Genomic DNA, 121702 nt, shown 5'->3' with positions numbered 1-121702 from the left:
CTCTTTACTAGCTGGCTTTGCCTTCAAATAGAGGCAAACACCAGGTCCTGCCAGACTTTCTACATCAGGGTCAGCAGACTTTCTCTATAAAAGGCCAGAGAATAAACATCAAGGCTCTTCAGGGCAAATGGACTGCGTCACAACTCCTTGACTTGGCCGTTGGAGTACAAGGCAACTACAGACAATCTAGAAATGAATGGTTATGGCTGTGTTCCAATCAAGTTTACTTGTAGACTCTGAAATTGGAGTTTATGGTAATTTCCACATATCACAAAATCACCTTCTTTTGATTTTTTTCCAGTCATTTAAAAATGTGAAAACCATTCTTTTTTTAAAATTTATTTATTTATGATAGTCACACACAGAGAGAGAGAGAGAGAGAGAGAGAGAGAGAGAGAGGCAGAGACATAGGCAGAGGGAGAAGCAGGCTCCATGCACCGGGATGCCTGATGTGGGACTGCTGCGCCACCCAGGGATCCCTGTGAAAACCATTCTTAACTTGCAGGCCACACTGGTCCCTCAGGCTGTAGGCTGCTCTACCTCCTAGGCCAAGATCACTCATCCCAATAGATTTTTACAAATACAGGGCACTTGTACAACCAACCTGGCCAGTGCTCTTTAATCCTGTCAAAGTCATGACAAGCAAGAGGAGACTGAGAGACCGTCACACACTGGAGGAAACTAGGGAGACACCATAGAGAATTGCAGAATGAGATCCCAGAACGGATTTCCAGAAAGAAGGAGGCTGTTGGGGAAGCCATGTGGTCCAGGTCTGCAGTGTAGGGACCAGCATGACACTGGTCACTATAGAGTGGTTACATGGGGTATACACACCTGGGACGCTGTGAGAGCTGTCCATGGGAACTCTCTGTTCTACCTTTGCAACACTCCTATAAATCTATAATTATCTTGGGGCCTCAGGGTGGCTCAGTCGGTTAAGCATCTGACTCTTGATTTCGGCTCAGGTCATGATCTCAGAGTCGTGAGATGGAACTGTGTGTCGGGCTCTGTGCTCAGCAGGGAGTCTGCTTCAGATTCTCTCTCTCTCCCTCTCTCCTTCCCCCTCCCTCTGCCATGCTTTCTCTTTCTCTCAATAAATAAATTCTCTCAAAATTAAAAAAAAAGGAAATCTGTACCACTTTTCTGACTCAATGACCCCTGAATTGTTTCCAGGATCTGCCCTATTCCTTCCTCTCCATTCTCAAGCAAACACTCCTGAAGCCGGTCAGGGCTGCCTGCTTTTGGGTCCTCTCACTTGGCGTCTCTCCTCTTTAAACATGAGCCTCTGCTGCAGTTACAGGCACTGCAGACAAGAAGGGTCTTTCTGTAAAGATCTGTGTCCTTAAGTCATGGCTACCCTCAGCACTGGTGTTTTCAGGCTGAGCATGCTCTTTAGGGATTTGGCCAGCAGTTCTCTGGCAGGCAGCTGCTTCCAAATTGACTGTAATAAATAGATACAGGGCATTGGGAATCAACAGCACGTTGCCACCCTACTCATATGTCATATAACTACTCTCTGCTGGCCTAGCTTAAAGGAAAACAAAAACAAAAAAAACCAAAAACAAAAAACAAAAACAACCCCAGGTTGCCTCAGTTGGTGGAGCATGCGACTCTTGATCTCAGGGTTTTGAGTTCAACACCCACATTGGTGGTAGAGATTACTTAAAAATAAAATCTAAAAAAAACCAAAAAACAAAAAACCCAGGTTGATGTAATTCTTCAGTGGCAGTGCAATTCAGAGTATAGGGACCGACCAACCTCACAGGACAGTACTAACGGGATCCCCATGTCCTTCAGCTTGTTATCCAGAGTTGCTGGTACATAAGGCAGTCCTCCTGCCTTTCTAGGTCATGGTGGCTATTTATCAATGCTCAGGTGAGAGGCATCAGGCCCAGGAAGATCGCTGGCCACTGCTGCTACTGCTACCATTCTTGATAGTTTGGAATGACCAGTGGTGCAGTGGGGTTGTCCCACATCAAAGATGCCGCCACCTCATGGGACCGTGTCCCTCGTGTTTTCTTGTTTTGTTGGTTGGAAGTCACAAACCACATCAATGTAAACATGGTATTTATTTTTGTATATCTTACTCTTTAAGTGGGGGTGCTTTCTTTGAGAGGGGAACAAGTTTAGTTACAAGGAACTAGCATATGCTTCTTGCCAGCACTTCAAACACTATGGAAGGGTGTGCTACAAGGCACGTGTTCTCGCAGCCCACCAGCCAGCATGCCAGCCTTGGAGCGGGGAGCAGGGAGCAGTATCATGGACCTGGGGTCTAAGACACAGAGAACATACAGGTAGGTGCAGCCTCCAACGTGAGGGAGTTGAGGGGTCGTGGCAAAGCCAGAGCACACTGTCCTATGTAAGGGGCTGGCTGCTGCCTGGCTTCTGCTCTCTGAGTGCCTGATTTCTTCATAGATGGGCTTTGCTCATCCATTTGTCCATTCATGAATTCAGCAAATAGTTACTGTGTGCTAGCACTGCGTAGGCGGTGGTGAACAAGACAGGCATGGCCATTGTCTTTAGGGAGCTCCTGTTAAACAAACACATCAATATGTCATTGCAAATTGTGCTCAGAGTCATAAAGAAAAAGCCCAGACCCTGTGACACAGAATACCACGAGGAGAATGTGCCTTAGTTAAGATGGTAGATGTTGAGAGCCAGTCATGGAAAAAGATAGGGAGAACATTCCAGACAGGACAGTGTGCACCAAAACCAGAAGCATTCAGTGAACCAGAGGTTTGTGTGGTCAGACCATAGAGGGGGATGTCGGCTCAAGACAAGGTCCTCACGGGTCTAGCAGGTTCTTCTGTAGGATTCTTCCTTGTGAGACTGAGAACGTTTTCATGTGAACAGTCAGCAGGAGGAATGGAGGCTAGCTGAGTCTCCAAAGTGGAAGATCTGGCCGCTCTCATTTCTTTATATCCAGAGTCTTGGTGTGAAATAGAGGATCCCAGGAAAGACCATAAAATAAGTCACATGTGTATCCAGCCCCGAAATTGACGTGTTCTTTCATATGACACCAGCCAAAGATGGAAATGCTCACAGTTGGCATCAGCTTCATAAACCTTAGGTCCTGAGTTACGTCCTGTGCTGGCATCTCTTCGTCTTCCTTAGTTTTCCAGAGATTTCAATATATTTTTAAAAGGTAACCACAATTTTCTCAGTGATCTTGTTCCTTCATTATTTATTTATTTATTTATTTATGATAGAGAGAGAGAGAGAGAGAGAGAGAGAGAGGCAGAGACACAGGCAGAGGGAGAAGCAGGCTCCATGCAGGGAGCCCGACGTGGGACTCGATCCCGGATCTCCAGGATCGCGCCCTGGGCCCAAGGCAGGCGCTAAACTGCTGCGCCACCCAGGGTTCCCGATCTTGTTCCTTCATGAACAATCATGTTTAACTATACATCCCTCCTAGTTGCTGGTAATTGCCAGAAGGCAGCCTGCTATGAAGTAAAACTTCAGCAAATGCATGCCACTCACCCCTTCCTTAGTGTTCGGTTGGCCACCTCTACTTTTCAACTTTTTTAGAATAAATGATGCAATGGCAATAACTTGTGGCTTACAGATCATCTTACTAAGTTACCTCAGTGTCAACACATTGTGATAAGCCCTGGATACAATGTGGCACAAAGCATGGTTCTTGCCCTTAAGAAGGTTACATTGTAGTGAGGGAAACACATGTCAGTGATAGTTACACTATCTTGTGATATGAAATAGGGGCATCTAGAGCAGATGGGGTGGGGAGGAGGAGGAGATTAGGATAGGTGAGAGGAAATTATATAAATGAGGTACTCTAAGCCAATATGAGGGGTCCCTAGGGGTAGTGGCAGGAGAGCAACTCAGGGAAAGCAGTGGTTACATTATGGATGGCCTTATCTGCTAAATCAAGGAGGTTAAACTTGAAGTTTAAAGGAGAAGTGGATTACAATTGCTATGAGAAGCATAGGATTGGGTGATGGGCAGGAGGGGATGGCTAGGAAAGGAGACAACAGTAAGGAAACTATTACAGTTTGGGGAGAAATGAAGGATTGTAATAAGCCATTCAGGAAGTATAAATAAATGTAAAGACTAAGGGGTGGCTTAAATATAGTATCAATCAGGATCTTTGGTTTGAAGCAAAAGAAATTTGCTCTGGTTAGCTAAAGTGGAAAAGGACTTTATGTGAAGACTACCTGGTAACTCAAAATAAATGGAAAGATTGGAGAAATGAGTTCTGAAAATGAGCAGGAACCAAAGAAGGCTGGATGCCATGGTCCTGCCACACCGTCAGCTCGGAGAGGTCTTGGGCTCTCCAGTGGTCACTTCTGCTGTAAGTCCTTTTTCCACTGCTCCTCAGCTCCCTCAAATATTGAAGTCAAAATCAAAACCACAGTGAGATGCCACTTCACACCCACTAGGACGGCTAAAGTAAAAAAGAAAAGAACAAGTGTCGGTGAGGATGTGGAAAAGTTGGAACCCTGGTGCACTGCTGATAGGAACATATATGGTGTGGCTGCTGTGGAAAACAGTCTGGCAGTTCCTTAAAATGTTAAACATAGAGTTACCATATGGCCCAGAAATTCTACTACTTAGTATATATAGGCAAGAGAAATGAAAAAAAACACATCTGTACAAAACCCTGCGTGGTAGTGTTCATAGTAACTTGATTCATTAAGAGCCAAAGAGCAGAAACATCCCAGTGTCCACCAACCAGTGACTGGATAACCAAACTGTGATAAATGTGTGCAATGGAATATTGTTCAGCCATAAAAAGGAATGAAGTATTAACACCTGCTACAACATCGGTGAACCTTGAAAATATGCTAAGAAGCCAGACAAAAAGGACACATACCGTATGATTCCATTTATGTAAAATGTCCAGAATAGGCAAATCCATAGAGACAGGAGGTAGATTTGTGGTTGCCTGGGACTGGGGGTATTAGAGGGGGAGTGACTGCTGAAGGGTAGAGGGTTTCTTTTTCAGATGACAAAAATATTCTAAAAATAATTGTGGCGACGGTTCACAACTCCGTAAGCATACTAAAAACCACTTTAAAAGGGTGAATTTTATAGTATGCGAATTATATTTCAGTAAAGCTATTATTTTTAAAAACCAACTGGCTAAATTATCCGCCAGCTGGCTAAGGTTGGGACCCATGTCCAGAACCTAACACCCTGGCAGAAAAGGGAGAAGACCCCACTGCTAGCTTTGGGGGGGGGGGGTGGCCTCATCCCCAAGGGCTCACCCAGAACTGGGAAGGATATTCAGATGCTGGGCAGCATGCAGGAAGGAGGTGGAAGGCATTTGCGCAGCCTTCTTGACTCCATTTTTCTTTTTTTTTTTTTCTTTTTTTTTCTTCCTTCTAGACTCCTGACCGGGAACTCACCAAGCCTGTTTGTGGACAGGTCTCTCTAACTTTGCTCTAAGTCACTGGGTCCTGAGCAGACACCCTGTGTTTAATCTTTCATTGTTAGAAGAGTGTCTGGATTGCACTGACTCACCTTGGACACATCAGTATTTCAAAGCACTTCATGTCCACTATTTCTTTATTTTTATATGACCTGAAGTGGCCCAACTTGTGGGCAAGCCACTGGTTGCATGGACAGCTATGCAAATTGCCAATCAACTAGTATTTGAACTGGTGAGCATCTGAGTTGTAGTTTCAGGCAAGAAAGATGGAGAGGCAGATTGCAGTATCTAGTTTGTCAAAGAAAAATTTTTTTCAAGACATCCCCAGTCTATCGTTTGGGACCCCATTAGGCTCCACCAGTGGTATGCTGGTAAACATTTGCCAATCAGCTCCGGGTGGAGGAGGACCAGGAGGGTCCTGATGTATAGCACTTGCTAATTTCCATAGTGTCAACATTCCCACCATGCTGACTTCCAATCTTATGATGGATGTGGAGTGAGGAATCCTGGAAACCACAAGAGGAGAGTAGGGTTCTGGCCAGAAGCCTGCTAACTGGCTGTGTGACTTCTGAGTTTTAGTGTCCTTCTCTGCAATAGGAGAGGGGTTTCATACCCGGTAGTACTCCCTTTGGCTCTTGTCTCTGAGGAGGGGACTATAGTCCTTTCTCTTTGGTACTCTCCCTTTGCTAATGGCCTTCTCCCCAAACACCAAAGCATCTCTGTTTACGAAAACAACTTGCTGCTGCAAGTTGCTAGGTGAGGACCAAGGCTGCCGAGAAGCTGGAGCAGGGTCTGCACTTCCTTACAATTATGTATCACACTCCAGAGGTGGAAACTTCCTCAACCCCCCAGATAACAGTGGATTAAGGGTTGAATTGAACAGCCCAGGAAAGAGAGGTAGTTGACCTAGCGTGGGTCACAATGATGCAAGGGGTCACCAGCTCCTTTATTCAACAAATACTTTCTGGTCTCTAGCACTTTTACTATGTGCCAAGCACTGTTCTAAGTCCTTGGCAAATACTGTGTTTAGTTCTCATGATAGCTCCACGAGGCATGTGTTATTTCCATTCTATTTTACAGATGAGGCCCAGAGAGGTTAAGACACAAGCCACAACAAAATAACTCACTTCTATAACCCTATGATCTCTCTTTTAACATATCTAAAATAATAACCAACATTCAGAGAGAGCCTGACTTCCATTTTCCGGTAACCAGGGTTCCAGACAACCTCTCAAGCTAAAAGCTACTAAAAATGGTAGAAAAAGTATTTGAAAACATTCTAAAAAGCCACCACATGCTGACAAAATAATAAGGAATAGCAGAAATTGAAGGAAAAAGAGAACCCTGAAAGATAATCCATCAAAGAAGCCATCTTAACCCTGCAGATAATCAGTCTAGAATATTTGAACTCTAGCATGAATGGTTTTTTGAGCTAAGAGGCCAGAAATAAAAGTCCAGGTGGGAGATGAGACTTGCCCCACAATAATTTGAGACCCTATTGGTATGCTGGTAAATGTTTACCAACCAGCTTTGGGTGGGGTTGGGGAAAAGATCCTGACATATAGCTTTGCCAATTTTCATGGTGTTTTCATTTTTTTTTTAAATTTATTTATTTTTGATAGTCACACAGAGAGAGAGAGAGAGAGAGAGAAAGGCAGAGACACAGGCAGAGGGAGAAGCAGGCTCCCTGCACAGGGAGCCCGACGTGGGATTCGATCCCGGGTCTCCAGGATCGTGCCCTAGGCCAAAGGCAGGCGCCAAACCGCTGCGCCACCCAGGGATCCCTTCATGGTGTTTTCAAACCATCAACATGGGGTCACTGTACACAAAGTTGAAAAGTGTAGGTCTGTTAGCCAGCTGCTCACATCACTGATACACCTTCCCCCTCCAACCTGCATAGGATACTAAGCAAACCAGACTAGCTCAATAGGGCAGCCTGTATTTGTATCATCTGGGTGGCCCAGGGACCCAGAAGCCCTGAATCTGGATGTAGGTAGTCCTGGAATAGCAGTGCCCTCAGGAGCCTATCAGAAGCAAACGTAGGGGAGCCTGGGTGGCTCAGTGGTTGAGTGTCTGTCTTTGGCTCAGGTTGTGATCCTGGAGTCCTGGGATCGAGTCTCACATAGGGCTCCCCGCAGGGAGCCTGCTTCTCCCTCTGACTATGTCTTTGCCTCTCTCTCTGTGTCTCTCATGAATAAAATCTAAAAAACAAAAACAAAACAAAACAAAAAAAAAAAAAAAACAAAGGTAAATCTCTGGAGGCAGGTAACTTCGTCCTAAGCCTCAAATTATCACTGTAAATAAATCTTAAAATACAGTGCCTAGCATGGCCAAAGAGAACCAGGCTGATCACAAGGAAATAGGATACCATGAGCAAGAACTAGGAGAAACAGATCCTGAGATACTTGAAATATTAGAATTATCAGACACAGATTGTAAAACAACTGTGCTTTGTTGAAAGGAAGGTTAAAAAATATCTGCAGAGGACAGGGAACTATAGAAAGTGACACTCTAGATTTACAAAGAACATTTGTAGAAAGCCTTATAGTTTAATCAGAGATCAAGAACACAAATACGTCCAGGGGCCATCTGGTAATGTGAGTGAGTAAAGAGACCTGGTGACACACTGGTGACCTGGAAAGCTTCCTCTGAGGGCCACAGGGCACCTCACCCTCAGCTGATTGTTACATGTAGCACTGGGGGACCAGTCTGCAGATTTTCCACTACTTTTGGAGGAGCTGGATATTTGGATTTCTTTTTATTGTGGTAAATACATATAAAATTGACCACTGTAAGATTTTTAGGTGTACAGTTCAGTGACATTAAGTATATTCACAATGGTGTACAGTAATCACCATTATCTAATTCCAGAACTTTTTCATCACTCCAAAAAAAAAACCTCATACCCCTTGGAAGTCCCTCTCTATTCCCACCCCCACCCCCAGCCCCTGGCAACCACCAGTCTGCTTTGTCTCAATGGATTTGCCCAGTCTAGATATCTCATGTAAGTGGAATCATATAATATTTGTCCTTTTGTGACTGGCTTATCTTACTTATTATGCTTTCAAAGTTCATCCATGCTGTGGGATGTATCAGTACTTCATTCCTTCTTAACACCTGAATAGCATTCTATTGTGTGGGTATACACATTTATTCATTCACCAGTTCGGTTTTTTATTTTTTTTCTGAAGATTTTATTTCTTTATTCATGAGAGACACAGAGAGAGGCAGAGACATAGGCAGAGGCAGAGGAAGAAGCAGGCTCCCTGTAGGGAGCCTGATGAGGGACTCTATCCCAGGACCCTGGGATCACACCCTGAGCTGAAGGCAGATGCTCAACCACTGAGCCACCCAGGTGACCCTGGTTTTTGAACTTTTGATATCTTCCTATTTTATTTTTTTTAAGTTTCATTTATTTATATAATTTCTATACCTGATATGGGATTCAAACTCACTACCTGGAGATCAAGAGATGCATGCTTCTCCGACTCAGTGAACCAGGTGCCCCAAAAATCTTTCTATTTTTTTCAGACATATATATTCAGAAGTTCTTTGTGGCCCTAAGCCATCAGAGGGTCAAGAGTAGAGAACAATGTTTTATAGCCTGCTGTGACGCATTTTCCTATATAATGTTCAGAATGATTCACTGAGGTATTATTTTATTTTTCGTATTAGGCATTCTATTTCCCCAGTAGCTTTTCTCCCCAAAACCTAAATCTCGGGATCCCTAGGTGGCGCAGCCGTTTAGCGCCTGCCTTTGGCCCAGGGTGCGATCCTGGAGACCCGGGATCGAGTCCCACGTCCGGCTCCTGGTGCATGGAGCCTGCTTCTCCCTCTGCCTATGTCTCTGCCTGTGTGTGTGTGTGTGTGTGTGTGTGTGTGTGACTATCATAAATAAATAAAAATTAAAAAAAAAAAACCTAAATCTCAGGGGAAACTGCTTGGTTCTGGAATGAGTGGGAGTCTGGGATCCAGCTTATGACTGTGACCTTGAACTTCCCTGGGACTCAGTTTCCCCGGGTAAAATGACTGGTGTTGGACTAGCTTATCTCTAAGAGACACTGGGTTTGCTACTAGGGTCACTCAGTTTCCCTAGCAACCATCTGGGCCCAAAGTAGCTCTGGTCCAGTCGGTGTAGTGGCCGCTGAACACAAAGATGTGGCACCTGGGTTATCCTGATAATTGCAGATTCTTCCCCAGAGCTGTCCTGAGGCACCATGCGGGAAGAAACCACCCCCAAAAGTCCTCCTTGTAGGCCGGCCAGCCCGTTTCACCTGCTAGGGTCATCTGTGCGCTGGCAGCATCTGGTCGGAGGCTGGGACTTTGGTCAGGAGTGGCTTCAAATTTAAATGGTGCTTTTCTGACAGCAACCCCAGAGGGAAAAGAGGAGCCCCAGTTGAAACGCTGATCATCGATGAGCTGTTCCTTCGCGGAAAGCTATTAATAGGCAAGGTCGACCGGCTAGTGGTCGCCCGGGTCCTGGCATCTTCCCTCCGGCTCTAGTTTTCCAAAAGGACGAGGGAAAGGGAAGCGACGTCCCAGCTCGCGTGTCTGCGCAGGGCGGAGGGCCAGCCGAGATCCTGGTTTCCCAACTCTCTCCAAGAGCACCTCGCATCCCGAATCGCCGCCTTCAACTCCGAGAAGTCAGGAGCCCCACAGGAAACTTGCATTATTGCACCCGCTGCCACGCACACCCGGGGCCGCGCACCGGCAGCCGAGGTGGCTCCCAAGGAGTGCGCCCCCCTGCACGGCCGGCCGCCCTCCCGGGGAGCGGGGGGCACCCCGCGGCCCCTTCGGCCTCCGAGTGAGTGTCCGCGCGCCGAGCGGGCGGCGGGGCGCGGGGAGCCGGGGGCCGCCGGCCGCCTCCCCCGGGGGCGCGGGGGTGGCGGGGGTCGCGGGGGTCGCGGGCGCCGGGCCGGGGGCGGGGGCGGCTCGCGGGGCGGGCGGCGGCGGGGCGCCCGGAGGCCGCACTGCTGGCGGCCGCGGCGGCGCTGCTCCCCCTGCTCGGTGCAGCTGGCGCCCGGCGCTTGCGCACTGGGCCCCGGGCGCGCGGCGGCTCCGGCTTTGTGTGTGTGTGTGTGAGTGTGTGTGAGTGTGTGAGAGAGTGTGTGTGTGAGTGTGTGAGTGAGTGAGCGGGCGGGCGGGCGGGCGCGAGTGTGGCCGCCGCGGAGCGCGAGCAGGACCCGGCGGGCGCGCTCCCCCAGCCTCTCTCTCCCCGCCAGAACCATGTCGGGCAGGTCGGTTCGAGCCGAGACCAGGAGCCGCGCCAAAGATGATATCAAGAGGGTCATGGCGGCTATCGAGAAAGTGCGCAAATGGTAAGCGGAGGCGCCTGCCCGCCTCCCGCCCGCCCGCCCGGCGCCGCGGCCGCCCCGACCCCCGGAGCACATACAAAAAGCCGGCGGGCGCCGCGGGCCCGGGACTTGGAGCGGCGGGCGGCGCGCGAGCCGGGTCACCTGCGCGAGGCGGGGGCCGTGGCCGCTGCCCAGGTGCGCTCGCGCCCGTCGCCCACCTGGCGCGGTGGCGGCGGCGGCGGCGGCGGCGGCGGCGGCGGCAGCCTGGAGGCGGCGGGGCGCCCCGGGCCGGGCGGGTGGAGCGGCGGGCCGGCCCCGCCGCGGCGCTCGGCTCCCGGGAGGGGGGCTCGGGGCCGGCCCCAGAAGCCATTTCGTTTTGTGCAAGTCACATGAAAGCGGCTTCCCGCGCGCCGGGGCCGCGATGCCGGCGGCGGAGGGGAGAGCGCGAGCTCCATTGTGCAGGCTCCGAGCGGGCCGCCGCCGTCTCCGTCTCCTCCCCGCGCGCCCCGGGCGGCGCAGCGCCGGCCCCCGCGCCCCTGCCCGCGCGCCGGGCCTCCCTCCCCCTCCCTCCCCCTCCCTCCCCGGCCGGCTGGCTCGCTCGCCGCTCGCTCCCCGCCTCCCAGGCCCGGGCGCCCTCGAGTCTGCGGAGTTTGCAGAGCGCGAGCCGTTTAAATTTAGCGCTTTGGGCTGCCTGGAGCGAGGGCTCTGGGCGAGGAAGAAAGATGGGGGCGAGCGCGAGGAGGAAGCGCCGGGCGGCGGCGGGCCCGGGCCCGGGGCGCCGGGCACCCCCTTCCAGCCGGCCCGGGCCCACCCTTCTGGCCCGAAGCCGCTCCTCGGCCGAGTCTGCCCTTCCCAGAGCCGCGGCTCGTGTGCGTGGTGCCGAGAGAGCCGTTGTTTTTGTTCTCTGCGCGGGGGAGAGAAGGTTCGGCGTCGGCCGCGCGTGTTCCCGGGGCTCACGCCGGGGTCCGTCCGGCGCCGCCTCGTCGCGATTCGCGCGACCGAACGTGTTCGCCTCCGGTCGAGGGTCTGGCCCCGCATCGGCCGCCGCGGGCCAGGCCCCGGGCGCAAGCACGTCGCCGCGCGAGCACATCCCCCCGGGCGGACTTGTTGAAAACTCCCAGCTCCTTGATTTCAACTTTATTATTATTATTTGTTTTTCCCACGGCTTCACCTGGGTCAGGGAGAGGGAGGAGCAGCCTCGACGTCCCGAGTGTCAGCCCTCGCCAGCTCGTCCTGACCTTTGACTTAAAGCCTAAAAAACTGGGCAGGCCCCTGGTGGGGTGTGTTTATGTTCAGGGGTGGCATTTCTTGAGTAAGGCCTTGGTCTCTAAAAACCGCTGGGGGTGAGCCTCCAGCCTCGCCGGATCACAAGTTAGCTGTCCTTTCTGAGTCAAACCCAACAAAAAAGGCAAGAGGAAAATCAATAAAGTCCACGTGCCCCTGGGCCTCCTATGGAAAGGGCTCTCTGCGGATGGCCGGATGCCCGGCCGAGGGCTGGGTTTGGCTCCAATGGGACAAAGAATTTTCAGAACCGTGAGAAGGGGAGGCCTTCCAAAGTTGAGATCGGAGTTTTCGGGGGCTGTGGGAGCTCCCCAGGGCACGCAGGGTGCCCAGTGCCTAACTGGAGCCATTTAAAAATGGCAGTAACAGCTGCAAGGCCAAAACACACACAGGAAAACAAGCCCACAGTCCCCTCTCTGGTGGGATTCCCAGAGGGAAGGCTAGGGTTGTCCCCTGTCTTAGAGCCTGTGCAAAGAAAGAACCAGTGTCTGGGCCTGGGTCCCTTCTGTCAGGGCCCAGGAGGTGAGAAAGGGGCTGGGGGCAAGCTGCCTTTCTCTGTTCAAGGAGGCGTGGTGGAGCTTTCTGCTCCAGGTTCCCAGCAGGACAGAGGCTCTTGCACCCTGACAGCTGCTCCTGTAGGGCCAGTCGGCCAGCTGCTCTGCAGGGAGGGCAGATGGAGCTATGGGGTTTTCTGCCCTGTGGGTGGCAGGACAGGCAGCCTGGAGGCGGGCAGTATTGCCTAGCTCACTTGGCCAGGCCTGTGTTTGGGGGAAGGGGACAAGAACGTGTTGCCCTCCCTCCCTCCCTCCCTGTGTTTTGGGAAACAGGTTATGATAAAGACCTCAGACTTCAGGGTCTAATGGCCAGGCTTCCAGTTCACTTTCTTGCTGTGACCTTGGACAAACTTCTTGAGCCATGGCAGCACCGGGTCTCAGTGCTGCTTTCTCCTTCTTAGAACAGGATCGTATCTCCAAAAGCACTTACTCCTGCAAATAGGAACAGTCACTAATGGTGTCCTTATTGTAAGGTGGATGCTGTAACATTTATGTTTTGCTAATTTTTTTTTCTTTTTTCTTTTTTCCCTGCCCGTTTTAAGCAAAAAATACTTCATTTTATTTCCAGGGTTTCCCTGGCCCTTGAGAAGTCAAATCTCACCTTCACTGTACTTTCAGAATAGTCCTTCCAGTCAGTCCTTGAGGCTTTGGGTTGTTTATTAACTGCGTGGCCACCAACCATGCGTTTCACTAGTAGCGGGGACATCGGGTTGCCAGATTTAGCAAATAAAATTAGAGGATACCTAGTTAAATTTGAATTTTGGATAAACAATGAAATAACTTTTTAAAAATAAGTGATATAAAAAAAATAAAATAAAAATAAGTGATATATGTGTATAAATTTTAGTGTAAGTATGTCCCATGCAGTATTGGGACATACTTACACATACTTATGTAAATGTTACATATCTGAAATTCAAATTGAATTCAGCATCCTATATTTTATCCAGAGAACAGAGGTATCTGGAATACCATTTATTCCGTAACTCTAGGGTAGTATTTCTTCTCAGCCCTGGTGACCCCTAAAAATCCCCCCCTCTGCCAACCTTGAAAAAGCCAGCAGCCAGCCGTGACCACACCATCCCTAGCCACCAGCTGTTTTTCCTCCCTTGTCTGGTATCCCAGCAAGGCAGGCTGGTAGGCTGCGAAGCAGCCACAAGATGGCTGGAAGAAGAACAAAATGGTGGGCCCCCTTTTGGGAAACTGGGCCAGGGTTAGGGGCCCAGTGTGGGTGGAGAAGAGCAGGGGAGGAGGGTCATTGGGTGGGAGACAAAGACTTGAGCCACAGAGTAGGCCCTGGGACCCCTGGGACCCCTGGGCCCTTGGTCTGAAGGGTCCCTCAGTGACTTACTGAAGGAGAGAGTCCTGTTCCCTGGAGACTTCCCACTCATCCCTGAGGGAGGAAGAAACTTGACCGTGTTTAGGCCCTCACCACTTTACATTTGGGGATACCATCCTGCCAAGTGCAGGGCAGGGCAGATGAGCCTGGGCCTAGTTAGGACAACACCAGTCATAGACAAGACCTCCTAAGGTGTCAAGGACTAGCCCTGGGAGGTGAAATCAAAGTGAGGGATTTGCAGTCTCTTTGAGGGAGCCAGTGGGGTCCCCTCGGGCAGTGACCCCAAGATGGTCTCCTTGGCTAGCCTTTGGACCTGGACCGGGAAAAACATTAGAAATTGACCTTGGTCTAGACAATCTGTGACAGGTGCTTGTGGTTTATATGGGAGCCTGTGCTGGGGGCAGGGGAGTGTTTGGGGCTTTATTGCTATAGCTGGGACCCCCTTTTGTCCAGGAGCCCAAGTCTGGAGGGGGGAAAGGTACATACTTAAGCCTCACTGGTTACGGTGTGGGGGAGCAGCAGGGCAGAAGCACTCAGGGTGTGCCCACAGGCAGCTTTGTGGCAAGGTGGGGGTGCAGCCTGCTGAATCTGGGTCCAAAGCCTCCAGGGGAGTAAGTGCTGGGAGCTCCTTGAGAGTCCTTGTTCCTCAGGCACGTGGGCCCCTTGTGGCCAAGGCACTGTGTTTATCAGAGTAGTCAGCAATCTAGATTTCTATGTAGTCTTTCTTCTTCTTCTTCTTTCTTCTTCACTTTTTATTTATTTATTTGTTGTTGTTTTTTTATTTGAAAGAGAGACCACAAGCAGGGAGGAGAGGGAGAAGCAGGTTCCCTGCAGGCAGGGAGCCTGACACAGGGCTTGATCTCAGAACTCTAAGATCATCATCACCTGAGCCCAAGGCAGACGCTTAACCCACTGAGCCACTCAGGCGCCCCTGATTTTTTTCTTCTTAAAGCTTGTCAATTAGTTAAAATTTAAAAAACGAGTGTGCAGACCAGACAAAACATACCTGTTGGGCACTTGTTTGCCACCCCAGATATGAAGTAGTGAGTGCAGCTTAATTCCCTCAATGAGGGCAGGGGCTGTGTGCTCTGGGATGATAGGTTCGGGGATCTAGTAGGAACTCCACTGTTTCTCTGAGCGCAAGGTGCTGCCAGCAGGAGGAGACACTCAGAGCCCACTCACTGGTCATGTCTGTGAAATCCATTCTGTCCTGCCTGGTGCTTGCTCTAACTTACTGCCTGAGGCCCAGGACCTTGTCTCCCTGCTGGGCTGGTGGGCAAAGGCCAGACCGCAGGTCCATTCCTGAGGTTGGGTTCTTAATGCTTTTCCTTACGTCCTGTAGCCCCTCAGTATCCAGTAGAAAGGCAACTGAAGAAAGGTTTCTAATCTTTGGGCTGAGTTGGGGGACTCAGGCCATGGGGTCACCAACTGCAACAAAGGGAGGCATGAGAACCTGGCCGTGTCCGCCCTTAGGTTGCAGGGCCCTCAACCACTCAGGGAAGCATGTGCAGCTTGGGGATTCATCTTGGCTCGCATGTAGGCTGCAAAGCCCAGATCTGGCACACTTTCTGCCTTGAGATGCTGCGTCCTATGTTTTGCAAGTCAATTACTTTTGTTTTTGTTTTTAGCACAAACCTTGGATTTGCCGACCTACTGGGCCCTGGCCCATGAAGTCAGTTGAGGGATTGTGAGTAGTGAGTGCCTTTGGCCATTTGCGTGGGATGCTAGTGATTTGTGTTTCTTTGTCCAGCTTCTGTAACGGAGATGTGCTCTGTGGAATGATTTCTTAGTTTTTCACAGGAGATAGAATAGCAGAGAGTGGGCTCTTGGTCAGAGCCTGTGCCCAGTCCTGGTTCTGCCTTGGGCTAGCTGTGTGACCATGAACTAGTTCTGTAACCTCTCTGGACCTCTTGTTTCCCATCTGTAAAACGGAGTGACCATGGTTCTCCTCTCATAGACTTATTGAGCAGTTTTTGGGGGAGAGGGCTTTATTGTAAATAAAGTACTCGGCAGACATACACCTTTGGCACATGATGGCTGTTATTATTGTTTGTCACCAGGGTTGTTCTTGGAATGCCCCTGTCCCTTCCAGGTATCTTCTGATTATTCAGAATGAAGGTGGGGAAGGACAGGGATTATGGGTTGTCCATCTTGCCTCCAGGACATAGGAAATGGATGGGTGGTGACTTAGATATGTGCCTTTGTTTAATTCTTTCTGGACTAAAAGAGGGCAAGGATGGGGGTGGGAGGAGCTGTTCCTAAAAGCAATGCCATGTGGAAGCTTTGAATATTGGCCCTGGGAAAAACACCTTGATCTTCTTGTGCCTTGGTTTCTTTATCTGTCAAATGGGGAAAGTGACTGTTCCTGCCATAAAAGGTTATGGGAATATTAGAGCAAGTGTGTATGGGAGCTTAGCACATAGAAGGCACTAGACATGGTCCTAAAATAAATAAAAACCAAACCGTGGCTTCTTCCAGCAGGGAACATGTAGGACATGCAGAGGCATGATTTGGGGAATGGAGGTTTCTGTGGTTTGGGTTGCCTGGCTTTGAGTGTGTTTGGGTGCCCTGAGCCCCCCATGGTGAAGGAGTGCCAGGTGTAACGTGTCCCACCAGCACATGAAGGCCACCCACCCATAGAAGGAAGGCTGCTCAGGTACCTGGGAGCTCACAGAGAAGCTTATGCCACACATAAATCTCAGTTCTAGTGGAACCCTTGTCACTAAGATTGTTGGGGGCTTCTGGAAGCTATGCCACCTGTGCATCTGGCCCTCCATTCCACTGTCGGTTCCTTGAATCAGCTAACGTCCTCATCAGACAGCTGAGAGAGATCCTTTGTGACTTCCCACTTCTCCTAAGATGGCAGAGCCTGGTGCCAGGAACAGGGACCCTGGAGCCCAAACTGCTTGGATGGAGTTCCAGCTTGCTTTCTGTGTGATTCCTCTGAGCCTCGATATTGTCAGGTGCATGGCCTCTGGCTCTCATTCCCAGTGTTAGGGGCAGGGACATGACCTGACTTGTAGACTTCAGGGGTCAGGGACCAAAGTTTAGAGGCTGTGGCAGGAATCTAGGGAGTGTTGGTGGCTTGGAGCAGAGTGGTGTGGAGGGGAAGGGTATTAATTATCATCCTTAATGAAAACCAGTCACCCAGTTTCCTTCTCATGGTTTGTGATTTTCTCCTTACCTGTAAACCTGCCTCTGGTAGCTGTGGGGTCCTGGATACAGTCCCTCAGGAGTTTGGGATGTGGTGGGAGTGGGGTGGGGGCAGTGTGCAGATGTGGGTATTAGGAGGGAAGACCCAGAAGCCCATGCTCATTTTGGACTCAGGATGTGGGGTCTCAGAGCATCCTTCAGGCTGGCTGTTGTCCACAGTCCGGGCTGTGCTCCCACCCTTGGGGCCATGGCCACTGGCCATCCAAGTTTGCCCTTGCTCCCCTGCCCCTCCTTGGCTGTTTCAAATGGCACTTGCCCTGACGAGCACTGGGTGGTTACTTGCTCTGTCTTCTCCTGCCTCCCTTCTTCTGACCTCAGGGGCATTGCAGGGAGGACAGGGTGAGCCCCTGGGTGCCCTTGGTGAGACCTCCCTACCCCCTGGAGGAAATGCCTTGCTGGCCTGAAGCCCTCTCTGCTGCCCAAGAGGTTGGGATGGCCCTGTTCACTGGCTCTATGCAACTGGCAGCGGTGTGGGGCAAACGCTGGAGGATCCTGGGGCCCTGTTCCCTTCATCCAGAATTGTCCTTATCAGCAGCCCCTCTGTCCTCCCAGTCTCACTAGGCACATCCTTTAAGGCATGGGGATGCTTTTAACATGTGCTGTCTCATGTAATCCTCATGGCGGCCCAGAGAGATTGATGACCCCATGTGTTCTAATAGATGGGGAAACTGAGGCATAGATTGGCGAAGGGACTTGCCCAACAGCTCAGCTACTAGATCTGGAGTAATCTGGATCATTCCCTTTACCCCAAGCTGAGCAGCCTCTGTGTTGTAGCTCCTCCAAGGCAGTATGGCCTGTGTCCCCCATGAGGGGTGAGCAGGGTTCTGCCCCAGAAAACCCCTGGTAATGGGCTCTTCCTCATCTTCTGCAGGGAAAAGAAGTGGGTGACTGTGGGTGACACATCCCTGCGAATCTACAAGTGGGTCCCTGTGACAGAGCCAAAGGTGGATGATGTGAGTATGTGGGGCTGAACCCCTGGGGTGGACCCTACCATCCACACTTCGTCTACCATGGGTAGAAGGTGCTGTTGACCATAGCTCACCAGTGTGCCACACTGGGGTCAAAGCCACCTGGGAAGTGGAAGGACCCAGCTTACAGCTGGAGAAGCTGCTGCACCTGGGTCCTCATCCCCACTCATAGTCCAGCCCCAGAGTCTGGCCATCAGAGTGATAGGGAGTGTCCCCTGCAAGTTGACTCTTCTGGGCTGAGAGCCCTACAGTATGCCAGTGGGGACATGCCTTAGTGCAGAGCTGTCCCCTCCCTGGGGCCCTGGGCACCATAGTTTGGGTGTGGCATACCCACAGACAAGCAGACCCTCTCCCATCATTGTAGCGCCACTGTTCCTGAGCACCTGTCTGCCAGGCATTGCCTCATGCATTTCTCATACCAGGTCTGTTGTGTTGATCTCTTCATCCCCTTTGTGCAAGTGAGGATGCAGGCTCAGAGAGGTGAAGTCACCTCCCCAGAATCACACAGCAAGTGTTAGGTCTGTTTGACTCCAAAACATATGCTCTCTTTGCTGTTAGAGAGCCTTCTGGTGGTTGGAGCTGCTGGTAACCCCAGAGCAAGAGGGTTCAGGGCATGGGAACAGCCACTGTTGGGGCCCCTGGGGGTGGGGGAGGGAAGTGGGGCAGGGCAGGGTGGGCATGTGGGCAAGATGCTGGCTACAACCACTAGAGGGAGCTTCAGCAACTGTGCCTAGTGTCTGGGAGGTACTGGGGACCGGCAGCTGCTGCCCTACACAGAGGTATTTCTTCAGCCTCATGGCTCCTGGACCAGTTACCCCCAAAGACCTCAGGTCATTTCCAGTCAACATCCAGAATGGTCCCACTTACAGACCTCGGCATGGACTGCCCGGAGCGCCTTCCCTATTCATGGCGAGCAGTCCTCTTGTTCAGGGAGATGGCTCACGCTGAGCCACCTGGATGGATGACTCTATTTGCTTGGATAGGGTGTGTGTGTGTGTGTTGTGGTTTCTAGGGGGCCATAAAGGTGAGGCTAAGCCTCTGTCCACCATCTTCAGTTACCTGTCTCAGGTCTCCTGGCATGGCTGAGGCTCCATCCTTGACCCTATGATCACAAGCTCCTCTCTGGGCAGGTTGGTGCTCCCTGGAGAATGTCAGTGTTTGTCACCTTTTCTGGTTCTGGCCTGGGCTCATGGAGCCACCAGGGTTGCCTTCCTCCAAGGCCCCAAGACCTAGCCCATCACAGCAATTGGTACTGGCTGTTCTGGAGGTGAGAGCAGGGTGCAGCCAGCTCCTCGAAGGCAGCTCCTGGCTCTGGCCCATGTCTGTGCCTTGCACATTATTAGGTGTTGTATAAACGCTGGTTGCATTTGAGAAGACATGGTCCTTGCTCTCAAGGAATTTATAATCTTGTTGGAAAAGATAATTATAGAATAGCATGAAACAGACATCAGGGAAGTGCCAAAATGGATTGTGATCAAGGAGAAAGTAATGTATGGGCTGTTGGGAAGGACAGGGCAGCTCCTGGCTGGGCAAAAAGGTATGGATAGGTTCCCCCTCCCCATTGACCTGTGAGGCAGACAGGTGACCTCCACCTTGCTGGGCCCTAGTTCCCTCTTTGTGCAGTGGAGCAGCAATATCCGGCTCCTGGGGTTTCTGCAACAGTGTAAAGGCAGTATATCAAATACCAAACAGAGAACTTAACCCAGCAAGGCTTTGCAGACAGTACTAGAAAAATGCTAATTTGCCATTGTCTCTGAGCTACGATGTACAATATACTGTTTCCCCACCCTCTTTCCCTCTAGGGTGATAGGTCCCACTCCTGGCTGAGATCTAGTCCCCTGGGAATCTTAAAGAAATGCAGGTCCCTGGGTCCCACCCCAGACAGCTGAATCCGAGTCTCTGGTGGTTGTAGAGGGGTAGCTTTTTATTTTTTAAATACCCAATTACAACATGGTTGCACCATTTTCTCCCCCTTCAGAACTCTTGCAAATTTTTCTTTTTTTTTTTTTTAAGATTTTATTTATTTATTTTATGTATATAGAAAGAGCATGAACAAGGAGGGCAGCAGAGGGAGAAAGAGAAGCAGGCTCTCTGCTAAGCACAGGGAGGGATCAGGGAGCCCCTTGGACTTGGGGCTCGATCCCAGGACCCTGGGATCATAACCCAAACCGAAGACAGACGCTTAACCAACTGAGCCACCCAGATGCCCGTTTTTTTTTTTTTTTTCTTTTGAATAGGGAAACCAATTTACAAAATTCAAACATTACTTTAAGGGATCCCTGGGTGGCTCAGCAGTTTAGTGCCGCCTTAGGTCCAGGGCCTGATCCTGGAGTCCCAGGATTGAGTCCCACATTGGGCTCCCTGCATGGAGTCTGCTTCTCCCTTTGCCTGTGTCTCTGCCTCTCTCTCTTTCTGTGTCTCTCTCATGAATAAATAAATAAAGTCTTTAAAAAAAAAAACAGAAAACATTTGTTTAGGGCAGCCCAGGTGGCTCAGCGGTTTAGCGCCACCTTCAGCCCAGGACATGATCCTGGAGGTCCAGGATCGAGTCCTAAGTCGGGCTCCCTGCATAGAGCCTGCTTCTCCCTCTGCCTCTCTCTCTCTCTGTGTCTCTCATGATTAAATAAATAAAGATCTTAAAAAAAAAAAAAAAAAAAGTTTGTTTAAATGACAACTCACATGCCATAAAATTCACTCTCCTAAGAAGGTATATAAGTTAGTGTGAATATATTTACTGTGTGTAGCCATCACTGTTATAATTCCAGAACATTTTAGTTACACTTAAAACAAAACTCAGACCTGTGAGGAATTACTCCCCCACCTGCCCCATGGTCCCAGAATTCACCAATCTAGTTTCCATCTCTGTAGGTGTGCAGATTCTTTAAATGCTACTTTTTCAAATATATATATATCTTTCTGTAAATTTGCTTCCCATCCCTGTGCATGGCCCCCATGCCACCCAGCTCATTTCCCTGGAGGTGACCAGTGTTTGTTTATCCTTCCAGAGAAAGTGCACACAGACACACGTGTGGAGAGAGGTCCACATGTCCTTTTTCCCCCATTAATAATAGTGGTCTTCCCTTCCCGTGTTCTACAGCATCCTTTTATACATCTTGGAGATATTCTAATATGCTGATATTTTTGTAGATCATTCCACATTACGACATGAAGAGCCGTCTTATTCTTGGTAATTATTGCATTACATTACATTGAAAGAATGTGCCGTAATTTAATGAGCCTTACCCATGGACACAGGTCATTTTTTTTCTTTTTTAAGATTTTATTTATTTATTCATGAGAGGCACAGAGAGAGAGAGAGGCAGAGACACAGGCAGAGGGAGAAGCAGGCTCCATGCAGGGAGCCCGATGTGGGACTCCATCCTGGGTCTCCAGGATCACGCCCCAGGCTGCAGGCTGTGCTAAACCACTGGGCCACTGGGGCTGCCCGACACAGGTAATTTCTAATACAATTCTATTCCATTTATTTAAAAAAGGAAAAAAAAATGGGACTGCACACACAGAGCATCCTCTTCCCCATCCCTTCACCTTGGATTTTTCTCCTCACCTGTCCTTCCATTGTGATGCTGGGAGTCAGCCCTGGGGCCTACAGATAGTGGGAGTATGTGACCTGGGTCTTCTCCATCCCTCACCTGGCATCACTCTACCTGCTCTGGGCAAGGTGACTCTGGCCTTTTCCCTAGATACTCTCTCTGAAGGTGGAGGAAATTCTCATGAGCCTGGCTGTTTGCATGCCTGCTAATGCTAACCTCACACACAAGGCAGGTTTATGCCCAGCCTCCACCACCCCGCCCCCAGCCCAGCCCCAGAATCCTTCCTTCTGCAGGTGAGGCCCGTAATGAGACATGTTCAAATGCAGGCCAGGGAGAGCCCTCCAGAGACTTGCGGGCTCCAAAATGAACCAGCTGAATAAAATATTCATATCACCCCCCCAGGGGCTTGCTTACGCATGCACACACAATATGGTGACTCAGTTTCTGCTCCATTTTTTCCTCCAGAAGAACAAGAACAAGAAAAAAGGCAAAGATGAGAAGTGTGGCTCTGAGGTGACCACGCCGGAGAACAGCTCCTCCCCAGGGATGATGGACATGCATGGTGAGCTCTCCTGCCAGGCCCTGGGCTGTGGCAGGGCCCTCGGGTTTTGTTCTCACCAGCAGGTTTGTTCACATTCCAGGCGAGGGTAGGAGGGCTGGGCAGCACCAGGAGGCCTCTGTACCCAAGAGAAGGCTCAGCGGAGGAGAAACTTCTGTTCCCAGCACAGCAATCCATGAAACATAAAACAAGCCAGAGACGTAAAATAAGACCTTCTTGCCTAGTGACACAAACCTCACAGGAGATGACCTGTCAGTCCCATGTGTGCTCAGGAACTCTTTTTTTGGGTATATGCTCATTTTCCCTCCTAGGCCTGACCTACCATAAAAATGATGATATTTTCCATTTCTGATTTTGCTTTGGCTGCTGGGAAACTCTAAACTGGATTTTAACATCCTGTTAATCACTCTGGGACCCTGGGGACCTGCCTTCCACATTGACATCTTGCCTTTCTTCGCTGACTTATTTTCAAAAGTTATGTCTCACTGATTGAATCCAGGCTGGAGACCTGCTTTAGCCAGTCTGCAGTTTTGACACTGCTGGGGTTGAGTTCCTGTTTTGCCTTGTTAACTGAGAGGAAAGGCACAAATCATAAGTGATGGCTTCATGATATGTATCCAGATTACATTCATCCGTGTAACCAGCCCAGATTGAGACGGAACGTTCCTGGCAATCCTGCCTGACTTCTGACCTGAGAGATTCAAACATAAAATTTCTGAAAAATGGGGTTTCTGATATTCATAAATTAGGAAATGTGCATTTCTGCCATCCTTTGAAAAATCAGACCCAGAATCTCTGGGAGTATGTTCCCTCAAGGCGGCAGCAGCTGTTTCTACCAGAGGCTGTGGCCACTCCAGGACCACCTGCCTGGTCTGCCAGTAGAACAGCTTGTACCACTTGCCTTTTCCCATCTTTTGATCCCAGTTTCTATTGTCCTTTTGACCACCCAGGCCTTTCATACACCAAGCTGGTATTAGATAAATAAGTACACCAAAGGGAAATATTGGTTTGATCGAGTTTCTGCCCCCTCTGGTTCCGGGGCTGTCTTGCTCTGGGGAAGGAGTGCCATTTGCCTAAGCTGACCATTCTAGAAAACACAATCACGAGCTCCGAGGGCAGGCTTCAAGAAAGTACAGAGGGGTTTTGCTGATGGCTGATGTGTCAAGAAAGCCCCTCACTGGCTGTACAATCGCAATTGAATTATTGGGCACAATTTAACTAGGTATTTGAGCTGGGACAAATCTGCCCCCTGGCATCACTTAGATCCCCACTCTCTAGGGATTGAGAAGACCCCCCCCCCAGCTCACAGGTGAGAGCCTTATAGAGCAGAGGACAAAATCCCACCTGCTTTCACATCTGACTCCCCAGGATCTCCCCCGGGTTTGTTATTTAACATGTAACCTTTAGGTCTGTTTTCAATCTGTCCAATGGGAATGGTAATGCCCACTTCATAAAGTCCTTTTGAGTATTAAATAAGATAATTCCCTAAAAGCCCTTTGGCGTGTTAATAGATGACATTTAAGGAGCTGTCACAATGTGCCAAGCATCTCGCTAAGCCCATTTCATGTCTTAACTCATTTCATCGTAAAAACAAGTCTCATGCAGATAAGGAAATGAAGGTTCAGGGCAGTGGCTGCCCCAGGTTAGGAAGCTCATGAATGCCAGTGGTGGCCTTGAGGTTCTTTGGAGGCAGAATCCAAGTGTGTGGCCACCAGCCCAGGCATTCCTGATATAGGAGCCTCACTCACCTTCTCAGTATCCTTTCCATTTTAGTACATGTGCACCCAAGACCTGTGTGTAGCCACCAGACATGGATGTGTCCAAAGGCAAGGAAAGATATAGGCCTGGGCAGGATGATCTGAAAGGCTCCCACTGGGGTAGTGGGCATCTGCAGCCACCTCTTTCGTGTCTGAGAATCTACTAGTGTTAACTTGAGTGTCAGGGTCATGTGGTTACCAGGTGACCAGGTTAATCTCCAGCAGCTAACTTGTTAAACATTAGTGCTTGTTGTCCTTAATTAACATAACTTCATGCTGGGACCCACGGGTTGGGTCTCTGCCTTTCACACACATGCACACCTAGGTTGGTATAGGAAGGAAGTTCAGATTTTCTTAAAAGGGAAAATCAGGAGAGCACACTTTTTTTTTTTTTTTTTTCCAAGTCCCAGAATTAACAAGAGGATGCTTTTGTGTAACTAGTACACTTAGAATAAGATGCAGTTTACCTGGCTGGGACCGTGTGACTGCCTGGCGCTTCCTCAGCAGGTTGTTTGGAGTTGGGCAGACCAACCTGAGCAAGGGGCTCTGCTGCTTAGAGCCTCAGTCTCTCCCTCTGTACAGGAGGGAGGTACCGGCCCCTACCTGGCAGGTTGTTGGGAAGATGAAACAAAGTGACCGTCAATGTTTTTGCTCAGTGCCAGCATGTAGTAGGTGCCTAGAATGTGTGAGTGTGCTGTTCCGTGTCTCCCTCTCGTTCTCTGTTTTACAAAAGTAGCCTCAGTCCCAGGTGCCCAGCATGGCCCAGAAAAGCAGTGTGGTAATATTTTTGAAATCGCCACTTGGGTATCTGCAACTTAACATGACTCTCTCAGGCTAAGATAGGGTTCAGGGCCAGGGGATATGTGCCCCTGGACTCTCAGCCCTGCCACCAGCTCAACCACAAATGCTTTGTTCAGATAGCTTCTCTTTTTTTCTCTGTATTATGAAAAATTTCATGAGAACAGTAGGAAGAATAGTGTGATGAACTTCATATATCTGTCACCTAGGTTTTCACTAGCATGCCATGTTTGCCTCATCTTTTTTTTTAATATATTAAGTTTTTTAATTGAAGTGCAATTTACATATAAAACATGCATAGCTCTCAAGTGTTAAGTTCAGGGAACTCTGACAATCGTAGGCAGCCCATGCTGAAGTGTTTTAAAATAAGTTTCCCTGCATTATGTTTTAAGTCTGTGGCTAAACCTTCAGCATGCGTCACGAATAAATGACATTTCTATACACCTGCGATGCTTTCACTCCTAACAAAAGTCATAGTTACTTCATCAAGTCTTCTAAATCCCAGACTATATTCAAATTCCCCAGTTGCTCCAAAATGTCCCTTACAAGCTGGCACATTCCAAACAGAATCTAAGTAGTTTTCACATGTCCTATTTAGCTGTTAATTCTCTTGAATTTCTTTATAATAATCTTCCCTGCTTCTCTCTTTCTCTCTCTCTCTCCCTCTCTCCCTGTCTCCATCTCTGTCTCTCTTTTTTTGACCTGAAGAGCTGGGTGGATTATTCTGTGGAATACCCTCCCTTCTGTTAACATGTCCCTCTCACTCTTTTATTTTGTATCAGGTGGAAGTTGGTCTAGACACTTGGTTAGATCAATGGAACATTTTTGGCAACACTGCGGAATGGACCATGCTTCAGCCTTTGTGTTGCTACAGAGCCAGGTGCACAAATCTGGCTTCTTCACCCAGAACGAGGCCTCAAATGTCCTCTAAAGACTTAAAATGTGGGAAGCCCTGTCTGTAGACAGCTGCACCTCTCCTCCCCCAAGGACTGAGCCAGCAGGGGAAGCTCCCAGAAGCCTCTTCCTTGCAGAACATGCAGAATGGCCCCAGGTGGCTGGCTTATTTCCGAAGTGTCTCCTTCCCTGGGAGGAAGGAGGCTGAGCCCCTAACACACCTTTCCTCAGTAGCTGTGGCATTTCACCCTGTGGTTCTGTCAGAAAGCTGAGCCCCTAACTTACCTTTCTTCAGTAGCTGTGGCATTTCACCCTATGATTCTGTTCCCCTTGCAGATGATAACAGCAACCAGAGCTCCATCGCAGATGCCTCCCCGATCAAACAGGAGAATAGCAGTAACTCCAGCCCTGCTCCGGAGCCCAGCTCAGCTGTGCCTGGCGAAGGTACTGACGCCAAGGCTGATGAGACCCAGGCCGATGGGAAGGAGCTCCCTGGGGCCGAAGGTATGTGTCTGCAGGGACTGAGCCTTCATGTAGTCGGTTGATAGGTCTCTAGGAGGCCCTGTTACATGCCAGCCCCTAGAAGATCACGGTAGAAGAAAGGTAATGCCTAGACTAGCTCATATTCTTGTGGGGGAATTTAAAAATCCTACAGTCTAGTTTTTGGAAGATAAGTTCTGTGGCAAACCATAAGAGAAATAGAGAGTCTTGGTGAATTATGGGGACTGTTTCATTTTTAAATAGGGTGGCCAGGGAAGGCCTCATTAAGAAGGTGACATTAGAGCATATTAGGCTAAAATTAGGTAAGGGAGCAAACCTTGTGGAAAAGTGGGAGAAAGCACTATGGCAGATGGAATGGGCGGTGCGAAGGCCCTCAGGCAAGGGTATGCTCAGTGGCTGGGCAAGGGAGTATGAAGGGTTCACAAAGTGAGATGAAATCAGAGATGAAATCGAAGGACCTTGAGTGTTGGGTATCTTAGGCCACTAAACAGGCCCTTGCTTCTGTGCAGAGTAAGACAGGATTGAGTGCCATGGTCTAGAGAATCAGTTTGGTTGCTGTGATTGGGAACAGATAGTAGGGCTATAGCAGTCATCCAAATGGAAGATGACTGCTGGTGTGAGCAGGGTGGGAGCAATGGAGGCGGTAAGAAGTAGTCTGGTTGTGGAGGACATATATGTGTATGTTTATTTTTGTCTATTTTGAGATCTCTGGATTCTTTTTTAAGATTTTATCTTTTTTTTTTTTTTTTAACTTTATTTACTTATTCGTGAGAGACACAGGCAGAGGGAGAAGCAGGCTCCATGCAGGGAGCCTGATGTGGGACTTGATCCCAGGATTCCAGGATCACGCCCTGAGCCAAAGGCAGGCGCTAAACCTCTGAGCCACCCAGGGATCCCTGGATTCTTTTTTGAAAAGATTTTATTTATTCATTCATGAGAGACATAGAGAGACCCTGGGATCATGACCTGAGCCAAAGGCAGACACTCAGCCACTGAGCCACCCAGATTCCCGAGATCTCTGGATTCTTTTTTTTTTTTTTTAAGATTTTATTTATTTATTCATGAGAGAGAGACAGAGACAGAGAGGCAGAGACACAGGCAGAGGGAGAAGCAGGCTCCATGCAGGGAACCTGACGTGGGACTTGATCCCGGGTCTCTAGGATCACGCCCTGGGCACTAAATCATTGAGCCACCCAGGCCGCCCAGATCTCTGGATTCTTTATTTTATTTTATTTTTTTATTATTTTTTAAGATTTTATTTATTCATGAGAGACACAGAGATAGAGAGAGGCACAGACACAGGCAGAGGGAGAAGCGGGCTCCATGCAGGGAGCCTGACGTGGGACTCGATCCTGGGTCTCCAGGATCACCCCGGGCCGAAGGTGGCACTAAACCGCTGAGCCACCTGGGCTGCCCGGATCTCTGGATTCTTAATGAAAATTTTCAAACATACAGAAAAATGAAAAGAACAGGGTACTGTCCTGTATATGCCCACTGAATTTGGCAATTATTAATTTGTTTTGCTTTGTCTGTAATATTTGGGGAGGGAGGCATTTGAAGGTAACTTACAGATCTTACAGCATTTCTTCCCTGAACACTTCAGTACACATCTCTTAAAAATAAGAATTTTCTGGGACGCCAGCGGTTGAACGTCTGCCTTCGACCCAGGGTATGATCCTGGAGTCCTGGGATCGAGTCCTACCTTGGGCTCCCCACAGGGAGTCTGCTTCTCTCTCTGCTTATGTCTTGCCTCTCTCTGAGTAATTCATTCATTCATAAATAAATAAGTGTATATATATATATATGCTAAAATATATATATTTAAAAATATTTTAATATATATTTATATATAAAATATTAAAAATATATAGATATTTATTATATATATATTTAAAAAGATTTTTTTACATGATCACAAGTACTATCATTACACCTAAGAAGACCAGTCCATAGTTCTTGATTGTCCGATATCGAGGTATATTCTGAAGGTCCAAGATGGAGTATGTGTTGACAGGTGGTACCTGGGCTGAGCGGGGACTGGAGGGTGACCCCTAGCATCTGGAGGGATGGCCTCGCCAGAATCTGTGAAGGGAGGATGAGGAGGGCCAGCTGGGGTAGAGCACTGCAGACACCCAAGCTGAGCATGAGATCTGGCTGCTGTGCTCTTTACCCAACAGGGAAGGCAGCGGCCTGGAGTCCAGGCTTCTCTGTGCTTAGGGAGGGAGGCTTCTCTGTGTCATGGCATCGATTCAAAACCCGTTCCATTGTCTTTGACACACTTTCCCACACCTGCTTTGTGTGAGACTTGGTGCTGGTCCGCCTCCTGCCCCAAGAACTCAGAGCGAAGCAGGGGGATATGGACACCAAAATTGAGAATGAGACTCCCCAGGGGTCGCAGACAGACTAGATCTAGCGCATGGCATGGGGCTGCTGCTATTTTTATTTTTAATTTGAATTGGATGTCAAAATTTTAAAATGAAATAATTTCACTTAAAATAAGATTGATTTCCACCTTCTCTTGAGGAAATCAGAAGATCTGACAATACTGAGTCTGCTTTTCCATGGAGCAGCACCCGTTAGAGCAGACACGTGGTTGCCCTTCCAGGGAGGGTGAGTGGGCCCACTTTGGCCAGCTACCACACTCCCCGCCGCTCCCTGATATGACACTGAGTCCCAAGAGTTGTGCCCTCATATTACTCCATGATCACTGTTGCTTTTCTTATTGTACATTTAAAGGAAAAATTACGTTTTTTTTTTTTTTAACCTATTTCTCATCGAAAGTAGACAAGTAAAAGTCTGAGAGGTTGGGGAATATCTATTTCTTTAAGGAACAGGAGAATAGGGGTAGCCTGGGTGGCTCAGTGGTTTAGCACCTGCCTTCGGCCCAGGGTGTGATCCTGGAGACCCAGGATCAGGTCCCACGTCGGGCTCCCTGCATGGAGCTTGCTTCTTCCTCTGCCTGTGTCTCTGCCTCTCTCTCTCTCTCTCTCTCTCTCTCTCTCTCTGTCTGTCGTGAATAAATAAATAAAATTAAAAAAAAAAAGGAACAGGGGAATATTCCTTTAGGGTTTTTGTGTATGTGTGTGTGTGTGTGTGTGTGTGTTTGTTTTGTTTTGTTTTTTTCTTATCTGTGTCTGAGTTGAACCATCCCCATGACTCATTCGTGGCACTGCCTGGCCCTTAAGGGGGCTTTTGAGTTTGTGATCAATGCTATGTTAGTAAGAAAAGGGAGCCTAGTGGGCTCAGAAAAGGCTTTCTGGAGGAGGTGCTGCCTGACTTGGGCATACCCAAGCATGAGCAATGGGATAGAAGGGGAATGAGCAGTGCAAGCAGAAGAGACCAAGGGGCAGTGCCTGGGGACATGCAGGGGGAGTGGGGAGCCAGCCAGGCACGAGGGTCTCAGGACCTGGTGTGCCTTCCCTTTCTGAGCCGGATGAGGAAGGCGCTCATGTGCCAGGTAGACCTGTGGGTGGGGGGGTAGGAGGGATGCAGGTGACCCTACACACAGGAAATAATTCAGGACACAGACTGGACAGCCCCCTCACCCAGAGCCTCCAATGTCCTCCCCCTGCCCAGGAGGACCACTGTTGAGTCTAATGTGCTCCCCCACGACTCATTAGAGAGATAGTGCATCTAGAAGAATCTAGATGTGATTATAACCTTTTTTAAGACTACCCTTAACAATCACCTTGGACGTGCAGGCATTTAAAATTTGGGTAGAGGGGCACCTAGGTGGCTCAGTGGTTAAGCATCTACCTTTGGCTAGGGTCATGATCCGAGGGTCCTGGGATCAAGTCCCTCATCAGGCTCTGCATGGAGCCTGCTTCTTCCTCTGCCTGTATCTCTTCCTCTCTCTGTGTCTCTCATGAATAAATAAATAAAATCTTTAAAAAATAAAATAAAATGAAATTTGAGTAGATCTCCGTTTTCCTCCAGAGAAGTGATGGGCAGGGTTTCTCAGCCTCAGTACTATTGGCATTTGGGGCCATATGGGTCTTTCATGTGGGGCCATCCCATGTGTGGTGGGATGTTGGGAAGCATCCTGGCTTCTCCACCGGCTGCCAGTAGCATGCCCCACCCCTGGTTGTGACACCAAAAATATTTTCAGACACTACCAGATGCCCCCCCAGGGGCAAGGGGCAAAATCATCCTCAGTTAAAAGCCACCATAGTGGCAGGAGGTTTGACATGGGCCTTCCAGGTGAGCATCCTCTCTTGTCCCCATGACAGCCCTGTGATACTGTGGCTCTGCGGTCAGAGGGCAGTGGAACCAGTGGGCTGGGACCGGGGACCAGTCATATCTAGGCTGACACTTGCTAGCAGCACGACCTTGGGCTGACAGCGTCACCTCCTGCAAGCCTTCCTGTTTCCTTATTTATAAAATGAGACAAATGAAAGTTGCCTTCCTCATCAAGTCCCCAAAAGGAATGGGGCAGGAAAGAAAGCAAAGTGCTCACCCAAGCCTGAGCCTGACATGTCAGGAAGGCCTGGTGAGTGAGGGGAGGTAATACATATCTGCAGGTCCGGGTGTGCACACATCCTGGCTTCTTTCCCATCCTGTGTGCTTTCTCCCTCATTTCTCCTATGTCTGGGATCTGCATCTCCTTTGCTCTAAAACTCAGGTAAAGCTCAACTGCAGAAATTGCTTCTTGGTTCGCTGCTTCCAGAACTGCCATGTTTTGGTAACTACTACCCCCACTCCCTACCCACCCTCCTTGTCCCTACTACCACCAAAAGCTTTACCAGTCTAGGCGGGAACTATACCAGAGTCCTCTTCTGAGGACCCCAGGCCACTGGGCCAGCCACAGTTACCCAGCATTGCTGGGGTGGCAGGGTGGAGAGTGTGCCACAGTTGAGGGGAGCCCTCATGGGAAAGGCATGAAAGCCTCCCAGGTGGGTGCATGCAGCCTGCAGGACAGGGTGGGTTAGTTGCCAGCTGTTGACCTTGCTTTGAACTTGTTTACTGCTGAGTGAGTTCAGGGAATGACATAATGTCCAAACTCACTGGACTAAATTTAGGTCCTAGGAAAATAATTTCCCTTGGGTGAGTTCCAGCACCAGCACTAGAGAATCAGGCCGCTGCACCAAGCCCTTGAGTGCAACGTGAGCTTTAGGGGCCAGTTCCCATGGAGCTCTCAGGCTGAGCAGGGGGTCAGCATGACTCTCCGGGTGACTGGCCATGACTTCTGCACCTCCCTGTCCAGTCTGCAGAGCTCACTGTGTCAGGTGAAAAGGAGAGGCCAGAGGAGGCCAAAATAGTTCAAAGTGTTTGCTAAAGCAAAACATATATTAGGAAATAAAATGTAATGTTAACATGGATTAAAAAAATTTTTTTTTTTAATTTTTTTTAAGAATTGAGATGAAATTCACCCTCTGGGGTACCTGGGTGGTTCAGCTGGTTAAGCATCTGCCTTTGGCTCAGGTCACGATCTGGGATCCTAGGATCAAGCCCGGGGTCCCTGCTCAGTAGAGAGTCTGCTTCTCCTCCCTCTGCCCTTCCTCCCCCCATTCATGCACACTCCTGTGTGAGATCTCTCTCTCTCTCTCAAATAAATAAAATCTTTATTTAAAAAAAAGAAGAAAGAAAGAAATACACCTCTGTCCAGTTCCAAAACATTTCCATCGCCCCAAAAGGAAACTCTGTATGCATAAACTGCTGCTTCCCCTTCCCCGTGGTCCCAACCCCCACCTACTGCCAATCTGCTTTCTGTATGCATTTGCCTGTTCTGGATGTTTCATGTAAGTGGGTGTGTAATATGTGGGCTTTTTGTATTTGGCTTCTGTCACCCGGGATCGTGTTTTTGAGGTTCATCCACACTATAGCAGGTGTCACTCCCTCCTTCCTTTAAGTGACTCAGTAATACTCCACTGTGTGGATGTGCCACATTTTGTTTTTTGATTCATTTGTTAATTTACATTTGGGCTATTTCCATCTTTTTGGCTGTTGAAAGTAGTACTACTATGAACATTCATGTACAAATACTAGTTTGAGGACCTATTTTCAGTTCTTTTGAGTCTCTACCTAGTGCTAGAGTAGCTGGGTTTAACTTTCTGAGGAATTGCCATTCACATGGGCGTTCAGAGTAAAACAAGGGGCATCTGGGTGGCTCAGTGGTTGAGCATCTGCCTTTGGCTCAGGTTGTGATCCCAGGCATCCTGGGATCGAGTTCCACATCAGGTTCCTTTGCCTATGTCTCTGCCTCTCTCTGTGTGTCTCTCATGAATAAATAAATAAATAATCTTAAAAAACAAAAACAAAATCGAGATGCCTGACTGGATCGGTCTGTAAAGTGTGTGACTCTTGATCTCAGGGTCGTGAGCGGGAGTGCCATGTTGGGTATAGAAATTACTTAAATAAATAATTTTTTTAAAGTAAAACAAATATCAAACAGTGTCAGGGTTCTGGGGAGTGTGGTCCTGTGCCCTAGGTAAAGTTCCTCCCCACTGGGGTTATTTTGTTACTTGAGCACTTCCCCTGTCATTCCACTTAAGTCCACACAGTGACTCACTTGACACGGTGGCTGTAATCAGCCTTGATGGTTTTTAGGGGTCCCTGAGGAAGACCCCCAAGCCTCTCTGCGATAGCAGGAATACCCAGCTAAGGCCCTGGCAGAGTGGCGGGCCTCTGGGTGCTGCCCTCAAGATATTGGGGCTGCTGGTTTGGGAAGTAAGTGCATGTGTTAACAGCAGCTTACCTGAGATAGACATGCCAGGAGGTCAGCCTCCTTGGGAGAGGAGAGCCTCACACCTGCCTTCTGCCCTGCTCCCCAGCCCTCTGCCCTGCACTGGCTTCAGGCTGTGGAGTGCTGCCGACTTTGGTCCATCTCTCCATATTGCTTGCTTACTTTAAAACTGAAGCCTGGATATTTTCTTTTTCCTTTCTGCCTCAGAAGCCTCAAAGTAAGACATTATTGAGTATTCTAGTGCACTTTGTTTTGTTTTTTTTTTTTTAAAGATTTTTTTATTTATTCATTCATGAGAGAGAGAGATAGAGAGGCAGAGACACAGGCAGAGGGAGAAGCAGGCATCATACAGAGAGCCTGATGTGGGACTCGATCCAGGGTCTCCAGGATCACGCCCCGGGCCGCAGGCGGCGCCAAACCGCTGCACCACCGGGGCTGCCCCGTATTCTAGTGCACTTTGAAAGAAATCAGGGTGACGGGGATCCCTGGGTGGATCAGCGGTTTGACGCCTGCCTTTGGCCCAGGGCGCGATCCTGGAGTCCCGGGATCGAGTCCCACGTTGGGCTCCTGGCATGGAGCCTGCTTCTTCCTCCTGTGTCTCTGCTTCTCTCTCTCTCTCTCTCTCTCTCCTCTGTCTACCATAAATAAATAAATAAATAAATAAATAAATAAATAAATAAATAAATAAATAAATCTTAAAAAAAAAACAGAAATCAGGGTGACAAATGTTGTTAGGGCCTTGGATGCAAGCAGAGTGGGGCTCTGGGTAGGATGTTGGTGCTCCCCCCGTGAGCTCTGTGGCTCGATGCCCAAAATAAGCTTCAGGTACAAACACTGCTACCTCGTACAGCCAACTATGGCCTGCCACTTCCTTCAGCTAAAGGAGCAGGACGGGGAGGGGAGCAGAGAGACTGATGCATAAGAAATAGCCCAAATAATTGGTGAAACAGGATTCATAAATAAGTGATTGCTTGATAGAAGCCATGCAGTCATCTTGCACACTCTTTTATTCAGAGAATTTTTAAAGACATGAAAATTTTTTCTAAAATTCTGTGTGATCTCTATCAGGGGGAGAACAGAGAATTAAATGCATGTTGGGGGGGAACATCTGGAGAGATGAAAATAAATCCTCTGAAATGTTAGTGGGTTGGTAGTTGTGGGTGGGGTGAGATAATCACTGTTTCTAACTTTTTTTCCCTGTATTTTCTGTTTCTATGCAATGATCAGTCATTGCTCTGATGGTCAGGAAAATACCCATATTATTAAGAGAAATGTCTACAAAAGGGCAGTTACCTCCACAGGCTCCCCAGGTGCAGCATGCAGGCTCTGGAGTGAAAGAGGGAGGAGTCAGCAGCCATGATGTTTGGAACATGTTGTGCCCACTGGAGGGCGCCAGATGCACATGGCACAAAGCATGCAGCATCCCTAAGATGTCCTCTGGGGCAGGCGGCAGGTAGTGGGTGTGCAGGAAAGGGCTGGAGGCCCTAGGGCCAGCCACTTAACATGACCTCACTAAAAATTTAAGAGGCTTCCCAAGCCCTCCCAGCTCCTTGCAACCCTGACAGACCGCCTGGCCACAAAAACTACCCAGTTCCAGGTATTTTTAGTAATTGGTCCATCTGGTTCCACATCTCACGTGTCTGAAAACAGCTTCTGTCATCTTGCTTTTCCCTTAGATGCTTCTGACGAGCAGAATTCACAGTCTTCAATGGAAAACTCGATGAACAGTTCAGAGAAAGTAGAACGGCAGCCATCTGGAGACGCGGGTCTAGCTGCAGAGATGTCCGCAATCTCTCAGGTACCTCGATCGAGGCCTCAGAGGGGCAGCCAGATCAGCCAGGAGCCCGTTGGGGTGTTGGGGGTACGTTGAAAGGTGTTTTGTTATTTTGTTTTGTTGTTTTTTCCCTGTATCCATGGAGCAGGATTCGTGAGTATCCTGTGTCCGTCCTGGGCATTAGAGCTACAGCAAAGGCCAGGACACAGGGCCCAGCCCTCAGGGAGGAGGATATAGGAAGAGGAGGCATCCTCTTTCCCAGCCTCAGCTTTATCACTTTGTTTACCCAGGTCCACAAAAGCATTGCCTGCTCTAGTGACTTAAAGTCAACTTCCTTTATTGCTGGGACAATAAGTCTTCAGAATCCTAAATGCAAGATGAATCATGTTTTGGAATTTTGCAACTGACTGCACTGCCCCCTTGCTTCGACCCCGTTCTGGGTCATCACTGTTTGTCAGCATCTGGTCTGAATCAGACAGTGCAGGAACAGGTGGCTACTGGCTAGGAACAAACACCCTGGATTCGAATCCCAGCTCCTTAACTTAGCATAACCGAGCCTCCTTGTCTGCAACTGCCAAAATGGGATCATAGAAACTGTCTTGGGGCCAGAGCACAGATGGGATGAGAGAATACAGCTAACACACTTGGTGTGGAGCTGGACACGGGAATGCCCCAGATGCCATCATTGTGATTTTTCACTATCAACCCTCTGGGCTCACCTAAAATGAGTAGTTTGGGGACCCCGAGGTGTCAAAACTTCAACTAATAAAACGATCTTCTAGTACCTCAGGAGAAACTGACAAAAAGTAGCAGCAGAAAGGTTGGAAGAGGCAGAGGGTGGCAGGATGTGGTCTGCACTTTGCAGAGCCGTAAGCCAGGCCTCCCCCAAGGGGAAGTGCCTCCTGGACTCTAATGTCTCTATCCCCTTACCTGCAGGACACTCCTCCAAATGACCAAAGACACAGGAGTGTTGATGGAAGATATGTTTGCAGTGGCAGGAAATTGGCCACAACCTAAGTTTGTCGAAAGGGGACTGGTTAAATAATCTGTGGTCGTGGATGAAACAGATGGGTGTGCAGCTGTTAAAAAGGGTGTGGTTGACCCAGGTACAGACAGTAAAGAATTATCCTCACAATGTGAAATGAGGAAAGCAAGACCTAGAACCTCAGGCATAGCATGAGCCCACTTGATTAAAAATCAAAGCCTTGGGATCCCTGGGTGGCGCAGCGGTTTAGTGCCTGCCTTTGGCCCAGGGCATGATCCTGGAGACCGGGGATCAAATCCCACGTCGGGCTCCTGGTACATGGAGCCTGCTTCTCCCTCTGCCTGTGTCTCGGCCTCTCTCTCTCTCACTGTGTGCCTATCATAAATAAATAAAAATTAAAAAAAAAAAAAAAAGGATCTCAATCCCTAAAAAAAAAAAAAAAATCAAAGCCTTGTGTATAGTTTGTAAAAACCAGGGTGTCTGCTGGGATCTCCTGGCCTTCCAAACTCAGTTTTGTTTTGTTTTGTTTTGTTTTGTTTTTTCAACTTAGCTTGAAACTTTGATCCATACCCTGGCGGCATCTAGTGTTACCCCCCGCCCTGCCCCACCCCTCAGATATCTGAAAGGTACAGGGCTCTTACATTCTAACATGCCCCCAACCTCCAGTCCCATTTCCAGGGGACCCAGACCTGAAATGGAGCCTCTTCCACTGTTCTCATGTATACACAGACACAAATATTCGTCCACAGAGCTCCCAGGTCTATGAGCAAAGTGGAGGAGGATGCATTTTAGTTAAGCAACTCGACATTGACATTTGGCCATTCCTGTGTTTAAAAAAAAAAAAAGCTTCCCCAACCTCCCAACAGGAGGAATACTCTGGCTGTTCTCTGTATTCAACTGTCCTGAGCTTGTAGCTCCTCTCTTTTGTTCCCCTTTCTGTTTCTCCGTCCTCTTCTGTACCTTCTGGTACGCAGAGCAGTTCACCTCTCTGCAGGCTCCACTCCCAAGCTCACATGCTGTCCTCCCATCCAAGTGCTCTACAGAACCAAAGGCCTCCTCTCCATTGGGACCCAGCATCCTCTGAAGAAGGCACAGTACCTGCTTTGTCCTGTCATGACCACATTGAGCTTTCATCACTTTCAGAATGAGAAGAAGGGAGAACACAGAGGCGGCTCTTACAGCCTCTCTATGATGCCTCAGGGTCTGCCACAAGAAGCTCATACGCAGCCCACATCAAGGCACTGGGGTCTCTATATTAAACATACACTGGGTACCCATAGTGGACCAGGCCCTGTGTTAGATACTAGGGACCCAGGATGAGCCAGAGATGGGGTCCCTCCCTGCCCTCATGGGGCTCATGATGTGGTGGGTGAGGAAGAGACACAGCCAGGATATAGCAGGGACAAGCAGATGACAAGGTCATAGCACGTGCTCCAGAAAAACCAAGATGAGGATGAAAGGAGGCCTGACAGTGGAACATTGTTTGGGCTGGTGTAGGCAGAGAAATGGGCTGTGAGCAGGAATTTGAAGGATGAGAATACAGGGCCATGAGAGCAGGCTTTCTGGACAGAGGGAACCAGAGGTTTGGGCCTGGAAATAGGAACAAGCCTGAGAACAAAAAGGAAGGCCAGGGGTCTGGGTCTAGAAGGCAAGGAAGAGAACAACCAGTTGGGTGCCGGGTCTTCTCAGCCTGGTAAGGAGCTGGCATTTTGCTCTGAAGTCAGTGGGAAAGCATCAGTGGGTTTTATGTTCTGTGTTTGTTTCTATTTGGGGATTTCTTGAACTATGTTGAAAGCTGCCTAGGGACTGCATGGAGCAGGATGCTGCCTTATCTGGGCAGGTGATGGGTGCAGGTGCCGACAGTAAGGACGTGGCAGCTGGGAGAGGTGGGCAGGTCCAAGGGTGTTTGGAGATGGAGTTGCTTGCTAGCTCCTTGCTAATAGGTGGTGTGTGGGACCAGGAAGAGCAAAGGAGGCCTCCTTTGCTCTGGGCAGGTGTGGTGTCATCGACAGACTTGGAGTTGAGGGGGTGGGCGCTGGTCAGGGTGGGTAAAGTCAGGAGGTCTCGGGTGATGGCTCAGTTTGGAGATACCGGAGTGGGAAAGTCAGGGTGGGGCGTGCGTGCTGGATGTTTTTGGGCCATGGGACTTAGGAAGTGTTCACAACTACGGGCCTTCTCCCCAGAATAACATGCATGTATGTTAAACAAATGTTGAGTATCTGCTCAGACCAGGCACCCCAGCTGGGCTCTGGAGGAGCCCTGTGACCGACCACATGGCAAAGTCAGACAAGGCCTTTGAGCTTGGAGAGGTGAACTTGGAGGTTGTGCACAAATGATTACCCTAGCGATTAATTACAGACCAGGAGGCTGATGATGGGGAGACCCTCCCTCCCTCTCTGGCTGGTGTGGTGAAGGGGAAGTGGGGAGCTTAGAGGCACAGGGGGCAGTGTGCTTAGAAGACCCCGAGGGAAGCCGCTATGACAGGGACAGGTGGGGCCCTGGTGACACGGGGTTTGGTAAACGTGGGCCACTGCGGTTTTGAACCATAGAAGCAGTCCTCAGTTTCCCCTACGGCTGGCCTACACCGCTCCCCTGGCGGCAGGCTAACCTGCATCCTCTCTTCTTCCCCAAGGATTTGGAAGGAGTGCCACCCTCTAAGAAGATGAAACTGGAGGCCTCTCAACAGAACTCAGAAGAGATGTAGACACTACATTCAGTCCTGCTTTCCATGTTTCACGGGAGGTCCATCTGCAGGCTGAATTCTAGAATAACTTCACCTGAGCAGTTCCTCTCGGGTGCAGACAGAACTACTAATTTTCCAAGTTTACCAAGTGCAAATCCAAGAAAACCCAGAACAGCGTAACTTCTCAGACACTGAAGAACTTTCTGCTGTGAAGCAAAACCCTTGAGTGTTGAAGGGACTGACTGTCTTTGGGAAGGCGGGGTCGACAGCTCAGGAGTGTCTGCACACTGTCTCTGAAGCCAAGATCACATTTGTGTTGCTGCTGTATTGTTTCATCCCCTCCCCACCTCTCCCCCACTTCTCTATTTAACGATATAAGCTATTCGAGGGTGGTACCGATCAGGGAATCGGTTTTCATCGGGGCTTTCCACTGTTTGCCCGATTCCTCCCGCTTTCTTTTTTTGTGCCTTGTGCCCTTGAGGTGACCTCTGGCATGTTTTCCTGGTTGTTTTGCATCTCCCTTTGCAAAGTGCCCTCGGGTTTTGTCCAGGTGGCTGATGCCTCCGTCCTCACGCCTCTCCTCCCTGGCCCAGGACTTCAATCGTAGCGGAGCAGGCAGGGAGGAGGGGGATCCCGAGACCTCGGAAGAACGGGACTTCCTCAGCCACCTGATTTGCAGGTGTGGGGGTGTTGGGCACACCCTGGGGCCCTGGCTCCTAGGTCCAAGGTTCGAGGAATCTCAGATGTTGGGGCACTATCCTGAAGGGCTGGCTACTCAATGTGCTCTCAGCTTCTTCGGGGCATCTGAGGCCAGTGTTTCCAAGCCCACCATGGCCCGGACGGACACACAGAACCCTTCGATTGTTCTGGCACTTGCACCCTCTACCCCCACCATACCGCTTTCTCCCACACCTCCGAAGACGAAATGGCTTCTGCGGCTGACTGCAGAATTGTCTCCTTAGGACGATAAAAGGGCTGAGGAGGCTGGGAGCAGATGGCAGGAAGAGCTGGTGCTGAACTTTCTCTCCTAGGATGTTGCCTGGATTTCAAATCCGCAGTAACCTGCTACCCTCTGCCTCCCCCCCACACACACACATACCCCCCCTCAAAGGAGGCAAGATTGCAAAGCATGTTCCTGACTCTCAGAGCCAATAATCTGATGGCCTCTCATACCTGGGATGCGCTGACCGTCCCCACCAGGGAGCAGACCCTGATGATTGAGCCTCAAAGGCCAGGAACCAGGCACCCAGGAGTGGAAAGCGCTACAGTCCTCCAGAAAGGGGTGATTGAGTCCCTCCCCTTGCCTCTGTCCTCTGCCTGAGCCGAGACAGCTTCCTCTCACTAAAATGGAGATGTCCCCTTGGATGAACTGCCTGATTGTTTGGTTCTGAGGCCTGGTTTGCTCTTACTTCCTAGATGGACTCCTCGGATCTTAACCCTTTTCCTGAGCTTTCTTTACTGCACTGGACTTGCAACTCCCTTTGAGTTGAGTGAGGGGTGGGGTGGGGGGTTTGCTTTGTTCTGTGGTTTTTTGTTTTTGTTTTGTTTTCGTTTTTATTTTGCTGATTGGTGCATATTCAGGTACCACCTTTGATACCTTTGACGTGTGGATCTCTCTCCTGACCACCATGGAAAGTGTCTGCCAGATTCCTTTCAAAGTTTCTGAGGGTGAGGCTCTTTTTTTTTTTAAGGGAGCCAATCTATATCCTGCACTTCAAGAAGAATCAAAATGTTCCTGAATTTCAAATACCTCATGCAAAAATGTCTCCTGAAATAAGGGAAAAAAAAAAAAAAAAACTTTGAAAATCTTAATGTTGAAGTTCGCAATGCCGAGAAAGGTTTCTGTCTTAAAAAAAAAAATCCTTCTCAATTTTGCCCCTCAGGCAGCCAGTCCTGTGCAGAACTGTGCTCTGCGTTACCTCTCAGCGTATCTCAAGGCGGCTTTACCTCCAGATCCTCTAGAGCTAGAGTAACTTGTTTTCCTTTGCAGCAAAAACTCCATTTTGATGCAAGATGAATTTGGATATTTATTTCCTTTCTTTTTGGGGAATGAGAGGTTAGAACCAAGACAGCTGAAGGAGAATGACATGCATCCACAGACACGGCAGGTCGGCCGCAGCGGGTCTCCCCGGGTCTCCTTCCGGTTGCGGTGGCCTCTCTGGACAGGCAAAGGGGGAGTCAACGGCAGCGGTTGAGGATGAAGACGACATCCGGGACACACACCGAGGCTGTCATTTGTTTTTCTCTGAAGTGCCTGAAGGTAGGAAGGAGCCCGTGGCCCGGACCACCCCCCACCCCCTGCCCCGGCCCCTGCCATGGCCAGGCCCGGCCAAGCGCCAGCGGCCCTGCACTCCTCTCTGGCCAGGAAAGCCTTCCACGCGGGACGGTGAGACTGCAAAAATCCAGATGTGCTTCCTTCCCCGATGCAGCCCACTGCTCGGAGCCACCGTCCCCCACCCACCCTGCGCCCCTCACCCGCCTCCCACCACAGAATCTAAGACCTTGTGGCCGGTGAGGCAGTGAGCCGGGGTGAGGAGTCCTCCCCAGATGCCTTCCGCGGACACCAGGCCCCACGGCCTAAAGGGCTCCCAGGGCAGCCTTCCTCCCGCCACTCGTGAAGTTGGGGGAGCTTCGGCTACACATTCCACAAAGTGCTGGCACTTACACCCGCAAACCTGGAAGGCGGTGGACCTATTTCTAGGGTGGTGACCTCCCATAACAAATGATGTCATGGTTTGGAATGTTCATTATCGCCAAGGACCTGGTTAGAGGTATAAAAAGACCTTTTTTTCACTGTTACCTAATTTTTTTTTTTTTTTTGTCCTCTTATGTTTTGGGTTTTTTGTTGTTCGTTTGTTGTTGGGTTTTTTTTTTTTTTTTTGGTGTGTTGTACAGCAGTATAATTTTTCACTTATTTATTCCATCAGTAGATATGGTTTGTACAATGTACAATGGTTCCATTTCAGAAAATAAAAAAATTCAAATCATGAACACCGTGTGATTTCTGTAGCATTATAATAAAGAATAAATCTGATCGATGGTGAGAAGGTCCCTGCACCACTGGTCTCTCCTACATGACCGTGTGGCCCTGACTCTGTAGGACACCACGCTCCTTGCAGGCAGGGACTGTCACCTCCCATGGTCACCTTAGCTGCCATCTTGAAGCATCGGCTGGGTGCCCCAGGCAGGTGCATAGACCACCTTGTTGAGATGAGAACAGCCCCAGTTGCGTAGCCAGGCTGAGCCCTCCTGTAAAGGCCACGCCTGCTCCCTGGTCAAGGGCACCAGTTTGCTATGTCCCTGACTTTGGGAGGCTGTGGCTCATGGTGGGGACTCTGAGAGGTCAGCCCAGAGGTGGATTGTAATGTCTTAACTTGTCCTAACTAAGTGACTTGTGACCAGGGCAGAGCCAGAGCCTTCCTAGGGTTCTTTCCCCTCCCAGCAACTGGGGTACTTCTCTTGCCCAGCTCAGACTCCCACCCTGGAGTTGACTAGTTTCTCTTTCTCTGGCCTGACTCCCTGCCACCTCTTCCACCTGAAGCCTGAGCCTGGCTGAGCCTCCCGCAGGGGGTGGGGGTGCTGAGATGATTGTTTAAGCCAGGCCTGCCAAGACTCACCTGGAGGCAAATGTTCTTGCCTTTGTTTTGTCTGCCTCTCCTCCCCACTACCCTTCCTTTTAACCTGTTCTGTTGTTTTTACCAGGACTAATTGCTCAGCGAAATGAAATCCTGAACTCCTGATAAAGTTCAACTTGACAAAACAAATCATAGGGGCCTTGTTTGCTTAGCCAGAACTATGCTTCTGCTCACACCCTTTTGCTCCCTCCTCTACTGTCCTCTCTAGGTATCTGCAGCTCTGTCCTGGATGGAATTCCTTCCAGACTTGTCTCTATGGATCCACCACCCTTGTCTCCCGCACCCGTTAAGTTTCTTAGTTATTCTCTCACTCTCTATGTGTCTGTCTTGGGTTCATTGTCGCTTTCAGTTTCTTATCTGTCTGTGGAGCTGACTTCCTCTCATGTCCACTCATCAGGGAGCAGTCGTGCACAAGAGCTGGGAATTTAAGCTTGCAGGTATTCCTGTGAGCATCGTGTGTTGCGGCATCTGGGCAGTAGTGACACAAGCTTGAGCCTTTCCCTCTAGGCAAACAAATGTGCCAGTGTGGGAAGATGGCCAATACAGTGTGGAATTAGGGGAGGTACGCTTTGATGAGGGGGCAGGGTCAGGGAGGCTTCTAGGATGGTGGAGGGAGTCCAGGCATGGAGCTAAGAAGCTCGTTTTTTCTTGTTGATGCTAAGGAACAGGCTGGAGGTTTCTGAGCCAGGGCTCTGCTGGACTTGGAATAGTATTTCCAGGGAATGGCATGGATTGGAAAGATCAAGACTAGAGATGGGGGCAAAGCAACTAGGAAACTGGGGCAATAGGCCAACTGCTCCCAGGCAATCAGCACTGCAGCCCAGTGAGGTGGAGTCAGGTGGGCTGCAAGAGGTAGGTAGAAAAACTCAGATCACTCTTAGCCCAGACCAAGCCAACAGGGGTCATGGGGGTTCACAGTCAAGACCAAGGAGGGATTGCAGACCTTAAAGGCCAAGTCTAACCCTCCCCCTTCTCCCTGCCAGGAATGCTTTATTTCCCTCCAGGAGTTCCCAGTAGACACCTTCTCTTAGCCGGCCACATTCCCCTCTTCTGCCAGTAGGGGTCACCCCTGCCCATTCAGTTCGGGGGCAGCCCGGTGATGCAGGCTTGTACCATCAGCGTGGACCCTCCCCCTGGCCACAGTTTGTTCAGGGATGATCACATGAGCCAGCATGGCCCAGTGAGAATCAGCCCTGGGATTTCTGAGGGAACTGCTAAGAGTCCTGCTAAAGCAGTCACTAGAGAATTCCCTAGAGAATTACCGCAGCGGCGACTTAGGAGAGTCCTGTCTGCGAATGAAGTGAACACAAGAATGAAAGATGGGGAGTGCAAGTGAACACTCGGCCCCAACCAGCCCTGAAGCCAGCCCTCCTCCTGAACTTTTCAGTCCTGTGTCAATAAATACCCTCGATGGTTTAGGTCCATTTAACCTGGGTTTTTTCCCACATGAGCCCCCAGCAGTCTGTACCAGGGCTTAGAGCGTCTCCTGGATGAATCCAGAAGGAGGGGTAGTTGTCCATATGGTACCTCTGACTCCTGTCATTGTTTTGGAGAGAGTATCTCTCTCTTCCCTCTCTAGTTCCCCTTTTAATGCTCCCATGTGACAAGGACTTAGATATTTCAGAGTTAAGGAAGAGGATATAAGCAGGGTAACATGGACCCATTTTGGACTTCCGAAACAGCCTCTTCTATAATCCTCAGAACTCCAGCACTTCAGAGTTGTGTCACCTCAGCCAAGTGACTTAACCTCTCTGGGCCCCAGTTTCCTCATCTATAAAATGTGAAGAATAATAGTGCCTATTTGGGTTGTTGCAAGGATTAAATGAATTAATACAAAGTGCTTGGGACAGGTCCTGGCACATAGTAAGTCTCAATAAATGTTAGCTGCTACTGTTATGACTGTTATAGTCACTATCTGCAATCACATCTGGACTCCAGAATCCAACTCCTAGAGAATGAGACACAAGGAAAGGCAAGAATTGCCCATCCCTGGCTGCTTTGGGCTTGCTTTCTGAGTTATAGTTGACTCTCTGAAGACCAGCCTCTTCCCCCAAATGATTGACTTTGGGATTATCCACCCAGAGTGATCAATAGTCTGAATCCTACCTTGTGGGATGAGTAGAAGCCTGCCAGGAAACAGGAAGAAAGGAAAGCGCTCCTGGCTGAGGAGATTTGAGGACACATCCCTGCCGCGGTACTGGCTGCTCAGTAAAGCAGGCTCCAGTGGGGAGTTTTGGGGTCTTGAGTCTCAGAGGAACAGCCTACTGAGGGCTCCAGTTTCCAGCCTTCCTTCTTCACCACTGTTTTTCCTCCACAGGCTCTTCAGAGAAAAGCCCCTGGGGTGCAAGGACCAGGATGTGGTGCCAGGCCTGTGGGTCCTCTGGGACACTGGCACCCCTGGATGCACTGGGTGACTTGGGCTCCATGGCTTTCTCTCTTCAGACATTGGCAGAAATAACAATTTGCTTTGCACCAAAGAATCTCAGGTGACTCTTAATTCCTGCTCCTTTCACCTTCGGGACTCCCTCAGTTATGAGCTCATTTGACCTCTGTGCCACCTGGAATGGTAGTTTAGAGCAGAGACCAGCCTCCCCATTATACAGATACAAAAATCGGGGCCAAGGAAGTGACTAGATACAGTCCTGCAGGGACTCAGCCTGTCTTTCGCTAGATGAGGGGTCAGCAAACCCAGCCGCCACCCTGTTTTTGTAAATAAAGTATAGGAACACAGCCGTGCTGGATGCTTTCACGATACAACAGCAAAGGTGAATAGTTGCCATAGAGTCTGTATGGTTTGCAGAGTCAAAAATATTTAATATCTAGCCCTTTACAGAAAAAGTTTGCCAACCCCTGCAGTCGACCACACTTTCCTATGGAAATACTGTGTAGATGAAAGAATAAAAATTTACTACTATGTGCCAGGCACCGTGCAAGACCTTTCTGAATTGTTTATCAACATGTAAGAGTGTAGTCCACTGAACCTGCACATACTGAATACACCTGCATAGCCAGCCCCCTCCTATCCTTTCCAGTCACTACCCCCAAAGGGCAATTACTCTGCCAACTTCTCTTTGCTCAGGTGTGTTTTACCTGGTTTTGAACTTCCCATTCATGGAATCACAGTATATGCTCTTTTGTATGTAGCTTCTTTTACTCAACATGATGTTTGTGAGCTTTATCGATATGGTTACCCGTCAATGGAGTCCATTCTTCTTGCTAGGGAATATTCCACAGGACGAAGAGACAACAAGATACTTACCCATTCTCCTGTTGCTGGCCATTTGGTCTGTTCCCAGTTTCCATGGAGTATTATGAATATGCAAGATATTGGGCCTCCATTATCTCATTTCACCCTGGCCTCAACCCTGAGAGGGAGACCAATGTGTAGCCTCATTTGAAAAATCTGCAGATTCGGAGATACAAGCAGGTGGGGAAAGTCTGGTAATGGTAAAAGTATGCTTGCGGTCCTGGCTCTCTGGCTTCCTTGTCAGATTCTGGCTTGAAATCCCACTGTGACTACACCCTTTGACTCCATTTGCATGAAATTTCTAGGAAAAGCAAAACTGTGGCTGCTGAAGGTAAAGCCTGGGTTGCCAGTGGCTGGGAGCAATAAGGATGGGCTGCAAAAGGACAAGAGGTGATGGAAATATTCTCACACTGGATTGTGGGCAGGATCACACAGCTGTGTGAATTTCTTTAAAGCTCATTGAGTTGTATGCTTCAAGTGGGTGAATTTTATGGGATGTATGTTATACCTCAATAAGCTGCCCCCCCCAAATCCTAAACTCATACTCATTTATTTCTTCATGTACACACACACAGCTCCCCCTGCCTTAGTTTCCCTATCTATAAAACAGAAGTCACCATTTGTAGATGCAGGAGGCCAGTTGTGCAAACACTTGGAGGCTATTTAGCCTGGACCTCTTCCAGCTTCCCCCACGATTAGACACCCCACCAGCGTAGCCTCTCTGCAAAGGCCTGGAGGTGGGGGTGGTCTCCCTGGCCAGAGTTGACATCTGAAGCAATCAAGATCCTGTTTGGCTTTGCCGTATCCGACCTGCCGCCGGTGGGGGCAGGAGAGCCACGCGCAGCGGATGCACTGGCCCCAAACTGTTTCTCCAAGTAGTCCCCAGAGATGGCCGTTGGCTTTCAGTTTCTGCACTTGTTTATTTTCAAAGGGACGTTGCCAGACCACTAAGCCACCCCTGCCCTTTCATGGTTTGTTTTATGCAAGAGATTTCAGGAAGAGAGAGGAGGTAAAGCGACCTGAAACCAATTCCTCTGCCAGCAAAGAACTGCAACAGGCCCCAGCTGTTAGATTTGAGGGACACATGGGGCCAGGATACCCTCTTGCTGACTGCCAGCCCCCAGAACACTGGGGATTCTGATAGTGTTAATACTCACTGCAAAGAGTTAACAGTTAATGCTGGAACAATTGGACATCCACATGCAAAAGGAGGGAACCTCAGTCCATCCCTTGTACCTTATAGCAAAATTCACTTAAAATGGATCATAGACCAAAATGTAACTCTAAAAATTCTAGGAGAAAACATTGGAGAAAATCTTTGTGACTGGGGCTAGGCAGAGCTTTTTTAAAAATGACATCAAAGCACTAACTATGAAAGAAAAAGTTAATAGAATTGGACTTCATCAAAATTAAAAACTTTTACTCTGCTAAAGACACCGTTATGAGATGAAAAGACAAAACACAGACTGGCAGACAATCTTGGCTAAACACGTATCTGATAAAGGACTTGTATCTGGAATATATAAAGAACTCTCAAGAGTCAATAATAAGAAAGCAAACACCCCTGCAAAACAAAAACAAAAACAAAAAAACTAGCAAAATATTGACATAGACATTTCATCAAAGAAAATATATGGGAAACAAATGAGCACATGAAAGATGCTGAGCATCATTAGTTATTAGGGAAATGCAAGTTCAAAGCACAGTGAGATGCCAGTACACTCCCACTGGAATAGCTGAAAAGATAGATCATCCCAAGTGCCAGCGAGAATGCAGGGCAACCAGATTCCTCCTACACTGCTGGTGGGAGATAAAATGGTGCAGCCGTTTGGCAAATAGGTAGATTCTTATAAAGTTAAACATCAACTTACCATACAACCCAGAAATCTCACTTCTACATATATATGTGTGTGTGTGTATATATATATATATATATATATATATATATATATATATATATATAAAGATTTTATTTATTTATTCATGAGAGACAGAGAAAGATAGAGATAGAGAGAGAAAGAGAGACTGGCAGAGACACAGGCAGAGGAGAAGCAGGCTCCATACATGGAGCCCGATGTGGGACTGGATCCCGGGACTCCAGGATCACACCCTGGGCCGAAGGCAAGCACCAAACTGCTGAGCCACCCAGGGATCCGCCTCTACATATATTTATCCAAGAGAAATTAAAATGTCCAAAAGCTTGCATGTAACTGTTTATAGTGGCCTTATTTATATAATTACCTCAAGCTGGAGACAACTAAAACGGCCTTTAATTGCTGAGTGGATCAACAAACTATAGTACACGCACAAAATGAAATCCTACTCAGAAATAAATAGGAAAAAAGGTGCCTGAGTGGCTCAGCCGGTTAAGTGGGTCATTCTTGATTTTTGGCTCAGGTCATGATCTCAGGGTCCTGGGATTGAGCCCCATGTCAGGCTCTGCACTCAGTGGAGAGTCTGCTTGAGGATTCTCTCTCTCTCTAAAATAAATAAATAAATTTTTTTAAAAAATTTATTTATTTATTTATGACAGACACACAGAGAGAGGGAGGCAGAGGGAGAAGCAGGCTCCATGCAGGGAGCCCGGGGTGGGACTTGATCCCAGGATTCCAGGATCACGCCCTGGGCTGAAGGCGGCGCCAAACTGCTGGGCCACCGGGGCTGCCCTGAATCTTTTTTTTTTTTTTTTTTTTTTTTTAAAGAAGTAAACAGGGGCACCGGGGTTGCCCAGTCAATTAAGCATTTTTGCTTTCAGTTTTGGTCACGGTCCCAGAACCCCAGAATCAAGCCCGGCATTGGGCTCCCTGCTTAGCGGGCAGTCTGCTTCTCTCTCTGACCCTCCCCCTTCTCATGCTCTCTCTGTTTTTTTTTTTTTTTTTTTTTTTTTTTAAGATTTTATTTATTTATTCATGATAGTCACACAGAGAGAGAGAGAGGCAGAGACATAGGCAGAGGGAGAAGCAGGCTCCATGCAGGGAGCCCGATGTGGGATTCGATCCCGGGTCTCCAGGATCGCGCTCTGGGCCAAAGGCAGGCGCCAAACCGCTGCGCCACCCAGGGATCCCGCTCTCTCTGTTTCTCTTCCTGGCTCTCTCTCTCTCAAATAAATAAATAAAATCTTAAAAAAAAAAAAAAAAAAAGAGGGATGCCTGGGTGGCTCAGTTGTTGAGAGTCTTGCTTTCGGCTCAGGGTGTGACCCTGTAGTCTCGGGATCGAGTCCCACATTGGGCTCCCTGCAGGGAGCCTGCTTCTCCCTCTGCCTGTGTCTCTGCCTCTCTCTGTGTATTTCTCATAAATAAATAAAATCTTTTTAAAAATAAATAAATAAATAAATAAATAAATAAATAAATAAATAAATAGTAATGAACTACAGAGACACTAAAGAATAGGAAAGAATCTCAGATGCATTATGCTAAATGAAAGAAGCCAGACTCAAGGCTATGTACTGAAAGATTCTATTTGTAAGGCATCCTGGAAAGAGCAAATGAGTAGGTACAAGAAGCAGATCTGAGGTTGCCAGGGGCCAGGGTGGGAGAAAGGGTTATGAGGGAAGCCTCTGTGTGTGTGTGTGTGGCGGGGGGGGTGGGGTACTGGAAATATTCTATATCTTGATTGCAGTGGTGATTACACAACTGTATATGTTTATCAAAATTCATGGAACTGTACACTAAAGACAGTTTCCTGTATGTAAATTATGCCCCAACCAAATCAAACAAAAATAATAATAAGCCCATATACACAGCACCATATACTAGGTGCCAGGCAGTACTGTTTGAAGTACTTCGTACATGTTGATTCACTCAGTCCTCACAACAACCCTATAAAGCAGGCATTAATTATACTAAATTGTGAAAGTTTTGTCCCCAGAGCTCTCTCACCTTCAATTTCCTCTCCACCTTGGTCTGACCCCTAGCATGCTCTTCCTCCTGCATCCCTCCCCTCTTTTGTGGTGTCTTCTCCTTCCCACAGCCATAGTAGGAAGAGTTTCCATTAACCTGTTCCCCTGAGGGGCACACAGCTAATAAAGAGACTTGGCAGGAAATACAAACTCAAATGCCTACAGAAGCCAGGCAGGTAAGATAAATAAGCGCAAGCACACTGAGCAAATAGGGAGTGGTGGGGACTGTGGAAAATGGGAGCATCTATGCTGTGTCTAAGGGGACAGTTGCTTCTGAATTCCAGCTCCTACCAGGTGGAAATGATATGAGCCTGGTGTCGTCAGACCTTCTGATAATTCAAGAAAATTCTAATATGAATTCTTATATGATATGTCATGGGTTTTTTTTTTTTAAGATTTTATTTATTCATGAGAGGCAGAGGCAGAGAGAGAAGTAGAGACATAGGCAGGGGAAGAAGAGGGCTCCCCTCAGGGAGCCCGATGAGGGACTCAATCCCAGGACCCTGGGATCATGACCCTCCGAGCCAAAGGCAGATGCTCAACCACTGAGCTACCCAGGTGCCCTGAAATGTCATGATTTTTTAAAACATTAGCAAATAAGCCAAATTAAAAAAAAAACTGTTTGGATATGTTTTTATTATTGTAAAATAATGGCATGTTCATCCCTTTCTTTTCCTCCAAAATCACCCCCAATGTACAAGAAAACAAGAAGCAGAAGTGGCAAATGTATATTCAGTGAAATAAGGCAACATCTGTAGTCCCAAACTGCAGCATACAAAGGGGAAAGGAGGATAAGGAATGGAAATGAACTCCACAAGGTGGAGAAAGATCAAACCCAAGTGCTACAGAAGTAGAATGTAGTGAGAAGCAAGTCAGTCCTCTCCTGCTATCCTAGAAAGTCTCAGGAATTGGATGCATCCACTACTGCAGGAAGCAGGGAACTAAAATGGGGCTTGGTTGAAAGTCTGTATAAGGAACAGACCTCCAGCCTGCCACCCCCATCCTGCTCAGTCTGAGCTAAGCAGCCTCTCTCCCTTCCTCTGGAGACAGGAGGTTTAGCATCTGGAGAAATCATATCAGAGAGCCTCCAGACTCACGGACAGTAGCATGGGTGGGTACAGGGAGTGAGCTGCCAAGAGCTGTAGGAAGAGAGTTTGGTGACAGTGGACAGATGAACAGCAAGACCACGGCCCTCTTCCCTGGCTTTGTTCTAGAGATTCAGTAGCCAGGTTTATCCTTTCCCAGAAGGCAACTGGAGCTCATCTATTCAATCTTAACCATTCAGAGCAAAGACCTCCAGATTCTGACATTTGGGAGTATCTAACTTAAAAAGCTCCCTGGCCAGCCACTGACTCACCGGTTGATGATTCAAGTTCCTTCAGCCATGCATGCTGATCCTAGCGATCATTTTAATGGCCATCCAGGCTTTTGAGGAAAGCTTCCTGAATGAAGAGAGAGTTCAAAACAAACTAATGGAAAAAAGAAAGAAAAAGAAACAACTCAGGGAGTAAGAGATAATTTCAAATAAACTCAAAGTAATATTCCTGGAGACATGAGATGAGATTGCACCCATGAAATAGGAACTGAATGCTCTATCAAGAAATAACACTCCAAAAATAAGGCCTCTAAGAAAAAAATTTAATGGTAATAAGTTAGAATTTTGGTAAAATTCCTCTAAAAGTAGGTCAGAGAGACAAAAATCTGAAAATATAATAAAATTAGAGAGGTCCAATATCTAATAGAAGTTCCAGAAAGAGAGAACAGAAAAAATGAAAGGGAGAAAATAATCCATTACAGAGCAATAGCAGAAGGTGGGGGCAGAGGGAAAAGCAGATTCCCCTTCGAGCAAGGAGCCCAACATGGGGCTCCATCCCAGGACCCTGGGATTATGATTTGAGCTGAAGGCAGACACCCAACCGACTGAGCCACCCAGATATCCCCTCCCCAAAATTATAAGTTTTAAATAGGCAATGACTGGCTATGCTTCAGCAAACATGACTAGATTAATTTGTTCTTCAAGATTTCTCTTGTTAGCTCCAGAAGATTTACCCACCTTTAGTCCCATTTAAAAAAAAACTGAGGGAATCCCTGGGTGGCTCAGCAGTTTGGCACCTGCCTTTGGCCCAGGGCATGATCCTGGAGTCCCGGGATTGAGTCCCACGTCGGGCTCCCTGCATGGAGCCTGCTTCTCCCTCTGCCTGTGTCTCTGCCTCTCCCTCCTCTGTGTCTCTCATGAATGAATAAATAAAATCTTTAAAACAAACAAACAAACAAAAACCTGAAAGGTTGGCATCATTTGACTTCACACTCTGAAGCAACTTCCTGACAGTTGTTCACCTCTGCTTCAAGGAACCTCATATTGGAACACTTTTCAGAGAAAGAATGAAGAAAGGCTTGATCATTTTGCAAGGCTCATAACATGTGAACGAGTAGTCAACTGCTACAAGTTTATCTCTAATAAGACTATTCAAGTCTTCCTGAAAAGCATACTCACTCTTGATCTGTCTCACCATTTTAGGTTCTGGGGTCTGACACGCAATTGTAAAAACCAATGAAAGGGGATGCAAAGCAATATACAGAACTTAGGAAATAACATATTTGGCACAAGATCAATAAAGTAAATTTCCAGGATGATAAAGGGAGATATCAGGACAATAGCTATGTAATAAGCTGGACAACAATCAATCCAGATTGTTAGGACAAAGGACTTCAGTGGGAAAAACTGAGACTGATAGGATCTGACAGGGTTGACTCTGTCAAAATTGTATTGAGAGTTATTTAACAAAACTATTAGATGGTACAGGAAGACTTAAACCATAGGTTCAAAGAAAGCTAAGCAAATGGAGAAAAAAAGTGAGATAATTGTTAACTCCAGGAAAAGCAAAAAATTTGAATGATTTTTTTGTTCAGGGGAACAAGGAAAAGAAATTATAATGCACAATAATTCTGTGGCCAGAGGTGCCTGGGTGGCTCAGTTGGTTAAGACTCTAACTCCTGATTTTGGATCAGATCATGATCTCAGTGTCATCAGATCAAGCCTCTGCACTCGGTGTGGAGCCTGCTTAAGATTCTCTCTCCCTCTCCTCTTGCCCCTCTCCCCCACTTGTGCATGCATGCACACTTTCTCTCTCTCTCCCTCTAAAAAATAAAATAATAAAAATAATTTTGTGACCAAAGTAATAAAAACATTGAATATGAATTTAACAAAATATAACTTATTAGTAAAATGGAAGCGGAAAGAGGTCTATAACAAAATAAAATCATTTTACACAATAAATCAATAAATAATGTCTGAAATTGATTACTTTAGAATATATATATAGCGAGAGAGGATTTTTTTTTAAAGATTTTATTTATTTATTCATGAGAGACAGAGAGAGAGGCAGAGACATAGGCAGAGGGAGAAGCAGGCTCCCTGCAGGAAGCCCGATGTGGGACTCGATCCTGGAACTCTGGGATCCCACCCTGAGCTGAAGGCAGACACTCAACTGCTGAGCCACCCAGGCACCCCATTGAAAGAGGTTTTGTTTTGTTTTTTAATTTGGAGATAAGTACTAGAAGTAATAACAAAAATTTGAAAGGGATTACCTCTGGGAGGAAGTGGGTATCACTGAGTTAGGAAGGGGCATGGCGTGGATGTACGGGGGTCAGATAGGGGATTGTTATTTTTATTTTTTTTAAAGATTTTATTTATTTATTCATGAGAAACAGAGAGACAGAGAGGTAGAGACAGAGGCAGAGGGAGAAGCAGGCTCCATGCAGGGAACCTGATATGGGACTCCATCCCGGGACCCCAGGATCACGCCCTGGGCTGAAGGCAGAGCTAAACTGCTGAGCCACCCAGGCTGCCCATGTTATTTTTAATTATATGTTCTTCTAAAATGGTCTACTTTTAAAAATTCTGTATTTTATTTTTTTATATTTGATTTTTATAAAAATCTTTTTAAATCATAATTTTTAAAATTCAAGTTTAAGTTTTATTTTATTTTTTTGCTCTACACTGTTTCTTGTGCACTTTTATTTACTTGAATTTAATTTTTGTTTTGCTGAAGAATAACCTCTAGTAATTCTTTCAAACATGGCCTATGGATGAAAATACCATTTAAACTTTTTTTTCTTAAAAATTTTATTTATTTATTTGAGAGGGAGAGACAGAGAGAGCACAAGCAGGGGAGGAGTAGAGGGAAAGGGAGAAGTAGACTCCCTGCTGAGCAGGGAGCTCAACATGGGGCTCCATACCAGGACCCTGGAATCATGACCTGAGGCGGAAGGCAGATGCTTAACTGACTGAGCCACCCAGGAGCCCTGTCATTTAACCTTTTCCCCTCCAAGATTTATTGAGGTAAAATTGCATACAGAAAAATTCACTCTTTTCAGGCATACATTTCTATGACTTTTGAGAAACTTACACCGTCATATAAGCACCACCATAATCAAGAGAGAGTGTTTTCATCACCACAAATAGTTCTCCTTTTCCTTTTTGCAGTTTGTTTCCTCCCCACAAGCTCCTGGCAACCACTGATCTGGTTTTTCTGTCCCTATCATTTTGCCTTTTACCAATGTCATATAAATGGAATCAAACAATATATGGGCTTTTACCTAGCATAATGTTTTTGAGAGTTATCCATGGTATTGCATTAATGGAAACCAGAGGTATAATTGATCATTACTCATCAGCACTATTCACTAAATAGTTCCAGTCATATGATCGGACTGTACTTCCTGCTCCTTCGTGTTTGGGTGAGACCATGTGACTAGCTCTAGGCAATGAGTTCTGACTACTTATCACTTCTGGGCTTGACCATTTGACTGTTAGTGTGAGACCCACTGAGTTTTCTCTTTTTTTCCTGCCACAGCGATGGGCAACACTCCAGATGGTGGCTGCTCTCAGCCTGAGTTTTAGAGTGACCGCAGCCAGCAGAGCCCGCTGCCGACCTGTGATGGACACGTAGCCAATAGAGAGGTCGCTTGAGCCAGAAAATACACCGTTGTGGTTTTAAGCCTTTGAGATTTGGGTGTGGTTTGTAATCACAGCACAATCAACCTATATTGATCCATACGGAAGGTTTGTGTTTTTTAAGTCCTGGAAATTTTTCTTTTATTGCTGTTTTAATTATATCCTCTATTTTCCTCTCTTTCACTTTATTCTTTCTTTCTGGAACTACTAAGCAGGTGCTGGAACTTTTGAATGTATACTCCACGTCATTTACCTTCTCTTTGCCCTTTTAGAATTTCTAGGAGAAATTCTGTTTAATCTTTTAGCTTACTACTGTGTTGTCCAGCCATATTCATTTTGCTATCAACTCAGCTTTTCAAAATCAAATATTCATATTTATTTTTCAAGACTTCTATTTGCTTCTTTTAGCAAAGAAGCTAAAATGGATCTTTGCTTGATGGGTGCAGAATCTTCCACACTTTTTCTAAGCTATTGATTATTTTAAAAGTCTTCTGCTTGGGGGATCCCTGGGTGGCGCAGCGGTTTAGCGCCTGCCTTTGGCCCAAGGCGCGATCCTGGAGTCCCGGGATCGAGTCCCACGTTGGGCTCCCGGTGCATGGAGCCTGTTTCTCCCTCCTCCTGTGTCTCTGCCTCTTTCTCTCTCTCTCTCTATGTCTATCATAAATAAATAAATAAATCTTTTTAAAAAAGTCTTCTGTTTGTTCTGTTAACGTGTAAGCCGGTAGCTTTCTTCCCAACGGCTGGCTTTCCTTAACTGCTTGCTGACTGACTTTTGCTGGTCTGTAACACTCTGTATTTAGGAATTCCTATTTGCACGATTTGATTATAATGGAGTGCTGCTAAATTTTTTTCAAGAGGAGATGGCTGTCCTATGAGTTTCTATGATCTTGTGGTTTGCTGGGTGTAGGAGTTCCCTCTCCTTCGTGGGAGTCGTTAGCTCTCCCAGAGCACTGCCCTGCATGTCCCTCTGTACACATGGATGTTGCTGTTTCCTACTCTGCAAGAAGGAAGCTATGGCCCCTCAGCCTAGGTTCTCTTCAATCGTTTCCACAAATCCTGGTAAACGCCTCACCCCCAAACCCCAAGACCTTCTCCCTCTAGCCACTGATTGCTTTTTGCACCCTCCAGATCTCATTATTGGTAGTTCTCTGCTTCCTGCATTTTATTTTTTTATTTTTATTTTTTTTTTGCTTCCTGCATTTTAAACTGTGCTTTCCTTCAGTCTTGTTTTTTTCTCTAATTTACTCTTTAAGAATCTGTGTGTGGATTAAACAAAGTATGTCTGTGCACTGCATATGGCCCATGGGTTGCCAGTTGGTAACATCAGCCTTTAGGTGTTCTGTCCTCCCATGGAACTGATATTTGCTTTTTTTCTTTTTCTTTTTTATTATTTTTTTAAAAGATTTGTTATTTATTTATTTATTTGAGACACAGAGAGAGAGAGAGAAAGAGACAGAGAGACAGAGAGGCAGAGACACAGGCAGAGGGAGAAGGAGGCTCCATGCAGGGAGCCTGACATGGGACTGGATCCCAGGTCTCCAGGATCAGGCCCTGGGCGGAAGGCGGCGCTAAACTGCTGAGCCACCCGGGCTGCCTGATACCTACTTTTTTAAATAAAAAAAAATAAAGTATACGTCCTCCCACAAGGATGTCTTCTGTGCTAAGAGACCAAAGAGAAATAAAGAATACACTTAAATAAAAGGTATACAAGTAATAATTGTTTCTTTTGGAAATTAGGAAGTATAGATAAGCATAAGGAAGAAAATAATAACTCCACCCAGAGATAACTGGTGCAAACATTATGGTGCACTTTCTAACACACACACATAAATATATGACTTCGTTAGTATTTGTTTGAAATTGATATCAAACTACTGAGTACTTTTTAAAAGTTGGTATTCCACTCAACAATATATCATGGGCATCTTTCCATGTCAATAATATTGCTTCATTTAATATGTAGTGTTTAAGGGGCTCCTCAGTGGCTCAGTCAGTTGAGCAACAGACTCTTGATTTCATTCAGCTCAGGTCATGATCTCAGGGTTGTGAGATTGAGCTCTGCCCTCAGCAGGGAATTTGCTTGAGATTCTCTCTCCACCTCTCTCTGCCGCCCCCCCCCCCCCCCCCGCAAATGTAGTGTTTCATTCCATTTGGGGCCAGAATATATTCAGTGAATTCCCTCTTGTTAGACATTATGTTGTTTCTAATGTTTACTCTTTATAAAAGTGATGCTACAATTCTAGGATCAAATTCTAAAGTGAAATGGTTGCATCAAATGCAGCTGGGTATTTAAGAGTTTCCCAAGAAGAAATGTCTTTAGATAAAGAAAGGCAAATCAAAGGGTGGTCTTTAAGACATTTGCAATGTCCAGCATTGGAAGCACTGCTCTGGGCAAGGGGGAAGACCTCAAACTCACATCTGAAGCTGCCAGTCCCTTTGGCTTAACTCTCCTTGGAGACATCCAGGGAGGATGCACAGCCACTTTGGTAAGAGCCCTTTGTCACTTTCTCCCTGAGTATCCTGCCTTTCCAGAGGCACTTGTCAGGAGGAGGTTGGGGCAGGGTGGTCAGCGCTGACCCAAATCTGGAAGTGAAACTGGCTTCATAGCAGAACACAGAAAAGGCTGTGGAGGACTCTCAAGGGACCAGAGTGGGTGCTCTTGGCCTGGGTCCTCTTTTCCCCTCTTGATACCCTGTCGCTCCCTGTCTTGCATCATGTCACTCCCTGTCTTCCATCATGGCCCCCACCCCCTGCTGGCATTGAGCCCCTGAAACCTTGACAGCTTTCTTCTAGAAGTGTCGACTATGAGGTTGAATCATATGAAATTGGTAGGTCTAAAGTGCTTAAGTATTGGCAATTCCTAGGTACCTCTGGTCTGGTTGGTTCCATTGCTTCAGTCTGCAGAACATTCCTTTAGCGCTCATTCCGTGCTACGCACTGTGCTAAGCAATTTTTAAAAAAGATTTTACTTATTCATGAGAAATAGAGAGAGAGGCAGAGACACAGGCAGAGGGAGAAGCAGGCTCCTCGCAGGGAGCCCGATGCGGGACCGATCCGGGGTCTCCAAGACCACGCCCTGGACTAACGGTGGCGCTAAACCACTGAGCCACCCAGGCTGCCTTGTGCTAAGCAATTTATAATCATTTTTAACTGTCCCAACTCTCTGAGACATAGAGCTGCTTCCTATTTGAAAGAGAAGAAAATTATGGTTCAGAATTTCCTCTTTCAGAATTGCTTGGGGGCTGGTTCACCCTCCAAATTTAAGATCTTAGCAATAAGGACAATATTTGGAGTTGTAGTTAGAGGAGCTGGTGGCTTCCTTTTCCCTTGGAAAGTGCCTTAACTTGGCAGAGCCAGTTTCCACCTCCGCGGATGTGAGGTCTCAGTGAGAGAGCAGTGTTCTCAATCTTGTTTCCACACTAGAAAAATCCCTTTGGTATTCAGAGACTCAGTCTTCTCATCAAGAAAATGGAGATCCTCACCACTGTGCTCAGCAACACCAGGGACCAGCTGTTAGGACGCGGTTCCGGGCTCAGCCAGAGAAAGCAGGGCCTGGGAGGGAGAAGGAGCCCCACCTCCACCCACCACGTGGAGCGCGGGGCGGAGTCCGCACGGCGCCGCTGGGCCGACGCCTCCCCAAGGCCACGACACCCGCGAGCGGCACCACCTGGCCCCCGCGTCCCGCAGCATCCCCCGCAGCCCCGAGCACTGGGGGCGGCGAGGGGCGGGGCCTTAAGGCGTGGCCTCCGGCGACTTTCCTCCCCGCCCCCCTCCCGCTTTTTTTGTCCGCCTAGTTTCGGAAAGGCTCCTCTGCGCCTTTAAGAGGCCGACGCGGCCCGCCGATTGGCCGAGACGCGCCGGTGACGTCACACCGGGGCCGGCGCCGAGGCGGCCCCGTCGGCCCGCGCCCTCCCCCTCCCGACCCGCGGCGCGCTCGCGGACAGTCCGCGCGCGGGCCGGGCCGGGCCGGCGGCCAGTCAGCGTCGCTCGTCCGCGTAGCCCGGAGCCCCGGGGGATGCTCCCGGCCCGCACCCCCCATGGCCGCCGACGTCTTCATGTGCTCCCCGCGCCGGCCCCGCAGTCGGGGCCGCCCGATGCTGCTCAAACCTCAGGTGCCTGAGGACGACGACGACTCGGACACCGATGAACCGTCCCCGCCGCCCGCCTGCGCTTCGGCCGCGCCGGCCCGGGCCCACGCGAGCGCCGCGCCGCCGCCGCCTAGGGCCGGGCCGGGCCGCGAGGAGCCTCCGCGCCGCCAGCAGATCATCCACAGCGGCCACTTCATGGTGTCGTCGCCGCACCGCGAGCACCCGCCCAAGAAGGGCTACGATTTCGACACGGTCAACAAGCAGACGTGCCAGACCTACAGCTTCGGCAAGACCAGCTCTTGCCACCTGTCCATCGACGCCTCGCTCACCAAACTCTTCGAGTGCATGACCCTGGCCTACAGGTAGGGACCCGGCGACCGGGCCGGCCCCACCTCTCGAGCGGAGCTTCCTACTCTGTCAAAAGCAGCGCGGAGGGCTCGACCGCGGGAGGACCCCCGGGACGCACGCATTCCCATTGGTTCTTGCCCCTTTGGGAGAGTTTCTGGGTCTGGGATCCTCGGTGGAAGCCAAGAGGGGTCGGTGTCCCGGGCTCTTCCCCTGCTAGCAGTGTTTGGGTTCTTCCGGCTTCACGTTCTCCATCCAGGCCCTCCCCTCTAAGGTCCTGAGGCCAACGATTTGGAACACGAAAGAGGTGTAAATACAGGCCGCCCCTTGGGTTATTCGACTCTCCACGCCTTCCCCCAGACGCCTTGTGTGTTCCCGGCAATATCGAGTAGTGGTTAAGAGCACCTGTCCAAGGGTGGCTTACGTGCTGGTTCCAGTATTTCATAGTTGTGTCAAATATCGGAGCCTGTTTCCTCCTTTGTGAAGGGGGGGTGACAGTAGTATCAGCCTCCATTGGCTATTTTGGGGATGGAACGAGAGAGGTATTGCTTATTCCAGGACTTGACACAGTTAGATACTCCATAAATGTTTGCTCCTTTTCTTATTGTCCCTTTAGTGGGAGACTGGGTCTCCTCACATCCACTTTGAAGACCCTCTCCCACCTTAGCAGCCACCCTAGGTGCCTCCTAGGTAGAATTTGGGAACCACAGCTGTTGGAGGTCTGCCCTCCTGGCAAGTTGGAAGGTTCTCTGGTCAGCCCTGAAACATTATATGGAGATGGCATTATGGAGGGCAGGCATCCCAGACACCATTCTGACATGTGGACCCGGCTCTCGGCAGAAATCTCTATTTATCTAAGTCACAGATATGCCTGGCCCTCGTGAGTTAAAATGTCTTTCCACCCTCTCCTTCCGTGGGTTAGGGGTTATGTTATGTTAGGGGTATGTGCCAGGTGACTTCTGCCTGAGCAACAGAACTTCTTTGGGCTAGCTGCAGTGTAGAACAGTCCAGTCCTGCACAAAGCTCACAATAGGATCTCTGCTGAGTGGGGGCTGTTCTTTAGTAACTGAACTGGCTTGCGCTGTCTTAGGTCTTCTCTGCAGGCAGCACAGGGAAAGTTTCCTGGGAGAATGCAGAAATAGTGTAAAGAAAAATAGGTACATCCCCTCCCCCCCCCTTTTTGGAGAGCCTTTAAACCCAGATATATCCAAGTTAAAACATTACACATTTACCTCAAGTTAAAACATGGCTCAGGGTGGCATTTTCCCTCTTTGGAATAAATGATTAGTCAACTTGTTCCTTTGTTATGTTCCTGAAACGAACCCTCCCACCCCCACCCCATTTCCTCTCTTGAAGGTTTCCCTGGTGGTTTGTTTGCCACATGGCTGCAGAGTATTACCCAGAGCTCTCCTCCCATCCCCCTTGCATGGCACATTGGTTAGGCTCTGCTCCGATTCTCTGGTCTTGCCAGTTTGAGCTGGCACTGAGCCTGTGAAGATGTTCTGGGTTTTTTGTTTTTGTTTTCTTTTAATGGTATTGAGATTACAGGCTTTGGCCCTCTTTTAGCCCTGCTTACTCGGTCTTGAATTTTGAGCACTTTATTGGAATCAAACCCACCTAGATTGTAGCATGTGCCACAAGAGCCTTTTCCAACAAAATTATAGGTGAAGGACAGGAATGTGTTTTATTAAGAGGACTTAATCCTTTTCTTTCTTTTAATATAAACTTCTTCATGTACTGGGAGAGAAGGGATGATTAAGTAGCAGGAGGCATGAGTAGAAAGCTCTCACCTAAGTTCTGCTAAAGGAAAAATAAACCAGGCTTCCCTTTGCCCTCAGTTTGGATAACCTAAAGGCTTATTATTAAATAACACCAAAGAATTTTAGTAATGGCATTTTTTCCCCACTTCTTTCAAAAATATCTTGGCAGCTGGCCATTGCTCAATTAAGTTTCTTGATTGCAAAATGCACCCCTACCTTGCTCTTCAAGACCTCCAGGCCCCACTGGCTCTTTTGCTTTTCTGCAGTTCCCTATGGGCAAGGCCTGCCACTGCAGGTCACCCCAGTGGGTATCTGCCTAGTAATTCTCATGAAGATACTCTTTGTCTCTCCGTGTGAAGCTGATTTGCCTGGCCCCAAATTTAGTTGGCAGTGTGGTACAGATTGACGGAGGAATGACTCAAAACCAGTTGTCTGGGCTGTAGCCTCTGGCACAGAGCAGCAGGAGAACAGAAGTGAGTTTCTGACCTCAGCTGTCCTACCATGACCACTCACTGGCTTTCAGAGAAGGGGGGTTGAGGTGGGGGCAGGGAGGGAAGCAGACTTGATCTCAGACTGCCCTTTCTCTGGGGTTCGAGCTTTCACCACTGTTTTCCAGGTTTTCTCCTTCTCCTTGGGCCTAGAGGAAAGCCAGTAGGGGCTCCTCCTCTGCGTGACTGTTTCTGGCCTAGGCTCTTTGTAACCTCAGCTTCCTGTCTGTCCCCTGGCCTCTTGGTTCTGGCTGCCTAACTCTCCCTGGTACACTCTGTGCTTTTTTTTTTTTTTTTTTTCTTGGTTTGGTTTCCTGTTAAACTGCTGTCTCCCAGCTGTTTCCAGATGAGGTTCAACAGTTCTTTGGGGGAGGAGCTAAGTGCAGGGGAAGTTGTGGTTATTTTTTTCCTCATTCCTGTGAAGTGGTCCAGGAATTCTGAATATAATCCATTCCTGAACACACAAAGTCTTGAACTCTTAAAGGGTCTTTGGCAAGACTGACTTTGGGTGAGGGAATAGGGTGTTTAAGAAATGGGGACTGCATGTGAGTGTGCCCAGTGGCCCGCCTGCCAAGAGGATTCCACCTCCATATCTGGCCTTAGAATCTTTGTCCTTCCCGCTCTGTGATGCTAAATAGCCCCATAGCGAGAAACATTTTGACTTGGTCCTACAGTGTGTGCTCAGTTAGGTGATAGATGCTATGAAAAAAGCCCATGGTTTTTCAGAACCTTCCTGTCTGCCACTTTAAAATGGGGAGGATAAAACTGCCCTGCAGGTGGGTGTGAGGGTTAGCTGATAGGATGTCTGTGAATGTGGCTAGTACCTGACAGGCAAGGGGGGGCTTTGCAGGCTGAGTCCAATTCTCTGTCCTCGCCCAGCTGACGTTTACGAGGACCAAGATTCCTCATCTATAAGCTGAAGGAAATAACGTGTCTGACTGGGGTCTGTTAGTGTGGCTTCCAAATGCCTGCTTGATAAATACTAAATAGATGCATTCTTACTTTGCCCATGCCTTCCAAGCTCCACAATGGAGCTATGTACTTTAGAACATAGTTCATGGTTCTTGCCCTCTTAGCATTTTAAGGAATGTCACACATGTAACTCACCCACACAGATTCTGATCACATCTAGTATAGATAGTTTTTTGTGTTTGGTGTTGGTTTCACTTCTCTACCTTTTAATGTAACTCTTGATTAGGGATCCTAGGTGGGAACGTCTCCAGAGGGTAAGAGATAGTCTTTTTATGTATTCACGGTGAAGCAAGAACTTTCTGGACAACAGGATTCTGCTCCAGTGGATATCTGAAGAGACCTTTTACTTCAGGGCCGTAAAAGTAAAAGCCTTGGGATACAGATTTCCAAAATGTACCCCTGTAATACATGCTCTGTATAGTAACCCTGCCTAGGGTCAGGACTCTGCTGGACTAAGGAATTGCCAGGATTAAAGGTTTGGAGCACAGTATCCTCCAAATTCTAGGTTATCCATAGAGGTACTTTCTAATGCTAGGCATGGTAACTAGTTGTCATTGGGAACCATGTACACAAATTACTAAATTTATTCTTCTGCCACCATGCCAAAGATAAGCAGCTTTTGTTTTGCACTTTTTTCAGTTTTTGATCATTCTGTAGTATGCACTGAAGGGCAGGCAATGAGATGGGAATGGGGCCATGGGATGAAAGATAGTCTCTGTCCTTGAGGAGCTCACAAACTAGGAGGTAGGGGACAGGTAAACAGACAGTAGTAGAATAATTAGCAAGGGTTGTGATAAAGAATGTGAGCCAGCTCTGACAGCAGTGCTAAGATGGAGAGCATGTATGTGTTTACATAATTGCTATCAATGTGGACGGTTTCCCCTGACATCAGGGTTTAATACTTCCCTCCCCTTCCCTGTGTTAACTGTCAACAATTACAGACCATATTCCTCAGTAGGAAGCCCCAGTGTTCCTTTTCTCTATCTTCTTCCCTTTAGTAGTCCAGGAGCAGATTTCCTTTTGACTAGAGGCTGACTGGCTAATTGCCATCCTGATGCAAGAGCAAAGAAAAGTGATAAAATTGGGAAGAGCCTGGGAAAAGAGGTTAGAGGAGAAGATGGAGGGAGTTTATTTTGCAAGGGTGGAGAAGGGATGGGGATTCACACTAACTGAGCAGTCCTGTGTCCTAGATTTTCTTTCTGTTATCTATCTATCTATCTATCTATCTATCTATCTATCTATCTATCTATCTATCTATCTATCATCTATCTATTTATATTTATTTATGAGAGAGAACATGTGTACGAGAGGGACAGAAGGTGAGGCAGACTCTTCTCTGAGCAATGAGTCCCAGGACAATGATGTGGAGGTCTATCCCAGGGTCCTGGGATCATGACCTGAGCTGACTCAGATGCTTCACCGACTGAGCTGCCCAGGTGCCCCTCTCTTTATGTGATCTTAAGCAACTCTCATAATAGCCTTCTCAGGTGGATGGTGGTAGAGTCCTCATTTTTCATATTAAAAAAACAACCCTCCTTCCCCAAGTTTAGAAGTTAATTTGCCCTGTTACTGAGGTGTCCAAGACAGTATCTCTGAAGCTGAAAAGTTTCCTCTCTCACCTGTTCAACAGAAGCCTGCAGTCCTATTAGGTGCAAGTGCCAGTCTGTCTAAGGCAAGGCATGGGAAAACCAAGATAGGGAAAAGGCATGCCTTTAGGCTCCTCTATGCCCTTCAGTGTGCTGTCCTTCCCCACCAATGAAATCCTACCCTTTAAGACTCAACTCTAGCACTGTTGTCCTTATTAGGCTTTGCAAAGGGAGTGGACACCACATTCCTCTGTAAATCCATGACCCTTGTTGATTCTGTCTCTTATTTTTTTTTTTTTTAAAAGAGGATTTTTTTTTTTAATTTTTATTTATTTATGATAGTCACACAGAGAGAGAGAGAGAGAGGCAGAGACACAGACAGAGGGAGAAGCAGGCTCCATGCAGGGAGCCCGACGCGGGACTCAATCCCACGCGGGACTCGATCCCGGGTCTCCAGGATCGCGCCCTGGGCCAAAGACAGGCGCTAAACCGCTACGCCACCCAGGGATCCCCTGCCTCTTATTGTTATGTAGACCTGACTTGGCTGTGATTCATGCTATCTTCACCTTTGACTTTCCCACAGAGCCTAACCATGTTGCGCACATACTAGTTGATTAAGAAATATTCGTGGGATTGAAAAGGGAGGCTCAGGGACCTGGAAGCCAATATCATAAACTTGCTCTTGGTGAGCCTTGTTTATCTTCACCTGTGCAAAGACAAACACAAACCCTGTGGAGCGGTGCTTTAGAGGATGTTGGTGTGGAGTGGGACAACAGACTGAGTGCTTTTGTTGTGTGGTATTTGTATTGTGGCTCACATGGACTGATGTAGCGGATTAATGACCACCCCCCCTGGGGTGGACCACCAATCCATGTAGTAATCCCCAGAACCTGTGAATATGTTAGGTTACATGGAATCACCGTTGCTAATCAGCTTCCTTTAAAATTGAGAGAATATTTCGGGTTATCTGGCTGGGCCCACTGTGATCACAAAAGTCCTTGAAAATAGAAGAAGAAATCAGAAGCAGAGAGAGCAGCAAAGGCCTGACCTGATGTTGCTGGTGCTGAGGTCGGTGGAGGGGCTGTGTGCTAAGGAATGTGGGTGCCTCCAAATGCTGTAAAAGGCAGGAAAACATATTCTCTCCTAGAGCTTTAAAGGGAACCCATCCCTGCTGACATCTTGGTTTTTAGCTCAGTGAGACCCGTATCAGACTTCTGACCTGGAACTATAAGATAATCAGTAAGTGTTCTGAGCCACTCATTTTGTGGTCATTTATTATAGCAGCCATAGGAAACTAATACAGCCTTGTTTGAAATGTTTCTTGAGGTCATTTTTTAAAAAGATTTTATTTATTTATTCATGAGAGACAGAGAGAGAGAGAGAGAGAGAGAGGCAGAGACACAAGCAGAGAGAGAGGCAGGCTCCATGCAGGGAGCCTGATGTGGGACTCGATCCAGAGACTCCAGGACCACGCCCTGGGCCAAAGGCAGGCGCTAAACCACTGAGCCATCCAGGGATCCCCTTGAGGTCATGTTTTAACCATATAACCCAGCTATAAAAGGCATTTTCAACTCTTCTTCAACAACAGGAGAGTGTAGCAGCCCACCCTGGAGTTCTATCAAGTTATATCAGGGGATCTAGTGATAGGATGGCCCTGTTATATAAGGAAAAGTCTGTCAAATGGATCTTACCTTTATTCCCTAGTACAATTCCTAGAATAGAGTATTGTAGAAAGTTATTTTACTTGTTTTTAAGGATTCATACTATGACAGAAAATTCAATGTGAGCTCCCATTCTCTCAGATGTAATACGTGCAGTTCAGACAGTAAATAGGTGATCTTTTCTATCATTTTTTGGAATATGGTCTGTGGTTAGAAATCTAGGCCACAGGACTTGTGTTTTATTTAGGCAGAGCTCTTGGGGGCCAGGATCATGGATTAGAGACCCTCTTGTGCTCGCCTGTGTAATGGGGGTTTATTGCAAGCATTAGGAAGGGTGCTGGTAACCTCATGATGATTCCAGGATTTCTAGGACTGCCTGACTTCCTACAACTGCCTGGAGCAGGGTTCTAGGCTCTGGATCCTCAGCATGGGAAGCTTGTCTTTCTTTCCAGCTTCACCCCTGTGAAGTGACTTGACTCTTCTCAGGCTCTGCTTTTCTTTGCAGTCTTGCTTATCCCACTGCCAGCTGGCTCGCTTACCTGCAGCCCTGTTTCTTCTCTGCGTGAAAGCTTCTGCTTAGTGGAGCTTTTGCATCTGACTGATTAGAGCTTGCCTGTGGCCTGTGTTTCACATACAGACCTTGCTTTATTTTTTATTTGTTTTTTTCAGACCTTGCTTTAGAGCTTCCTATTACCACCGGTGCCCTTTGCAAGTTGCCTAACTAAACCCCATAGCCTCCAATTAAAATGTTTGAGGAGGAGACTAGCTGTCCCCTCCCTCTCTGAGAAGAGCTTCATAGGCCCAGAGCATGAGTCTGGCCATAGTCTTTGGATTGGCTGTTCTTCCCTTCTAGAAGTTATTAATCAAGCCTCTGTTGGGTGCTAGGCACAGCTCTAGCCTTAGTGGTACAGTAGTAAATAAGGAAAATTAGTCATCTCCCCTCATGAAGTTTATATTTTAGTAAGGGGAATCAGTAAGCAAATCAGATTTATGTTGTTAGTGCAGTGAAGAACATAAAACAAGATGAAAGAAGGAAAGTGATAGGGGGCTGGGGGAGGGTGGGCAGATATTTTACCTCTCTGGTCAAAGAAGTCTTATGAGGAGATGACATTTCAGGTTAAACTGAAACCTGAGTGGTGAGTAGGAGCCAGGCATGGTTAGGCATTCCAGGCTGTAGAAGAGCCCAAGGCGAAGGCCAAGGTGGAATGAAGTTGGCACATGGTGGGGCTAGAAAGAAGGCCAACGGCTAGAATGCTGAGGGCATGGTGAGTGGTAGGAGATAAGACTCAGGAGGCAAGGGGCCTCATTGGCCATGGCGAGAACTTAGGGTCTTGTATTCACTGCACTGGGGAATGTGGCTTATTGCAGCTGCCCTGTGGAGACTAGTAGGTAGGAGGCAAGGGAAGAAGTAGGGGTACCACTTGGGAAACTGTTTAGCCTTTCTCAGACTAGGAGGGCAGCCATGAAGGTAAGGACAACTGGATGGATTCAAGGTGGGTTTTAGACTTGCCAATGGATTGGACATGGAGGATTAAAGAAAGACCCGCATCTACAGTGACTAGGAGGTTTTGGCCTGAGCTGGGGGGGGTCTTACAGAAATGAGAAAGCTGGGGAAGGCCCAGTCAGCTACGGTGGCAGGACACCACTGTGCTATGCACGAAACTTGTCTGCTGTGTGTGCCCTGCGATGGGAGCTGTGGAAGGGGCAGCTTCCCCAAGAGGAGGCTGTGGATGAGCTGTCACTGTAGGGGACGCTTCAGTTCAGCGAGGTCCTCACTATCGCCGGAGCAATCCTCACATAGCCTTGACAGTCTGCTGTCCGTGCTGCTCCATTGTGCCTCCCAGACCTCTGCTGTGCCTCTGGAGGAGGCCAGCTGTGGACAGGAGGTTTTAGACTTTTGAACTTCAGAAGGTAGTGTTTTTTCCTGCAAAATATGTACTATTATATATCTATCCCAAGAGATATGTTTGCTCAGCTGCGTTTGGTTGTTGTAGAGACGGCCTGGTCCTAAATGCTCTAAAGCAACTTCTCCAAATCTAGCATTCTTAATGTATTTGGGGTTGGACTGCATCACCAGAAAAATCTTCTGGGAAGAGGCAGTGTAGAAGGGGAACTCCAGGAAAGTGTCCGAGATCTGGAGAAACAATTTCAGAAACAGAATTTTTTGCCCTTTGCTTTTGAGTCTCAGAAATGAACATAAAGAATCTAACTAAAGAGTAAAGCTAAGCAGTAAGAGCTTATAAAGACAACAGAGAACCGGGCTGCTGGTAGAAACAGGTTTGAGTTTTAGTGGAGAGGGAGACCATGAGGATTTAGGTAGCATAGCTTTGCTGTTGAGGAATATAATGGGAGTAGGAGGGTCTGTTCTGAACATTAGTTAACAGTTCCTTCCCTGTGTGGCTTGTGGGCGTCAGCAAGAAGGTGGCCTCTTTTGATTTGTCACTGAGAGACAAACTCAGTCATCAAAACAAAAAATAGCTCTTTATATAAAAAGTAGGGGAATTAGTTTCTAGATATTACCCAGTGTTTGAGTTTCTGAAAGAACATCCTGAAGAACTTCATCCTGTGCTCACGTGGTAACTGCCCCATTTGCCAGTGGACTACCTCATCTCATGATGGGCAGTTGGGACCTACCTGCCCTGATAGCTTGATACTGAGCTTTTTAAAGGAAGTTAATTTATAAATCCCTTTTATTTATTAAAATGAAACACTTTCAATGAATTCTTAAAACAACATGTGATTGTATTAGTTTGTTATCGTAAGCAACTCTTTTCTAGTTGAGTAGCAAGCTGGGTCTTTTAAAATGCCTTCTTTGTTCTTTAAATTATTAAACAGGTCTTTCTCTGCCTTGCAGGACTCTTTTAGCCACTTGCACAGACAAGTTTTTGTTGTTGTTTTTAGCAACGTTACTGCAGCATAATTTATATACCATAAAACACAGTCATCTTTTTTTTCTAAAAATTTTTTATTTTATTTATTTATTAGAGAGAAAGAGAAGGAGAGAGAGAGTGCGAGGTGAGGGGAGGAACAAAGGGAAAGGGACAAGCCAACTCCCCGCTGAGCAGGAAGCCTGACGTGGGACTCCATCCCATAATGCTGAGGTCTCCACCTGAGTCGAAATCAGGAGTCAGACATCTAACTGACTTGAGCCACCCAGGTGCCTCAAAACACACTCATCTTAAGTTGTTGTGCGGTCATTATCCTAATCTAGTTCTAGAATTGGATTCCATCACCCCACTGAGATCCTGCCCTTTTGATCTCAGTTCCTACCTTAGCTCCAGATGAACACTAATCTGCTTTCTGTGTCTCTAGATTTGCCTGTTCTGGACATTTCATATAAATGGAACCATACTATACATCGCCTTTTATGACTGGGTTTTTTCACTTAGCATCCTGTTGTCAAGGTTCATCCATGTTGTAGCGTGTCTGTATTTTATTCCTTGTAATTGCGAATAGTATTCCATGTATTAACACATCACATTTGTTTATTCATTCATGACAGACATTTTTTAAAAAGATTTTATTTATTTATTCATGAGAGACACACGGGGTGGGGGGTGCAGACACAGGCAGAGAGAGAAGCAGGCAGGCTCCGTGCAGGGAGCCTGATGTGGGACTTAATCCCAGGACTCCAGGATCATGCCCTGGGCCGAAGGCAGGCACTAGACTGCTGAGCCATCTGAGGATCCTGACAGACATGTTTTTAAGGGAAGCTTAGTACCTTCATCATTTGGGTATTGATTTTCCATTCCTGGTAATAAAATTTTCGTACAGTTTGAGATGGGAACTTTCTTCTTAGGTGAGAATAGGAAATGGCAGTGCAAGTGGAAGGATGATTGGTTTGAGTGCTATTGGACAGTGGTGCCACTGGTTAGTAACATATCACAGCCCCTCCAAGTCATTGTGGGAAAAAAGAGACGAGGTGGGGGAAGAGCTTGACTAGAACCATGGTTACTGACCTTATTTATCTTCAATGGACCTGAAGTTTTTGAGAGAGATTGCCTTAGAAATAATTTGCATTCAGCAATAAAAAAGATCAACCTACCAGCCTGTGCAATAACATGATAAACCTCAGAAACATGATGCTGATTGAAATAAGCCTTACTTTGAAGAATATATATGATTTCATTTATGAAGTTCTAGAATAGGTGAAACTAAGGTGAAAAAAATCGTACCAGTACTTGCCTCTTAGGGAGGAGAGGGGACTGATTGGAAAGAGGTATAAGAGACCTTTCTGGGATGGTGGTGATCTTGATATAGGGGATTGTGCATATATTTGTCAGAACTCATTGGATGAGAACAGCACACTTCCAATTTGTACATTATGTGTAAATCTTACTAAAAGTTGACAAATAATGAACTCTGGTTGATGTTATGCATGCTGACATGTTAGGGATGAAGTTTATAGATGTCTGCATCTTACTCAAAAGTGCTTTAAAATAGTGGTGCTCAAACCTTTTGGTCTCAGGACTCGTTTGTTCTCCCCCAAAGAGCTTTTGTTTGTGTGGGTTGATGATGACCTGTTGATGTTTACCATATTAGAAATGAAACCTGAGAAAATGTAAAGCATTTTAAAAAACATTTTTAAAGCATTTAAAAAAATGATAAACCCATTACGTGTTAACCTAAATAACAGTTCTGTAGAAAATGACTCTTCTCTAAAAAAACGAGCAGAGTGACATTGTTTTACACATTTGTAGATCTTGTTAATGTTCAGCTAACGTTTGGTTGGAAGATAGCTGGATGCTCATATCTACATTCATCTGTTGCAGTATCACATGCCTGGAAAACTTCACTGCAATACTCTTAAGAGAATGAGAGTAAAAATGAAAAAGTCCCTTACTATTATTTTAATAGTTTTGATATCATGGACCCCCCAGAAAGGCCTCAAGGACCCCCAGGGGTCACCACGTCACTTTGAGAACCACTGCTCAAAATAAGATGGATGGATAGATGAATTTATGATATGGTAAATATATCAAAGTGTTAACTGTAGCATCCAGGTTGTGGGTACATGGGTGTACACCATATAATTTTTTTAAAAAGGATTTTATTTATTTATTCATGGGAGATACAGAGAGAAAGAGAGGCAGAGACACAGGCAGAGGGAGAAGCAGGCCCCATGCAGGGAGCCCGATGTGGGACTCAATCCCGGGTCTCCAGGGTCGTGCCCTGGGCTGAAGGCAGTGCTAAACTGTTGAGCCACCCGGGCTGCCCTGCACCATATAATTTACAATTTTTTTCTGTATATTTGAAAGTTTTCATATTGTTAGCAAAATGAGAAAAAATGCATTTATTTAGATAATGACCACCATGGCTTTATCACAGGCAAATAAATACTTTAAAAAATATTGAAGACACTTTTTGGAATGAAGTACTGATGTATGCTACAACATGGAGAAGCCTTGAACACATTATGCTAAGAAGCCAGACACAAAGGCCCACCTGTTGTGATCCTATTTATATGAAATGTCCAGATTAGTCAAACTCATAAAACACAAAGTGGAATAGCTGTTGCCATGGGGATGGAAGAATGGATCATCACAGCTAATGGGTGTAGGGTTGATGAATGTGTTCTAAAATCAGAGAGTGGTGATGATCGTACAACTCTGTGAATATACTAAACATCAATGAACACTTTTAAAGGGAAAATTTCGTGGCATGGAAATTATGTCTCAATAGAACTGCTATTTAAAAAATATTTAAAACTCTTCAGGTTTTCTTTTCTTTTTTTAAAGATTTTATTTATTTATTTATTCATGAGAGACACAGAGAGAGAGAGAGGGGGGCAGAGACACAGGCAGAGGGAGAAGCAGGCACAATGGAGCCCAATGTGAGACTTGATCCCAGACCCCGGGATCACGCCCTGAGCTGAAGGCAGACACTCAACCTCTGAGCCACCCAGGCATCCCTAAAACTCTTCAGGTTTTCTTTTTCTTTCTTTTTTTTTTTTTTTAATTTTTTTTTTAATTTTTATTTATTTATGATAGTCACAGAGAGAGAGAGAGAGAGGCAGAGACACAGGCAGAGGGAGAAGCAGGCTCCATGCACCGGGAGCCTGACGTGGGATTCGATCCCGGGTCTCCAGGATCGCGCCCTGGGCCAAAGGCAGGCGCTAAACCACTGCGCCACCCAGGGATCCCTCTTCAGGTTTTCTTTTCTTTCTTCTTCTTTTTTTTTTTTAAGATTTTTAAAATTTATTTATTCATGATATATATATAAAGAGAGAGAGAGGCGCAGAGACACAGGCAGATGGAGAAGCAGGCTCCATGCAGGGAGCCCGACATGGGACTTGATCCCCGCCGAAGGCGGTGCTAAACCACTGAGCCACCAGGGCTGCCCACTCTTCAGGTTTTCTTTTTTTTTTTTTTTCTTTTTTTCTTTTTTTCTTTTTTTTCTTTCTTCAGGTTTTCAACATTATCTTTAGGAAGCCTGACTCGGTAGGCACTGGACCACATGATCGTCAATATCTTAACTATGTCAATGTCCAGAAATTTCATATTTGGTATCTTCCATCTCTCCTGTGTATAGTAAATGAGAGAATGGTTGGAAAAATGACCTGCCTCTCTAGCTTGCCCGATAGCTTGCCAAATCACCCTCTCTGAGGTTATCCTGTTAAGACCTTTTTTTCCTCTTAACATTGTATGAGTCAGGTGTTACAAATACAGATGTCCACAAGGACCAGGGAGTGAAATGAGCTATCTGTAAGGAAAAGAGTACTATTTATTCATTCATTCATTCATTCATTCATTCATTCCTCTTATATCATGTATTTTCCTCCTTTTGATAAAGTCATGGTTACAGAGAAATTTTTTATTGTGAAAACCCGTGTAAACATAAACTGCAATTGACTTGGCCTCAGAGATCAGTGGAAAGGTGATAGGGAGTGGAGGGGTGCTTGGTGAATTAAAGAATATTTGCCTGGTGTAAAGGGGACAACCATCACTCAGCTTCAGGTGACCTTGCTGTTTGGGAATGTGAGCCCAGTGTTACAAGATTTGGCATATTTGAAAAGTTGGAAGAAATCTAAATTAATATGTGAACTCCACTTTTAAATTTGCTTCAACTTACAGTTTTAATGTCTGAGTCCAAGTATTAGTTATTCTGGTGAAATGAATTTGGGCTAGGTTAAATCTGGTTTAGAAATGAGTCTTGGCCTAAGAGATGAAGGAATGTATTGTGCTGTTTGCCACAGGTCAGCTTCTGGCACAAGGAAGATATTTTTAGGTGTTCTGGCTCTTAACATGTACCTTCTGCCCTGTGCTTTGTTTAAAGTCACAGGACCAAAATCTTCTGAATATAAAATTTAACATCTGGTAAACCCTGGAAGTATATATGTACCTAGTAGACAGTTACTTTGAGTTAGGAGGAGCTTGGGCAATTATTTTAAATGATTTTATCTTGGGAGATGGAGGATCGATTCTCCGTTTTGTGAATTTCTTGGACTAGAAATATTCTTAGCTTTATAGTCCATCTGAGACCACACCCCTTAATTTCACCATAATTGCCTCAGATGGGGCTGTTTTTAAAGGGGGATTTTGGGGTGGAGGAAAGGTATAATAATTAGATTTCACTCCAAACAGTTGATTTGGTTATAGTTAAAATTAAATTATAACTCTTAAGTTACACTGAGGAGGTCTGTCTCTGGTTTCGTTTAAAGTTTCTAACCTACACATTTGACATTACATTACATACCTCTGTCTTTCCTCCCTCAGTATTAGAGAGAGAGAGAGAGAGAGTGTGTGTGCATATTTGAGGCAGTTAAGAAAAGAATAGATAATGCCCAGTTTAGAACCTTCCCCCTAAAACACACATACACACATAAAAGTATGGTTTGTGCAGCCACTTTGGGCATGTTCCTGCTCTTGGATTTCTATCTGTATTTGATCTGATCTCTAAGGGTATTGGCAAATTAGTTTATGTTTCTTAAATGCCAATAACTTCTAAGCCAGATTGAAATAGAATTTGTATGTATTAGAGATGCAGTGTTTCTGTTGAAAAGTTGGAGTGTTACTCTTTTAGGCTTAACAACTTACTTTTTGAAATTTGATGTATTTCCAGGTCTCCTTCCAGGAAAAATAAAAGAGATAATCACTGTCAGTTCTCTAGTGTTTATCCCTTAAGACCTTGTGAGGTTTTTGTTTTTGTTTTGTTTTTTTGGTCAGGATGAGTGTATTTTTTTTCCATTTAATAGATTATGAACACCTTTCAGAGCCCCAAAATATTCATCCTCAATGTTTTTTAGTGACTAGATAGTATTCCACTGTGTGAATGTACTATTTATTTAATCCTGCCCTCAGTTATTGAGAATATTTCATGATATTTTTGTGTAACTCGAAGGTGTTTCTGGGTCCTTGTTCTGTTCATCACTTTTACTTTATTGCAAGATGGCTACTTACTCTGAAAATGTCCCTCTGCCTCTTCCTTCTCCCTGACAGAAATAACCCTCGACCCTGAGAATCTTTCAGCAGACTTTTGAAAACAGGTGGCAATTGGGATTGCCACATTAAGTACCCCCTCTGCCTTGTCACACTCTCCAACCTTTGAACGATAAAGTGTGTGTGGAGGGAGCAGGTGAGCAGGTACACGGCTGAGGAGCATGCTTTGTTCTGTGCCCTTGGCTGCTGATAGGAAAGTGCCCCACATTTTTGTGTGTCCCTACAGCCTGCAGAAGAACAGGGAACACAATGGCTGGTGTTTGACACACCCCTCAGCAGCATGTGCGTTGGAACTGAGGCCAGAGCTTGCATGTCTGTGCTGTGTCCCACTGGTTGACAGACCCCTGAGACTATGGGCTTCATAGTGATGTGAACAGGTGAATGTGGTCCCGTAGCTTTTTGTTGTTCTGGAGGCAGGGGGAGCATTGAGTCTCATGAAAGGTTGTAATTTCAACTGTGAGTCCATACCACATGTGTTGGGGAGCTGTGTGGATGCGTTTCCTTTGAATTATAAAACCAAATGCTGATATGACCTGATTTGTGGAAGAGCTGATTCAATCTGCTGGAAAACAATTTAATTAATCTCTGTCACATCAAGTCCAGAGACCCTGACCTCTGGCTTGGCAGCCTTACTGGTCAGTTTGATCAGTTGTGGGGTTTCTACAGTTCCATCTAGCACACCCCTACCCCTGCACTGTTAGCAGAATGCGTGGTGGAGGGGCTGGTTGGAGACACCAGGACTTTTTTTTGTATTTGGAAAACGGCATTAGTCATAGGACTCCCTTGGTTCAGTGGAGAGGTTATGGAGCCCCTTGTGGCATCTACATCCACCCGCCACATTCGGGGTCAGGGCTCCAGAGCCTGGCCCCCCAGCCTCCTAGTTCTTTCTCAGGCTGATCTTCTATTCATTGGATAAGTCTCAATTTTTCTTTAGCTCTGGAATTCATGATTTTTCCCCTGTGAGAGACCTTTTGCCCAAGGAAAAAGTCTTCTGGCAAAAGCAAAGAACCCAGTTATCAGCCTCTGGCTTGTCCTTGGCATTGTCCTTGTGCAGTACCTGAGAGCCAGCAGGCAGGTGGTGCTGGGGAAACTCACCTGTGGCATGCATGGCCCCCATAGTTGCTTCTCACAGCAGCCTACCAGAGACCTCTTGATTACAGTTGGGCTGGCTTGGCTAGTATGTAACCAGTTGCTTTTTGCCCCATAACTTTGTTTGCTTATCTCTGTTTTTGCGCTCATTGCTGGCTCCTTAGAGTTATGGGTGTGTTTGTACAGTGCTTGAGGTGATTGCTGCTGATTGGTAAAAATATGGGCAAAGTGTGAGCAGGGTTGGGTGTGGTGTGAGAAATACTGTAATCTGCTGGTTCCCCTCCAGGCCCCTCCAGGTTCTTTCCTGCAGAATCTCTTTCTATTTCCTGCTGTAGAGGGCCCTGGGATAGAAACTTTCAGCCTCTTATAAAGCTAGGGGCAGCTACCCCAGCTTGGTGGCTATAAGTGGTCTTAGGTGTGCTGCCCTCCCAAATTGACTGGAACATTGACCCAGCAGCACTGTAGAAAAACTTGATGCTTCAGCCCTTTGTTCTCTGTTGGCTGGTATCACTGGAAATATATCAGTAAATGAGACTCAAATATGTCCTGGGAGTTCCAGCTCCTGGGTAGGAGATCCATGGCAGCAAAACAGCTAGCTCCAGTGATATGTCATCTCTGAACGGCAGCTGGCCTTCCTCTGTTGCGTCACATGGGTTGGCTGATGGTTTATATGTGTACTTTTTCTCCCTCTTTTTTTGTGTGATGTCTTAAAGTCATGGGAACTAGGGAGCAGAAATTAGGAGGGGAGGGCAGGTTTTTCAGCTGGCTCTTGTTGGCCTGTTGCAGTCTCCTGACAAAGCCATCATTGTTTTAAATAAAGCTCCAGTTGGTTCAGTTTGAATCGGTTCAGTGCTTTGAAACTGGCTGCTTTTCTTCCACTTCAGTGACGTTCTTTGGCGGGGGGGGGGACACGACTGCCCAGTCCAGAGAGAAGAACCTATTTTCCTTTGCCCTCCTTGGTCAGTAGCATCTTAGGCGATTAGTTAGCCATTCCAGAGTAGACAGCTGCCTCCTGGTCAGTGGACATCCCAGGCCACTCCTGGACCCCCACTGGGTTGCAGCCATCATGGCCTCCTGGCATGGAGCCTCCAGGAATCAGGCTGCTTGCCTGTGGCCTCAGCCTCATTTGGCACTCTCCTGCCTTACATGGGAGACCACCTTCTCTGGCCAGGTTCCCTACCTGTTGTCACTGCTGCCTGGCCGACTTTCACGCCGACCTTTTGGCCTGGCATCTGCCGCTATCATGCATATGATGCTTCAAGCTACAAAATTAATCTGAGGAATGAATAATTCCTCTGGCTGGAGTCTCAGACATAGTCCCTCCAAGCCTAGGAGCAGGAACTCAGTGTTTGGGTTCTTTCTGCTGCTGACTTAAGTGGCACTGGCCTCTACCCCTCATTTAGTTTCATATTTGTGTGGTCAGATTAGTCATTCCAGCTGTCTGTGGAAATGCCAGCCTCACTGGTGTGGACACTAGGAACTCACGTGGGGGGTGGGGGTAGCTCGAATAAACAGTGAGAAGATCAGACTCCCATTTCCTTACAGAGTCAGGAACTTAGTTTCTCTGCATATGAACTGGTAGCTATCCAAATGCAGTGTGGTTGCAGAGTGGCATTTGAAGAGCTTAGGAAAAATGCAGGGTGTGAGACAAACTTAAAGACCTGGGCCCCAGACAGCCAAGTTAAAGTGCTTTTTTGCAGAGGTGCAAAGGCAGGAGATTATATGTGTTGGACAGAGCCAGATGAGAAGGCAGTAATAGAAAGTGCTCTTGTCCACGGGGTTAGTTCTTACTCTGGGCTGGTCTAGGAAACCACCTACATGGTGAGATCTGTGGAGCATAGAATAATCTGTCAGTGGATCTAAATTATTTCCTCACTTCAGTCCTTTGAGTGGCATTAAGATGAGTAGCTATTAAAATATGTTTACAAAAATACCTTAGTTATTTGCCCCTGTCTAAATGAATAGAGAGCTTCCTTTGATATAAGCGAGTTGTCTAGATGTCCATGGCTTATTTTGTTAACCATTTCTTTAATAAAATTAGCCATTTTTAATGAAAAGTGGTAATATATCTCAAATACATAATCATCACTGCTTTCTTGAATGTATAGAGTATAACTTAATTATCTCTAGATTATAACTTGAATATTATTTATTGTATCATTATAGTCCCTTGATAGTCTTCCACCGTACGTATAATTTGCTTCTCTACTCAGCCATCATAGGCCCTCTTGTGAGTGGGTTTTCGTTTTCATAGCTTTAATGATTGTCTCCTCCAGGCTCTTGGCTGCCACTTGTTCTGCAGTGAGTTTGCCACTTACCCTCCCTGTTTGTCTAGTGCCTCCCGTTTTCTATTGGTTTGCATAACTTGTTAAATTGAGTGTAAAATTAGAGTAATTAACTTAGTGAGGGCTTAGAGATTCTCCTCTGAGTCAAGTGCACAGACTTTTATTATTTATCTTGAATTATTTTTACTTCTATATAACTAAGCCCCAGAGAGTTGAGATTAATGCTATACGTAAAAACTTCTCTTACAGAATAATCTTAAGCCATTATTATCCATTTACATCACTGAAATTTGTTGACAGATTAACTTGTGTATATGATAGAAATTATCTGCAAAAAAGGGCAAAGATATTACACTCTTATGAAAATTACAGTAAGGGCACCTGGGTAGCTTGGATGATTAAGTGTCTGCCTTCAGCTCAGGTCATGATCTCAGGGTCCTGGGAGCCCTGGGCTCCCTACTCAGTGGGGAGCCTGCTTCTCCTCTTCCTCTGCCCCTTCCCCCCACTTGTGTGTTCTCTCTCTCTCAAATGAATAAATAAACTTTTTATTAAAATTATTTATTTATTTATTTATTTATTTGAGAGACACACAGAGAGAGGCAGAAACATAGGCAGAGGGAGAAGCAGGTTCTCCATGGGGAGCCCAATGTAGGACTCACCCCAGGACCCCAGGATCACACCGTGAGCTAAAGGCAGACACTCAACCACTGAGCTACCCAGGTGCCTCTAAATAAATAAAATCTTAAAAAAAAGAAAAGAAAAAGAAAATTACAGTGTATTCTTATTTTTGAAATGTGGCCACCCCCCCAACTCCAAATCAATATGATAATAGGTGAATATTATTTTCTATTAATTATGAGATGAAAACTCACTTTTTCCCTTTTTCAAAATGGAAATAGTTTCTCTCCAACTCTCCTCATACAGAAGTGGGTAGTCCTTGTCATGGAGAATTCAGACATTTCAGAGAGAAGAAGAGCAGAATCCTCTGAAACACCCTTTGTGGAGTTTTATACCCTATTTTTGTTACTACATCCTTTTTATTTTTTTCTGTACTTGTGTAGGTAAAAATAGACATGCACTATCGTTTTCAATTATCTTTTGAAGAGCAAAAGTTTTAAATTTTGATGAAGTCCAGAATATATATATATATATTTTTAGTTCATGTTTTTTGTGTCCTGTTTAAGAAATCCCAAACTCAAGGTCTCTCGTTTTCTTATATTTTCTTCAAGAAGTTTTATAATTTTGGTTCTCATGTTGGACAGTGATCCATTTGGGGTTAATTTTTATTTATGTATCAGGAAAGGATTGAGATCCAGCTTAAATACTGTGTGTGATAAGGGACACCTGGGTGGCTCAGCAGTTGAGTGGCTGCCTTCAGCTCAGGGCATGATCCCTGAGTTCCGGAATTGAGCCCCACATTGGGCTCCCTGCATGGAGTCTGCTTCTCCCTAAGTCTATGTCTCTGCCTCTCTCTTTCTGTATCTGTCATTAATAAATAAAATCTTTGAGAGAAAAAAAAGAAAATACTGTGATAAGTGTTCTTATTTATTAGCTCTTCTCATTCCATTTCTTTATTTTTAGGATAAATTCTTAGAAGTAAAACTATAAGATATAATTTTTTAAAGATTCTATTTATTTGAGAGAGAGTGAGAGAGAAATCACAGAGAGAAAGAGGGGGAAGCAGACTCATCTGCTGAGCAGGGAGCCCGATGTGGGGCTCAATCCCAGGACCCTGAGATCATGACCTGAGCTGAAGATAGACACTTAACTGACTTAGCCACCCAGGCACCCCTAAAACTATAAGACTAAAGGGTATTCACACTGAAATTTTTGATGTATGTCGTCAGACTTGCTTTCAGTTGTACCACTTAGAAAAGACAACTCCCAGTATGGGAGAAAATATTTGCAAATCATGTATCTAATAATGGATGTGTTATACAGAATATATTAAAAAAACTACAACTCGGAAATAAAAGGACAAACAACCTGATTAAACCGTGGGCAAACAATCTTCTTCAAAGATATATGGATGGCCAATAAACACATGAAAAAATGTTTAACACTATTAATCATTAGGGAAATGAAAATTGAAACCACAGAGATACTGCTTCACACCCACTAGGGTGTGACAAGTGATGGTGAGGATGTGGAGAGACTGGAACCCTCTGTACGTTGCTGGTGGGAATGTAAAATGGTGTAGCCACTGTGGAAGCCACTCTAGTAGTTCCTCAAAAAGTTAAACATAAATTTGCCATTTGCCCCAGGAGTTGGCATTCCTAGGTGTCTATGCAAGAGAAATGAAAGCATATGTCCATACAAAACCTGTAAACCAATGCTCATAGCAGCATTATTCATAATAACCCAAAGGTGGAAACAACCCAAATGCAGCCCGGGTGGCTCAGCGGTTTGGCGCCGCCTTCAGCCCGGGGCGTGATCCTGGGGTCCCGGAATTGAGTCCCGCGTTGGGCTCCCTGCACGGAGCCTGCTTCTCCCTCTGCCTGTGTCTCTGCGCCGCCCCCCACGCCTCTCTCTGTCTTCCATGAATAAATAATCAATCTTTATAAATAAACAAACAGAACAAACAAAATGTGTTGCATCCATATAATGGAATATTGTTCAGCTGTAAAAAGGAACTAAAATATTCACTATCATATGTATGAACCTTGAAAACATTATGCTAAGTTGAAATCTGTCACAAAACCACGTGTTACATGATTCCACTTACATGAAATGTCCAGAGTAGACACACATTTAGAGATAGAAAGTAGATTAGTAGTTGCTTAGGATTAGAAGGTAATGACTGAGGGGTATGGCTTGTCTTTTTGAGGTAATAGGAATGTTGTAAAATTGACTGTGGTGATAGTTGCACAACTCTGTGATTAGACTAAAAACCATTGAAATTATCTACTTTATTTTATTTTTTTTTGAAATTATCTACTTTAAATGCATGAATAGTATGGTATGTGAGATACATTCCAATAAAGCTGTTAGCAAAAAAAAGAAAAAAAAAAAGTTGGACCAGTCAGTATTCCCACTACCAGTGTATTAAAGAGACCCTACTCTCCCACATCCTCCCCAACTCTGAGTGTCATTACTGTAATTTGAAATTTTAATTCACCTCTTGGGTTTAATATGGAAACAATAAAATACACCCTTTTGAATGTACATTTCAATAGTTTTGACAAATGTATACACATGTGTAACCACTATAGCTAAGATACAGAACATTTCCAGAAGCCCAGAAGGTTCCTTTGTACCCTTTCCAGGCATTCCTCCCGTCCCCCATCTGCTCTCTCAACTGTAGATTCGATTGGTCTTTCCTTGTGTTCTGTATAAATGGAATCATACAGTATGTACTTTTTTTGCTTGATTTCTTTTCCTCAATATGTTTTTAAGATTCATCTGTGTTGCTCCATGTATCAGTAGTTAATATTCTGTTGCTTGGACATACCACAGTTTGTTTTATCCATTCCTCTGTTCAGAAACATTTGGCTTGCCTTCCTTTCGTTTTATCGTTTTTAGCTTCAGTATAAATAAAGGTGGTGTGACTGTTCATGTACAAGTCTTTTTTTTTTCCCCCCAGGCAAAGAACTTTATTAACCTTGTTTCAAACTTTATTCCCAGGCTTCTTCAGCTTAATTAGCTGCAAAGAATGAATTGTGTATAAGCAAAAACTGAAAAGAGCTGCGGTGTTCAAAGGGCTTGGGCTTAAAAATATTAGAGATCTAGATTTTATCAGATCCATGAACAAAATTTTAAAAAGCAGGGGATCCCTGGGTGGCTCAGCGGTTTAGTGCCTGCCTTCGGCCCAGGGCATGATCCTGGAGTCCCGGGATCAAGTTCCACATCGGGCTCCTGGTATGGAGCCTGCTTCTCCCTCTGCCTGTGTCTCTGCCTCTCTCTCTCTCTCTCTATGTCTGTGTCTATCATGAATAAATAAATAAGATCTCTTAAAAAGAAAAATAGGTAAATCAAAAAGTCTTTAAAAAATTTTTTTAAAAAGCAATCATAATATAAAATAGCAGCTCCCAGTAACTTCTTCAAGTTTTACCTTCTTCAGAAGTTGACTCAATTCAGTTTGCTTCATTCTTGGAAGCTTCATCAAAATTCTGCACAAGATCTGGAACTTCATCAACATCATCCTCTCAGGTAGCAAGTGGTGCTTTTCCATCCACAGATTGTTTGGGCAGAGCTTCAGCCAGTCTTCTTAATCTAGTCAGACTGTCTGCACCAAGCTGGTTTAAGATACTGGGTAGCATTTTTGTCAGCTGCTTTGTCTCAGCATGGCCTGTAATGGTGAAAGTGTTCGCTGCCAGCGATGCCTGAACTTTAGGGTTGTTAAAGTGGATCACTATTCCTTGGTTTGTGAACTTATTCACTTCTTCAATACTAGAGATAGTGTTTACCTCTAACTTCTTTAAGGAGAACTGAAGTTTTTTATCATCTGCTGTAGCTGTTCTATGAACCACCTTCTTTCGGCAAGCAGTTCTTTTTCCACCAATGTGCACTTGTGCTTGCAGTTTGGTGAGTTTCTCCTGGTTCATGATAGTTTCTTTCATCCTGTTGGAGCGGAAATGGGACCACACAGGGGAATAGGGTTGGCGCTCAGGAGGTCTCAGGCGGACCAGCTGAGATTAGGTGCACACACGCCGGGATGCAAGATGGCAGCTTCATGTACAAGTCTTTTTTTTTTTTTTTTTTTTTATGTACAAGTCTTGATGTGGACACATTTTCATTTCTCTTGTGTAAATGTGAGTCATAGGTAAGGAGATGTTTCACATCGTAAGAAATTACCAGCTTGTTTTCCACAATGGCTGTACGTTTAAAGGATATCATGTATCATTATTTCTGTGCTTTCATAAATCTTTGTTAATCTGATAGGCAAAAAACGGTATCTCAGGTGTTTTAGTTTTCATTTCTTTGATCTCTAGTGGATGTATTGTTCCCTGAATTTGACCTTTAATTTTATTTATTTATTTTTAAAAAAGATGTTATTTATTCATAAGAGACGTAGAGAGAGAGAGGTAGAGACATAGGCAACAGGGAGCCTGCGGTGGGACTCGATCCCAGGACCCTGGGATCACGACCTGAGCCAAACTTGATCATGATGCTCAACCACTAAGCCACTCAGGTGCCCCTGACCATTTATTTTATATTTGTGAATTCCCTTTTAGTTCTTCTCTTTTGCTCTTTCTTTAAGTTGGGAAATTAGTCTTTCTTTCTTGCTTTTTTTTTCTATTTATTTATTTGAGAGAGAGAGGGAGAATGAGCAGGGGAGGGATAGAGGGAGAAGCAGACTCCCCACTGAGCAGGGAGCCCCAAGTAGGGCTCAATCCCAGGACTCTGGGATCATAACCTGAGCCAAAGGCAGCTGCTTAATGAACTGAGCCACCCAGGTTTTCCTTTTCCGTTTTTTCCCCCAACAGTTGTATTATTAAAAATCTTAACGCAGAAAATTTGGAACAACCATCCCCTTTATAGCCATCTACCTGCAGTAGACGTTTGTTAACTTTTGCCTTACTTGCTTTATGTACCTGTCTCTCTTACTTTCATATGATTCAGAGAAAATGTTGGAGACATCATGACCTTGTATTCCTAAAAATAAAGATACTCCCTTCCATAACCATTATATCATTTTCATGCCGAAGAGAATAATCTTTTTCCCCCTTTTCCCCTTGGCATGGACTTTTTGAAGTGATAGGCCTAGTTGTATGGAAAAACGTCCCACATTCTGGATTTGTTTTCTTTTTGTAATGGTTAACATGTTTCTCCATCCCCTGTATTTCCTGTGAACTATGTTGGGCCTAAAAGGCTTGATTATATTCAGGCTCAGGATTTTTGGTGGGTATGCTTCACAGTCACATCAAAGGTACATAATGTCAGGTTGTCCCACCATTAATGATGCTAAATTTGATCATTTTGTTAGTATAACTGCCAGATCTTTTCATTGTAAAGATATGTTTTTCTCTCTGCAGTTAGTAAGTTGGGGAGCTTAACCAATTTTGTAGAACTATTTAGTAATGTTCTTTTCATGGTCTCTCCCTTCATTTGGCACTTACCTTCTAACTTTGCTTATTGAATTTTTGATTTAGGAGAGATTTTTCACTTTTTAAAGTCAAATCACCAAAGTAGAAGACACATCTTTCCCAAACTTTCCTTTTCTCAATCTTGCTCTCTCCTTCCTCTTTTTCTCCCCTCTTTCTCCTTCTGCTTTACTTCAGAAACGGCTGTGATAAGTTAGCTCTTCCTCTCATTCTGTCATCTTTTTTGGATGACAGATTCGGGAAATTGCACTGGCTCTTTATGTAGAGATCCTGAAGATCCTATAGATCCCTCTATGTGGATCCTGAAGGCTCCAGACAATTGTATTCTTACCTTCACTTCTTTGCTCATCAAAGTTAAGGATAAAGGAGAGAAGGGACCAGAAGCCAAACTGCTAATATTTTGAGAAAGATCTCTTTATTCCTTCTACTTGAAACCATTGTCTCTACATCCTCTTTCCCTGGTTAATTCCTGCCCATCCTTGGGGGCCTCAGCTTAGGCCTCCTGCCCGAGGAAGATGTCCTGAACCTGCTGATGACATTGAATGCCCTTTTGTGTGTTTCTGTACATTGTACATGTGCCTTAGCTCCCTCGAAGCTATCTTTCCCATTAGCTTGTGATGTTCTGACATCATTGTAACCCAGGTCTCAGTGCAGAGCTTGTCACATCTCAGGTTCTTGGTACATGTTGCTGGAATGTTTCCTTTCCTGGCCTGCAGATGATCTCTGCCACATGGTCTGGGTGCATCTGCTTCCTGGTTGTGAAAGTAAGGTGGAATTGCAGGCTCTTCTTTATCATTCTGCTGTCTAGCCTGAGTAGTGGCTGGTAAGGGATACTTCTGTGAAGTGTGCCCCAGAACTGATGTTGAAGGCGAGTCATCGGTCACTAGGTGGTACTTCTTTGCTGAGGGAACTTCTGGGGGTATGTGTGCAAGTAATGGTAGGCTGTGGAGGCTCCCAACTGCACTAGTTGATGAAGAGCCATTAGACCTTGCTACTATGTAGACACTCATTGTGGTGAAGAGTGAAAGGGTGCTAATAAAAAAAGAAAGGCAGTTGTGTCTTAGTGCAGGGACTGGTGGGATTCGATTGTGTTTCATTGAAGAACCGCGTATCTAATCTCTAAATGGCAGTTCCCTCCCTCTCTTGAGACCTTTGCTCATCACCCACCCTAACAGTCATGCTCTCTCTTTGTCCCCTGAGTCAGTTTCTGGGAAGCTTTACTGCTGTGGCTAAGAAGCCTTTAATTGTGTTTTATCACAGCACACAGAGTCAGAGCAGCTCTGAACATCCTGGGGAGCATTGGCTGGAGGCTTAAATCCATTGTATTGGCTACGTCTTGGATTCTAGACACTGTTAGTCCATATAAATATCTTTCTTCATTTAATTCTTACTGTAGCTCTGTAAAATAGGTTGTTCCTCCCCCCCCCCCCCAAAGAAAGTGAAGTTCAGAAAGGTCAGACATCTATCCAAGTCTGCCAAGTGGTCAGGAAGGCGGGGACAAAAAAAAAAAAAAAAAAAAAAAAGGAAGGTGGGGACACAGTCTCTTTCTCCATTCCTGTGGCCAGTGGCAGGTAACAGTTGATAATGAAAGAGTGCTTCTCATTAGAAAGGGCTGTTCTTGTTCTTGAGAGTCTGCCTATAGTGAGAGCCACACTGTGTTTCCACCTGAAGAGGGTGGCCTGGCCTGAGATTCTGTTGGTAGTGAATTTTTGTGACACGAATTTATCACTGGGGCACAGTGGATGGGATCGGGCTTCCTAGGCAAAATCTGGGATTTTGACTTAAGAAGAATCAGGTGTTCTTCATCTTCCTTATGCCAGGAAAGTGGATTGGGCTCCTGCAATAATGAGAAGACTCTGAAATTTTACAGTTAAAAAATCAGTCTAAATGGTTGGCTTCGAATTTCCTCCAAATTTCTCTCCCTACTTTTCCTTCTTCTCCCAAATGCACCCTGGTTCCCAGAGACCTGAGAGATGAGAAAACAAAATCTTGCCATTTGATTCAATCTTATATACCACAAGTTCCTCCTGCCCTGCTCATTTGTTGACTTCATTTGTTAGTATGGAGGGAAAAAAATCAGCATATTAAGGATTTCAGTTTTGAGAAAATAGACGTCCATTGCTTTTTTTGACATTTTTTTTCCTGCACTGTAGTTTGTTAAATGATTTGTGCCTTAGATATGCTCATTTTATTTTTGTCTGTTTTCTTAGGAGTCCTTGAAGGAGAGGTAAATGAAAGAGAGATAAGTTACCCTGACCTTGATATTTTATAGCACTGTAGTAACCAAGGTGTGTTTATCCTCCCATGGAGCTGTAAAGACACACTTTTCTTGTTTTAAGCACTTTTAACGACAGTTTGACATAGAAAATGCCCATGCCGCAGGGTTCCTAATCTATGCCTGAGGTTAAAACAGATTTGCTAATGAACTGAAACCTCATCTTCTACCACTGTTTTCAAGTTTGATTTTATGAAAGGCAAATTGTTGCTTTTGACAGAAAGACCAGAGTGAAAATGAGCGTATCATGAAGACAAGGATGTAGGTATTTTGAGTGCCGATAAAGATGAAATATGTCCACACATCTCAGGAGATCGTCAGCAGAAGGGCTGCATGGTGCAGTTGGGGTGGTGCAGAGATTTACAGTGTTTCTGAAATAGATGCCAGCCTCAGATGATCTCACTTGCCTTCGTTTGAGTGAGTGAGCCCCAGCTCTCCCCCAGACTTCCTACTTGGGTGGCTGACAAATTGATGAAAATGCATGCATGGGAGGGAGATAAGAAGAGGGAGAGCTTTAGGGTGACAGCTGATTCTCAGTAGCAGATGGAAGGGAGATTGTCTTTAGCAGGCAAAGGTAAAAACCGATTTCATTTTGGAAATTTCTATTGTGTGAGGAGGGCCATATAAACTTCTTTTGTAAAAAAAAAAAAAAAAAAAAAAAAAAAAAAAAAAAAAAAATAAACTTCTTTTGTTTGTGGTTTTTATTTTTATTTTTTTAATTAAGGTTTTTTAAAAAAAGATTTTATTTCTTTATTTGACAGCACAGGCAGGGGGAACATCAGGCAGAATGAGAGGGAGAAGCAAGGCCAGGGGTGAGGGCTGGCCTAATCCAAGTGGGCCTCTGTGGACAGTAGGAATACACTGGTGTTTTCACTCTGGAGGTCATTCAGCACATACTCAAGGGCCCGTTGTGTGGTGGCACGGTGCTGGGGACGAGACACGTATTAGTCGAGGGAAGAGACCTGGTTACCCCTTTAAAGAAAGTGCATTCTGATTGTAGACACAGTCAACATACCCATCAGTAGGTAATGGCAGACTGTGGTGGGTACAGGGTGTTGGGAGAGAACATAGCTAATAATTTACACAGAGAGTGGTCCAGGAGGGCTCCTGTGGGAAGCTAATATCTACAAGATGAAGGAGTCAGCCGACTGAGTGAAGTGCTTGTTTATGCCAGTTGTGGGCAGCTGGGAGACTCTACCTTAATGAGTATTTAGGGACTGTGTTCTACCTCATATGCTGTGGGAACCCTTGCAGGAGTTTCAACAGGGGCATTCTTGAGGTTATCCTGACATGTGGGTAGGGGGAGGTGAGGGAAAGAGTGTAGGCTGTGGCAGGTTCAGGACAAGCCCCTCTACTGAGGGAAGGGGGAGGAAAAGCTGGTGAAGGGGAGAGCAGCAGCCTGGCATAGAAGTAGGTGGTGCAGTGGGTGAGGGTCTGGGGGTGGGGTAGGGGCAGGTAAGGTGAGGTGTCGTGTGTCAGGTGAGGTAGGGAAGGGACTGATTTGATGGTGTAGAGGTTGTTGGCGTCCTTGGCAAGAGCAGGTTTGTTGGCTGTTGAGGCAGAAGCCAGGATCCATCAGTGTCCACACTATCTTCCACTTTCATACTTCACCCTATAGAAATAGCACCTCCCAACTCCCTCTCCACCTTGCTTTTGACCCGTACCACTGAGTGCTCCTGACATAACACATACTTGGTTTTCTGTCTTTCCCCATAGAATATAATATAAGTTCTATTGGGCTAGAAATGTTTTGTTGGCTGCTCTATCAGTAGCTAGAATAGTGTTAAATAAGTGACTCCGGATAGTATCATAAAGAAAATAATGTCTCAGCCGGATTAACCTGGCTACAGTATTCATGCTGTATAGCCTACCTGTGACCTGAAAATGTTCTAATTCTTATCATCAACTCATTTCTTTTGTTAAGCAGCATTTTACACAGGTAATAGATGCTACATAGAGTTAACTTATAGCTCTAGCTCCTGCCCCTAAAAAGCTAGGATTTGATAGATGTACCCATACCTACTTACCCTGTTGTCAACTGCCACCCTTGTTACTGTTAGGATCTAGGGTTTTAAATTTAAAGGAGAACAGATTTCATGGGTTTTCTTTAATTGTCAAAGCTGACTTTCAGAAAAGGAGCCAATGTTTGTTTGTTTGTTTGTTTGTTTTAAGATGTTATTTATTTATTCATGAGACACAGAGAGAGAGGCAGAGACACAGGCATAGGGAGAAGCAGGCTCCACGCAGGGAGCCTGACGTGGGATTCGATCCCGGGTCTCCAGGATCAGGCCCTGGGCTGAAGGCGGCGCTAAACTGCCCGGAGCCAATGTTTTTAAAGCCTATTTATAGGTCTTGGCTACCTGGAGAGTGTTACCTTATCCTTTGAAATGCATCAGATAGCTTCAAATTTCTCTGCCTTTTAAGTGGGTTAGGTAGCTGACAGTGTCTTGAAAATGACTAATAATGGTAATAATAACAAATTTGTTTCTTGCCAGTCTTCATAGGAACTCAGAAACATCTGCTGATCTATTTCTATTACATCTCTGATAGTTTCTAGAGTCCTGACTCCAGGTGTGTACTCTGGCTGGAGACCTTTGTTAACTTACTTCCTCTTTAAGCCAGATGTCTATATCAGGGTGGAGTTTTTCTTCCTTCACATAAAAATCTTACCGTTGGTGAATATGTGAACCTAATTACCTTTATGCGTAGGTGGATAAAAGTGCTAGAAAATGACGGGATTCTTTGAGGGTAGTTACTCCTAGTGCTGATATGATAGAAGCTTCTGACTTGTGTCAGTGTCTGTGGCTTAGCCACTTTGATCAGGGTGAGGGTGGTAGTTGCCATATTAGCTGTGGGTGTGTCTGTGTGTCTTGTGTACAGTAAAATGTAGACAGTGTTTGTGTTTGGGTATGTGTGTTTTATTTTGCTGGTTTAGCTTTCTAAATTTTCTTTTTATACTTTAAAACATTAATAGAATATATGATTTGAAATGTGAAGGACATAGATGAAGTAGATTATAGAATACTAGACAGCTTCAGATTTCTCTGATATTTTAAGTAGGGTAAATGGCTTGAATAAGTGGAGAAACATATACTGATTTAGGATGGAGATGACCTGAATGGAATGGTCAGCCCTGCCCACATTAATTCATTTATTAAGTGTGACTCTACTAAAAATATTAGAATAGTTGTCTTTTGAGATTTGACAATGTGATTTTAAGGTTGGAACATGGAAGAGTAAATAGGCAAGGATTCTAACATTTAAAAAAAAAATGGGCACCAACCTAAACTAGATAGAAAAGTATTTACAAATTTATAATTATTAAGTCAGTGTAATATTAGCATAGAGTTGGATGTGAATCAGTGATATGAAGCCCCAGAACAGACCCTAGTGTATATTATAATTTAATATATGTTAATGGAAGTTTCATAAGTTAGTTGCAGAAGGTGAGACAATCAGATAGCTAATCAGCATTTATTTTGGTGAGCTATGTAAAGAAATAAATTGATTTTCCCTCCAGATGAATCAGAGTTAAATATAAAAAGTGAAACCATTAAAAACACCTTCACAAAACACCAAAAGAAATAGGATGTTTAGGGATCTCTGGGTGGCGCAGCGCTTTGGCGCCTGCCTTTGGCCCAGGGCGCGATCCTGGAGACCCAGGATCGAATCCCACATCGGGCTCCCGGTGCATGGAGCCTGCTTCTCCCTCTGCCTATATCTCTGCTTCTCTCTCTCTCTCTCTCTGTGACTATCATAAATAAAAAAAAAAAAAAAAGAAATAGGATGTTTAGAAGTCGTGCCAAATACATATACAGGAACGTGGTGTATGATAAAGATGGTATTTTAATCCAGCAGAGGAAAGATGGATTACTTAGTAAATAAGTAGGAACCATTGACTAAAGCAGGATCCCATTAACACTCATTACATCAAAGTAAATTCCAGTTGGAGCCAAGACTTGACTGTAAAATGTGAAGTTGTGAAAGCACTGGAAGAAGGCACAGTTTCACAGTCTTGGTGTGGAAAAAGCCTTTTTAAGTATGACCAAAAAAGTAGAAACAGTAAAGACTTTAAAATTTTTGACTACATTAATGAAAATTTTTTACTAAAAATAACGAAACCCTACTATCCATACAAGAAGTGAGTAGAGCAGACACCAAAGAAAGCACACAGTAAATGGTCAAGGCAAAGACAGACCATCAAGACGGGCGCACAATAACTCTGATGTATGTGTTGCAAACATTCCCACCGCATTAAGATCTCTCACACAGCACAAAACAAGGAGGTGTGTGGATAAGTCACATGAAAATTCCGACTAATAAACATAAAATGATATAAGTGGGATCCAAAAAATCAACTGATTTTTTGCTTGTTGCCTTTGCAAACATTAATAGGAACTAATGAAAATGCTGGTTTGAGGAACTAAACACTCACTATTCACTGCTGTTGGAAGTGTAAATTAGTATAAACTTCGATTCTTTGGAACAAAATTATAAATATACACATACTCTCTGATTCAGTTTTTAAGTTTCTAGGAATTTATCTTACAGAAACAGACATGCAATTTACACAAAAATGTAAGTAGCAGGATGTTCATTACAGCATTTTTTTTTTAAAGATTTTATTTATTTATTCATGAGAGACACAGAGAGAGAAAGAGAGAGAGAGAGGCAGAGACACAGGCAGAGGGAGAAGCAGGCTCCATGCAGGGAGCCCGATGTGGGACTCGATCCTAGGTCTCCAGGATCACCCCATGGGCTGAAGGCGGCACCAAACCGCTGAGCCACCTGGGCTGCCATAGCGTTGTTTATAAAAGTGAAAAATAGAAACATGTGTCCATTAGTATAAATGAATGTCTATTTATGGAGAAACAGTTAAGTAGATTGTGATAAATATATACAGCCAATAAAAAGAATATAAAACCATATTTATTGGCATAATAAGATACCTATAACATAAATAAAAATGGGTTATAAAACAGAATTATGATCCAACATATTTAACTATTATGTTTATTCATATATATGTATATTACAAGGACTTAAGGCCAACTACAAAGTTAGGGAGAATAGTCCACAAGACCGTCCTTGCTTCTAACACCAATGTATAAATTGAAGGAGTTCCCAAAACCATCTTCAAATTGAATAATTCTCAAGAAGTACTCACAGAACTTGCTGAAAACTTATATTCTTCATTACAATTTATTACAGGGAAAAGCTTCTATTGAATCAGCCAAGAGAAGGGGTGCATAGGGCAGAGTTGAAGAGGTGTTCAGATGCAGAACTTCTGGCTGTCCTCTTCTAGTGGCCTTACTTCCGTCTTGCCACAGTGTGTGACAGGGCACACAGAGAATTGCCAACCAGGGAAGCTCACCTGAGTCTTTGGTGTTCATAGTTTTTATGGGGTTCGATCACATACTGTGACCACTTTCTGGTCTCCAGCCCCTCCTGGAGATCTGGCTAATACCTTTAGTTATCAGTTCCTCTGGGGATTGGAACTGATACCTTGTGGTCCAAAGCCCCTATATCGGGAGTATCCTAAGACCAAAGCCCCCAGGCAAACAAAGACACTCCAGTCAGGCAGGACATTCCAGGGGCATAGATAGAGGTCACCTCCCAGGAGCCAAGGGCAAAGGCTAGACTCTCCTTGGATAAGGTTATTTCATTTCTTCACTACACAATATTTTCACCAAAATCTAGATAATGGTTATTTCTAGGTAGTGGAATTGCAGCTCACTTTGCATTTGTTTGTACTATTTTGTATTGTTTTGAATTTTCTTCCAGTGTGGGTGTATAATTTAAAATCAGTAAGACTAAAAAAGCTAAAAAAGAGATTAATGGAAACAATCTCTGGATGGGGTGGACGGGGGGAGCAGTGAAGCAATAAAAGAAATGATAAAGAAGACTTGTAGATATGGATGCACAAGTATATAACCTACTTATCTGAACATACGCTATATAAGAATTAAAACTCCAAAACTTAAGGGAAACATTTGCAGAAACATCACAGGTTAGTATTATGGTGTTACCAACATAGCAAGAGAAAAATGGCAAACATTTTAACATGTGAAAACTGAGTAAAATTTGTAGTCTAGTTAACCATAATATGCCAGAATTGGTTTCCTAGTGGTGAAATTGTGCTCACAGCTACAGAGGATGCCACCCTGGGAATAGCTGGGGACTCTTTGTGCTATTTTTATTTTATTTTTAAAGATTTTATTTATTTATTTATTTATTTATTTATTTATTTATTTGAGAGAAAGAACACAAGCAGAGGGAGCAGCATAGGGAAAGAGAAGGAGATTCCCTGCTGAGCAAGGAGCCTTGAGGCAGGGCTTGATCCCAGGACCCTGGGATTATGACCTGAGCTGAAGGCAGATACTTAACCAAGTCCCCCAGGCACCCCTTTCTGTGCTTTTTACAACTTCCCATGAATCTACAATTATTTCAAAATAAAAAGTTTTTTAAAAGAGTTTTTAAAAAGACGCAACAGCTCATAAAGTAAAAGAGACACATGGCTAATGCACATTTTAAGTATTAAAATTTATTAACAAATGATGCAAACTGAAGTGACATACTGCTTTTTATTTCTTTAAATCTGGTCCCATACCCAGTCTAGAGGAGTCAGAACACCCTGGGTTCTAGACTCAAGTTTATTTTCCTGGCAAATAGATGAATCTGGCTTTAAATGGTACCCTATCCAGATCCTGCTCCTGCCGGAAAGTCCAGGCTTAAAGCTCAGCAACGTGCCCCAGCACCGACTGCTATTCAGTAGCGTGCCCCAGCATTGACTGTCACTCCCTCTGCCCTTCCACGTCTTACCTGTAATCCTCCCTGTAAGGTGGACATCATCACCATTTTATAGAAGGTGGGGCTTAGACAGCTCATGTCATTTGTCCAGAAATGGAAACCACTCTTCTTTCCCTGTTGGCTTGGAAATGATATAAGCATGGCAGTGTCTGTCCCCTTGTAGAAGGCTAGAACACAGGAGAGAGTGCTCCCAGCAAGGACACAGGTCACCAGCATTCACAGACAGGGTGAAGGAGAGGTCACCACAGCAGCTACTCTGATTTTGCCTGGTTTCAACTCCTTCAAGTTGCTTTAATTTTTGAAGGTTGTAGAAATGATTACTCCCTGCTTTTACCAAAACAAACATAGACCCTCCCAAACATGCTCACACATGAGGGCAGATGCACACCTAGACGCACTAGCACATATGTATTCACAAGTGTGCTTATACACACACCATCACACATGCATACCACACACCTGCACACACATACATGCCTCACATATCACACACACTGTGTACACATTCGGTCATCTTGTCAGCAGGACAGACCTGGGACCAAGACCTCAGGATACCATGTTCCTGCCTTGCTGTGTTTGCCCTTAGAATCTGCTTCTCCAACAGAACTTTCTCTGAATATAAAAAAATAAAATAGACACCAAGCAACCCACAAGGAGGATGGATTGCAGGTACAGTGGAGAGGACCCATGTTTAGGCATGGGAGCAGGGCCTGACAACCTCACGAGTTTCCTTTGGGAGGAGGCTCTCCTTGGGCAGAAGGCCCAGGGCAGAGGCCCACGGCTCAGGCAATTCTATTAAACACATTGCCCTTCTCCTGCCATGCCTCTTGCTGTGCGTGCTCCCCACGTCTTGGCTCCTCAATGAACCTTTGTCTGTCTGGAGCCTGTTAGTTTTGGCTCCTAGCAGCCTGTGGAATCAGGCCCAGATCCCAGGAAAGCCAATAGAGACCGCTCTTTTGAAGAAAAAGAATCCTGAGAGACTCAGGATTGAGAAAAAGAGAAAAAGAGAGACCAGTCTGAGCATTATGCATCCACTCACTCATTAAAGAAACCACTTACTAAGCATTAACCTCATATTTGGGTCTAGTTCACAAAACTGACTTGCACATAAATTTTGTATCTGCTTATGTGATTAATTGCCATCACCAATTAACTAGAAGCCTAATTGACAAGAAGCCCTATTAGAAAGTCTTGAACTATACCTGGTATTTTTGCCTTATTTACTTTGAAAAAATAACATATTCTTGTATTATATTTAAGCAGTATAAATCAGTAAACAGTGAAAACTAATTCTCCAACTGAATCCCTTAATCTCTGCTTTAGCTCTCTGAAGGGAAATCACTGTTTCCCTGTCCTTGTTTCTGAGACTGACAGGCAGTCTCCGTCCTGCCACCCCCCCACCATCTCCCTCTGTGCCTTGTGTGCCTATCTCCCTGTTACAAATACACGTGGCGGCCATGGCTGTGCATCTTGCACCTTAGTTTTCTTCTCATTTCATGCAACTTGTTGATCTTGCCTGTAAATCAGCGCATAAAATGTATGCTGTGATTTTAGTTGCTCCATAGTGTCCATCTGTGTGGATATAGCACAGTTGTTGTTTTTTTAAAGATTATATTTATTTATTTGTGAAAGATGCAGAGAAAGAGAGGCAGAGACACAGGCAGAGGGAGAAGCAGGCCCCATGCAGGAAGCCCGATGTGGGACTCGATCCCAGGACTCCAGGATCACGCCCTGGGCTAAAGGCAGGCGCTAAACCTACAGCACAATTTTTAAACCATTTTGCTTTGATGAGTGTGTACATTTCCAGCCTTTTGCTGCCACGTCAGTACTGCCGTGTGATGTCTTCCCATGTGTGTCCTTGTGCATGTGTGAGTCTGCGGAATCAGGTCCTGGCAGTGGAACTGTGAGTCAAAGGGATGTGCATTGAAAGTGTTGACACACTCTGCTTGTCCTCCAGCCATCCTTCTGTTCCCAGTGCCAGCTTAATGATCAGAACTCTTTCCCCTGCCAGAGTGCTAAATTGTTAGGGAAATGAAACAGAAGTTGATCCCCAGCAGCACTATTCATGATAGCCAAAAGGTGAAACAACAAATGTCCATCAGTGGGTGAAACAATAAACAAATGTGGTCTGTCCACCCAGTGGGATATGATTCGACCATGGAAAGGAACGAAGTACTAGGACATCTTACAATGTGGATGACCCTTGAAATTAGTGTGCTTGGTAAAAGAAGCCACACACAGATGGCCATCTATTTTATCATTCTGTTTACATGAAATGTCCAGAAGAAACAAACTCAGAGAGACAAAGTAGATTAGTGGTTGCCAGGGCAGGGGGAGGAAGAAACGGGGAGTGACTGCTCCATGAGTACAGGGCTTCCTTTTGGGGTGATGAAAACTGTTCTGAACCTAAGTAGCAGTGATGGGCACACAGCATTATGAATGTGCTTAAAGCCACTGAATCATATACTTTAAAATGGTTCAAATGGTAAATTCTATGTTATATGTACTTGACCACAATAAAGAAGAGTGAATAAATGGTAGTCAGACAAAATATTACCTTTATGGTTGACCAAGCTGAGGGTATGACTTACAGATGAACCCCAGACTGTTTCCAGGCAGTATGGGCAGTCCTGGACTAGGACGGGCCCCATCTGCCACCCCAGGCTCTGTAGGAGAACAGGAGAAATGGCAGCTTGCTCCTAAGAGGAGCGGAGGGGAAGGGCCTGGACCACGCACTCCAGTTCCTCCTTCTACACTCAGGATAACATACCCACTCTACCTCGCCAAGTGGGAATAAGGAGGCAGGACTAGGGAGGTCTTGCTACTGGGGGTCCAGGAAGCATTTCTATGAATGGCAAAGAAATACTGCTCTGTAACAAGCAAGTATGGTTCAGCGCAAATGAATGGGCTCCACGCCTCTTCTGGGACCTATAGCGACAGATCCTAGAGCCCTCTGCATGCTTTCTTCTAGAGAGAATGATCTGACTAGAAGTTAGGAGTTAATCCTACCTGGTATGGACAGAGTCCATCCCATCTGGTCCCACCTACCCCTGTTCTTCTTAATTTCAGCACCTGTCTGTGCAAAGCTTGCACTTTAATTTCCATTCCAAAGCAGTCTCTTGCCAGACCTCTGAAGAAGTCAGGGTTTGCTAGTCTATCCAACAACAGGTGTTTGTTTGTTTTTAAGATTTATTTACGGGAAGAGGGGCAGAGGGAGAGAGAGAGAGAAAACTCAAGCAGACTCCCCACTGAGTGAAGAGCCTGATGCAGGGCTCGATCCATGACCCTGAGATCATGACCTGAGTTGAAACCAAGAGTCAGCTGCTTAACCAGCTGAGCCCGTCAGGTGCTTCCCACCAATAGTTTTGAGAGACCTTTGTTGTATTCTGAATTTCCTATTTCAGGTCTGGAGCCTGTCTCCTAGGAGAGTGTCCATGGCAGGACAGTGTGAAGATTTTTCATTATGGAAAAGGTTAGCACTCACTTAGTAGCTCTGTATTTAAAAGTGCTTTCTGTGTGCCAGGCACTGTGCTGGGATGAGTCAGCCCTAGACCTTGGCCTTCCCAAGGTCTAGTTTGTAGTTTGGAGGAGAATCTTGAGGTCATTGTTCTGACAGGGAAGCCCATGGGGCGTGTAGGAGGGCAGTTTGGGGAGGTGAGGCCAGAAGAGGGCTTTGTTTATCGAGGAGAAACCAGTAGTCTTAGAAATTTTTGTAGTGTGTTTCTGGTTACACTTTAAAGAAGGAATGTGGTAGGGCCCCTAGGTGGCTCAGTCAGTCAAATGTCCAGCTCTTGATTTAGGCTCAGGTCATGATTTCAGGGTTGTAAGATTGAGCCCTGTGTTGGGCTCTGTGCTGAGCTGTGCTTAAGATTCTCCCTCTCTCTCCCTTTCCCCCACCCCACCCCTAAAAAGAAGGAATGTAGCATAATCCTTAAGCCAAGAAATACCCCCATCAGCCATGTCTGGAGAATTTTTTAATGTGGGGCAGGGTTGGGGGGAGAAGAAGCCTGACTACTGATGCTTTCTGGGGCTACTGCTCTAGAGAGCTCTGTCAAGGAGCTGCACGTTCCCTTTTAGAAGTGTATAGAGCAGCCCTTCCTAGTAGGTTCCCTGGCAAACTAGACATTGGGTATCCCCCATGAAAAGGATCCAGTCCAGGTTTGGTCTGTGGATGTCTGCATAAGGAATGTCTCCTGTCCCCTCCTTGAAGATTGACAGTGACATCAGTGCACCAAAGGCTCTGAGAAGCCTATCAGTGAAGAAACTTAAAGATTAATTTATCCTCAGGGATGCCTGGGTGGCTCAGCAGTTGAGCGCCTGCCTTCAGCTTATAGCATGATCCCAGGTCTGGGAATCGAGTCCCACAATGAGCTCCTTGTGAGGAGGAGCCTGTTCTCCCTCTGTGTCTCTGCCTCTCTGTGTGTGTGTCTCTCGTGAATAAATAAAAATCTTAAAAAAAAAAAAAAAAAGAAATGTATCCCCACATTTTTCTTTTTTCTTTTTTTTTTTTTTCCCCACATTTTTCTAAAAATGTGTCTATGGATTCCTTTTTCCTTTGTAGTACCTTGATATATGTATAGAACTGTATGTGCTGCTTCATATCTTGTCTTGAAATTTCTGTGGGCAAGGGGTGGTCAATCACCATAACATCCTAGTTGCTCTTTCACTATCTCTACTTTCGTGGGTGTTTTAGGTTTTGGTTTGGGACTCACTTCTTTTTTTTTTTTTTTTTTTTAATCTTTTTTTAAAAAAGATTTATTTATTTATTTATGAGAGACAGAGAGAGAGAGACAGAGAGACAGAGAGGCAGAGACATAGGAGGAGGGAGAAGCAGGCTCCATGCCGGGAGCCTGACGTGGGACTTGATTCTGGGACTCCAGGATTGCGCCCAGGCCAAAGGCAGGTGCTAAACCGCTGAGCCACCCAGGGATCCCCTGGACTCACTTCTTTGTGTTGGTTGAGCACCACCTGTTGACTGTGGAGGTATTACAGGAATCTGAGACGATGATGTGGAACCAGTTGTATATTCTGAACTCCTATGTATTTGTGCTGAGGTTTGACCAAATTTGACAAACATCAAGGAAAAGCGAGCTATTTCAGCAAGCGAAGAGGAAGAAAAGGAGAACCCCAAACTGCCCTCTGTCCAGTTTGGTTTCTTGCCCGCAGGGTTTGAGCTCTCTTTGCATCTTCCCACCTCTTCATTGTATGTAATTGAAGATCCAGTGTCATCTGATGTCTTTGAGAAGATGGCCTTCTGCACACATCAGCCACTTTTTTTTTTTTCTTAACAAAGCAGGGGTGAGGTTCGGTTTGTAGTTAAGTGCAACAGTCAGTTCTCAACAGAACACTGCAGGACACCAAAGGTTGTTCTCTTCCCCAGGGTCCTTGTTCCCACTGCAGCCCTTGTACTTCTGTCCTCCGCTGCCATCTCTGGAGGTGGCGAACACCTCCTCAGGATGCCACAGAGAAAGCGGCCTTTGAATCCTGGCTTCAGCATGAGGAAGCTATCAATTACAGAAAAAGTGTTTTTTTCCCCTTAAGGAGGTAAAAACAGGGACAGTTTTTTGTTCTGTTTTGTTTTGTTTCCTGGAACCACCTTCCAAGTTGCTGGGAGGTCTTGCAGAGGAGGGGAAAGAGGGTTGGTTTTGCCAAGCTGTGGCACCTGATCTGTGTGCTGTGTGCTCTGCTCTCCAGCCTGGCATAAATCACCCCACACACCTCCCACCGGCCTCATGCAGGAAGGAGCTCTTGACCAGGCGTGTTGTTGCTCACCTCAGGGCCATCACAGGCAGGCAGAAGAGCAGCAAGGACCACGCCCTATCTCGGGGTTGAACCCAGTTTCCTTATCCTCCAGATGGTACCCGAGATGTCATCTCCTCCAGAAAGCCTCTCCTGACTATTCAGACTGGCTTGGTTATGCGACTTTATGCTCCCACAGCCATCTGCTCTTCCTTGTGACCCCTCAGCACCTGATATGCTCCAAAGGGGTAGGACCTCATGTGCCCCTTCTGTTCCTGTCCTCCATTTGTAGCATTCATCCCTTGTCCAATGAGTGAGTGAGACCCAGTGCCTGCCTTTAAAGCACTTAGACCTCTGACCAGGTCTTTGTTCACTGGTATCAAGGGTGGGACTGTGGGCGTCACCTTTTTCCTCTTGTGGAGAAGGAAGAACCGCATCACAGTAGGGACAAACACAAAAGAAAGGACTTCTCAAGTCAGGAGCTGTGAAAACTCCGGGCTTTCACTTAATAACTTAAATCCAGATAATTGAGGTGGTTATGAATAACATTTTGCTGTAGGGTTTATCAGTTGTATGTGTCTAAGTGTATATGTACATACACACAACACTGTCTCTCATTTAATCCTTATTAAAACACTCTGGAGGAGACGGTATCATCTTGAGTTTACCCAGGAAGCTGGTGTGTCAAACAAGTTACCTGCCTGCAAAAACTGCCCACTACAGCAGAGGCTCAAGACCTGGGTGCTAGCTGCTGGCCACTGAACCTAAGTGAAAGTGGACCACTTAGAGGTGGGTTAGGAGTACCTTTGGACTGGGAAGAAATGGCAAGGAAAGTATCTGACAGGTTGGAAGCATCCAACCCTCTGTCTGTTCCTCAGATTCTGTAAGGGCGTCCTATGACATTTTCTCTCTGGGGACCATGGCCTTCTGGCCTGTGTGCTTCAAAGCCTGGCTCACTGAGTTAGGTGGGAGAGGCACGAGGTCTTTGCCAGGTCCACAGCCAGGGGTTTTGCTTTTTAACCCAGATTCTCAGGTTTAGGTAGGATTTACTGCTTGGATACTATCTTTGGAAACCCCATTGCTGTTCCTCACGAGATTTCTGAGTGGGTTTGCAGAAGAGGCAGAGCCAGGGCTCACAGTCAGGTAGAACCACCAGAACCCCTAGGGTATAGACTAAAGATCATGCCTTGCCCATCTCAAGCCTTCTGAAAAAGGGAAGGCCTGGGCCAACTGCCCAGAGGTGGCTTCTGACACACACTTAGAAAACTAAACTGTCTGAGAAGGCTGTGCCACTGGGAAGTGTTCCTCATCTGCTGCTGTTAGCTTGATGTGCAAGGACTCCTTAACTCATCCACAGAAGAATTAATCCAAGGCCCTGCTATATACCAGGGTCTATGCTGGGTACTTAAGGTGATACCTGATGGGCCCTCCCCTCAGCAAGCTGCAGGGTACTGCATGGAGGTTTGGTTGTGGGCACCGCTCTATGTGAGTGCCACCTTTGAGTTTGATTGGTGCTCAGGGACCCTGAAGGAGTCATCAGCAAAGGTGAGGCCAGTGCCAGCACAGAGGAGATTGTATTGGAGTAGATGGCAGAAGGAGCTCCCTGAGCATGAGGACCATGTGTGCACAGGTCTGGGGGCAAGAGAGGGCCCCACAGGCTTGAAGGGCAGTGGGATATTTGTGTGCCCATATTCTAAGTGCTTCTTGGGGACTGGTGGCAGAGGAGGTGGAGCTTGGCTTTCTTTCTTTTTTTTTTAATTTTTTTTTTTATTATTTATATATGATAGGCACACAGTGAGAGAGAGAGAGAGAGAGGCAGAGACACAGGCAGAGGGAGAAGCAGGCTCCATGCACCGGGAGCCCGACATGGGATTCGATCCCGGATCTCCAGGATCACGCCCTGGGCCAAAGGCAGGAGCTAAACGGCTCCGCCACCCAGGGATCCCAGGAGCTTGGCTTTCATTCATTTGCCAGCAGATTTCTCTTTTTTCTTCCTGCCTTGGCCCCCGTCCCCACTTTATTGGGTTGTAACTGACATACAGCATTGCATAGATTGAAGTAAGGTGTACAATATGATGACTTGATATATTGAAAAATCAGAAGATTTTTAACTTTAATTATGGAATTTTTTTTAAAAAGATTTTATTTATTTATTCATGAGAGACAGAGAGAGAGAGGTGCAGAGACAAGCAGAGGGAGAAGCAGGCTCCATGCAGGGAGCCCGATGTGGGACTTGATCCCAGGTCTCCAGGACCACACCCTGGGCTGAAGGTGGCACTAAACCGCTGAGCCACCCGGGCTGCCCTGATTATGGACTCTTTAAAAAAATTTTATTGGGATGCCTAGGTGGCTCAGCAGTTGAGCATCTGCCTTCAGTTCAGGGAGTGATCCCCAAGTTCTGGGATCTAAAATCTTTAGATTTTATTTATTTATTCATGAGAGACAGAGAGGGTAGGGGCAGAGACAGAGGCAGAGAGAAGCAGGCTCCCTGCAAGGAGCCCGACTTGGGACTCAATCCTGAAACCCCGTGATCATGCCCTGAGCGGAAGGCAGACACTCAACCACTGAGCCACCCAGGGTCCCATTAATTATGGAGTATTTAAAAGACAAGTCAAAGTTGATAGACTGATAGTGAACCTGTATGCTGTTGTCCCACTCCAACACTTACCAGCCTGTGGCCAGTCTTGTCCCCTCTGAGCTGATACCACCACTATTCCCACCTCCCCCCTTCCCTACTGTGGATCACTTTGAAGAAATCCCAAAGTGATTTGTGTCTTCTATTAAGCCTAGCCTATGGCTTGTGATGGATTAATCCAGAATTTTGAGGCCTGGAGTGAGTGGGTGGCGCTTTTTAATTTCATTTCATTTTCAGAGGAACCACTAAGTTTCCCTCTTTGTCTTACCTTTCAGTGGGAAGTTGGTGTCTCCAAAGTGGAAGAATTTCAAGGGCCTGAAGCTCCAGTGGAGAGACAAGATCCGGCTTAATAATGCCATCTGGCGGGCGTGGTATATGCAGTGTGAGTCCTATATGGGCTTCTGGCAGGAGGGAACTGCAGGGACCCCAAGGTTCTACCACCTGGAGGCCTTTGCACTTGGGCCCCCAGAGCCCACTTATCAAACATTATGCCTCAAAAGGAAGCCTCTCTTGGACTATCTGCAGCAGTAGGAAATCAAGCCCAGATCCTAATGAACTGGATACTTCTCAGGTGTCAGGCACAGGGGATCAGTCACGTGGTCTGTGTCGTGTTGTTGCCCATAATCTGCAGGAGACAGATGTGTTAGCCAGGTGCTCATAGCATAATATGCTCACTATTAGGTTGGACGCTTGGGCTCAGTGTTGTAAAGGCAGAGGAGGACAGAGGGGTTAGTTCTTTTCAGGAGAGTCAAGGAGGTTGTAGCAGAGAGGTGACATTTGAAGAGTCAAGGAACAGTTCCTATTTTCAGCAGGTCAAAGAAGATGCAGACCCAGGCCTTATTCTATCTCTAGCTAGCTTTGTGCCAGTAGATCTGGTGAGCTTTGCAGGAGGTCAACGTGCTTGGGGAATGCTTAGGTTAGGCTGATGTTTCTCTTGATAAGCGACTCCCTTTCTTACTGATGAGCTACTGACTACTGACAGATTCTTTTCCTTTATTCTCTGAAATCTCATTTTCAAGGGAAGGAGAAGGAAAGAACACTTGGGAGGGTCCCACCCTGAGGGAGATGTGGACTGAGGGGCTAGAGACTCCTTCAGGGTCTTGGTCATAGTGATGATGTCTCATCTTTTCTCTGCCCAGATTTGGAGAAGCGCAAGAATCCTGTGTGCCACTTCGTCACTCCACTAGATGGCTCTGTGGAAGTAGATGAGCATCGCAGGCCAGAGGTACTTGGCTCGTGACCATCAGTAACTGGAAAGGATCTGCCTAGGGAGAAGTGACTTTCTCAGGGCTGGGAATAGCGGTTAGCTCCTGCAGGGGGAGTAAGGGGCACAGGGAGAAGGTCTGGCTGTGCTGTGCTGGCAACCATGGTGACCTTGCAAGGATCAGGATGTGAAAGCCTACAGAGGCTCACCTCTTCTCAGGCTGGGCTGACTCAAAGACTGAGGGGTTCTCCCATTGGGGCTTACTCTTCTCTGTCTCTTAACATTGGTATCTCTCTGGAAGTCAGCAGGAAGGCCATCTGTGCTCTTTACAAGGCAGAAGTCTTTAACAGGTAAAGAATGACCTCAAGATCTTTATATACTGAGATGGAAAGATGCTGAAGAAATAGTAAATGAAAAAAAAAGCAAGTTGTGCAGCAGTATTTTAGCAACTTTATGTTAATTTTTTAAAGTGTGTATTTATGTAATTATATGCGTGTAGGAAAAGTCTAGAAGGATATACAGAATCCTTTATTTGTACCTGTACCTTGGGGGAGGGTAATTAGAGTGAGGCAGGTACCCTTTATGCCCTTCTGCATTGTTTTAATGTTATCCAACCATGTCTCACTGTTAGAATAAAAGGGGAAACAATTAGAAAGTAACCCAATGAAAGACCCTTTGCAATGGAATGTGATCCAGTATTGGATAATATTAAGAAATACCAATTTGGTAGGTCTGGTGATAATACTGTATTGCTCATTGTGAAGATTCTTCACTGTCAGACACACAATGAAGTACTTTTAGGTGAAATTATGTGGGTCTTATGACATCTTGGAATTGCTTTAATATATTCCAGCCATAAACAAACAAACAAAAAAAGCTGTAAACAGCCATAAACCTGAAAGTGAGGCAGGTTCTCTGAGGCAGTCGTGCCTTCTTTGTCACTAGAGGTCTTCAGGGATATGATAGAAGGGGCTCACTTGCATGATGGGAAGGTTGAAGTAGCTCCTCTTGAAGTCACTTTCCATCTAAAATTTCACCCTTTGAAAATGTGGCAGAGTCTCCTGGGTAAGGGCATTCCATGCTACCCCCGTGATTTGTAGGGCTTTTCCAGTGCCTGGGTGCGGACCTTCTCCCTCTTCCCTACCTGAGCACTCTCTCTGACCTCTGCTACCGAACCGTGCTTGGTTATCTGAGGTCATGAAGTAAAAGCACATCTTTAGGGTAGAGGCTAGTCGTAGCTCAGAAGAGGTGGGACACTTTGTAAATGAAATTCTATGCATGTGGTAGGGTTCTCTGAGCTGGATTGCCTGGGGCTGACTGACAGTGTCAGATGAATCTTTATTTTCAGGTTGAGTTCTGACAATCACCCTCTTTTGATTCAAATCTGTATCTCTTCACAGGCCATCACCACTGAAGGGAAGTACTGGAAAAGCCGCATTGAGATTGTGATCCGGGAATATCACAAGTGGAGAACCTACTTCAAGAAAAGGGTATCTAGTTTGGGCTTCAAGAAGGGTGTGTTCAGGAAGCCCCCATAGGGGAGGGAAGGCTCTAAGTACTGTGTTCAGACAACTGGCCCATCACTGCCCCTGTGGAACCCAGTGTTCCAGCCCAGCCCAAGTGATGGGCTTACTTTGGCCGTTATCTGTGGTCTCAGTTTCTCTCACTGCTAGTTATTCCACAAACACTGGTTGCAAATCTCTTCTGTGTCCAGCCTGGGTTCAGGAATGACAGAGAGCAGGATCCCTCATGTGCCTCCCAGGGAGAAGAGGCCTGGATACTTCCAAGAGGAGAGGCTGAGAGCCTCCTCCCCTCCCAGCACCCCAGGTGACCACCATGTCTCCCTTTTTCTCCACAGCTACAGCAACACAAGGATGAGGACCTTTCCAGCCTGGCTCAGGTGAGTGAGTGTGGGGGCCGTGAGGACCTCATAGGAACCCTCCTTTGACAAGAAACAGCAATGATGTGGGTGGCCTGACAGTGAAACCCGCAGCAGGAGGTGGTGAGGTCATGGACTATCTCTATAGCTCCAGGAGGGGCTGCCCTGCTTCTCACCTGGAGGCCATGCAGGGCAAGGAAACAGGCCAGTTTTCCCTGCTTCATGCATTCACCTCATCTTTTACAACAACCCTTACAGCTCTATAAAATAGGGTAACATACTTGCCTTGTGTGAGTGATTGGGAATTTTGAGTTCACTAGTGCCCCTTTGATTTTTTTCTTCCCCCTCTGTTGGCGGTAGGATGATGACATGCTTTATTGGCACAAACGTGGGGATGGATGGAAGACCCCGGTCCCCATGGAGGAGGACCCACTGCTGGACACAGACATGCTCATGTCAGAATTCAGTGACACCCTCTTCTCAACGCTTTCCTCACACCAGCCGGTGGCCTGGCCCAACCCCCGGGAAATAGGTAACCCATCCCTAGATCCTTGACTTTGAACACATAGCTGGCTTCCTTCTCTGCCAGCTCTCCTCAACCCAGCGCCCCAGGGCAGGATTGGCTAACCTCACCGGCATCTGAGGGCCACGTGCACTGAGTAGGTGGGAACTGTAGGGGGGCCTTCCTAGGCAGCTGTCAGGCCCATGATGCCCCTGTGAGAAGACAGTGGGGATTTGGCCTGAATCAATTTTGTATTTCTGATACTGTCCCCTTAGCAGAGGATTTGTGCCTAGGCCAAGTGACAGGGCCTCTGACTCACTGGAGGAAAATCAGAAACATTTCTGGGCATGACTTTTACCTGGCAGCATTCAGGCATCCAGTGAACACCTCAGGGAAGAGCCCATGACTAAGAACTGGGGATCTCTGCATAGCTGTTCACAGCTTCCTGGGAGTGTCTGTTCCCTGATCCTTATTTTACTTTTCTTATAAAAACTCTCTTTCCTGCCTTCTGAGGGTGGAGAATAGCCACAAACCCACAAGAAGGTAGAAATTCCAGCCAGCCGCCTGCATTTCTCCTTGGAAGAATCTAGAATGTAAACAGGGCCAGGAGAATCCATTCCATGCCTTTTATATGTTATTGCAGCATTGAGAAGGCAGAATGATTCCTCTGTCTCCTTTCTGATTCTTACAGCACATCTGGGAAACGCAGACATGATCCAGCCGGGGCTGATTCCTCTGCAGCCCAATCTGGACTTCATGGACACTTTCGAACCCTTCCAGGGTGAGGACAATGGGGCAGAGAGAGTGTGGCTGCCTGGATCTCCATTTGCCCAAGATAAAGCACACTGGTGCTTCCCTTCATGGAGGGAACTGTTAGAATTGGCAAGGGGGGAGGACTTAAAATTTTTCCAGAACTACCTTTTTTTTTTTTTTTTTTTTTTTGGTAGTAATTGCAAGGTCTGGGAAGCTTTTGTGCCACAGGGCTCTCTGAAGGGAATTGCCATTCTCACTCCTGTGGTCTCAGATCCTCAGGTTTGCCCAGGACCGTAAGCAGTTCTCCCTGTAGGCAGCAGAGGGCGCTGGCAGCACAGCTGCCTCCCAGCAGTGTCCTGCAGTTAGAACTGGGCTTGTAAGAGCCACGGAACGCCAGGCTTGGGAGTATTTCAGACCCCACACTAGTTGCCAACATGAGCGGTTCCAATCAGAGGGCCTCTTTCTGCAGAGTTACCTCAGGGGGGAACACCCTCTGGCCATTGCATTCCTCTGGGTAAGATGGAGTTCAGTGCCTGATTTATTTGGATCTTAATTCAAGGATGTTATGGGCACACAGAGCTCAAAAGCACCTGATGTTGTCTTTCAGACCTCTTCTCTTCCAGCCGCTCCATTTTTGGTTCCATGCTGCCTGCTCCTGTCTCAGCACCTGCACCAGATCCCAACAGCCCTCCTGCTCAGGTAGAAGGAGCTGGGGAGAGGGGGCCCAGGGCTAGGCTAATGAATAACCATACAGTCATAAGCAAAGTGCTAGGGCTTGCTAGATCTAGTGCTGCATACATAGAATGCGTAAAGAAGTTATTATAGCCCTCCTTGAAGGCAGCCATAGATCTCTAAGAGTTGGGAGCTATCCATAAACATGTACTCCTACCTGAGGCTGCATGTAACCTGTGTGCAGTGAGCTCTGTTCTGACCAGTTAAGAGAGGATTAGCAAAGGAAAACATGAATTGCTAATAAAAAGAAGTTCCATGTATTTCTTTTACTTTTTACTTAATAATTAACACAAGTTGTTTATCAGGTGCTGGGGCTGCAGAACTGAGTGAGGCACAGCTCTTCACCCTTAGGGGCTCTCAGACCGACACCTGTATCCAGTTAGACACCAGAAACCTGGCCCCATCTTCTTCCATCTGGCTCTGGGAAGAATTTCTTCTATAGAGACTGAGATCCTGACAATTGATTCCTTACAGCGTTTCCCTTTTAGGAGGAGGTGACCTCTAGAAGTTGATACATGAAACTGTCCTGAGGGAACCCCATGAGCAGCTGTGCTCCAGGCTGCTTGTGCTCTGTAACACAAGACGGCTGGGTCTTTGCAGGGGGGGGGAACCCCTGCTGGACTCTAGAAACAAGATATTCCCAGGCCAAGAGCCAACTGTGTGCAGTCATTTTGTCTGAGCTCTGTGTTATCATTTAGTCCCTAATGGAAACAAGACCCCTGTGGACACCTAGAGAGATATCTCCATTCCCCCCAAATTAGCAGTAATGGGGATGGGAGCCATCGCCTCATCCCTCTATCCAAATGTTCTGCTCAGGAGCCCAATGTACATTGTTAGACTTGTGTTATGTCGTACCAGGAAGTGACAGCAAGTTGTGTGATCCATCATTTGTCCTTCCTTTCTCAGGAGACCATCCTGCCAACCAGCGCGCTCCCCACTGTGAGCCTCCCCGATAGCCTCATAGCACCTCCTGCAGCCACCGCCTTGGACCCCACGGATCGGCAGGGCTGTGAACGAGCCCCGCGGCCCGGAGACCCCTTTATCCAGCCTACGGACTTCGGTCCCCCTGCACCACCCCTGAATGTCCCTCAGCCTTTCCTTCCTGTGTTCACCATGCCCTTGCTGTCTCCCAGCCCTGCCCCAGCACCTACTTCTCCTGCCCTGCCTTTAGCCCCGCCCCCTGCCACTGCCTTGAGCCCCTCGGCTCCACCTACCTTCCTGCATCCAAAGTTTGCTGGCGCCAGCAAGTCACCCTCCGTCATCACACACACGGCCTCTGCCACTCTCACCCATGATGCGTCTGCCACCACCTTCAGCCAGAGCCAGGGCCTTGTCATCACAACCCACCACCCCACACCCTCGGTGTCCCCCTGTGGCCTGGCACTGCCTCCAGCTACCCGGCCGCCAACTGCTGGGCCTCCCCAACCGTGTTTAACTTTTGTGCACCCCAAGCCTGTCTCTTTGACTGGGGGAAGGCCCAAGCAGCCCCCCAAAATAGTGCCTGCTCCCAAACCAGAGTCTGTGTCCGTGGTATTGAAGAATGCTTGCATTGCCCCAGGTGAGTCAGGTGGAGGGAAGCCAGAGTCTAGTCTTCCCTTCCCGAGGGATATTTCCCTGTCTCCAAGGCTTGTAGACTTGTGACACACATATTGTGAAACGAAAGTGTTCCAGTCTACTACATGTGTGTGATCTAGTTAGTCTATTGTCTACTCTGTATTGTTCTTTTAAAGTTAGTCTCGACCCAGTTTGAAAAAGCATGATCTGGGTGATATCTTTCCTGGGTCTGTAATCTGTCCCCTTCAAGGAGAAGTTGCAAAACGAATGTCAGGTATCCCAGTGGTTTTGTCTTTCTGTGCCCTGTGGTAAGGAAGGCAATGTCTTAGCAGCAGGAGAGGGGTCGATGCTGCTTCTGGGGTGCCCCACAGCTTGGGGGGGGCCTCACTCTCACCTTCTTGTTCTGGTAGCTGCCTTTTCAGGACAACCACAAGCAGTGATTATGACATCAGGCCCTCTGAAGAGAGAAGGGATGTTGGCTTCTACTGTGTCCCAGTCCAATATGGTCCTCACACCTACTGCCATTGCCCGGGTAAGGGGTCCCTGGACAGACGCTCAGCATCCTTACCACCCCAGCATGGCCCTACTCTTGGATAGTCTTCACCTGACATGATCAGGGGTGACCTCTCTCTTCTGTGTTACCTCAGGGTCCTGGAGTCACGGAGTTCCACAGTGGCATCCTGGTGACAGACCTTGGCCACACCACGAGCAGCCAACCTGCCCCTGTCTCTCGGCTCTTCTCTCCAAGCACGGTGCAAGACTCCCTGGTGAAGGGCGAGCAGGTCCCTGCCACGGGTTCTAGTGAGTGCGCATTCCAGGCAGAATGGTCGGGACTTGATGAGTGAAACGAGCATGCCCACACCTGGATCAGGGAGACGGCTCATGAGGTTCCCCAGGATTGAGGCTGGACTTCCAGAATGTGCAGTCAGGTCTTATAAACCTGCCCACAGTGCTCAGCATAGTACCAGGTCATCTACAGTAGCAGAAAAGTGGCAAGCATGTGCATGGCAGACAACTAGAGTGCATGGGGAACACCCCTCTGCCCTCCTTCAGAAAGGCCTGGCTCTGAGCTGCCAGTTCTGATCCAGAAAACGGAAGCCACCCAGGCATATCTTCACATCAGTGTGGTCATCCCTTAGCTTTCAAGCACCTTGCATCTCTTGAGCCCATTTCTATGCCATGGGGCGTCCATTGGCAGGACAGTTGAGGGAGAACTGATTTTGCCCAGTGAAGAGCCACGAAACCAGGGATAAATGATTTGCTTGAGGCTGTGCCCATGGTGGTGGGGGTAGAACCAGAACCCAGGCTTCCTCCTTTCAGATGCCACATCAGTGAGGGAGACCAAAGATGCCTTTTTGTCTCAAGTAAACCAGAACATGGCTTCTCCTGGAGCTCTATGTAAACAGTTGTCCTCCCTAAACAGTCCAGGAGACCAGAGGAGGAAAAGTCTCTGCCTACAGAGATCAGAGAGTAGAGAGACTTTGGTCAAGGAGGGTTGGATGAATAAGGCCACCAGTCTGGAAAGCTAAAGACAAAGACTAGTTACCAGTCATGCCTTTACAGTGGTGTAAGTTAGGCCTCAGGTACCATAGCATTACCCTGTCTGCCGAGCTGCAGAACCCTGGGCATTGGAGCCAAATAGGGAAGCTGAGAGAATGGAGAGGGGTTGGGGGGCAATGGCCAGTGCCACAGAAAGGTATGTACTGGGGCACTCTGGGGAGGCATGCATGGTGGCCCCGGGGGGCTCAGGGGCTCCTGAGAGATGCCAATGACCAGGGCATGGCTGGTGTGGCAGTGGGTGAGATTGAAAATACAAGAGAACAGATATGTAGAGTTGAAAGAATAAAATAAGCAGGTATGGTAAGAAGTAGAGCCTTAATGAAGTTGTAGAAACCGCAGGCGGCCTCCAGCTGGCTTGTTAGGCTGGGTGAGTAGTCAGGCCTCTTCTCAAAACTCTCCATGTCCCCCAAAACATGTGGCTGGCCAAGCTCAGGCCCTGTTCCTACCCCATGTCCTGCCAGCCTTCTCCAGGTCTTATCCACACCTAATAGAACCCTCCTTGGGATGTCAGCAAGGATTTCTCCAGTTTTTGCTCTGGGGTCACTGTGGGAGGTTCCACATGGGTTTCTAGGGTTTGGGATGTACAGGGGTTCCTTCCTGGGTGAGCACTGTCTCAGCTGTTGCAGCCAGCCATATCCTAAGAGGAGTCTCTGTTCTTCACAGGTCGAGATTGCCCAAACTCAGGGCAGGCCTCTCCATGTGCTTCTGAGCAGAGCCCCAGTCCCCAGTCGCCCCAGAATAACTGCTCAGGGAAATCTGCAGACCCCAAAAATGTAGCTGCTTTAAAGGTATCACAGGTCTCTCTTGGGTCTTGATTTCCTTGGAGAGATGGGCAGAGGGGCAAGGAGGAAAATATCAAGGGACCATCAGGGCAGCTGGTATTCCATAGCATCAGGAGCCTGGATGTTTGCTGCTTATCTGGAGATTAGGTTGGGTCTTCCTATTCCTCCACCTCCTGGCTGGCCCTGAGCCCCAGAACTAGCACCAATCCCATGAACCCATCAAACCCTGGAGCCAGCGGGAGGCAGCGGCTGGAAGAACCAGCTTGGGAAGAGGGAGGTGAGGGTGGCTGGGAAGTGCTGATCAGCAGCAGAGGCTACGGCCCCGAGGGGCTCCATTCTGCAGGTAGGGTTTTCTAGCATCCCTGCCCTGGTTCCTCCTCTGTCGCCCCTCCTTCCACTTACTCTCTAGCTGCAGGTTGGGAGGGCAGGGAGTGGCACTGCAGTGCACCCTGTGTCACAATGATGAGTCGATTCCCCAACAGAACCGGCAGATGAAGCATATTTCAGCTGAGCAGAAAAGGCGCTTCAACATCAAGATGGGCTTTGACACCCTCAACAGTTTGATTTCTAATAATTCCAAGCTGGTGAGTGATGCTTGGGGGGTAGGGGTGGGAGTTGTGTTCCTGTATCGGCCTTGGTACCAGGTGGACAGGCGGGGGTCACTGTGGCTGTCATGGCTCTGACCCACGCTGTCCGTCTTACAGACCAGCCATGCCATCACACTGCAGAAGACCGTGGAATACATCACCAAGCTGCAGCAGGAACGGAGCCAGATGCAGGAGGAAGCCCGGCGGCTGCGGGAGGAGATTGAGGAGCTCAACGCCACTATCATGTGAGGCTGGCAGTGTGGGGCCGAGGGCTGGTGCCTCGTCCTCCCAAGTGTGTGTCACAGAGGCGGGGGGGGTCCTTTGTGGCCTTGTCACCAATAGCCACCTCTCTGTTGTAGCACTTTGGGCTTTTGTCATCCTCCTCCTTCTGAGGCCTTCTCCTCTTTGCCTCGGTGGCCCACTCGGCTGGCCCTGTGCACTCGGTGCCCCAGGGTCCAGCTTCACTGTCAGCCGCTCTGCGTTTCCTCTGATTCTTCCTGTTGTTCCAGCTCCTGCCAGCAGTTGCTCCCTGCCACGGGAGTCCCTGTCACCCGGCACCAGTTTGATCACATGAGAGACATGTTTGATGAGTATGTGAAGAGCCGGACCCTACAGAATTGGAAGTTCTGGATCGTATCTTTGGGTTCTCTTTGCTTCTCCCACCCCTCAAGCTGTGCACTGAAACAACAGACACTGACACCCTAGTTGCTTTAGAAAAATTCTATATAAATGGTTGTCATTGATTTTATCAAACAGGCAGTACTGGTTTGCCTTGGTGGAGGGGCCCAGCCTGGCCCACGGTGTGAAGTGGGCTGTTGTTGGTGACCATCCAGGCTTGGGGCTTCCCGGGAGGCAGAACAGGCCAGTTTTGCTCTCTGCGTGCTTGGGAAATAAAGATGCTTTTTTTTGCAAGGTGCTAAAGCCACCTGCAGAGGCAGTCCTGGAGGAGGGAGGTAGGATCTAATCTAACATATCCTGGCAGCCATCTCAGGCCTTGCAACAACAGGGAGGCTGAGTACCACCCGGTGGGATAGATGGGAAACCAAGACTCATAAATGACTAAGTGGCAGAGTCAGGATTTGAAACCAGCTCTCTGCAGGCTGTTGTCTGCATTTAGGCCCCATGGTCTTTGGATACTGTCCTGAGGCACTTCGACCTGAGCACCAGAGTCTGTCCCTGGGGCCAAGGCACACCAGTGCTCAGCTTTCCATATGTTAGCAGGACCCCTGTGGGGGACAGCTCCTGCCTCATCAGTCCACTTCCAGCTACCTCTCTGCCTCAGACAATCTGCACACATGATGGATGGGCCTTATGTCTTCACCATGTTGCTGACCATTGGGGAGCAGAGGATTTTATCCGTTTGCACTCTAGTGGCTGGTTTTGGAGAGCGAGATGACCAGACACCATCTCTATTTCCTCTGCTTTGCCTGGCTTACTCATCTTGGCTCTCGCCCTTATCATTGATGGAGCTGGGTGGCCACTGGGATGATTCAGGACCTCTTTGGTAAAATGGCATAGTCCTCATCATCCTCAGCTTGGGACCATGGGCATGAGCGTGGCTGAGATTAAAGAGAAAATGGACCTCATGACTCTGCAGAGTTGATTGCCCAGGATGGTCTGAGAGACCTGCACAGAATGTGACTAAGCCAGCACATGTTTAGCACAAAGGACAGACTTCATTCATCTCTAGATAGATAGTTTCCACCTTTTAGTTGGCCATGGGCCTCTGTTGTTCTTGCCAGTATGTATACAGACTGTTGGCTTTCATGTAGTCATTCTTGGACCTGTTCCACACCAAGGAGACTTCTCTGTCCTTGTCTCTGGCAAGGGTACACGAGGGTGCGTCTTACCTAGATTGTGCTCTTTCATCAACTATACACAGTTACTTGGTGGTCCTAGGGCAGGTCAGTCACAGGCAAGCCTGTAACTGGACTGTATTCTCCCCACCCTTGGTTACGTGTTCGCTGGCCTGCCTCCTTGCTTCTTGCCTTTTCTTTAACCCACGTGCCATACAGTTCAGTATCATCATCAAGCCGCTGTTTGAGTCCTTCAAGGGGATGGTGTCCACCAGCAGCCTGGGAGAACTGCACCGGACGGCGCTGTCCTGGCTGGACCAGCACTGCTCCCTGCCTGTCCTCAGGCCAAGTGAGTTAGAGTCTGCACGGGGCCATGGGGGCTTGCCAGATCCTTTAGGATGGTCCCAGAGGGGGGAGGGCCTATGCAGGTAGACTGCAGGCAGCCACGTCAGCAGTGCGGGGAGCACGAGGATGATGCTGAGGAGGAAGTGCCAACTGCAGGATAGGGCACATCCCTTAGCACCTCCTTCGCTTCCTATCATCCCTGTGTGTCAGTGTGCTCAGGTCCAGCTGGTGTTTATTGAGCACCTCCTATTCACCAGGCCTTGTCTCAGGTGCTTTCAGATATGCTTTCTCATTTAATTCTTAAAACTAACAAGGCTCTGCACATACATCGAGGTTATAGAGATATCACATTAAAACAAGTGGGAAAACAGGAACAGCTTGGGATTCTCTGCCTGTCTGCAGGAGAGGAGACAGGGTTTGGAGATATATCCTAGGGGCAGAGAGGCTTTGGTGGTATCTGTCCCTTGGTTGAGCTCAGTGCCTCTCCTGCTTTGGTGGGCATAGGAATTACCACACGGGTTGTATGTATAAGACCATTTGTGCTGTCCATTGTGGGACTGGAAGCTGCCGTGCTTGCCTATGTCCCTGGGCTAACCTCCCCCTTTCTTCCAGCGGTGCTGAACACCCTCCGGCACCTGAGCACGACCACCTCCGTTCTGACAGACCCATCCCAGCTGCCAGAGCAGGCGGCAGAGGCTGTCACCAGAATTGGCAAGAGATCTGGGGAGTCCTAGCAGCGCCTAGCGGGCACAAGGCTGCACAAGATGCCGTGGAGGCTCTTCCTTGCCTGCGGAGAGGATGCTGCACCCCACGCCTCTCCTGATGCAGAGCTCAGGGCTCCCCTCCAACTCCACTGGCCCACTGGGCCACTCAGAACACTGCACTCAGGTCTGCAGCAGGTTCGGGTCCTGCCAACAGCAATAGCCCATCTTTGGGAACCCCTTGCTGTGAACTCTTACTCAGCGACCTCAGTGGTGACCTCCCTTCCCTGCCCTCGGGCAGCCCAAAGTCCTGTCCTGCTGGCAGTCTGCTGGGCCTTTGGTGCCTGTGCAGGGAGTAGGTGGGACAGAGGGTCAGGGCCTGCTCCCGTGAGATGGTTCTGTTCTCAGACTCATGGGTGCTTGCTCCTGTTACCCTCCAGGCACCCGGATGGCCCTGAGTGATTGATTCCCTGTGCCACTCTGACTCACCCGTGGGGCAGGTGGAAGGCATCCTTCTTCCTCCCTCAGACTCTGACCTTGTAAGTAGGTTTGAATGGCTGCTCAGGCTTGCGCACGGTAGGCTGCTCCCACCACACAGGCCGCCAGGGAACCCCAGAAGCTGCGTGCAAAAGCAGTAGATGTGAATGCACTCGGGACAAGAAGGAAAGCACAAGCAATGCAAAGCTGCTGCTCTGGCTCAGGAAGCCCCTCGGGCAGCGCTGCGGGCTGGTGTCACTTCATTCTGGCTGGTGTGGCAGCAGCCATGTGTTGGTGACTTGAGAACCATGGCAGGGACTCAGGCGGGGCCTCATTGGGCACCACCTCACAGCATGGCCCTTGTTCACCTGCTTCTAAGCTGCAACCTCGGATGAGCCAGCAGTGTTCAGTGGACGCTCATAGCCCTCAGGGTGTAACATTTGAAAGGCCAGACTCCACGGCACCGCCATTGGCCTGTCATCTTGTCTGGATTGTTCAGCCAGGAGCCCCAAACCATAACAGTTCTTGGACCAAAGATGTCACCACACCCAAAGTCTGTCCTGTGTTGTGTTTCAAAGAAGAAATTGTTGACAGGCAGAACTTTGAGGCAACCAGCCTCAGAGCTGTCTAGGCATCTCCCAGATCAGATAGTGAAGAATTACACTCATATTTGATCAAGGCGGGGGGATATCTGAAGGCAGTGGCCTACTTCTGAATGTGGGAGTTGCATTTGGAATGTCCAGGCCCATCCTCTTGCTGTATCTGCAGGAAGGAGCTGCAGATGGAAGGGCGGGCGCTCTCTCTAACACTCAGGTAGACCAGCCAAGGGTACCTCCTCATTGAAAGAATGTGCTTTTAACGTCCTGCTGTGAAGTTCAGAGGGTCAGTGGTCTTTCATTCAGCCTCTGTCCTCCCTGCCAGAGATGGAGCCTGGGCAGTGCTAAGCAGGCCAGAATTCCTGGGTAGGGTCTGTGGGGGGCACTGAGGGCTACCTCCTGGAGTGTGGATGCATTCAGAGGCTCCCACTGGTTCCTGGAGGCCCTGCTGAAGATGCTCAGGGGCAGCCAGCCCTGCGTCAGCCCCAGCTGATGGAAGATGGAAGGGGTGTCTACTCCCTGCCTCTGGATGTGCCACCATCTCTGCTGCAGGTCACCGACCAGTCACCTATTCCCTTGTCTGTGCTTCAGCCCCGTCCAAGAGCAGCTTGGCGGCATCCCTCAGCCTCTCCAGAAAATGTGTTTACAGGCCTCCCACATCACTTCCCTGAGGGGTAAGCACAAGACAAGGCTGGGCCGATCCTTCACGTCCACTGGGAAGTGGTAAGAGAACTCATCCTTCACCCCAGGATAAACACGAAGTCGCCCTTCAAAAGGGGAAACACCACCATGGTAAGAACTCACTAGGGTCAAAAGGAAAGACACAAGATGTCCCCAGCTACAAGGGTTCATGGAGGGCCATGAGCTTGGTCCCTTCCCCAGTTCCTGTGCCTTTGTAAACCATACAAATGGCCGTAGTGCTCGGCCCAGCAAGACCTCTCCTAAATTAGCAGCCTTCTCCCTACCCCGTGATCAGCATGGGGATTTTTTTTTTTTTTAACTCCGTGGGATATAAAATTGGCCTCTTGCTTCTTCGGCCTACCTCTCCTCTTCCTTTTGCTGAATTAATGTTCATGATTTTGTTAAATATTTAAGGCTGTTAGGTCATGTAAGACATGAAGGGTGTGTGTGTGTGTGTGTGTGTGTGTGTGTGTGTGTGTCCTAGCAGACTGTTAACTAGATGCATTTTTTTTTCATGTTTTTGTTTTGAGACATTTACTTAAATCCATTTCTCTTGGTGCTCACAATTACCATGGCGATAGGGCCACAAAGCTGTATCTCTTACCACAAACATGATTGTTTCTTGTCCCAGAATCATTTCTTATGTTGGAATCTTGCCTGATGAACCTGGCCAGACATAGGGGCACAGCTGGGGTGCTAGGACAGCGAGACCACTCTGCCAGAGGCCTCAAGCGCATGCTGATCGCAGGGCTGTGCTCTGTTTACACTCCTCACCCCTGCCACTGCCTCTGCTCCCATAAAAGAAACTTTAAAATGCTGACACTTTGGAGAATAAAAAAAATCAATCTGAAAAGGGGGGGAAAAAAAAGCCTGTCTGGGACATAAATCTGAAAAGCATTTCTATGAAATCTTTCTGTGCCATCAGCTCCCTTCGAACTACTACCTGCTCTTTCACGATGAGTGGGAAATGTAGGGACAGGGCAGGTGCCACCATGGGGCTTTCTGAAAGTTGGTGCGGCCCGTCCCTCGTATCTCAGGCAGGTGACACCAGCAGTCACTCCCTGCCCATGCATCCTGGCTACTATCCAGCAGATTTTCTCACAGGAGCAGCAGACCCAATGTCAGAAGTTAGCGTTAATGAGGTGCTAACGGGTGTCGCTGGCTTTCTGTCAAGAGGAAGGGCTGGAGGGCAGGGAACTACCAGCTCTGCCCTGTTCCTGGAGCCTCCGCAGGAGGAGAGGTGGTCAGTGGTTGACCATGTGTCCTTGGGAACCCAGCTTCATCTGCTTCCTGTCCTTGTGACCTGACCCCTTCTCCCCTTGCTAGAGGTTGGGCCTGAAAGTTTTTCTGCTCTGGCCGACAGAAATAAAAACTTTGACTCTGAACGAGCATGGCATCCCAGGGTGATGCCAATCACTTTTGTCTCACCCTGGGTGGAGGAGTGTAGTGGCAAGTGACCTGAGAACAAGAGGAATGAGGAGCAGGTTCGTTTCCAGGATTACACGCTATCACAGTCTAGCTGAAGCACTCATCGGCGTGGTGCGGGGCTGTCCTCTGTGGTCTCTGCCCCACTGCCCAGGACTCCCCCTCCCCGCCGCACCGGGTGCAAGCTGGCCTACTCTCTTCTCTCTCTGGTGGAAAGTTGTCTTTCCCTAGAGATGCCCTGGTTCCCATTATGCACTTTGCCAGTGATGAAGCCCACCCACCGCTCATGGGAACTTAGCTTTCCCAAGTGTTCCCGAGGTCATGGTCTCACTGGGAAAGAGAGATGGGAGGCCCTGGTGTGAGCAGCATGGCGGCCGTGGGTCAGAATCTTTGCTCCTTGCCCTGATACCTCCTATGTTGAGGATTTTCACATCTGAGCATGGACAAGGGGAGAAGAGGGTTGAAGGTGGAAGAGCTTGGAAGCTCAACACCTGTTTGTAACATTCAGTAGTGTCCTTGGCCTTGACCCTCTCGGATCAGAGGGGCTGCAGGAGCTGGGAGAAACCTTAGGTCCTACTGTGTACCACCACAACTGCCCCATTTTCTTTCCCTTCTGAGGATTTGTCTTTCCTGGCTCCTCATGCAGGGGGCTGTTTCCTCATTGGGGTTTGCGAAAATCAGCCTTTGAGAAAGAAAAGGGAACTTTTCATGTTGAACGTTGGCTTTGATTCTGTGTGTGTTGCGTGTGTGTGTGTGCATGTGTGCATATGTGCAAGTGCTTGCACAAGCCCACCTGTGTGCGTTTACTTAATGGAATTTTATTTTTGTGAAATTCCTTCCCAATTATGTAGCAGAATTCATCTCCATCTCCTGGTCAAAGTTTTGGTTTCATAGTCAACCCTGGGTGTCACTATTTGAAGAATTCTCTTCTGGGTTTCTAAATAAAGGTGTGCTCCTCTCAAGGCTTGAGACTGAGGAGGGTTTGGGAGAAATGGATACATTTCCATGGAGTTTGCCCTGCAGCTAAAGGGCATGGAGGGCTCGGCCTGGGGAGACATGACTGCCAGGCTGTGTTTCACACAAGGGAGCTTGAGTGCCGCCTCTCCCCCACAGCACCCCGCTCTTTCCACACCCCAGTCTCTTAGCCCACAAAAGGGAACCTTGTTCATCTACTTATTTTGTAACATCACAACTGAGCCACCACGTCCTCCTTTTCCAGGTTCCAGTTCATTGTGTAAATGGTTCGTTTTTTTCTGTGGTGAGCTTTGGTGATTGTGTCAGGGCTCTTTTAGGAGACGGTTTCCCCTCGTGGTATGAACAACAAAACCCAAGGAGAGCCTTGTCAGTTGGGGGTTCCCTCAGGCCTGCGCCGTCCAGAACACCACCCTTCATGCTCTGCTGCTGAGAAGCCCATTTCCACCAGCTGTATTCAACACTACAATGCAGTTTTAAAACTATATTTGCATCCGAGACAATAAAAAGCTGTATTTTTTTGAAAAGCCTGTGATGTGTGATCTTAAATGCTACCCTCTTGGGCTGTAGAAATGATGATAGGGGGAGATGGGAACAAAATGATGCTTAGACTGGCTGACTCATCAAACCTTGGGGGATGGGTTCAGCCTGGATTGAAGGCCTTAGCGGTGAGGAGAGAGGCCCAGGTGAGTAGGGGGTTTTAAAGGATGACTGCTGGAAGGGTCCATGACTAAAGCCCAAAATCACCGCTTCTCATGGTGAACTCACCAGGGGCTGGAGCTCCAGGCCTTTCTCAGGTAGACAGAGTTCAGTGGTGCTTGTACAGACTGCCTGTGTCCTCCTCATCTGGAACCCGGGCAAATGGTACCTACCCTGCGCCCTTGAACTAGGGTGGTCATGAGGTTCACGTAAAATTATGTCAGGGTGCCCAGTAACCCCTGAAACACTGTATTTAGAAGGTGTGGGTTATCATCAGTATGGCTAACACTGGCCGCTGAAAGTGTCCTAAGTCGTGGTGATGATCCTGGAGGCCATGGTCTCCCTGCTAACCGTTGATCCAAAACTAGCAAAATGTAGGGAAGTTGATCAGCAAAGATGCTCTTTGTTGTGCTGAGAAGATTTTGATGATCTCTGTTTAATTTAGAAGCTTCTATCTTTTCATAGAATCTTTCTACCCTCCCCCACCTCATCCTTGTGCTTGGGAGATGACCCAGTAAGCTGAGTCATGCTACTTCTTGCAGATGGCCTGGCCCCTGTATGGAGCTACTGGCTTCTTTCACCAAATAACTGCCCAGATCCAGATCTCTGACTAAAATGCCGTGGGCTGATACACAAGCTCTTGTCTGATCAAACCCAACACCTCCCCCAAAGAAAAAAGCCTTCATGACACAAAGCAAGATTATGGGTCTTGAGAACAGGAGGCCCTGGAAAGAAGCAAGTGATTCACAGACTCCTCTGGCTGAAGAAACTTGATTTTCATTGACCATTGTCTGCTTTACTCTCTTTAAGTTTTTGAACCCAGCTCTGTGTTATGTATGAAATCTTAAAAGATGCTTGGGACATAATTCAGAGAAGAGGGTTGAGTTTGGATAGGCTGGGAGCAGGGAAGGCAGAGCAGAGGGAGTGAGACCAGTGCACTGGAGACTGTCCATCCACTTCAGGCTCTGGGCTCCACAGGGACATGCACACCCCTAGATAGTTCTCAACCCGGCAGTATGGCTATTCCTGTTTCATAGAGGAAGAAATCAACGTGGTTTTCAAAGTATCAAGGCCATACGGGTCAGGAAAGGCTAAAGGATCATTTTGTTGTTTTTACTTTGTAAATGGCATCTCCATCCACCATATCAGGAGGATTATTCTTGATCTGCCCTCCTCCTCCTCCCCTCCCCCACCTCTCAAACCCAAATCTAGTCAAGTTCGTCTTCTAAATCTCTTTCAAATACAGCATCCACTTCTCTCCATCACCACTGCTGTCATCAAATCCAAGTCACCATTATTATCCAACCAGTTCATATAATGTCCCCCCTCACTCTTGTCTTGTGGTATCTGGTGTGGTGTCAGGGCCAAGCCCTAGGGTCCGTTTCCCCTGCCCTCTTGTCCATCTGGCCCCTACTTCCCAATCTCATTTTTGCTCTTTTCCATTCTTTGAACATACCATGTTTTGCTGTGGGCTGTTTCACTCTTAAGGCTTTTCCAAGGCCTTTCCTCTGCCCAAGCCTCTCACTGTCTCCCACCTGGCTCACATTCTTTCTTCCAGTCCCAATCTTTGGACCTCAGTTCAAAAACCAACCCTCACATCCTCTTCCCCACCGCCCCACTCGATGCAATGCACAGGCGCACGCACACACATGCACAGTCAGGCCTCAGAGCACTTTGCGTTTACTCAGGACACCTGTCACGTTTGTCATTGTCCTTGTCCTTTGTCTTCCCTGCCAGGTACCGAAGACTCTCAGGACAAGGATATGGTGCTGATGGTCACTGCTATGCCCACCACAGAACTGGCACACAGCAGGTGCACAAGTAACCTGCTGAATGAGCCCTCAACACATACCATTCCAGCAGCCCAGCTGCCCCTTCCTCATGTCTGTGTCAGAGAGGTAGGGTGTGGAGACCCATGATAAGAATTCAGGAGAGGGGAAGCGGCAACTAGCAGGTACAGGTGTCAAGCTGACACTGACGTAGATGTTGAACAAAGTGAAAGGTTGATCCCGAGATTACATGTTTAATATAAAACATCAAGTCTAGTGATTTAGGTTGTAGATAGAACAATCTCTAACTGGCATCTAAAAGCATTTCATCTTGGATGTGGACTTGATTATTCTCTAGAACACAGTTTACCTTTTTTATATGTCAAGATCTGAATTTAGCCTTGTGTAGAATGGCATGATTGCACTTGTCCTAAATTTCAATTAAGTGTGCCTTTTACCTTTTTATTTCAGAAAATCTCCAGCACACACAGAAGTAGAGGGGATGGTACAAGGAACCCCCACTTACCCATCATCTGCTTTAAGAACTACCAACTCGGGGCCAATTTTGTTTCATATATACCTCACCTCCACCCCCATTATTTTGAACCAAGTCCCAGACACCATATGGGTTTCATTTGGAATAGTAAATGTGCTTTTTAGTGCCGTTTACAGAAGTGCATATATGCCTGTACTTGGTCATTTAAAGGCTCCTGAAGGCTTTGTCAAAAGCTACAAAGTCACAGTTAATAAGAAATCTGAGGACTGGGGAGTTCTTATTGATCAGATTTTCTGTTTCACTGAATCATTAGAAAACCCTTATTGTTTAAAGAGGGAAAAGCTTTCTAAGATAAGAGTCTACTTTCCTGCCTTAATGGGTATAGTGCAGCAAACAATCTAATCTCTTGATCTAGTCTGACTGATTTTCTTTCCTGGGGGACGAGACCAAACGGCGCTGGTTGAAGTTCCATTACAGACTTGTGGGAGTGGGGCCTGCGTGAGCAGGAGTCCCCACCTGCCCCCTCACCTGTCCAGATTCCAGCCTGTTGGTGTCATCTCCTGAGTCCCCAGCCCACCCATCAGCGTCACTGAATGACCTTCACCAGGATACACATAAGCTTCTCTGCTTCCGTGCCTCTCATCCAACACCTGCCACGGATTTGCCCAACTGCGCCTTCTTTCTCCTCCAGTCTTTGATCAAGGAACATGTGCCAAAGGCCAAATTTGAACTCAGTTCAGGGAACACTGCAGTGACTTTATTGGAGACACCACGAATCTATCGATATACTGAGTGATGGGGGCAAGCAAGCACGGGGGGCCATGAGTCATGAAGGAGCTCCAGGAACCCCCCGGGAGGGGACGGGGAATGTACCGAGGTAGGTGGTGCCTGAGCCAGGAGCCAGCAGGACACGCAGAGTTAGCTGGGCAGAAGGGCAGGACCCTGAGGGAAGAAGAGCATGCTTCACAAGACGTAAGCTCCGCCGATGCTGACACATCCATTGATGGAGCCTCCCCCTCTGCCCACTGGGGCTTTTTCTTGTCCTTATCTCTTCTGCCTCACTGTTTTCTCCTTTTCCAGTTGACTCACTCCTCTTTACGCTCCAGTTTCTCTTTCTCAGGTCTCTCTGCTTCTAACCACCATTTCTTTAACTTTCAACCTCCCCTGCCTGAAACCTTTTCATCCTCAAATATTCTGTATCTCGCCACATGGTGTTGCCAGCCTCCTGATTGCTCAAGCTGAAACTTCAGACGTCCTCCTGGGTTCTTCCGTCCCGTAACATCCCACCTTCAGTCTGTCATTGGTAAACCCTGTGTGATCCCTCCAGAATAATCACAAGTCCCTTCTCCCCACTCCCACTGCCACCATGTGGACGGACCACTGTAACATTCTCCATGGTCTACTTCTAGCTGCTCATCACCAATTCTTCACAGAGCTAGAGTGACCTTATTAAAGATACTTAGGACACATTGTCCCCCCAAACTTCCAGTGGCTTCCTGTTGCATTCAGAATAAAGTCCAAACTCCTCACCATCTGGCTTCTGACCACCGTGGGTGAGTGACAACCCTTCTGGGCCTGAAAGTCTTCATCTAGAAAATGTGGTTAAAAATCATACCCATCCCACGGATTGCTGAAGAATTAAATGAGCTGGGTTTACTATAAACACTTGTAAATTGAGCTTCTTTTGCTAATCTCTCTTCCCCACCTTCTCCCCCATTCCCAGCACTACATTCTCTCCCAACTCTCTCAGATTTTATTCATGCTACCACAAAGACCATCCTCCTTTTTATTTTTTTTTTATTTAAAATTTTTTTTTTACCATCCTTGTTTTTAATACCCTAGGGTCATTTTGATTCTCCCTGCCTCACAGCATCCTGCCTGCTGCCTTTCATTCACCTAACCTTGTGTTGTGAATTCTTTCTGCCTAATGTCGCTGACTGGGATCCCAGTCTATGCCATGGAACACCTGGCATGGGTCAGAGTTGAGAAATACCCCAACACGATCTTCCTAGCTCAGG

At 47.0% G+C, this 121702-nt stretch overlaps 3 protein-coding genes across 10 annotated transcripts; 2 read left to right on the top strand and 1 right to left on the bottom strand.

Annotated features, from left to right (window-relative positions):
• Nucleotides 1–10010: 10010 nt before the first annotated feature.
• Nucleotides 10011–40044, top strand: BCL7A (BAF chromatin remodeling complex subunit BCL7A). 3 transcript variants are annotated; one of them, XM_038574960.1, is made up of 7 exons: nucleotides 10011–10193; nucleotides 10612–10707; nucleotides 17942–18023; nucleotides 22055–22151; nucleotides 25934–26101; nucleotides 34457–34641; nucleotides 38172–40044. In XM_038574960.1, the coding sequence occupies exons 2-7, from the start codon at nucleotides 10616–10618 to the stop codon at nucleotides 38241–38243; spliced, it is 696 nt and encodes a 231-aa protein (XP_038430888.1). In that variant the 5' UTR covers nucleotides 10011–10193; nucleotides 10612–10615; the 3' UTR covers nucleotides 38244–40044. The 3 variants fall into 3 exon arrangements, with proteins under 3 accessions (XP_038430888.1, XP_038430886.1, XP_038430887.1); XM_038574958.1 differs by lacking the exon at nucleotides 10011–10193 and having other exon boundaries at nucleotides 10531–10707; nucleotides 22058–22151; XM_038574959.1 differs by lacking the exon at nucleotides 10011–10193 and having other exon boundaries at nucleotides 10531–10707; nucleotides 34457–34578; nucleotides 38172–38472.
• A 17876-nt stretch (nucleotides 40045–57920) lies between these two features.
• Nucleotides 57921–121422, top strand: MLXIP (MLX interacting protein). Of its 6 annotated transcripts, none has more exons than XM_038574950.1 (19): nucleotides 57921–58409; nucleotides 100450–100556; nucleotides 101314–101399; nucleotides 102779–102868; nucleotides 103237–103278; nucleotides 103618–103789; nucleotides 104451–104540; nucleotides 104982–105026; nucleotides 105120–105211; nucleotides 106151–106802; nucleotides 107209–107330; nucleotides 107446–107599; nucleotides 109022–109146; nucleotides 109623–109724; nucleotides 109845–109972; nucleotides 110237–110360; nucleotides 111743–111872; nucleotides 119157–119232; nucleotides 119660–121422. In XM_038574950.1, exons 1-19 carry the CDS (start codon nucleotides 57997–57999, stop codon nucleotides 120084–120086), a joined length of 3177 nt encoding a protein of 1058 aa, XP_038430878.1. In that variant the 5' UTR covers nucleotides 57921–57996; the 3' UTR covers nucleotides 120087–121422. The 6 variants fall into 6 exon arrangements, with proteins under 6 accessions (XP_038430878.1, XP_038430880.1, XP_038430879.1 ...); XM_038574952.1 differs by having other exon boundaries at nucleotides 57922–58409; nucleotides 119157–119317; nucleotides 119660–119897; XM_038574951.1 differs by lacking the exon at nucleotides 104982–105026 and having other exon boundaries at nucleotides 57922–58409; nucleotides 119660–121410.
• LOC100683019 (transcription factor BTF3-like) lies at nucleotides 80683–81230 on the bottom strand. Its single transcript, XM_038574956.1, has one exon. The coding sequence runs from the start codon at nucleotides 81228–81230 to the stop codon at nucleotides 80817–80819; it is 414 nt and encodes a 137-aa protein (XP_038430884.1). The 3' UTR covers nucleotides 80683–80816.
• Nucleotides 121423–121702: the final 280 nt, after the last annotated feature.

Source organism: Canis lupus, chromosome 26, assembly GCF_011100685.1.
Source record: "Canis lupus familiaris isolate Mischka breed German Shepherd chromosome 26, alternate assembly UU_Cfam_GSD_1.0, whole genome shotgun sequence".
Lineage (NCBI taxonomy): Eukaryota > Metazoa > Chordata > Mammalia > Carnivora > Canidae > Canis > Canis lupus.
The sequence above is the reverse complement of the archived record's forward strand: the minus strand, read 5'-3'. Positions and strand labels throughout refer to the sequence as shown.

Excerpts from the sequence above, each read along its gene's own strand:
- BCL7A (XM_038574960.1), top strand. The coding sequence starts at position 10,616 with ATGTCGGGCAGGTCGGTTCGAGCCGAGACCAGGAGCCGCGCCAAAGAT. Across the intron at positions 26,102-34,456 it reads GGAGCTCCCTGGGGCCGAAG|ATGCTTCTGACGAGCAGAAT; the intron begins GTATGTGTCTGC and ends CTTTTCCCTTAG. Across the intron at positions 34,642-38,171 it reads AGCCCGTTGGGGTGTTGGGG|GATTTGGAAGGAGTGCCACC; the intron begins GTACGTTGAAAG and ends TTCTTCCCCAAG.
- LOC100683019 (XM_038574956.1), bottom strand. The coding sequence starts at position 81,230 with ATGAAAGAAACTATCATGAACCAGGAGAAACTCACCAAACTGCAAGCA.
- MLXIP (XM_038574950.1), top strand. The coding sequence starts at position 57,997 with ATGGCCGCCGACGTCTTCATGTGCTCCCCGCGCCGGCCCCGCAGTCGG. Across the intron at positions 104,541-104,981 it reads CACTTTCGAACCCTTCCAGG|AGTTACCTCAGGGGGGAACA; the intron begins GTGAGGACAATG and ends CTCTTTCTGCAG. Across the intron at positions 111,873-119,156 it reads CCTGCCTGTCCTCAGGCCAA|GTACCGAAGACTCTCAGGAC; the intron begins GTGAGTTAGAGT and ends CTTCCCTGCCAG.